Source organism: Salminus brasiliensis, chromosome 5 (assembly GCF_030463535.1).
Source record: "Salminus brasiliensis chromosome 5, fSalBra1.hap2, whole genome shotgun sequence".
Taxonomy (NCBI): domain Eukaryota; kingdom Metazoa; phylum Chordata; class Actinopteri; order Characiformes; family Bryconidae; genus Salminus; species Salminus brasiliensis.
In genome coordinates, this window is record NC_132882.1 from 30,303,928 (window position 1) to 30,413,953 (window position 110,026).

The window sequence follows — 110,026 nt, forward strand, 5'->3', positions numbered from 1 at the left end:
TTGGACATTTTTCTTATTAATAAACATACTAATCACGTACAGAAAGAATAACTTGTAGAAAACGGTTCGTGCTTACGAACATCCATATCACTGATATCACAGTACCATGAGGCCTCCCGTGTCTCTTTGCTTTAACTCACATGTGTATGAGTGTTTGCAGTTTACCCACTGGAGTGGTAGAATTTCTAACGGCTGAAGAAGAAAATGCTATCCTATAGAAAGTGCAATAGGACCACTCAGGTAATTTCTCTGGAGAGTTAAGCTTCACAGTAGATGGGGAGTCCGCTAACTGCTATTTGAAGAGGCTTCCCTCTTTTTGACTGTTATCTTTAAGCTTTATCGCTATAAAGCCCCAGGGAGACTACACTGGCTTGTATGTAGTGTTGAAATGCAGAATGAAGCAGTGGCAAATCTAGGACAATAAAAATAGAGTAAAAAAAGAGAGTCTTAGAGGGTCCATAAATCCATAAAGTCCATAAATCCCTCAAAAATGTGTTTGTGAAGAACAGCCAAACAATTCTTGGTTCAAAAACTACCTGGGAAAAGAGCGCAGTTCCACGTATTCCTTTATTCCCTTATTATTTTCATGTTACCAAATTTTATGTTCATTATGTTCATGAAAAACAAAACATTTACATCGGGAAAATGTGAAACTCAACAGAATGCTCAGCGCTGTAGCTGCTTTGCACACTGTGTAAGTAATTCTGGATGAATGGGCCAATAGAAATGCTCTAATTACTTTACATTAACTTCCATTCAAAGGACATTTTTGCCTTCCCCTGTAAAGTCACAGTTTTGAACATAAATGTTTTTCACTGGACAGCGACAATATACATATGATATTGGAGTATTTTTTTATTTGTATAAATTCACACACAGCATCCTAGGTTTTAATATTTAAAATTGAATCATTGCTAAATATGACAAACTATAGACCTTGCAAGTCCTCACTAGTACTGGTCCACAAAGGCTCCTCCTCCAGGACTCATTTATGCACCATTAATGATTAATTAGTCTTCATCCTCGATCCTGGGCTCCCCCTACAGTTGGGAAGTGTAATTATCACTTTAAGCCACCCCTCATGCATTTCTGGACAAGCCAAGAGATACAGAACCGTTGCTGAAAGTGAAAGAAGCATGTGTACTGAGGCGGTAGAGTTCTCATGAGCGTTGTCCCACATGCTTCACCAGAGTTACATACTGCAGTCAGTGGAGCATTAATATGATTTTGAAGCTACTTTAAGATTTACATTACTTTAACAGGCTCAACTTTATCTTGCAAAGAAAGCTTGGTGTATTACCTCCTCATACGCTGCAGTAGGATGTCAGGGTTACCGCTCAAACTGTATAAGGCCCCTCTGGCATCTTAATATGATTCTCAAAGGGGTGTGGCTAAAACTGCAAACCTTAATAGATGAAATATATGGAAGTTTCTAACAATGAGTATTTTAAACTTTGTCATCATTGACAAAAATGTACTTGTTTTTTTACTTTCAGTTTTTTACAGTTACTTTACTTACAGTTAAGCAAGTCCATAGTCACAATATATATATATTGGGAGGGATGCATTAGATGCGCTCAAACTGTCCCAATCGGTCCCCCCCAATATACTGATGTAAAAAATGTTAATAAATATATTCCATTCGCTAGTTTTGTGCACTGTTAAGATCTGTCAGCATTCCCAGCTGTTGATGAGGCAAAGTCTTAGTAGCTCACGTCTCTGACAAGATAACATTAACATTAATGCAGCATTTTTTATCTTCAAATCTTAAAAGATTGTCTATGAGTATATGGGAAGTGCTTTTAAGCGAAGAAAGCCGTTGTGAAAATGTGTGCATGTGTATTTACCTTTTTTACAACAATGGGAGGGGCTTCTTTGTATACTTTGTGTGTGGAACTTCCAGTGCTACAGCGGATCTGTTGATTTAGATTATTACCACAGCTATAATAAATATACAGTGAGTAGTGTAATATAATCACTTAGAGGGTGTCCCAATAAATAGAATCTGTGTAGAGGTTTGATTGGATAACAATGTTACGAACACAACACAAAAAGATTAAAGTGTTGTGGCGCACTACATAATTAATATCCACCATCTTCCACAAAAGAGCATCTGCGTCTATGGTTGAAAGAGCTCAATTTAAAACACCCACCCAAACCTCCATACGTGTGCTTTTACCATTTTGTGGAGGGGAAACCAACACCAGAACCTCCTTACCCAGAAAAAATGGTTCAATTATGAAGGTCCAACGAAGCAGATGTGTGAGGTGAGGCTTTTAGGCTAACTGTTATCTGACAGCCTCACGAGCACCCAACATGTCTACTTCAGCATGTGAATCCCAAAGCTTATGTAACTGAACAATGAGGTGCATGTCAGAAAAAAGTGCAGGGGTGCCAATATTTTGGTCATGATTGTGTGATTATGTGCTATTGTACTGTATCAATGTCTTATAATAATAATAATAATTAAAAAAAAAAGTATCCCATGATTTATTGAATTCTCTGCAAAGGTAGATTTGGTCCCCACCATTGATTTATTCATTAATAGGGCCTGGCGGTTAAGTGCAGATGAGATTATATAAAATGATTGATATTAGCCTTTAATTTATTGGCCCTAAAATTTGTTAGCAGCCGTACAATGTGTTTTGAATATAAGCAAAACATGTATGGTTTGGTAGGTACACTTATCCATCAAAAATATTTGGTTGCAAAGGGGAATCCATCGTGTTTTTTTCCCACTCGGATGAGTTAGTTTTTTAAACAGTAAGGAAAATTGTTAGAGCACCACATCACATTTTCTCTAATGAGGGGGCATCCATTAGAAAACGTCCCTTCATTCTCACACATGCAGGGACACTCTTTACAATACTGCATCACATTTCATCCACTGCACAGGCACCCGTGTCAGACTAGCTGCCCACCTTCCTGCCACTGCTACATGCCTACAACGACTATGCTAAAATTGACATGGACTCTAAACTATCTGCAACTATAAATCTCATCACCATTAACCATCATTACTTATAAAGGAGCACATAAACTTGTTTTCTGAGCTGTGGGAGCACCCTATACAGCACTGCATCCCATTTTCTTTACTTGAAAGTAGGGGTGGCATAGAGGGCACTTCATTATCAGCACTCACCCATTGGAAGGGCACCTATAGAAGGACATTCCTTAAAACACATTATAGAATTTTCTTGATCTAGAGGGCACAAGAAGGGCCATCCTAGAGGACACTTAATCATTTTATTTGCATGTGAAAGGCAGCCAATAGGACATTTTGTCAGATTTCTGCCAATCTAAAAGGCACTTTATCAACACATTTTCAACCATGGTAGCATCAACCTGCCCCCCAGGTCCGCCATTTGTGCAGCACGTTTAATTCCTTCCCCAAGAAAACAGATTACTCCTTTTATATTATTATATTCCTTTACCAACTCTCCTGCTGCTCACCATTAGCAGCATTTCCCACAGTTTGGGTTTTCAGCGTGACAGATTGTGGGTCAGGTGCTTCTCGCCCCTATTCAAACAGCCTTCAGGCTTTCTTGGCTGTTGCATAGACTTTAGGGCCCATCTGCTGACAGAGTAGCTAACCTTTGCTAGCAGCTAGTTAGCTAGGCTCAGTCTGCTCACGTGTTTTAGCTAATGTTAGTTATGTCCACTTGTTTAAGTGCAGTCTTGTCAAGCCTGTCTCAAGCTTGTCAGATGTAATAGCAGTAACTAAGGCTGCAGTGCTAGCAGAAGGTCAGTCAGCTGATTTATCCGATCTGATGCACCATGTAGAAGAAAGAAAGCTAGTATAGCCATACAACTTTAACTTTAAGCAATAGAATAATGCCACTTGGGTCTAATATTGTATTGCCTGTGCAAGTCAGAATGGTGTACCACAGTTGTGGGTGTCTGCCATTTATTCATTGTGTGTTGCTGAGACAGCACTATCCCAGATAGCAAGCATATATCGGTCCCCTGACTCTGTAGCCTTGTAGGGAGTGCCACAAAATGTAGTGGGTTTAGCATGTTTTTGTTTACCAGAGGGTTCAATAGCAGTAATTTAAACAAACAAAAAAAAACACTTATATTAAAAGTTCAGTTCTTAATGTGGGCATGATGCCAACTTCAAAATGGCAACACAATATCAGGGGTCTATAGCTTGCAATGTTATTCACTGGAGCTTCCTCTTCTTCGGACAGTGGTGGATATAAGTTATATGGTAAGTTATAGTCAAGTCAAGCGGGCTTTTATTTCAACTACATACAGAAAACACAGTGAAACGAAACAACGTTCCTCCAGGACCATGGTGCAACATAGACACAGTGCATACAGAACACAAGTGCAACACAGTACAAGTGCAGACAGACAACACAACGCAGTACAGACAGTCTCAGTCTCTGGAGTTGAGAAGTCTGATGGCTTGGGGGAAGAAGCTATTGCAGAGTCTGGTCATGTTGGACCGGATGCTGCGGTACCTTCTTCCTGATGGCAGGAGGGAGAACAGTCTGTATGAAGGCTGGGTAGAGTCATCCACAATGCTGGTTGCTTTGCGGAAGCAGCGGGCAGTGTAAATGTCCATGACGGAGGAGAGAGAGACTCTGAGCTGACCTCTCAGCTGACCTTTATTGTGTTGAAAAGCTAGTTATGCTCTAAATAGCTCTAAATATAATTGACTGTTGGAATGTTGGCTACTTTATGATCAGTGTCCACAGCATTCACTTTGAATACGATATGACCATAAACCATTGACCGTAAATTCCACCGCAAGGGTGGAAGAAACAAACTCGTGAAAGTGGGCATAGTGAAATGAGGTGAATAGCTGGAACATTGAATGTGAAAAATCAAGCAAAGACCAGAAATCCAAGGTTTTTGTAACCCAGTTTGAAGTTTATAGGCCTCTTCCAATTCTGAAGTAGATAGAGAACCGGTCTGGGTATGACCAGCTTAAAAACTGCCTCGGGTCTTTGCTAAGCTTGCTGCTGAGTGAACAGACTCGTAAGAACTCTGATGCTAGCCAGGCGGTTGCTAATGTTAATTTTCTGAGCATGGTCTGAGCACGCTAACACAGAAGCCTACATTTCCAGGCAACAGTACTTCATGCACCACCACACTGGACTCATTTCCGGCTTGAACAAGAGAGGGCTTTTCCTATGTAAGTGCTTTCTTTTCATCTTCTAACGAACCTTCTAACCTTTTAGGCATTTGCTAGCCAGAGGCTATGCCAGAAACCAGTTCCACTCAGTTCACTTGCATGGCTAAAATCAAGACGAGCTAACATATAATGACATGGTTATGTAATGGTGCATAAGGCAGAGGGCAAAAAGGTTTATGTGTAGATGAGGGTGCGTGAGAGAGAGGGAGAGACGCCAGATAAGTTTTTCTCTGTTTTCTTCCCATTTAAGATAGTAGCCGATTCAGGCTCACCAACGTTTGGCCCTAAGAGAGATCCACATCACCAGGTTGGAGAGGCAAGTACTGGGCATTATTAGTGTGACTGGCACTACCAAGCCCTCCTTGTGCATTCTGACATCACTAATCATTTGCCTTGGCTTCACAGCCATGCTAACTTCCAACTGGCAAGTAGCTAGCTTAGCAGCAGACGCTGCCATTCTCGATGTTCAGTGATGGCCTGGTTAAGAATTTGTTGACCCTAAAGAGTGCATAGCCCAACCAAATGGGCCACAGTCCAACTTAAGGCAGCAAGATGATAAAGATAATACGACAATTATCCAGGCTTTAATTTGACGTTTAATTAACTGAGACATCATGATGATGGGGTCTCTTGCTCTCTCTTTCACCCTCTTCTTTGCCTTTACGCTTATCATGCTTTTGTTTTTTCTTTTCGCTCTCACATCTCTTTTATCTGAGGGGTGTTGGAACTCTTTTTTTTTTTTAAAAAGGGAATCCCACCCTTTTACCAAATATCTGCATAATTAAATGAGTAACTCAGAAACCTCAGGATTGTCCATATAAACAGCTCTAAACAAAGGTGTGTGTCACCACCACTGTGAAGAATTCCAGGTCTGTGAGAGGCCATTACCATTTATTTACCATTACCATTATTATCATATATATCATATATATATATATCTGCATTGGTGGAACAACATTTCTGGTCAGCAGCACTATCGTCCAATGGACATTTTGGGTCATAACCGAGGAGTCAAGACTGGTGGGCAAGATTTGTCTGGTTTCATAGAATACTTGTCACTCTGTCATCCGGCATTAATAATAGTCACGGTCACAGTCATATAACGTAACATAATCATATAATCAGTAAATGGGAAAAGAGTGCGCTCTGTAATACTGCCAGCTGTGGACAATCATTTACCAGTAAATAAGCGCAGAGAAGCCAGTATTACTTGACAGTAATATAGAGTAGTTGTGTTACCTATTTCAACAGACACATTTCTGCTCACCTAATTGTATCCGGACATGAAAAACACATCTCTGACCCCCGTTGAATGGGGTTTAAGTGATCTGATCGTAATCTGTCTAATCTTGCAATGCATTCTTGGAGGGTTTGCACCCGTGTTTTCTATTGTGGTCAAGTGAAATCTGAACGTAATGTGGTCACTGAAAATACAATACAATATACAAATACAATGCAATTTTAAAACAGCATCTAGGGGCAGATTGAGACATTTCATCCAGTATGTTTTGGTTTCACATTGCAATTTATCGAGCATGCTAAAAAATTTGGCATGATATATCTACATCCTATCATCCCCTATACTTTACTATAATTGGTTTGTAGAGGGACGTGCATCTGATATGGGCATGTTGTCAATTCAGGTAGCCTTTTCCACTGTACTGCTAATATTATGGCATTACAAATGGCCGGGCTTGTCACTGACAGTCACTGACAGATATAATATATAAACCGCAGCTCGTTTTTACTCTTTTCTGGTTCTTTTTCTTATCCAAAATTCCAAAGCAGCCACAAAAAAATTATTTTCACACTGCAAGCAAATTCAACTATGGTTCAGTTTTACCAAACTTTGATCCTTCGGCCTAGACTGTGTACTGTGGTCCGAGACACCTTCACACCAGCTGTTTTGGTTATTTCGGACCAAGCTAAAATCTCTGAATGTCCAGACCAAACAAGGTAGGTGTGAAAGCACCATATGAACAGTTAACCAGTTCAAACCAAACCACTCCGACTTTATTTACATCTCCAACAGTGGAATTACCATTTATGGCCACGTAAGACCTTAGAACGCTACACCCTAAATCTTCATAAAGTGATCTTCATCCACCCCCCCCCCCCCTTTCCATCCACAAGCCGCAGAAATATCCCAGCTCAACAAGTGGAAAACAAAATCACATTTCGAAACACTGAACAATAAAAGCACACTGAAATGACTCTGTGATGTCTTTGGGTGTTGGGTTTGCCTGGCTGCGCTTCTCCCTCCCTTTGTCCCTCCTTTCTCCGTCCCCTCTCCCTCCTCTTCTTTCTCCTCCCACTCCCACCCCTTGCCTTCTCTGAGTCATGTCAGGAGAGTGTAAGAACATCATCTTCTTCTCTATCTCTTTCTTCTCTTCCTACTCTACACACATACACAGACTCTTCTCTGCTCACCTGCTAACAACAGTTATTTTTTCCTTCACACACACACACACACACACACACACACACACACTCACACACACACACTCACACACACATACTCCGAGGACCCTCCAGCGTCCTTGTGCTGAGTTTCTAGGTGGAGGGAGTTTGGTTCCCTCTCCCGTTCGCCTTTCACCATTCCGCCGTGCGGGGAGAGCTCCGCGCTGGCGGCCCCGCCCCTCTCCCGCCTCAGCCTGGGACGGAAGACCCTGCTGGGGGCCGCAGCCGCCGTCATGTTGCTTCTCATTTTGGTGGTGCTGATCCCCGTCCTGGTCAGCTCAGTGGGTGGCAGCGAGGACGCTGGGCGCTACGAGATGCTGGGCACCTGCCGCATGGTCTGCGACCCGTACCTGGACAAAGCGGGTGGCACAACAGCCGGTGCCATGGGTACGGCTGTCACACACATCCAGGCAGAGGCTGAGGCCCTGTCTGATCACAGCATGGGCCCTCCACTCCCCACCTATGCCCACGGTCCACAGGGCAGGCCAGGACGACCGGGAAAGCCCGGGCCTCCTGGACCTCCAGGACCCGCGGGACCACCTGGTGAGCCAGGTCCGCCGGGCCCCGTGGGGCCACCGGGAGAAAAGAATGAGGTAGGACAGCCTGGGATCTTCTCCTTGGGTGGCAGGGCTGCGACAGGCATCAGCACTGCCACCTACACATTGGGGCCCCGTGTGGCATTCTATGCAGGCCTGCGGAACCCACAAGAAGGCTACGAAATTCTGAGGTTCGATGATGTTGTCACCAACATCGGGAATAACTACGACGGCTCATCGGGGAAGTTTGTGTGCAAGGTGCCTGGGACGTACTTCTTTACCTACAATGTCCTGATGAGGGGTGGAGACGGGACAAGCATGTGGGCGGATCTTCTGAAGAATGGACAGGTGAGGGTTCAGTGCCGTTGCTTCACTTTTTAACAGGTGCTCTATAGAACAGGTACTAAACTACTTTTTGGGCATGAATGCTGTCACTGAGGTGCATTTTCAGGACCTATTCTACACATTCTAGTGGTAATCTTAACTTTGTAAGTCCTTTTATTAGGACAAGGCTATTTAAAGTGTTAGACCCTACATATTATTTTGTACTGTTGAGGGTACATTTCCATGATTTGGAACACATACCTGTGTAGTACCTAGTCAGATATGAGAAAACCTGGGGAAATCATTCTATGGAAAGTTGGATTTAAATACCTTGTTAAATTCTACAGAAGCTTTACCTTCTTAAATCTAGAAGCCTGAGAAGAACCCCTGAAACCAAATAATTGGCACCTATAAATATACATATACAAATATACATATAAACAGACAATAAAGACTGAAACAGCTACATGGTGGATAGACAGACTGACCAAAAATATACAAAAAAACATCACAACATCATGAGTATAAGAGTCGTACCCAGTCATATCCCATCTGTCCAGACAGAGGATGTTAAGTTTTCTCGTTCTGTAATGAAACGCTCAAGGGAATCTGAACGCTGCAGTAGAACCGTGTGTGGCGCCACAAACACCACTGGAGTTATCTTTTAGAAGACGTTGAGCAGTGTCACTACATATTTTGCTGCGTACTCTACTGAGCGTAAACAGAAGTGAGAGCTTATGAGGTTTCACTGAACCAAAGGCTTTCCCCGCAGGACAAGCCATGAACAGTATGTTTACTTGTGTGTGTGTGTTTTATGTGTCCTTGACTTCTGGCTTCCCTTACAATGTCATCCTGAATCAATAGCTTTCTTAAACACATACAGTCCCCCATATACACACACATACATAAACACGCTCAGCCAGTGAATCAGCAAGGCAACAACAGGGATTGTGGGTCTATGCATACATGCCTGTACTAACATATACTTATTATATACATTATGCATGGATGTAAAATACAAACTTTTACTAAACATTTTACTAAACAAAATGCTCTGTAACACTAACCATAATCAAATATGCAAAAATGTCACTTTTCATGCTAGTGTAGACGTCTTTTTTAAGAACATCTGACCATCATAAGTGCAGAAAGATAAGCCCACTAGTGCACACACACATAATACACACAGAGCAGCAATGTTAGTGTGACAGACAGCACTGTTGATGCCAAAAGCTGTTTTAGAACATTAGCGTGACGGCAACAACACCTGTCAAGTGCTAAAAGCGCAAACTAAACAAGACCAACAGAAAAACGCTGCAAACCAACAGCCATTTAAACACAGTCTAGATGGAAATCTCCACAGAACTGCAGGAAACATTCAGACAAAATAACAAACGAATAAAATAACAAAATACTACATAACCACAGTATTCAGAGAATAGCATAGTGTAATATAGATGGTGATCTTTGAATATGCTGCAGTCAAACAGTCATATAAATACACCATTTTTTTAATTTTCTTAAGAGTTGGGAACAAATGAAGGTGACTCAGAGTGGAAAAAGGGGGAACAAAGGAGTGTGTTAACCCTAGAAAATGTAATATTATGTATAACATGTTGGCAACACATTTTGACAGCGACTGAAATATATGAATTTTAAACCAGGAGCACTCACAAACCCAAATGGAATTCTTTTGTACTCTGTCAAGCCTATTTCCTTTTTTTAAATTGATTTACAAATACAAAGACAGACAAAAGTGAGTCTTACAACATTTGAAATGACTACATTACATTAAAATATCCAGCATACAATAACCATCACTCTAATATAGCATGCTTTGATAAGTGTAAAATGGATGCAGAACATAATGTTGTGCAAATGAGCAGGAGGTATCTATTAGTATGGTACTGATTTCATGTCTTTATTATGGAAAGTGTGGTCAACATGAAATTGTATGGAGATGCAGGTTTTGTATGTTTAGTTCTGACACACTGGATTAAAAATGCAATTATAAAGATTAGGAGGTTAAAAGGCAGAATGTTATCTTTCAACATACAAAGTTAAGGTAGTAAACCCTAAGCTTATGCGTTTACATACACCACCATGTTTGGTTGGTTTTAATAATATAAAAACAATTTAGGTTTAGATAAATGTATACAATAAATACATAGTAAAAGTATTTTTTCAGAAAAAAAGAAGAAAAAACATTTAGTAATGTCAGCTGTGTCCAGGCAGATGCACATATCTCTACTTTACCAATTAACTAAAAAAGGTGTAAAACATTAGAAATGAAGATAATGTTTTGAATGCCTTAAAAAAAGATTAAGCTATTTAAGTACTTGCAATATTGGTGTCTAATTTGTATATTGTGCAGAAGTTATTAAGTGATTACAAACTTTTGAATGGTAGTATAAGGTAAATTATTATAAAAGGTGATTAAAATAAAAATTAAATATTGTCTGTCAGGTAAAGCCAAGCTCAGATCTCCAAAAGTTACATTAATAAATGGAGCATTCCTATTTATTCATTCATCATCACTGTCTGACACAATGTACAGAAAAACTGCCAGATTCACATTATTTCCATAAGTATTGTATGATTTTGTATGACAGCAATATGTTACAATATGTGTACACATGTGAGGGTGTGTGTGTGTGTATGTGTGTGTGTGTTTGTTTGTTTTTTGCGTGTAATCTAATGCAGCGGCCATATGTGTAGAGAAGTTACATGGGACCTCACAGCCATATCAGCTGATCTAGAACCTGTCAAAACCATAGATGTGTCACATGTATACTAAGGCACTGATAAACAGCGTAAAATGCAATAACTCGTCTGTGTGTGTGTGTGCTGTGTGTTGACCTTGAGTGCTTTAAGCACTAATCCACACTGATCTACCACTCACACACAAACAAACATGTGCACACACACACACAGTGCATGCTGGTTGAGTCAGCAATGTTACTCATGTTAAAGAGAGAGAAGGATGAGGCGGCCTGCAGGGACAGAGTCTCCTCGCCTGACTGATACACTGACATTTCCCGCACTTCTCTCTCTGACTGTTAACCAGAGACCTTCTGAAAAACTACCGTTCCTGCCCGAGCAGATAACACCTCGCTCTGCCCAGCACGCCAGCAAATGACAAAACACTCTCACTCTCAGTTTCAGTCACAGATCTATGGTTTTGTTGGCTTTATTAATTATGTAATGATATTTGACCAAAGTAGTGACAGTAATTCATGTGTGTATTTATACACTCAAACTCATACATCTACACACACGACTCGACTACACGACTACATCTTAGTCTCTATATCTCTCTACACCTCAATCAGAGTCAGATTCAATCTCCCTACATCTCAATCTCTCTTTCACTGTCTCTGTCTCTCTCTCTCTCTCTCTCTCCCTCTTTCCTCTCTACAACCCTCTCTACCGCTGCAATTTTCCCTTTCTCTCTACATATCAATCTCTCTTTCAGTATCTTTCTCTCTCTCTCTCTAAATATATATATATATATATATATATATATATATATATATATATATATATCGCTACATCTTAATATGTCTATATTTTAATCTCGCTCTCCCTCCACATCAAACATTTTCGTACAGTATTTCTCTCTCTCTCTCTACATCTCAGTATATATAAATATCAGCACTGTCCAATAAAAAAACATGCATCTCCAAAAATGTTCTGAACTTTGAATGGACCTCAGTACAACATGAGTTCATTCCCAAGTCATTTAGAGCATTGCTATTGGTCCATTCATCTAGATGTTTTTCCACAGTGTTCAGAGCAGCTACAGGGTTCAAACAATGGAGTAAACTTAAAAACAACAAAAGTAGAGAGACATGTTTTTCATCAGGACACTGGACTTCACCGCTATTCTCTTTTTCTCTGTATCTCAAGCTCTGATTGTACATCTCATACAGACATACGTCGCTTTCTCTCTCAATCAAGGTAGCTTTACTGGCCTATAGTGCTGCATTTGTATTGCCAACAAATACACAGTTTGAGAATTGGGAAAGAAATTGATTAGAATACAGTCTGGAGTAGATCAGTTCAAACCAATAAACAGCTTCAGCATTAACATTAACTAAAATTCTCTCTCTTTCTCTCTCTCTCCATCAGATTGAAAAAAGCTTCATTGGCAACTGCAATTAATAACGTAATAAAATAATAATGTTACTATAGCAGTGTAAGAAAGCAGAAGAAAAAAAATCAAGCATGAAGCATGATTCATTCATTTATATGTGTGTGTGTGCGTGTGCATGTGTGCATGTGTACATATTGTACGCTCAAATAGAAACCTAACATAACACCTAACACTCTCACCTCACACTCTCTCTGTCTCTCGCTGCAGGTCAGAGCAAGTGCTATAGCTCAGGATCAGGACCAGAGTTATGATTACGCCTCGAACACGGTCATTCTGCATCTGGACCCCGGAGACGAAATCTTCATCAAGCTGGACGGAGGCAAAGCCCACGGCGGCAACAGCAACAAGTACAGCACCTTCACCGGCTTCATCCTCTACTCTGATTAGGGGCAGAGGTCAAAAGGTCACGAGGCAGAAAATGGTCAGGGCTCATGATTATATAAAGCGAGGACATTTCAGTGTCTTGATCTCCACAGTGAGAGAGAGAGAGAGAGAGAGAAAGAGGACTTGGCTGATCTTCTGCTTACAGCACTGACTTCAGAGCTCAGTTTCGACCAGGCTGAGCACAACCGAGGCTCAGCAGCTAAAGGGATGCATGTGGGTTTTTTTTAGGGGGGTTTTGTTCCCCTCCTCTTCTAAACCAATGCTTTAATTTTGTCATTGGGACAGACTGTCACATCTAGTCGATTGATTAAGTTGTATTATTTATTTTAGTATTGTTTTTTATTGACTTGTTTGTTTATTTTTGGTCATTTGTTTACTTGTTTGTTTAATTGTTTATTTATTTATTTATTTAACTGCTATTTTTGTATTCACTCCTCTGTTCATTCATTTGCTCACTTCCTCTTGTTTTTTATTCAGCCATTCTCTCCACTGTTTGTACACACTTCATGCCTATATCTGTCAAACCCACCGTTATCCTCTAGCTTAGTCTATCAGGTTTCAAAAAGCAGCCATGACAGCACAAACCCCGGAAGAGCGGTCTCGGAGACTTGCACAGTAGATCAGCAAAGCTCTATTTGTCTCTCTCTTATCCACTCATATTTTCTCTGGGAGTGCTATTTTCGCCGTGTGACCGAGCCACAAGCACAGGGTTTTTCTGTTTCTGGACGGTAGCCATGGAGCGATGGTCAAGCCAAGTTGCATTTAGCCATTTCATAAAGATATTTGTCTCTGTATGAGTGTTCGTGTCTCGTCTTTGAATCTGCGGTGATATGTGTCGTGTGTAATAACTGACCTTATGAGAAATTATATCCAGAACATTATGAGATTGGTGTGTCCAACCGATTCTGAATTCAATGTGGAAAAGCGCCCTGGTCCTGATGCTCCATCCAAAACCATAGCATTTATATCAGTATCTGTGATTAAAAAAAAAATGGATGTGGAAATATCGGCTTATGAGTCCTTAAAACCTTGTAATGTGTGGTTTTGAAGAAAAACAAACAAAGAAAAAAAAAAACAACAACTAATGCTTAGGGAAAGAGGGCAATCCCCAGAACAGTGGCTACTCACTGCGTGGTCTACTGTGAGAGGACAAGATGAAAGAGATTATTTAAAAGCTCCAGTCAGGAATTGCTGAAACCGCACCACAGGTCTTTGCTCTGGGATGGAAAAGATGGATAGGAAAGATGGTGGCGTTACTTATCTGGCTGATGCATATCCCTGGCGTTAATTACTTTTAACCTGGCAGTTAATTGCTGGGCAAAAACACAAGAGGTTGGCCTATCGAGAGAAAGCCGTCCATCAAATTAAAGAGAAAGGCCAGTCGCTACCAGTGGTGCAACTAGGATCTTATGGTCCTCAGGCCAAAATGAGTAGTATCCCCTACACAACTTTAACATTTGTGAATAAATAAATTAATTGATTAATTAATTAATAAATTGTTGTAAAATGTAATTTGTCAATGTTTCCTCTTAACCAAGCTTCTGCTCCAATTATTAGAACAGGTTATGATAGTTACATGGATCCTGGGTATTAAATAAGTCAAGACTGGGTCTACACTGATGGTAGTAACACACTGGTCATTATTCTGGCTAAACATCACAACCTCCTATAGCCTACAAATGCAGCCATTCCTGATTGGAGTTGTTAAGGGAATCTGTAATCCATCATAAGCTTCTGTAAATTATACTGTTGGTGTAGCGGGGCCTGAAAACTTGTGCGTCAACAGGTGGTCTACATCAGAGGACCTACCCTGCACATTTCAGTGGTTGCCACATGACCTTCAATTTAGGTAGGCCTTGTTAATTAGTGCATTAGCTGGATCAGGTGCATTGGGAGCAGGAAAACCACTAAAATGTGCAGGGCTGGGGTTGGGAATCACTGGTCTACACTGGTCTGTAAATGTATACCTATTAAGTGGCACTGGTGGCACCAAGGAGGCACTGCAGCTACTGCTGAAATATGCTTGGGTATCCAAAACAACCTGTGCAACCATTCCTGATTGGGGTTGTTGAGAGTCTGTGATCCATCCTATGCTTCTGGATACATCTATGTAAACTATACTTTTGCTAATAAAAGGAGATTTTCTAACAAACAGTGTTCCTCAAATGGATAAAGCACTTTTATTAGCTACCAGCTCTTTGTGTTGTTTAGGTTGCCAAGAAAGTATGGATTGGAACAATTCATCCCTTTAAAAAAACAGCAAGAGGCCATCAGAAAGACAGAGAGAAAGAGAGGGAGAGGGAGAGAGCGAGAGAAGGGCTTCAGATTGATTATCCTGATTGCAAAACAGAGGGACATAAGAAGGGAGAGACACATTGCGGCTAAATATAAAGGGCGTGAAATATCAAATGACCGGAGGGCTAGTGCCCTCTCACAATCAAAAGAGATCAGCGTCTGTTTCAAATCAGCGAGAGGGAGGGAGAGAGAGAGAGTTTTGGAGTGGCATGAGAGATAAGCAGAGGGAAGAGGGCTGCAGTGAGCGAGTTCTCTGAAGGAGGAGGCGAGGGTTGCAGAAATGGGAATTCCTGCTGAAACAGGTAATGCTTCATTTGCGGCCTCTGAACACCCGCAGACAACCAGCCAACGTCCGCCCAATTCACAATCGTGACTCATAAGCCAAGAGTTGAGTTAAGTGTTTAGGCTCCACATTCTCACAAAGGCATTTCATGTCCGTCCTGCAGCCTGAAATATAACAGGAAATCAATGCACACACACTCACCAGCCACTTTATTAGAAACCCCGGACTTGTACCTCAACCATGGCAGTATACAGTGTAAAACTGTAGCCAACCTCTACACTTTACACTGGCCACTTTATTAGAAACCCTGTACTTATACCTCAACCTTGGCAGTATACAGTGTGAAACTGTAGCCAATCTCTGTGGTCCATCAAACTGTGGGCAACATCTACACTCTACACTGGCCACTTTATTAGAAACCCTGGACTTGTACCTCAACCTTGGCAGTATACAGTGTGAAACTGTAGCCAATCTTTGTGGTCAATCAAACTATGGTCAACCTCTACAAGATCTTCAAAGGACAAGCAGGGCTGAAGGCTCTCATTAGAACCATTAGTAGGAGCTCACCTCATACACTTTGTTGACAAAAGTTTTGGGACATCTGCTCATTGATGTTTTTTTCTGAACTCACGGGTATTAAAAATATTTTGTCCTGCTTTTGCTGGAGTAACTGTCTCTAATGTCCAGAGAAGAAGGCTTTCTACTGCATTTTGGAGCATTGCTGTGAGGATTTGATTGCATAACAAGATTGTTTGTGACGTCAGGATGCTGGATGACCACCATCCCACCTCATCGTAAACTCCCCAACTTATCCCAAAAGTGCTTGTTGGAGCACCAACCTTCATTCCAGAGAACAAAGTTCCACTGCACCACAGCTCAATGCTGTGGGACTTAATATCCCTTTGGTCCATCCCTGGACCAAACTAACAATTCCAGAACACCAGGGCCGACTAAGTGGAGGCTCGCTAAGCCGCCAAATGTTGAGAATTGTACTGTAGGATTGGTTTAGACTAGAATCGATCAGACTGGATTAGTTTAGACTGGAATCGATCAGACTAGGCTGGGTCGGACTGGGTCAGACTGGCCTGGAATGGACTGGATATGGTCTGACTAGACTAGGCTGCCCGTGATCAACTAAGCTGTGCCCGTGTATGATTTTCTGTCTGCACATGAATAAACTCCAACGCTAAAGATCCAGTCTCCTGACTCCTGAATCTGCCTCCTGTATGCCGGATTTCTCACAGCGGTGCGTTAGCCCTTGTTCTAGATAGCTCAGCTACTCCCCAGCAACTGAAAGTACATGTTCCTGGCACTGCCAGTGGGCCGGCGGACCTCATTATGTGGCCACTGAGGGGATGTGAAAGGTTGCTGTATGATAAGAAACCTCTCTGTAATTACCTGCTAATATAATTCATAGTATAAAGTAGGGTTAACTGTTTATGATGGATTCCTATCCAGTCTCCCTTTCTTCAAACAGCACAACTCTCAAGATGAGACAGAAGGAATTTCTGGTAGCGTAGACGTTGTGTAATCCAATTATGTTGTGGCTAGTTGTCTGTGAGCTGGACAAGAAGAGCAGGTGTAAGACTACATCGAGCAAAAGATACAGAGTGTGGGGTCACACCTTGCTGACAGGACTGACACAATACCTCCACCAGACTCAATTAACGAGCTGTGAGATGTTCCTGAGGAGAACACACACACACACACACACACATATACGCACACATCGTTAGCAAGGAGAGGTTGGCCCATCCATCAGTACTTTCTTGTTTCCTCTGAGGGCATGGGAGTGTTTTCTCAAATTAGCAATTTCACTTCAACACAGACACACACACACACATACACACACAGAGAAATATCAGGATGTCAACACTGACAGACAAAAACAACCTACAGATTGGATGACTGACAGGAGAGACGATGAACCCACTGCAACCCCAATGGCCTTCTCAAACTCGCTGAGAGATTGACACACAATGAGTTCCAAAAGTATTTCAAGGGTTTTTTTGATGCACTCCAGTACTTTGGTGTCTACAGTGCCTGTAGGGATCCATTTGACAACTTTTAAGCTTCCATGTCTTTAGAAAACTATTTCCACCTAAAGTCTTGGTTAGACACGTTGGCACCCTGGCAGTGATCACGCTAGCAATTTGCACTATATAGTGTAACCATTAACTGGGTAAGCCTTTCTGTTCAGAAAAAAATGTGGATAACTTGATAAAATACATGTTTTCCTGGTTGAAAATATACACTAAGTTCATTTGCTAGTTCTGATCATGCCATCAGCATGTGATAATATGGGAAACGATTATAAGAGAGGCAGGAAGACCTCGGAGAACTTTGGGTTGGAGTTCGAGGGGTTTAAGATTTCTGCTTTGTGGTTGAAGGCTTAAGAGATATGACACAGTTATGGTTAGGATTGTGAACAAGGTAGAGATGGAATGGTTATAGGATGTTAGATTGGCAGAAGGAGCATGGTCGTCCTCCCAAAAATACAGTTTATTAACTAAAAGGTGCAAGTGTTCGGTAAATTGTCTAGTAGTAGTGCATTAGTTGACATAGTAATTAGCTAAAGGCCTATGAGGTGTTGTAGGCCTGTCAGCTACTTCAGTTTAGTTGTGGTTGTCCCATTTTAACATAGATGCCCTCCAGCCAAACTATGTCCTTTACCCATTTGCTCAATGTAAGGATGTGGTCAAATCCATCTTTGTTGAGTTCAAGAAAAGCCAAAGACTACGACTAATAAAGAACAAGTCAAGATTGTGTCCAAGCCTTACTAACTCAAATGTGTCTATTTTCTTATCCAACTGGCTTAAGCACAAACAGGAAACCAATAAACATGACCTAGAAAAGGCAAAGTACTACAATTCTACATCACTACCTATAGGCTGAACATTTCTAATGTACCAATAATTGGATTATCACTGGCGCAGATGGAGGGAGATTGATAAGCTGATCCCTGGTCATGCCACAGCTGTCCAAGAGACATAAAACAATGACCTTCCCTCACTGCCCGTCACTTAGCACAATGCTAGCCAACACACGCTAGCATCTGTCAGCGGACATAACAGAAGTGGCAGTAAAGGTTCTTCTACAAGCATATTTAGCCCAATGTTCAATACCGTTGCATTAGGAGCAGTTTCAAAAAGATGCAGGGGCACTTCACATGATTCAGGGGAAGCATGTGGTAGCCTTGATCCTTCCAGAGCTGGTGGCATCGTTTGATAGGATGTCCTAGCTAGTGGGAGGGAACCAGAAAATATGTAGTTGGTGAGAAAACTGATCATCACTGAATCAGTTAATCCTGAAATTGTTAAAGCTAATATATTTGGACAGATAAATCATATGTTTATTGAGATCAGTACATCAAAGCTCATCTTTACGTCCTGTTTGTCTGGGAGATTTTAAACATTCACTCTCACCCTCATAAACATGTGAAGTTTCGTATCAGATCTTTTGAATAGAAGACTGACGTGACCAGGCATCAGTGAGCTTCGAAATTATGATATTCTATGAAGACCTAATAAGCATAGATCTAAGGTCCTTTTGACTCCACACTTTCCAATCTCCAACACTGTGGGAGAGTTAATGTTGATTTTTATAGTTCATTTTTTCATTTTTAAGACGTACTACTGCCTTGCCTTGTGTGTTAAACCCCTTGGGGTGTCTGCCTCCATTTACCACTGTGATTGTGAAAGGTTTTGTATAATTAATAGTCAATTGCCATTGCAATAAAATGTCAGGATGATATTACCAATAAAAATAATACTCAAACACTGTTGTGCGGGAAAAAAATAAAAATGAGTAGCTATAGCGCACTAACCATCAGATCTTCACAAACATAAATTAACCTGAATCTTGGGCTCCATGTGTCTAATTAAAATCCATGACACCAGTCTGGTGTAACACGACACAGCTCAGCTTCCTCCTGATTGATGTGAACTAATGCTACCACACACACTTGCCTACACGCAGCATCCTAAAACTCGAGACACACCACAGTGCACACACTGCGAATGGCATTTAGCGTAGACTGGCTGCTGACTGTCTTGGAGCATCACTCATCAAGAACCAGCCCACAAAAATTCCATTGTAGATCGCCGGTGGTTTAAAAGACAATCTAAAGTGTTAGTGGTCTTTTCAGCTCAGCTAATGTTACTAGGTGTCGAGGCCAGAGTTCTAGAGTTGACTCTATGTTCAGTCCCATAAATCCAACCTCATGGGGAGCCAGGCTTTGGGATATAGTTTTCTCTTGGTCCAAACAGGGTCAGATGAGCATACTGCAAAGCATGAGAGAAGAGAGTAGATTAAGAATAGATAGTTAAGTAAACCTGAGCAATCCATGCACAGCCATCAAAAGGTTGGCCTTACCATCAGCAGATTGACTGTTAGGTAGAATAGGATGACCCTTAGAGTGCCCCCTCATCACTTAATGTGATAGATGAGAGCATTTACATTGGTGCAGATCAGCTTTTGACCATTGCCATGGAGTACGGAGGGGCTGGTCCATTCTTGGCTTTGTAGGCCAGCATCAGGGGTTTGAATTTGATGCAGGAAGCAGCTACAGGAAGCCAGTGAAGAGAACGCAGCAGTGGAGAGACATGGCTGAACTTATAAGCGTTGAAAACAACCTGTGTGATTTTGGATCAATTGCTGGGGCCTGATGGTACGCAGAGGGAGAGCAGCCAGAAGGTAGTTGCAGTAATCAAGTCTTGAAGTGATGAGAGACTGAACAGAGAGGTGGCCTCTCTAGAGAGGAAGTATCGAATTCTCTGATTGTTGAAAAGGAGAAATCTGCATGACCAGGTCAGATTTGCAACATAAGTTGAGAACGATAGCTGATTATCCATGACTACACCAAGGCTTCGTGCTTCTGCAGATGGAGCCGCCAGTGAGTTCTTGAAGGAGATGGCAGGATCATTGTGAAGTGCAGCAGTTCCGGAGATGTACAGCAGCTCTGTCTTGCTGGGGTTGAGTTTGAGGTGATGAGCTGCCATCCAAGACGAGACGTCAGCAAGACATGCTGAGATGCGGGTAGAGACCTGTGTGTCAGACAGTGGGAAAGAAAGGATGAGTTGAGTGTCATCGGAGTAACGGTGGTAAGAGAAGCCATAGAAGGGGCGGCACACAGGGGTACTTTGCCTTTCTATCATGCTGCCGACCCTTTTTTGGTGAAAGCAGCCCCTCTAATTTCACTTGCAGTAAATACAAATTCTGGTCAGCATAAAATAAGTTAATAGCATAAAGTAAGACTATGCTACTGATTTAAATGAGCTACTGGCCTAATATTATTTCATGTTGTTTGCAGGACAGAAGCAGGTTTTGATGAGTGTCACTAAATACATTGCTGACATTAACATGCTTAAAAGGGGGGCTAGCAAGCTAACTAACAACCATAATGCTATATATAAAAAACTTAAAAATTGTTAGCTAACTTAACCTAACTTAACCTTTGTACAGGCCAAAATTACATAAGGATTTCCACCGCTGGTGGCATAGTATAATGTAGAAAGGACATTAAAATAGGGTAGAAACTGGGCGGGAAAAGAGATAAGAAGGCCTAAACTGACAGGCCTTAAAACAGTACAAAGTACAATGATAAAACAGGACAAAAGTTCATAAGCCTTCTCTGAAACCATGACTAATCCACTGTTTTGACCTCATGCCTCCATGCTAAGAGCTAGTGGTGTTCAGGGGATTCTATTATAAAACTAGACCCATGTTTTTGTCATCAGGTGCAAAATTTACTCGGAATAATAGCAATCGAAGGAGCTGGAGAAGGTTGCAAATGTCAGGATGTTTAACGCGTTTCGCTCTTTTTCAGCCTACATCCGAACACCACAATCCTCGTTACATTGTGTGGAAAAGGCCATTAAAGATTATGCGGCCTCCTGCTGGTTAAACCCTGTCTACATTACCAGATCAGGGTCTCTGGCTGTGCGTGAAAACGATGTGAGATAGTGGTCAATTCAGTGCATAATAAGATTGGTGGTGGCATTTGCAGGCTGTGTTGATAAGGCGGGTCTCTTATCTCCCAAAGACAGACCCAGAACTAGAGACGGACACCTGCTAGGGTAAACAGCCCAATCATTACTGCTTATCGGCATTGAGTATCTCTGTCTAGTGCTAAAGCAGCCACCAGTCAACGGCTCCATAGACTAGTCTGGTGTCTGAGAGCGTAAGGAGGGGAATATTGTCTGTTTGTTGTATACTTTTGAACCACAGTTATCGATTTTAGCCATGAGGAAAGCAGGTGTGAAGTAGGTAGATATTTCAAACAGGTTGGATTTACAGCTTTCACACAATGCACAATTTATATTGGCTGCCTTGTGTATACTGATCCTCATCATCGAGGTTAGAATCTAAATTCCAGAGACTCAGAGAGAGGTTTTCCTAAGATGTGGACATTTCTGGATCAGTGAAAGTCAAGGACAATCTACTATTCCCACATTGAACCTGTTCATTATAAACATAAGGACATAATCAAATTATGACATAATCATAATCATCCACATTATAAAGCGGTTTTCAGAATACATTATAGTGTTACCGAGCTCTGCTAAAGCCTGAGTAGACTGATAAATCACTGTGCTGATCAGTTATTTATCTCAGTGTTACTGAGCTCTACTAAAGTCTGAGTAGACTGATAAATCACTGTGCTGATCAGTTATTTATCTGTTACTGAGCTCTACTGAAGCATGAGTAGACTGATAAATCACTGTGATGATCAGTTATTTATCTCAGTGTTACTGAGCTCTACTAAAGCCTGAGTAGACTGATAAATCACTGTGCTGATCAGTTATTTATCTCAGTGTTACTGAGCTCTACTAAAGCCTGAGTAGACTGATAAATCACTGTGCTGATCAGTTATTTATCTCAGTGTTACTGAGCTCTACTAAAGCATGAGTAGACTGATAAATCACTGTGCTGATCAGTTATTTATCTCAGTGTTACTGAGCTCTACTAAAGCCTGAGTAGACTGATAAATCACTGTGCCGATCAGTTATTCATCTCACTGTTACTGAGTTCTGCATTACATCTAATGTGGTTACAACCTTATGCACCACCAATGTCTTATCGTGTTGGTACCAAGTTAAGATACTTGAGATATGGGCAGACATACACACACCTTTTACAGCTTTTTTAAAACTAGCCTTAGTCTAAATCACATTTTGTGCTCGGTAAAGAGCCCCGTTTCTCTTCATCATAAAAAAGTTTGTATTTCCATCTTTGACTTCTCTATGAATCTCAGTGGTTCTCCTAACCCACCCTAAACATTAACAAAAAGTTCCACCGATTCAGTGGTTTGATCCAAAGTGCCCCTTCCTTGAGGAACTTATTGAGTGAGAACTGGTCACAGGCAGACACCTGAAGAGAATCATACCTTTCGTTAAAACACTGAAAGTTATTACATACAATGGTTGTGAACCCACTGACTAATGCATGAGACAGAGTTTGTACGATAGTTTGGAGATAAGCTTTTGGTCTAAAAAGTGTTTTTTTTAAATCCATTAAGCGTACCTGCGGAGAGGTACATGCAGAGTGCGGCAAGGCAAAGAAAGAGAGAGAGAAAGAGAGAGAGATAAAACAGCATGCTGTCTTATCTGCAGTTCCGTTCAAAAAACTGTAGTTTTTAGAGCGTGTGTGTGTGTGTGTGTGTGTGTGTGTGTGTGTGTGTGTCTGAGCACACACACACACACACAAAGCAGCCGTCAGTTCCCATTTCGAAGGGTGTTTTCCAGCAGAGTTGGCATGACAACACTGGATGACTGGACCGGCGCCAGTGTGGCATGAGGCAGGCGCTGCCCCTAGTCACACAGTATCGGTCAGGGTGCTATTGCAAAGCCTACTGCACACACAGAGACACACTTCAACTTCTACCTTATCTCATCAATTTGAAAAGTACACACCCCTACCTTTAGCAAAGCCCTCTCACTACCTTTGGTCACTAGTCATCATCAAAATCCATTTCCACATGTTCATCATCAGTAAAGGTCTTTTTCTGTCCTGACTATTTCCAGTACTAACCACTAATCCACTAATACTGGTCTTAATACTTAGGCAGTATACAGCCAAAACAGCTCTGACCTGTGGAGACATGGACTCCTCAATACCTCTGCAGGTGTCCTGTGGTATCTGGCACCAGGACGTTAGCAACAGATCTTTTAAGTCCTGTAAGCTGTGAGCTGGGACCTCAATGGAACAGACTTGTTTGTCCAGCACATCCCACAGACGCTCAATCGGATTGAGATCTGGGGACTTTGGAGGCCTCTTTGACATGTTCCTCAAACCATTCCTTAAGAGCTTCTGCAGAATGGCTGGACATATGGTCCTGCTAAAACAGGCCAATGTCATTAGGGATGTACCATGTAAGAGGAGGTCTGCAACAATGCTTAGTTAGGTGGTAGGTGTCAAAGTAACATCAACATAAATGCCGGAACTCAAGGTTTTCCAGAAGAACATGAGCGCTCCCTGGGTATGACACTGCCACCGGTTCCTTGGAGCACTTTTGGTGGGCCATTACAATGTGGTTCTTGTCAAAGCAGCTCAGATTCTTAAGCTTGCCCATTTCCCCCTCTTCCAACACATCAGCTTCACAAACTGCCGGTGCTTTTGCTGCCTATTATACAACCACCCACAGGTGTTATTGTCATGATATTGAGGATTTAATGTTATAGCTGATAGGTGTACACTGGCATTTAGGCTTAATGACCTCCTCGCCCCGCTGTGTTATATTTTCATACTGTTTTCCTAAGATCTAAATGAGCTGCTTTTCTCCACAAATGTTCATCTCCACAGATTTCCCAACACAGGCCCACAAATTCTCCTTCACCTGGGGAAAAAACTGTACACAAGACAAAATCTATTGGGATTGGTACATTTTTCTTTACCACAGGGCGTGATAGCACTGGTTCCTGAAAATGCCTTTCATTTCTGTCATAAACCTTATTCAGACAGGAGTAATTTACATGGGGCTCTGGGTTAATCCTCTCTTTCACTGGGGCTCCTTTTGGATTGCCTACATCTGTGTTTTTCTCCTTTATCCTCAGAGAAAATTACAGGCAGAATGCAGAACGACCTACTGTTTGTTGTTCACTAAACTCAGCTGTGTTCTGAAATATTAGTGGCATCTAGATTCACAGCTCTGTGTTTTTCCAGGCAGATGTCGTCTCGCATTGGAGGGGGAACACGTTCGGTCACGTATCCATGGATCCTAGATACTAAACACTGTACTCTGATATAAAATGATATAAAGTTGGTTTTAGGAACTTTGGAACTTTGTCCCAAACTGAAATAAGAGCCAGAGTCACTTTGACAATTTGGACACGACATGAATGTGATTATGAAATATCAATAAGAAGTTTTTATTTTAATGTCCCCTTGATTAAGTAATCATATCCCCTTATAACTACCTAGAGTTCCTAATATGGGCATGAAGCCATCTACAGAATGATGCATGTCTTCAGTGGTCTGTTCTGATGTTCCATCTAATGTTACAGCGCACTGCTGACTGTATCTGCCCTGCACTGCCTTGAACATATATGACATATATGGGAAGTAGACTGCAAGAACAGAAGAGTCAGTACTGAACCCAGATGTTTCACAACTTTTTCTGCCTATTTTATACCAGGTTTTATACCAGGTTTTATACCAGGTTTTCAGTGTTATCTTACTGTCAAGCTAAGGATAGTGCTCTTTTTCCTGAGAATGCCCTTTTTTTTGGGGATTTTAAATTTGCATAAAACGTCCACACTGATTTCACATGAGCGACTTCCTAAGAAGTCGTCACATATTGTTCTGTCTGCAGATTTTTACAGCTTTAAACATGTCTGCTTAAGTCCCGCCTTATCACCAGCACTATTGGTCTACATGTACCTACGTATTCTTCAACCATTGGTCAAATTGCTTAAGTCCTGCCTTCTCACCGCTACTATTGGTCTACATGTAACTGCATCTACAAGCAGCCATTGGTCAAACTGCTCAAGTCTTGCCTTCTCACCACCACTGTTGGTCTACATGTACCTACATCTTCATCAATTGTTGGTCAAACTGCTTGAGTCCAGTCTTCTCACCTAGACAAAGAAATCTCAAATCTTAATAAATCTCAGTCTGATTCCCACCACAGCCAAATATACCTGAATGCACATAAATAAACACAAATCAGTTTAACTTTACCTGGCTTTTTATGTTTATTTCTTTCTTTCTTTTTAAACTGGCATGACAAATATAATATAAAAGTAAAAGTGGTAAAAGTAAAACTGATACAAGGGCAAACGAAACACTATTTATTAATTTTTGTATAACTAATAACTAAATGTTTGTGCTAATGTTCATTAGCATTTTTCTCCTACCCTCATACATACACACTGCCACAGCCCAACAATGTAGGCCTACTTGACCCCAACTCCCCATAAGCCACAACATCGTAACCATGAGGGATGCCTATGTGTCCCTAGTGTCCTCTTTTTTGTTAAATAAAGAACTTAAGGCGACAGAGTAGGAACACTATTACTTTCTCAGCTTTTTTGGCATCATAGAGCCCACTTACTTTCCTGCATTTTTCAGCTTTGAAAAAACTGAACTAAAAGGAGAGTCATCTAAAACTCTGGAGGTGTCGTTATCAGGTGGTAATAAAAAAAAAACTGTTGATGTTAAGTCATGCTTAGTAACTGCAGAATGGTGGACCACATTCTTCAATAGTAAAACTATACTGTGCCAGAACATAAAAAAATGTGTACTGCCACTTTAAGACATTAACTGACCACTACTGCCATCAACCTCTTTCTGCCTGTTTGATCAAGTAAGTCAGTTACATCACACTAGACATTCCCAGCAGCCCTGTCTGTCTTGTTTTCCTCGGCAGCTTTTTTCTGTATGAGGACACTGTTTGATTAGCAGATGTCCAGATAGCTATTAACAATACTGAGGGTTTTCCTTCTTTCAGCTACAAGCCCGTAAGCTATAGCGAGCACTGTAGCTCTTTAATAATATGCAACCTTATTTATTTTGGGGGAGAAAGTTTCCAACCTATATATTGATAGTGGGGGGCCTCGTAGCAAAACACATCATTTGGTGAATGGAGCTGGACGGCGATGGAGAGGAGGTGAGAGCAGATTGTGAGAAATTTCTGCAGGGGTGGCTGCATTATAATAAATACCAGTGAGAGATTGAGTGAACGGGAAAATCAGGGAGTAAACTTTAATAGAAGGCTCCCCTACATCTATGGTTGTGACTCTTTAAAGCTCTGCAACTAAAACAAGGGTACCACATTAGCCTTGTGACTGGTGAGCAGGGGCACCATATGGGGGGGAAACATTAGGGCAATTCTCAGAGGCCTGTGACTTACATGGGCCTTAGAAACATGTATTAACTGAGTTATTGGCAGAATTGTTAGAGTTATGGGGCCCAAAATCGCTGGGAGCACCCCTGCTGGTGAGGGTACACTGTTCTTGTTCTGGAGGAGAATGATCATCTGACATTTTCACATTCTTTAATAGAAAAAAATAAACAATGTGTTAATCAAAAACGGTCAGAATTATACATACACCCACTTAGATTATTAATCAAGTAGTGCTGGAAGTTCCAAACTGTCTTAACTCACCAAAGGCAAGGGTCCCCAACTTCCTGCTAGTGATCATGACTGACTACAGCTGGCAGTTTCACTGTACTCACATGAACAAGGTTTATTTACAGCACTCATTGGTTAGACCTACATACAGTTGAAAGGTTGAATGTCCAAGGAGCCCAAGTCAGGAATGTCGCCTGGAGCCATTTTTTAAACAACTGCAACACCCTGTTTTACCTTAGCTGAGAGGAAATTGGTTTGAACGGCCAACCCAAGAACCACAGGCCTGCCATGAACTGGAAGCTTCAGGAACAACAGGAACACTGGTGTCACTGTATCCCAGTTCTACAACACTGCTGGCTGACAGGCTGCCGTCCAAGAAAGAAGCCTGTAGAAAAAAAACATTCTGGAGGAGAGGTTTATGGTCAGATGAGACAAAGACTGAGGTATGTTTGGAGGAATAAAGGTGAGGACCTGACCTCAACCTGATGACAAATATATGGACTGTTTTCACACATGCCCCCAATACAAGTCTGCATCCAGGGCCAATTCTGGCCTGGTTTGAGGTAGGGTCTCATGATTCTGTTTTGAGGTAGGGTCTCAAACACTCATACTGGCAAGTAACGTCTCGGGCATCAGATATTTCAGCATTTGTGACTCCTGATGCTTTTGTACAGTATACGGTTATGCCCTGCAACCTCCTAAAGGCTGGTAAACATCGTTTTATCTGATGTCCCAAATTGTTCTGCTTACTTGGATGATCTTGTGATCTACACCTTGGATTGGTCCACCCATGTAGTAGCCCAAGACTTTAGAAACTGTGTTTAAAAGCCTAGAGCAGGCTACCTTAACTCTTCATTTAGCCAAATGTGAATTTGCTCAGGCTACTGTGACCCATCTTGACAAAATAGTCAGTCAAGGACAGGTACGTCCGGCGGATGCCCAATTCTCTGCAATTGTGAGTTACCCTGCTCCTTTTACTCGACGTGAATTGCGTCGTTTTCTTGGAATGGCAGGATACTATCAATCTTTCTGCCGGAATTTTTCCACGGTAGTAACACCACTCACTTTCTTGCTCAGCCCCAACAAATCTTTTGTGTGGGATTCCAGGTGCCAATATGCCTTTGACAATGTCAAAGCCCTTCTCTGTAGTAGTCCTGTTTTGGCTGCCCCTAATTTTTCAACACCTTTTAAACTAGAAGTTGATGCTAGTGCTGTTGGAGCTGTGTTACTTCAGGAAGATGAGTCTGGTGTGGAGCATCCTGTGTGTGTGCTACTTAAAGTTCTACAAGCACCAGGTCAATTATTCTACCATTGGGAAAGAGACTCTAGCTTTGCAGTTGTCGTTACAACATTTTGATGTTTATGTTGGTTCAAGCACCAGAGTCTGTCAGTGGTTGGTGTGGCGCAACAGATAACACCACTACCTGCCAGTGAACTACCATACCACGTGGGAGACTGGGGTTCGATTCCCAGTCTGGGTGACTATGCTGTGCTACACCAATAAGAGTCCTTGGGCAAGACTCCTAACACTACACTGGCCTCTGTAATAGGAGTTACCTTGTAAGTCGCTCTGGATAAGAGCGTCTGCTAAATGCCATAAATGTAAATGTAAATGCTTTAGGTGAACCCCAGACCACCGATTCCAAGAGGACCAGAGATTGCCATTTACGGTGGTACTGCGGCACACCACAATAACATTTACAAAGCAAACAAACGCTGAGAACACAACAGCATTAAGGGAGTACGCAAATACACTGACCGAAATGCAGCATTTCAAAAACCATGCATTTGAGGGTCAATCACACAAGAAATGCTCCCGCCCACTAGGGGCATGTTTTCATTTTAAATGTTGCAATGAAAGCATGAGCTAGAAGCAAGACAATTTGACACTGGTCTAACATCCAACATTCAGGAAGCTAATTTGAGACAAAGTAAGCCTTCTGATGTAGGCTTGAAGCTTGAACATGAGTTTTCAATAGCAGGCAGCTAAGTCAGCTGTACACTTTCTGCCTGCTATTGAAAGTTGAAGCTTACACCAAGCCTACACCAGAAAGCTTACCTACCTAAATGTTTCAGATTGACATTGCGTTCCCTTACACAATGTTCAGCAAGGGCCCAGTCCCTAATTAGCATCTGACAGCAGAAAGTGGCCCCTCCACCGGATACACATTTGTACTAATCATTTTTAAAATCATTATTAAGGGTAAAAAGGTGTGGATTGTAGTAGTGAACACACACACACACACTAGTGAACTTGGGGCAGTGAGCACACACACCCAGAGCGGTGGAGAGAGGGTAAAGGGCCTTGCTCAAGGGCCCAACAGTGGCAGCTTGCCGAGCCTGGGAATCGAACCCACAACCTTGTTATCGATAGCCCAGAGCCACTACTGCCCCTATAATTATTATAATTATTAGTTGTCTACAGTTGTACACATCTGTTTGAACCTATCTGTTTGAAGATCTAATGATTGATGTGCAAGAATTATATAAGAAAACTGCAAACTCATCCCTCAGTAGTATCTGGTAACACCAGCCATCCGCAGCTCTCCGGAGTGGCACTACCCATTCTGGAAATTTTCAGGGACCCAATTCGAGACAAAGGTTAGCTTTCAGGTCTATATTGTTAAGGATGTTTGGCCTTACAGCAGCTTTCAGTAGCATGCAGCTCTCTGCCAAGCAGCCCACAGCAGAAAGCTCATCTGACTCCTATTAGGTCTCTGAAAATGAGATGTTACACGTCTCCACCACGTCTTTATGTTCTTTATCTGCAGCGTCTTGCTGCTTGCTCTTGCTTCTGTTGCATCGTCAGCAGCTAAAAGCGAACCCCTAAAAGGCAGCGCTTTTGAAATGCACTTGGTTTCAGTTAAAGCAAGGGGCTCAAAAACAGCTTTCACACTTGACCAAAATGTACCAAACTCAAGAGGCAAGTGCCTACCAGTAGCATCCAGTCAAATGTCTGAGCAAGATTAAGTTACCTGGAAAGAACTGGGATGGATTTAGGGTCCCTTGGGCTTTAATAGGAGGATTTGCATTTAGAAAACAATATCAAAATCTATTAAATAATTTTTTTTTACTGTAATCACTGTGAGCTTGCACAGATGTAAGGTGTACAAATTGCAAATAGTTCTTCATTAAACAATGAAGTTGTGGAATCCAAATAAATGGTTCCACAGCAGCAGACCCTTTCCTCAGAACAGCGATGTGACAGGAACGGCGTCTCTGCAGAGGACAGAGATATAAAGGGAGAGACAGATGGACCACAGCGGGACGTCTGGTGTGTTTCTGGGGGTTTTCTCTCTCGCTCTGCTGAAAAACATGTGCGCGTTCTGCTGAGTGCATGTCCTGCGCTATAACTGGCTAATTGTCAAAGTCTCTCGCTCGCTCTCTGGAACACGCATATGACCTCTGAGGCCCGGCACGTAGTCTTCTTGCTCACAAACACACTTATATACACACACACACGCACACACAGTCAGTCAGACGTCTTGGTTGTGGGGCCGCTGGCCCTCGTCAGTCCGCATTAGCATAAGAGCAGTTTATTAGAGAGGGAGAGAAAAGAAGGGAGAGATGGAGAGAGGGAAGAGCCACTAGCTGTCATCTCTGTTAAGAGTCTGTCAAACTCCACATATTACGACAGCAATAATTCCATGCACAGCAGCACATATATGCACACACATACGAGATGAGTACATGCTTTATGTAAGCACACATGTACGCACACAGGGCTCTCAGTGACTGTGAATAACTCTCAGACAGCAAAAAGGGCAAACATGCGTAGCGTCTTTACGTTTTACTTATGCCCTCAGAGTGTCCAGCGATTGGTAGTACATTTCACTCCTGCCCTGGAACTCTTTACATTCAGTGTGATGCTGAACGTCATCAGTTCTGCTGTCCTCTCACCATTAATCAGTGGTCACTAACAGTGCTGTGCACATACACTTACACTACCTTGTCAGGGTGACTGCTATGTTGAGAACGATGCACCACTAAAATAACATCCGGTCAACAGCGGCCCTGTGGTCTGCAACCGACCAGTGACCAAAAAGGATAATAAAGAGGGGGGCTAATAAACTCGGCTATAATCTCTAATCGTACACTTACAGAACACTTACAGGACCGGTAAGGTAGGTAGCGAGTGAGTGTTTCTAATGAAGTGGGCCAATGCCTATATCAGCCTATACTTTATGTCAACCAAATGACATGTTTACTTAATAACCCCTGTATACAAATGTGTCAAAGGTATTCACATTCATTACTCAGGCAGAATACCTGTAGTTACTAGGGATTAAAAAGGCTTCCGTAGAAGTTGAAATATCAACTTAAGCTTTTTACTCCAGTAAAAGTGTAAAAGTACTGGTTTCAAAACTACTTAAAGTATGAAAGTAAAAGTAATGTAAGGAAAACAAATGCCAAAAGCTTAGGCCGCGCCACAGGGGCCTATAGTGCACTACCCCACTCCCCAAAAACACTTTTTTCTAAAAGCCATAATGAGGATAATGTTCTATTAAAATGTTAAAAAAATTTTGAAAAATGTTGGGGTGCACTAGGCTACCTGTTTCAGCTGCATACAGTGGCATGAAAAAGTTTGGACACCCCTGATAATTTTGAGAATTTTCCTTTAAAAATCATTGCCTGTTCGGATCAGCAATTTCAGTTAAATAAATCATATAGCAGACCAACACAGTGATATTTGAGAAGTGAAATGAAATTTATAGGATTTACTGAAAGTGTGCAATAATTATTTAAACAAAATTAGGCAGGTGCATAAATTTGGGCACCCTTGTCGTTTTATTAATTTGAATACCTTTAGCACTAATTATTGGAACACAACGTTTGTTTTGTAAGCTCATTGACCCTTGACCTACATACACAGGCGAATGAGAAGAAGGTTAAGGTGGCCAAAGTTTTTCTCCTCTTTGCATCTTCTCTGAAGAGTGGCAACATGGGAGCCTCGAAACAACTCACAAATGACCTGAAAACAAGGATTGTTCAACATCATGGTTTAAGGGAAGGATACAAAAAGCTCTCTCAGAGATTTCAGCTGTCAGTTTCCACTGTGAGGAACATAGTGAGGAAATGGAAGACCACAGGCACAGTTCTAGTTAAGGCCCGAAGTGGCAGGCCAAAAAAGATCTCAGATAGGCAGAGGCAAAGGATGGTGAGAACAGTCAGAACAGTCATAGTCAACCCACAGACCAGCTCCAAAGACCTACAACATCATCTTGCTGCAGATGGAGTCACTGTGCATTGTTCAACTATTCAGAGCCCTTTGCACAAGGAGAGGCTGTATGGGAGAGTAATGCAGAAGAAGCCTTGAGGTATGCTACAGCACATTTGGACAAGCCCGCTTAATTTTGGAATAAGGTGCTGTGGACTGATGAAAGTAAAATTGTGTTATTTAGACATAAGGGGCGGTATGCATGGCGGAAAAAGAACACAGCATTCCGAGAAAAGCACTTGCTACCCACAGTAAAATTTGGTGGCGGTTCCATCATGCTGTGGGGCTGTGTGGCCAGTGCAGGTACTGGGAATCTTGTTGAGGGTCGCATGGATTCAATATCAGCAGATTCTTGAAAATAATGTTAAATGAATTAGTGACAAAGTTGAAGTTGCGCCGGGGCTGTATACTTCAACAATACAACAACTCTTAACACTGCTCAAAATCTACTAAGGCATTCATGCAGAGGAACAAGTACAATGTTCTGGAATGGCCATCTCAGTCTCCAGACCTGAATATTACTGAAAATTGGTGGCGTGATTTAAAGCGGGCTGTCCATGCTTGGAAACCACCAAACCTGGCTGAACTGGAGATGTTTTGTAAAGAATTCAGACTCTCATTGGAAGCTATAGGAAGCGTTTAAAGGCTGTTATTTCTTTACTAGGATCTACTAAATATTGATGTAATTTTCCTGTTGGTGTGCCCAAATTTATGCACCTGCCAAATTTCATTTAAATAATTATTGCACACTTTCTGTGTAAATCCTATAAATTTCATTTCACTTCTCAAATATCACTGTGTCTGTCTGCTATATGATTTATTTAACTGAAATTGCCGATCCAACCAACCAATGATTTATAAAGGAAAATCATCAAAATTATCAGGGGTGCCCAAACCTTTTCATACCGCTGTATCTGCCCATTGAAAATGAATGCATTTTAGTAATATCAAACACATTAAAGGACCATCTTCTGAGTCAATATCAATAACCTTTATTTGAAGGTACACAGTGGGACAAAAAAAGTATTTAGTCAGCCACTGATCTAAGTTCTCTTACTTAAAAAGATGAAAGAGGTCTGTAATTTTCATTATAGGTACAAAAGAAATCCAGGAAATCACACTGTAGAATTTCTAAAGAATTTATTTGTAAATTATGGTGGAAAATAAGTATTTGTTCAATAACAAAAGTTCAACTCAATACTTTGTATAATAACCTTTTGGCCATTGGCAATGATCAAGGTCAAATGTTTCCTGTAAGTCTTCCCCAGATTTGCACACACTGTAGTTGGTATTTTGGCCCATTCCTCCATGCAGATCTCCTCTAGAGCAGTGATGTTTTGGGGCTTATTTTCCACCATAAATTACAAATAAATTCTTTAAAAATCCTACAGTGTGATTTCCTGGATTTCTTTTTCTCATTTTGTCTCTCATAGTTGAAGTGTACCTATGATGAAAATTACAGAGCTCTTTCATCTTTAAGTAGGAGAACTTGCACAATCAGTGGCTGACTAAATACTTTTTTGCCTCACTGTATTTATCTCAATACATTTTATACTTTAAAGGTTATTTTATTTGACAAAGCTGTCTCTTTGCATATAACTTATTTTATGTATTCTGTCTATATTCTATTCTGTTATTTCATGTGAGCAGACAGTTATAAAAGCATTTCACTGCTAGTTGCACTGTGTACATACTATGTATGTGTCAAACTTTCAACTAAACAGAATGCAGATATTTTAGTGCAGTAGTCCAGCACGACCTATTCTAATTCATGGTAGCACAATAAAGCCATCATCAAATAGCAGTTTGAATGATCTGTCTGAGATGCTTAAGTCTTTTTTTTTTTTTTACATATTTTTTCCTTAAGCACTTACATGCTAATATTGATATAAATTCATTGTGCATCCCCAGTTTTCATCCCAAGTTTTTTTTTTTTAAGTCATTTAGGTGTTTCTTTTTTTCCCCCTTTCAAAGCACTCTTCCTCCTACTGTTTTCACATTTTCTTATATCACCATGACAGTATCTGCCAAATGACCGAATGTAAGTGTGAATGGACTTTAGAGGACATAACAGCCTGGAACACAGAGTGAGCATTACAGCAAGTGATGTGGTGAAGCCAACCTTATTTAATCTGCAGATTAGACCAGTCACATTCCTTGTTTTTGCAAAAAGCAGCATCAATCCCAACAAATACATTCTGTTGACTTGTGTGTGAGTAACTCCCTGATAAACTAAAAATAATATATATATATATATATATATATATATATATATATATATATATATAGCTGTTAACAGAGCAGTTGAAAGACTGTGCATTGTTTTATCAGTGTCTTTGAATAAGGTATATAAGGAATGACTTGTGTCAGGCATTACAAGCCTGGCATTAACCTCAGCATTGTGACCAGGATGTGCGATCTCTGGAAGAGGCTCAACAGAACACCTACAGCATCTATAGTAGGATCACTTGCAGTGAACGATGATATACTGACGAGCTGTACTTCAAAAAGCCAAGGCTGTTGTCATGTGAGCGCCAGGTACAGAGAGGTGTCGAAGCTATTTTGAGGCTATCATGGTAATTCCTGTAGCAGTAGTTCATCTTAACTTGTACTTTAGCAATCCCACATACAAGAACAAACAAAGTAAACTTCAAAAAAATGCCGTAAGGCCAGTGGATACACCATGTGATAATACAACTACAAGCCTACTACAAGAATGCTGTAATTCACCTTACAGTCTGTCAAGTAAGACCTTATGTATGGAAGCTTCTCTGAAGTCTCTGAGGATTAAATGCTAAAAACAGAATCCAGTCATACTAAATTGTTTCTTATACAACAATAAATGTCTGGAATTATCATACTTGGATGAATATGCTATGCTTCCATATGTGATTCACATGAGTGTCTTAATTCCTTGCTAGTGCTATATGGGCATACATAGGAGTGCCGAATCACAGCCTAACACAAACTAGGCAGTGTCAATTTCTAATTACTTATTAAGAAACAAGCAAATAATGTATCAGACTGGCTAATGTAAAAGTTGATGAAGCTGGATAGCTTAAAGGGGAAGTCCACATATCAGCAATACTGCATAAATCACGTGCTGGAAAAAAAACATTGCACTGCTTTGCTTTACAACAAACACCAATGCAAGTGCATGTAAGCTGGAAAAGAACACTCTTACAGCTTATTGATGGGAATCGAGCCAATTAAAATCTATTCATGGTGGAAAACTTTGTTTTCCTGATTTACCTACATATCAGAAAACATGTAGGTTCACCTGTTGTGTTTGCTAATAAATAAACAGTCATATTTACATATGAAGATACTGGTCTGCTTCACCACCACTATAATAAAATCCAAGTATGGCCAAGTTTCTATAACCTATCCAACAGCTCTTAATGTCTAGACTTACATCTTGGATGTGGACATCCCCTTTAAGTGTCTTGCTTACTACTACAGCTAACTGGAATGCTTAATGTGGGAATGAATTCAGAAGGCCAAATGATCTTGAAAAAATAAATTAAAAAAAGAGTTGGTGTAGATCAGGGTCCTGGGTGGGGGGGGGGTGGGGGGGGGGGTGGTGACCAGCATAGTTTGGCTATTTGCTTGCTCAGCCACCCCAGATTCAATTCATCTGATAAATGCCAGGTTCATTAGGAGTGTCTGAGCAAAGAAATTGGTTAACTGTGGGACCAAAACTCGGTTGAGTTGGAGGTTGTTAGGCTGTGAGGTTAGATTGTCAAACACATTGCCAGAAGTATTAAAATAGCATTAGTGTTTCCCTATAATATATATAATATATAAATCTACGCACATTAAAGACTTCAAATTTCATATTACATTTCAAAATCATATTTCCAACCCACATTCCCCATATTCTCCTTCACGTTACTGCATGGAAGCCCTTGGCTTCATCTCGGAGGTCACATCTCATTAAAAGTTCCACCTAGCGGCTAGGACGCCAGGAGCCTAACCGTGTACAGGAAGAGGCCTCCCAGGCCGGCAACAGTTGCCACGGCGATGGCCCTGACAAGCAGGAACTCCATGGAGTCCTCCAGCTTGGTGTGCAGTTTGAGGACCTGGCGGTGTGTGTCCTCACGCAAGCCCGAGTTTTCGATCACGTGGCTAGCCAAACCGCGCTTCTCGTTCAGGGGCATCTGCGCGGCAATGCGATGCTCGGCCTCCTCCTGGCTCAAACCGTCCCTGTGCATCAGCCGAGCCAGCTGTGTTGCAGGATCACTGAGGCAGAATGAGAGAGAGAGAGAGAGAGAGAGAGAGAGAGAGAGAGAGAGAGAGAGAGAGAGAAAGAGAGAAAGATGCAGAAAGAGACACCAGCAGAGAAAAAGAGATTTATGAGACTGCAACACAGAAACCAACATGCTGAGAACAGCTTCACACACAGAGCACGTTTTAGATGCCAGTAATAATGAGTGCACTGTGCGAGGCGGTGCAGAAAGAAAAGCACTTACCAGTAGACAACAACTGTGTGATTTAAGAACCGCGTAAGACGACGCGTCTCAAACAGCAGAGGCACGTCCAGAATCACATACCGATAACCTTATGAACAAAAAACACACAAACATATATCCACACAGACAGGAAGTCAGATAAGCAATCAGAGGTAAAGGTAAAGGTGCACGTATTTGTCACTGTACAGTGTGGACTGTACAGCGAAATGTGTCCTCCGCATTTAACCCATCTGGTAGTGAACAAACACTCACACACACACACATGTGTTAGGGGCAGTGAGTACACACACACACCCAGAGCGGTGGGCAGCCAACTCCAGCGCCCGGGGAGCAGTGAGGGTAAAGGGCCTTGCTCAAGGGCCCAACAGTGGCAACTTGCCGAGCCCGGGAAAGAGAAAGAGGGGGGATTCAAATATTCAAACATTTATAGCAGCTTTACACTGAAGTATAATAATGAAGACAACCTGATTTTAACCCCTTAACTCAAAAAGGCTTATTACACACCAAGGTGTATTATTCAGTAACTATAGGGACTGGGGGTAGGTGAAGCAATTCTTTGGATAATAGGATTAATAGAAGCTTGTAATAACACTTTCAGTCTGCCATAGGCCATTAAAGGGGTTAATCATCATCAAAACAAAACAAAAAAAATGCTCTTAACAAAACTAGAACTATATCTATTGGGTGGGCAATTATTATTATTATTATTATTATTATTATTATTATTTTAAATGTAGTGGTTAACTCTATCAGAATGGTTAGAGAAGTTCAGTACTACATAATGAATTGTCACAAACTATTGAAAAATCATTAAAACTATAACAAAATAGTAAAATATACAGTGGGGGAAAAAAAAGTATTTAATCAGTCACCAATCGTGCAAGTTGTAACTGACATCATAGGTAGACTCAAATATGAGAGACAAAATGAGAAAAGAAATTCTGATTTTATTTGCAAATAATGGTGGAAAATAAGTATTTGGTCAATAACAAAAGTTGCCCACCCCCATGCTTCACAGTTGGTATGGTGTTCTTTGGATGCAACTCAACAACGAGTTGTGTTTGTACCAAACAGTTCTACTTTGATTTCATCTGACCATAAGACATTCTCCCAATACTCTTCCGGAACATCCAAATGCTCTCTAGCAAACTTCAGACGCGCCCGGATATGTACTGGCTTAAGCAGGGGAACACGTCTGCAAGATCTGAGTCCCTGGCGGCGTAGTGTGTTACTGACGGTAGCCTTTGTAACGTTGGTCCCAGCTTTCTGCAGGTCATTCACTAGGTCCCCCGTGTGGTTCTGGGATTTTTGCTCACCGTTCTTGTGATCATTTTGACCCCACGGGCTGAGATCTTGCATGGAGCCCCTGATCGAGGGAGATTAGCAGTGGTCTTGTAGGTCTCCCATTTTCTGATTATTGCTCCCACAGTAGATTTCTTCACACCAAGCTGCTTGCCTATTGCAGATTCAGTCTTCCCAGCCTGGTGCAGGTCTACAATTTTGTTTTTGGTGTCCTTCGACAGCTCTTTGGTCTTCACCATAGTGGAGTTTGGAGTGTGACTGTTTGAGGTTGTGGGCAGGTGTTTTTTATACTGTTAACCAGTTCAAACAGGTGCCATTAATACAGGTAATGAGTGGAGGACAAAGAAGCCTCTTAAATAAGGTCTACCTATGATGTCAATTACAGGCCTCTCTCATTTTTTTTAAGTGGGAGAACTTGCACAATTGGTGACTGACTAAATACTTTTTTTCCCCACTGTATACACATGCATAAGGGCTGGGGATATGGTAAAAATACTATATCACGGTTTTTACACAATATTTATCACGATACATGTAATCACAGACTAAACATGTAATCAAGTGTAAATCAGTAGCGACAGATTAATCACTGTAATTACTATTCAGATACTCTCCCGTATTTATTCAACACATCTAATTAAAGCAGTCTACTTACACTTACACTGTTTGTAAAAAAAAACCTACAGCTGATCAGTGTTTATTAAACCATAACAGTATCCTCAATATGCTTAGAAAAGCATATCACCACGATAACAAAATCTAAATTAGTGCTGCAGAAAGTTCATTGGATTTTTTCCCCCAGATCTTTGCTGAATAAAAATAGCTTTAGTACAGTTATAGTATTATTTGTGGGATTATGGGGAAAGCAAACACTTGATTATCTTTAAAAGATGTATGAACATGCAAATACATTAAGAGATTTAAATTGGTCAATTCTAAATGAAAGAGGCAGCCACTGAAGAGATGTATGATCTTTTCTACTAGGTGTCAATATTCTTACTACCACATGTTGTATAAGCTGTAGATTGTTTGTTGTGTTGAGGTGAGAAAACAAAAGCTTGGATCAATTTCTTGGCCTTTGGAAAGAACTGAAAGTAGAGTCTGACCCCTGTTATAATCCTTAGATTAGAATGCAGCTGTAGTAATGTTACAGACCCTGGTAAAAACACGAGCACTGGTACCATTGTGTGATAGAGTTCTGAATAGTCTCTGGGATTGGGAAACTAAAGTGACTAAAGTGGGGAGAAAGGCTTTGGCAAATGTTTGGACACCCTTGCTCACATGACTCATTTTGTTTAGAACGAAGCACAATTTATATATACTTTTGTACTGATTTTAACATTTTGGAAAATAATAAAGCTAAGCATTCAACATATCATTACTTTGGTACATAACATAATTTGTTGCTTTTTTTCACTCAAAGAAAAAAAAAAAAAATCAACAAAACATGTAAATTTACTGGGATGAAAACTGTGCGTGTTTGCCTCACACACTGCCAATTACACTTATTTCTGGAGCAGAAAGTCATAATAAAAAATGCTTTTGTGCAATTTTATAGATCTGACACATTAAGTTTTACAATTAAATCCAAAAATTACAAAGTTACAGTAGTGTACCAAACATGATACTTTCTGATATATGCAATGTCAATGCCAATCCAGTCAATATTAAGCTAATAAACAATCCTACAGCATGAAGTTTAAGAAAGATGGAGAGTAGAGTGTAAAGACAATTATTAATTATAATAATTAAAAGAAAAAAGTAACAGACAATACAAAAAGGTGGAAAATGGCCCTAAGGTTGAAATGTTTGCCCCAAGGGTTTTTAACACCTGAAATGTTTGAGTGCAGACATCACAAACAGCTGCTAATATTGGTTACGTGGGTTATTTTGTTATTCCCAAAATGAAGCTTTTGTTCCTTCAATGCTGCAGTTTGTACAAACACAAAAGTAAGCAAGAGTCTAAAAAGCTTTCTACCTCATATGTTACTGCAAACCTGAGAAAGACAGCAGGCTCATTTACTTAAACCATTTTAAAGCTAGGTGTCCGCAAACCTCTGACACACACACACACACTGTTTGGAGTACTGTGATTGCAGCACCCGGGGCAAAGTCAGCGGTTTGTTAGTGATTTGCTCAGCGTTTTTTCACCCGGTCCGTCTGATGAGGGGTGGGTGGGGTGGGGTGGAGTTTCCAAAGGTTCTTTGAACTGGCATCCGGCTCCTTTAAGGGCAGTGCAGATCATTCTTTGTGACAGAGCTAGAAAAAGACCTGCTGTACTATTCTCCCTTCGGTCATCTAGGCTAAATTGATTGTGACATTCAAATAGAGATGTTTTTAGACAAAGCTAAAAGCTATGTGATCGGACCATGCGGAAAACACACTGTCCCGCATGCTGGAAGGCTCGTCACATGAGAGTTGGGGCATTGTGCAGGACTAATTTGTCTCCAACGATGTAAGAAAATCACTCTACAATCGTTTCCATTCCGCTGCATTCTTTGCAAAGTGGCAGCTAAGCTCCTTACAAACCCGGATGCGTGTGCTTTATGGGCTGAAAAAAAATCAACCTGATCAATTCCTACTGGCAACAGAACAGTGGCATCTTCTAAAACGACCCATGATCCATTTTTACCCGACCGATTCCATACCTTTCTTTGAACAGGCTTTTTGTTCCAGTTACGGTGTCTTTTTAGACTGATAATATAAATGAGCTCTGTTCTGATTGGCTGTCCTGCACAGCGACTCCATCATTAAGCACTCAAGATCTGAAACCCACCTGAGAGCTCCAACATGAAGGGGTGGGTCTAAACCATGGTTGGCTGAGTAGGCAGAGATATGCAAAGTCTGCTGCTTAGTCTGCCCTACATGGACTGTTGTGGACTAATACCCAATTCTTTATTTCAATGAAGTGAGAAGTTAAGTTTTCTTTAGATTAGTCCTTTAAAATCCTTTAAAGCAAACCCAGGTGCGGTTGCTCTTTTCATGCAGCTCGTTAGAGTAAGTGTGAACGCTGCCTTTCCAATTCCATTTGTTGGAAGCATAAACACAATACGAACCAAAGGCAGAGCCACTACTGCCTGCAGAAAATCAAATATCCACCCTGCCTGCTTGCTCGACCAACTTCATGCCATCCACATCTGCCTGCCTTATTATGGATGAGTCTCCATGGAGGCCTGCCCATGTTTCTGTGCTTTAACTTCTTCTGGCTGATGCTTTAGTTTCTGATCAATCTAAATACAGTAAAGTCCATTGTATTATAAGCAGCAATGCTATCAGATTCTCATGCTGTCTAAGTCAGGTGAAAGATAATGCAGGTGAACTTAATGCATCTGAGTTACATTGCATGCGATCAATGTCACAGTACTAAAGATACTGATGAATATGGAAGATTGTAGGATGTAACAGAAGGAAAAAAGGCAACTCCCTCACAAACACCACCTCATTATCAGCCAGGCCTTAATGTGTGTGTTAATAATTCCCAATATAACAGGAAACCATATCTGTTTTTCTCCTGTGTGCCAGAAAAATAGATATGATCTGTGTGTGTGTGTGTGTTCTACTCTCCAATGAAGTAGAGCGGTCTGAGCCAGTCTCCAAGCAAGTGAAACAGCACAGAAGCGCGCGAGTGACTGTGTGCGTGTGTCCCAGCCACAGCAAGATCTGATTCCAGCATCTGTTTCAGTGTGAATGAGACAGACAGTGGGGTAGCAAGTGTGTTGTTTGTGTGTGTGCATGTGTGTATGTGTGCACGTAGGTGTGTGTTTTCTGACCTCGGATGAAGTAAAGCAGTATCTGTTTAAGCATGGCTCTGTGGATCTCCGGGTGTGTGATAGAGTTGAGCAGCCTGCGTTTCTCTGGGCTGGAGAAGATGATGTTTCCCAGCTTCTGTCTGTCTATCTCCCCGTTCTCCAGTAACACCTCCTGCCCAAAGTGCTGCACCACCAGCCTGTATGCAGCACTGTGTGGCTCCACCACTGTCACAAACACAGTTTTGATTCAAGTAGAAGAGTTTAGTTCACAACACTAAATTATAAGTAGTAACTAGAGCTGTTATGATGACTATTCTGATATTGATTATGCCATTTTGAACAACCAAATCACTTGTGATTGTATTTCTTATTTTATAAAAAAGCTAAATGAGCATTCATCAATTTGTATTTATTTATGTACCTTTACGGTCATTATACCTGCACAACACAACAAAATTGTTCTCTTCGCATACCCCAACGTGGAAAACTGGAGCCAGAGCACAGGCTTAGCCATGCTATGGAGTTCTAGAGTATAGAGGGTTACAGGCCTTGCTCAAGGGTTTAACAGTGGACAAATCTTATGCACTCACAACGCCACAAACCTCCAAAATATCAAGTCCAGCAATGTCTACTGGTATGGATCCCAAACTGGCCGATCCCAATAGTCACCGACACTGATGCGATCTCAATTAAATTAGCTTTTTGGCCTAACCTAACTGTAGATTTTGACATTTAATACTTTTGTAGTTAACACTCCCAAAAACATGAATCAGTGTAACACTAATGTTAACCATTTTATTTATTACACTTGACACTCATTCTGGTTGGAGTGCATTTACTCCACTCTTTTCAAATTCTCATCAAAACTGGGACGCCCACAAAATCCCATCACATGCAGATTTCTTAGAGATGGGTCTGCTCAACATTTTGCTTAAGCATCGTCATCGCAAAGTTACATTTTATTTAATGGTAAAGCGTTTTTTTGCTGCTTGATGCAAAAGTAACATTTACATGGTGCTTATTCTCCAAAGGAAGATTTCATCTGCCCAACAGCATTTATTGATCTTATTCTACTCCAATGTCATGACATTAATAATACAGAGCGCATTATTATTATTATTATTATTATTATTATACTACATCATGACATGTTGGAGCAATGACTTCTGGTGAACATTCTCTTCGCAGAACAACAAAATATTGCAAGGTCAGGTTCTTCCCCAATAACACAAGTCAGATGTAAAATCCATGGGTCAGTGAGACAAGCCAGACAGAGTGGTCAACTGTATTACCTTTCCTGGCCACCACATCTGCGTCAATGACGGGGCAGCCCAGCTCCCTCAGCTGAGAGGACACGGTGCTCTTCCCTGAGGCTATCCCTCCGGTCAGCCCTACTAGGAACATGCTGAAAGCAGGCAGAGGCGGACATGTAAGGGATCAACAACTTACAGTAAACTTACCCTCCACCAGTCCTGTACACAAGTGGAGGATGACGGGCGCCATCTGGCGGCCGTCTGAGAAACTGCACGCTTCTACTATATGATCAGCTCCATTTGACTGTTAAAATCTTAGTCTTAGTCTTAACCATACACAGCAGAGCAGGCAGCTAGCTAGACGAGGCTAGAGGAACAACATCAGATAAACGTGGACAGGTATCAAAACGTAGGGCGAAGACACTGTTAAACGCCTCTTTCTGCACATTAGGTAGCTAGCTAGCTTAGCTTAGCTAGCTCCACTTTAAAGTCAGGCTATGCAGCTAGCGAGTGAAACTGCCTTTCTGTGGGCTCTTTAGTCAACGTACAGCCGGTAAATATGTGTTTCGGTCGAGGGGGGAGCTTCGTAATATGTTGTTTTTTTTTTTTAGCCGTAGCCAACTTACTAAACGACGTTGCTGTTGACCTGTTTATCTAACAGCGGTGTCGACCTTCTCCCTCCCTCTCTCTCTCTCTCTCTCTGTCTCTCTGTGTCTCTCTCCCTTCAGCACGAACTGCAGCTTCCGGTCAGCATGGAGTCACACAGGCGAGCGAAAGGTGAAAACTGCTATTGCAGAGATAAACGGCTCACTTTCACATATTTAAATAGGACCCTGTGTATAAGCCTACAAATCAGGCTGACGATGAACTACAACACTGAAGAGGCATCAGTGAAGGGATGAGGGGGTGTACGCTGCTGCCACTTGCCGGACTGGAGAGTCATTGCCAGAGAAATTCTGGCCCTGTTTAAGGGAAGTGGATCAACGTGTCTGCTTCTTTGAAGGGTCACGATGTGAACAGTCAGTCCAGAGAGGTTTGGTGTGAAGTTCTTGGCTCCAGAGAAACGTGTGGAGTCAGAGCTGCTCTTAGAGAGAGAGTGATAGGTTCCAGGTATTGGTAGAGGGCACCTCTGAAGCTCCACTGCTGAACATAAAGCCTACAATGCCAGTGGATTTGGGCCAGTGGCCTACAGTGGCCATTCTGCCTTAGGTTTTTTTTAATTATACAAAATAATAATCTTAGGAATTAAACTTAGAAGATAAGTGTGGGTTCACTGGTGGTTTTGGATAGGAAATAAAAAAAAATATATATATAAATATATTTTGCACTCACATTTGCCTGCGAAAGACAGAGGTGGGATCTCTACACTTGAAACCCCACTAAACCCTCAGACGCACTCTCAGACATTCCCAATCACCGAAGAACAGCTGCTCGTCTCCTATTCTGTATATATCATATCACACTAATGCGTGTGTATCGTTCTCACTCTACTCGTGCTTTCAGCCACAAGTTCCAGCCCTATCTACTAAGGTCTTCCCATAGATTTAGATGTCGAGGTCACTCTATTCTAGGTTTCTAGTGAAACACTGGCCAGTTGAGCAGTCTGACATGAAACCTATTTTTAAAAGACCCTTCATCAGTCCATCTGGATCCAAATCAGGGCTGACTTTGTTTTTTTATACATTACATCGAGCAGTGTTTCCAGGCCTTTACAGGGTAAAAGGTTTTTACATGCATTCATGTGTAATTTCAGATAATTCTCCTCCACATATTGGTGAGGAAAGGAATCTTTTCCTTATATATACAAACCGGATTCCAAAAAAGTTGGGACACTAAACAAATTGTGAATAAAAACTGAATGCAATGATGTGGAGGTGCCAACATCTAATATTTTATTCAGAATAGAACACAAATCACAGATCAAAAGTTTAAACTGAGAGAATGTATCATTTTACAGGAGAAATATGTTGATTCAAAATTTCATGGCGTCAACAAATCCCAAAAAAGTTGGGACAAGGCCATTTTTACCACTGTGTGGCATCCCCCCTTCTTCTTACAACACTCAACAGACGTCTGGGTACAGAGGAGACCAGTTTCTCAAGTTTAGAAATAGGAATGCTCTCCCATTCATGTCTAATACAGGCCTCTAACTGTTCAATCGTCTTGGGCCTTCTTTGTCGCACCTTCCTCTTTATGATGCGCCAAATGTTCTCTATAGGTGAAAGATCTGGACTGCAGGCTGGCCATTTCAGTACCCGGATCCTTCTCCTATGTAGCCATGATGTTGTGATTGCTGCAGAATGTGGTCTGGTCTTGTTGAAAAATGCGAGTCTTCCCTGAAAGAGATGGCGTCTAGATGGGAGCATATGTTGTTCTAGAACCTGAACATAGTTCTCTGCATTAATGGTGCCTTTCCAGACATGCAAGCTGCCCATGCCACAAGCACTCATGCAACCCCATACCATCAGTGATGCAGGCTTCTGAACGGAGCGCTGATAACAATTTGGGTTATCCTTGTCCTCTCTGGTCCGGATGACATGGCGTCCCCGTGTTTTCCATAAAGAACTTCAAATCGGGACTCATATGACCACAGAACAGTCTTCCATTTTGCCACACTCCATTTTAAAAGACCCCTGGCCCAGTGCAAACGTCTGAGCTTGTGGAGCTTGCTCAGAAATGGCTTCCTCTTTGCACTGTAGAGTTTCAGCTGGCAACGGCGGATGGCGCGGTGGATTGTGTTCACTGACAATGATTTCTGGCAGTATTCCTGAGCCCATTCTGTTATATCCTTGACAGTGGCATTCCTGTTTGAGGTGCAGTGAAGTTTAAGGGCCCGGAGATCACGAGCATCCAGTAGAGTTTTATGGCCTTGACCCTTACGCACAGCGATTGAATCTTTTGATGATGTTAAAAGTCTTTGCTATTTTACGCTGGGTAACACCATTCTGGTATTGCTGCACATCTTTCTGCGCAACAATGGTGGAATTGGTGATCCTCTTACCATCTTGGCTTCAGAGAGACACTGACACTCTGAGGAGCTCTTTTTATACCCAATCATGTTGTCAATTGACCTAATTAGTGTTAATTGGTCTACCAGCTGTTCGTTATATGCTCAATTTCCTTTTTCCAGCCACTTATTGCTACTTGTCCCAACTTTTTTGGGATTTGTTGACACTGTGAAATTTTGAATCAACATATTTCTCCTTTAAAATGTTACATTTACTCAGATTAAACTTTTGATCTGTCATCTATGTTCTATTACGAATAAAATATTGACATTTGCCATCTCCACATCATTGCATCCAGTTTTTATTCACAATTTGTTTAGTGTCCCAACTTTTTTGGAATCCGGTTTGTATATATATATATATATATATATTTATTCATTTATTTATATGACTTATATTCTTCAGTGACCCTTTTCTCTGAGCTGCGTGAAGGGGTCTTGCGTCTTCATGGTGTATTTGTAGCCAGGAATACTGATTAACCAGCGACTGGGCCTTCCAGACTGGTGTCTTCATACTCCCGAAAGATCCTGCAGGAACTGTGTGATGCTCTTATCTAAAGCGACTTACAAAAGTGCTTCACTGTTTACTCGGAAATTCCTCTTTAGCTAGTTTGTATCGGCTAGGATCCCTCTAAGCTTCAATACTACTTAAATACAAAAGTCAGTATGGAGACCACAACACTTGGTACTACACTTTGCCCAAGTACTCTTGGAACTGGTGGGTCTTAAGTCTGTGTTTGAAGACAGCGAGCGACTGTTCGTTCCACCACTTCGTTGCCAGACCTGAAAAAGCCTGGATGCTCGTCTTGTAGGATGGCGGGTCAATCCGAGCCAGTACTCTTGGTACTGATCAGATTTTGACCATTGCCATTAAGTATGAAGGGGCTGGTCCGTTCCTGGCTTTGTAGGCCAGCATCAGGGTTTTGAATCTGATGTGGGCAGCAGTTACAGGAAGCCAGTGAAGAAAACACAGCAGCAGCTTTGAAGGTGACCCGTGCTGCTGCTGCTGCACTCTAGATCAATTGCTGGGGCCTGATGGTACACAGAGGGAGAGCAGCCAGAAGAGAGTTGCAGTAATCAAGCCTTGAAGTGATGAGAGACTGAACAAGCACCTGGGCGGCCTCTCTAGAGAGGAAGGGTTGAATTCTCCCGCTGTTGAAAAGGAGAAATCTGCATGACCGAGTCAGATAATAAAGTAATGGGTGAGTGTATATGAATATACCAGTGGACAGAGGTGTAAAATCAATATGTAAACAAGTTTATTTTCATTTGGAAGAAGATTCACAATCAGATTCAACTCTTTTTTTGTGTGCAAACAATTCAATTACCTTTTATAGTGAAATGGATCAACACAGAAAGCGCTGAGTGTTGACTTTTTTGTTGCTGAGACTGCACATGTGATTTGAAATGCAAACATCAACCGCTCTCAATGAACGGACTTCACTCCACCGAAGCAAAACGCAACCAGTTTAAGACTGATTCAGCTAACGGAGCCGGAATGTGCACAATGGGTCGAAAACTGACGCAGGCTGATCTGACTCCAGAATAAGGAGAGAAATATTTACACAGACATAATGGTTTCTTAGAGCACTTGTAACCACATCACATTAGTAATATACACTGACAAAGGCTTACTGATATGTCCAGTGACAGTTGCCTATGGATAGTTCTTAGCAATGACAGAAAGAGAGAGAATGGCTTTGATTTAGAGAGAGCACCTTTGCTCGTAGAATCCATACACTCCTTACTCACAGAGAGCACGTAACCATTACGGAGGACTAACTGCATGCTCACCGTGACTGAAGAAACCTAAAATCGTGTCTTCACACTGGGAATTCAGACATTTCCCAAGTCCTTTCTTCTGTTCTCAAGGGAAAGAAAGCAGGTCTCAGTAGCATATTAGTAAAGCATCTCTGAGAAATCACAGAAAATGATGAGATCATATATATTTAACTAAGGATGTCCCGAGCCCATCCAGCAGGCCGGTGCCAGACCAGCTATTTTAAGCCCTGATTCATTTCCAGTCCTTTGTTTTTACCGCTGTGGCGTCCTCTGACACCAATTACAGACATTATTCACAGTCCGAAGTCAAGTGAAGAGTGTTCTCAGAAGGTAACCGGACAGTTCAGAGGCTGCAGTGTGGATCTACTTTACAGTGGAACATGAAAATTAAAAACTATTTTCCCCCAGACATATGTCTAATTCATGTTATTTTGGCCTATGCCCTGATATTAATATTCTATTCTATCTATGTAGGGAAATATGCTCCCGTCAGCTCTTTACTCCATGTCTTTACTGCAGTGTTTAAAAGGAACTGGGAGCTAAATGATCAGGGAGCTCAGTAACTCTGTACTGTAGGCTATGAAATATATATATATATATATATATATATATATATATATATATATATATATATATATATATATTTATGGTATATATATGGTGTGTATATATATATATATATGGTACTTAAACTAACGCAGTCTAAAATGTCGCATAAAAAATTCTTTCACAAAAACTAAAGTAAAAAGTGATTTTACTTCTGTATTTACTCACAGCACATCTTATCGAATCTGTCTGGCTGTATTTATTTCTAGAAACCCAAAGATCGGATTAGTATCAGCCAATACTCAGCATGGTACTTGGATCGGGACATCCTTAGCCTATGTGAACATTACTCAGCTAAGACTGGGAGAAAGGAGTCAGACACAAACTAGTTGAACTATCTGGGAGACAATTCTTAAATAATCCAAACACAATTGCTTCCTAATAATCCTACAAAGCTCCATAAAAGACCAGGGATCAACATGTGCCCTAACCATTCCACTGTACCACAGGGTTCACTGCAAACTAAACCAATAGACTGCAACAACTACATGGCACCCATATTGATTTTTAAATGCTGAAATGTGGAATAGTATGTTAGCTTACAGCTGTTACCAAAGTCGGTCCTGTAGTTTTAATTGTGAACTCCCATATTTGAGAATTTCCCCATTGTGGGATATTAGTCCCACAGTGGGGAAATTGAAAGGGGCTGTAGATTTACAGGAACATTGAGAGACCTATTCTTTTAAATAAGATAATCTTTTATTAAAAGGCTCAATGTTCCTGTAAATCTACAGCCCCTTTCACACTTGGCTCTTTTACCAGTAATTAAACGGCAAGGATTAAAATCCTGTCAATTTACACGTCCGAGACCTGGTACGACAAATGCTTGCATCCCCTTCAAAGGTTTCATGTTGGAAGGACTCAAAAAGAGCTTCTTCAGCTTGGTAACTTTTGTTACGTTGGCCGTAATGCACTACGTAAGGAAGTAGGGGTTCGATTTGAGACACAGCGACACAGTTCAAGATCTAGAACTTTTTAAAGATGGTGAAGGATCTAGTACATTTAGGTTACCTCTCACTGCCAGACTCATCAAACCATATTAAGGAAACGGCTTGAGCATGTGATTGAGTAGGCCTTGTCAAAGTGACTGGATAGACTACTTCTGTCTTTTACAAAGGTAAAAGCATCATAAATCAAATAAACAGTCTGACAGGTGTTGTGGCGACAGTGGTCCTCTGTGTTCGTGACAGAAGGTTTAATACTGGCGTGTCTAGTTTGTGAATGACACCTGTTTTTCAGCATGGCCACTTTAACACTTACAATAAAACAAGGAAAGGAATGAGTTTAAGTCAATGCCTGGTTATAGAAAAGTTGACTTGAGGAGGGTTAAGCCATTAAAAATAGGAAATATATATACGCATACCAGATTAACGCACACCGCTTAAGAAAGTGAGTGCACATGTTGTATTGTCATATGAACATTAATTGTGGGCAATGGATATGAATTCAAAAATCTCAGCACCAAGACGCAGTGTTTCATATTTAGAGTAAGAGAGAGAGAGAGAGAGAGGGAAAGAGCGTGAATGAAGGATGTAAAACATCCTCATAAAATGGAAACAGAGAACACTGACAGCTAACCGCTATCAGTATAAAAGAGAGTAGATAACAGCACCAAATGTCTCCTGGTCGCTAATCAAAGAATCAGTGGTGTTACTTGGCGTCCGCTTGAGCAGACCAGGCTTGTTTATATATTTTTTTGATCTTTTAGATGAGTACATCTCTATCTTGTACCTTTATCAAGTGCTCATGGCCCAGTAACAATCGAGCATATTGAATATTCGCCTTCGTTTCCCACACTTCAGGATGGCAGGACGTGTAGCACTCTTGCTCGTGTGCTCGTGTGATCTCTTGCTCGTGTGCTTTTAAAAGAAACTGGGCCGTGTTTCATCCTCAGTCCGAAAAACAAACTGTCATCCTACTCTACAGCTCTACATCTCATGCACATAGATGCTATCATACATATACACAGGATCCCAACATTTTCAACAAGGTTGAACTCCACATCCAAAGCTGTGTTAATAGACAAGTCTGGGACAGATATAGGAATAACAAAGAATCACATCAGGATAAAGAAACATACATTCATCTCCACTGTTCAACACAGTCAATGCCGAGAGATCCCTTGGGCTTGAAGACACACAAAAAGAGTCAGTTGTAAGGAATCGGTATTTGCTATCCTAAACGTCACTCTAGACAGTATTCCAAGGGCACACTGGTTTCAGCTCAGTAAGGATTTCATATATATATATATATATATATATATATATATATATATATATATATATATATATATATATAAAACTAAAAAACACCTTTGTGTAGGAAATGCAGAACAGGACGTAGGTCAGATAGGAAGGATGAGTTCAACCACATAAATCACAACCATAAAATAACACAAAATATAGATGTTCAATACAATTATCAAAGAAACTACAAAGCCTGGGCTGTTCCCTTAAGTGCTGTATTTTGGAATGTCTGAGATGGAATGTTTAGATTAATATTTCTATACTGTATTTAATATTCACTGTTTACATTGTAACATCTTGCCGTGAAGAACACAACGACCTATTGCCACCAAAATACCAAAGTCTAGGGGGAAAAAAAAGGTGAAAAGTATGAATGAAGACATGTATACTGTGTCCTGTTGGAATTGGGATGCTGCGTACATATATATAAAAATGTGGTTGTCTGGAATATGAAAAGTAAATTTTTTTTTTTTTTTTTTTTTGGTACAGATATACTGCATTAAGAACATCAGGGTGTGGTCTGACAGCTGAACATCCAGTGCCTTAAGAGGAACTCCGTAAGCCTATAGGCCTGCTTTTCCGTGATCGGTTTCTAAACATGACGTCTCGACATCTCACAAAAGGTTCCCTCCATCGGAACCATGAAGAAGCTGACTTTCGAGGATAAGTCAAGCTTTTTTTATTCTGTGGACATGGTACTGTTCAAAAACGTACACAGTGGGCCATCTGAACTGAGAAGGAACTAAAATGAGTTTAGATAGTAGTAGTTTTGTGATGCGTTGGAAAATGCCCCATACTTGACTGTAAACAGATGATTCCTGAAACGTATCCCCCAGTTCTGGACCGGCATGGCACCTTGTGCTTATTCTCTGCATATGATGACTGTACTCCTTGTACCTGTAGTTAAAAGGCTGTGACTTGTTATCATAATGGATTTCAACTAGACATTATCCAGCTGTCTGAACCCCACCACTGACTTCTTTCAGAGAAATGTGTTCAACTGAGTCTCGTCTTCACTCGAGGGCTGTCTTACTTCTTGGCATGGAACACCATGAGTGGTCGTTCCTCAATGCGCTGCCATGGACTTTTCTTGTTCTCATCTTTGTCATCCGGGTCATTTTCATCCTCTGGGCTGGTGACAGAGTCACGCTGTGTCTCACTGTTGCTGCTGCGTGAGCTATTTCCCCGGCTGCGCCCCCGTCTAGGCATCGTTGACCCTCGTGGCTCTTCGGGACCGTCATCCAGGAGGGGCGTCAGTGGGTTTTCCAGAGGTGATCCTGCTCCCATGCGGCCGACGCCTCCACTGAGATCCAGAGGGTCATGGTAAGGCAGTTTTGAATACTGCTTCCCGCCGCTGGCACTGTTCCCTCCGTGCCCTTTACGTCCACTCCCGTGCCGCTCCTCCTTACTCTTCCGTCCAGAGACCAGTTTGCGCTCATGTGGGGTGTCTTGAAGGCCTGTATCTGGGCTGCAATCCTTGCTGCTGCCAGCAGGGGCACTGAGGGTGCTCTGAGCACTGTGGTTGCTGCTGTTTGCTCCACTGTGAGCAAGCTCAGAGCCGACATCGATGTAGGAGTGGCGCACATGAGCGTTGGCTCTCCCGTCCAGAGATATGAACCAGGCCCGAGGGTGCTGTTTCACGCCTAATTCTCGAAGCTTCTTCTCTGTAAGTGCTTGGAGCTCTCCATTCATCTGTGCCATGGTGGAGTCATTAAAGAGCACTGGGATGTGGACTGGTGCCGATGGACCTCCAGATGCCCACATGTTCTCATCCGAGCTTCCTGGGGAACCCACCCCTGGCTGCACTTGCATCTGGCCTGATCCCTGGTTCTGGCCCTGGTGGCCTTGGTTCTGGATCCCACTACAGACACCGTTACCAGCCCCTCCCTGGCTCTCCCTCTCAGCTTGGCTCTGGCCATCCTTTGCAGCTTCAGCGGCATTAAACTCGGACGACAGGCGCATGTAGTGTGCTGGGATAACCAAAGTCGGGACCATGCTGCGGTACATGTTCTCCGTCATTTGATCCAAAGAGCTGCAGAATATGATCTGGCCAGGTTGCGTGTTCAGCGATGTCGGACGAGCAAGGAGGTCTGCGCCTTGGGAAACCTGCGAGTATTCCGGGGGCTTGTCCGGCATGGGTGGAGAAGGCGGGTCCGCTGTGTATCCACGATTGTCATTGACCACATGTCTGCGGCGGTACTCGTGATCCTTGTCATCTGAGCTATATTTGCGCCCGTAGTCATCATGAAGAAGGGCGTTGTCATGGTTGCCTGTGTCTGTGGAACGATGCACCTTCATGGGAAAGCTCTCGCCCCCCCGCTGGGCTCCTTTCGATTGTTTGTTCTTGGACGAATGCCGGAGTTTGTGTGCCGGTACGTGTTTTGAGAACTCTTCCCTTGCGCTCTTGTATTCGCGGGACGGTGACGTGTCAGGTTTGCTGGCATCCAGATCGCCGTTGGTAGGAGCAGGTTCAACATGGCCACCACATATGAGGTTGAGACGAGAAGTCGAGGTGCCCTGGTCACGTTTGGAGCCACACAAAGCAGATGACACCTGAACCTGCTTCTGCTGCCGCCGAGGCTTTAGACACCTCCGTCTGTCACAGATCAAGAGAGAGAGAGGCACGGAGTAAGAAAGAGAATGGAAGGTGGGGTGAGCTTTTGTAAATGTCTTGCCTCAAGAATTCTTTCCAAACAAGACGGATATTGTCATAAATTGTTGGATCATCCTTCATTAGAAGAATAGACAAGCTATAAACGCATTACAGAAACCGGCAAACCACATGCACAGACCTGCAATAGTAGAGGAGGACGCAGAGCAATACCAGTACAAGGAGAGCCAGGGATCCCAGTATGGAGAGCAAGAAGAGAGTATGGTAGGCTGTAATGTCCCTCAGACCTGGATGAGACAAACCTGGTCCTGAAGTGCGATACCAAGCCTGGTCAGTAATGCTATTAGTGGAAGAAGCCCTGTAGTATTCAAGGTTAGCTGAAACACCATCATTTTGCTATTCTGTGATGTGATTTAGTTCTAGGAACTCATCATACTCAAAGTCAGAGACATTCATATAGCATTATGTATTTAATGCCTTCATTAAATCAGTGTAACATAAAAGGGACAGGCTGTGGGAACTCAAGCCAGACACGTATTGGTTAATTCTGTCTGAACCGGACGCTTAAATAGTCAAGTCCCAGCAATTGTTTTTTACGTGTGTATTACCTGATGAAGAGGGGAAGGCTGCTATCCAGTAGCCAAGCCGTGAGGCCATAAAGTCCAGCGTGAGATGAGCTCCATCTCTCTTAATGTACCCAGTCCCGTTCCTCAACCACAGGCCTGCAAAGAACAAAAGCACTCTGAATGATATAATTAACAGAAAAGCACTCATGTGCAGCTTCATCTGAGTGTCGACTCGAAGTGGACAGTAAGTGTGATGTGCAGAAAGCTGCTCTGGGTTCATTTAAAAAATGAACACTTAACACTGTTTTCCAATCCAGTCCCAGTACGCTGTTGTGATGGACGGCACATGACAATACATGTCCGATACTATTTAAATATATGCTGTAAGTAATATCACAGGATTTTACAACAATATGACTAGGTTACACAGTGTTACACAGTTCTTGTTTTGAGTGGTGTCGTGGACCTTCCACCCAAGTTATGCAGTGAAGTTAACAGCTTGCCTAGCCCGGAGCAGCAGCACTAGAAAAGCCATTCTCCCCACACAAAAGTTTGTGTGTACGATTTGTAATTGTTGTGTTGGAGAGTGTGTCGTACCTGTCTTAGTGTCATACACCCACACAGGCACGCTGGTGGGGGATCGTACGCGTGTGTCAGTGGGCAGAGGAACAGAAACATGAATGGGCTCGGTAACCTGAACCGCATTGCCTTCACGGTCAAAAAGCTGAGTACTGACTGCTGCTACTGCTGTTAGATCGGTCCAGCTGCTCTCTCCGCCTGCATACACAAACACAAAGGGGCACACACACTCAGACATGCAGTTTCAGTCTAATTTAGTACCATTTCCAAAACAGATATCTTTCAGATTTCTATCGGTCTCGCTCTCTCTCTCTGATGTGCTGTTACCTGTGTTGTTGGGCTCCAGGGCCAGGAGGTAGGGGAAGGCATTGATCTCACTAAAATCTCTGGCAGTGGTCAAAACTGCAGTCATCTCTGAGAAGGAAGAGTTCAACTGCAAGCTCCGCCTTGGAATGTGCAGCCATGGCTGGCTCCGCCCACCTGCAGGTCAAATAAGAGTTATCATAGGGTCAGATAAAAGTTATCATCAGCAGTGTCAATGCGATAAACAGACATGTTACATGTCCAGTTATTAGTTGGGACGGATCAATGGGACAGAATCATACAAGTATGGCCCCTTCAGGGCTGGCAGGGTTCGCTGCTGGTCGGAAGATGTTTTTACGATGGTCTGCCCCAAACTAATGCATTCTAACTGAGAGCGTATACCAGCACTCAACCGTCCCCATTATCTGCCTGTTGTGACATTTGACTATTTACAGATGTGCGAATTATGCTGCCTGCCATCAGCTCCCAGAGCCCACGGGAGCACAATTGGCCTTGCTCTCTCTGGGTGGGTAGATGGCTCAGTCTCTCCCTCCTTATATCCATTTTTGTGTTTAATAAAATGAAATTGGATTTAATTCTTTATTAATATTTGTAACTTTTGCATTTGAGTATATAAGAATTTAGGAAAGTAATTGCTTTAATGTGATGCAAATTGATTGGCTGCTGAGTTTAGTAAAAAAACATGGGGACACATGGAAGACAGCAGAAGCTTCGAGCCTAGGAGCATCACAGTCTTTTAACGGTCACGTTAGGAAGTCAGGAAATGTATCTTTTGTTTCGTATGATTTCATAGTTCATGAAGGTTATAGTAAAGATACAAACCAAAAATCCCAAAAAAAGGTTTGAATCCAAGATCTTTTATTTTCTGATACGTGTCGCGGCTAAAAGAACTTGTCTGTGAAACTGAAGTCTGTGATGCTGGCCGGCACAGGCATCTGCTGGCCTATGCATCAAAGCTGGGTACCCGGCATGTTGGTTGCCCGTTGACTTTGCATTGGCGGCAGTTCGAAAAGATGTTGTGGCTGGTTGCACATTTGTCAGAGGGGGCATGTGTCAGTGTCCCGACCCTCGACCCTGTGTCAGTGTCAGGAGCATTACGTGTGATGTTGGGAGAGCACTAACAAGTGAGCTGACTATCAAAAAAAAGAAAGAAATAAATGTACACATTGAAGTATCATGTGTGATATTTTTAGTAGAACATTTCTTGAAGTGTGAGGCCAAAAAAAGGGTGAACGACAGAAACAATACTGCTGTTGTTGCTATGGCAACAGGAGCAGGAAATGATAGTGTCTGGATGATGCACAGCTGAAGGCTACTGGAATGTGTGTGTGTGTGTGAGAGAGAGAGAGAGAGAGAGAGAGAGAGAGAGAGAGAGAGAGTGAGCATGCACTGCTGAGAGCTTAACAGCAAAAGAATTTATGTTTTATCATTTTACACTCATTGTCCACTTATTGAGCTCCGGCTACCGCCTTGTATCTCCATTATTTTATTTTTTGACATAATCTGGCAGTTGTTCTTTATAAGGTGACAGAATTTCATGCTAAATGGACAAATAGAAATGATCTAAATATATTTTTAACCCCTTAATAAGGCTCATCACATGCTAATGTGTATTACTCAGTAACTACAGGGACTTCTGTACAAACCGGTGGGGCTATTCTTTGGCAACAGAAGTTTGTTATAACTTTCGGCTTTTTAGGGAGCCAAACTGATTTTTATTAAGTTAAGAAAGTTTTTTGTTCTCCTGTTAAGTTGCTGTTTTGAAAATACAGGATAACTGAGTGACAGTGACAATATAAATATAGATGTCCAATTACTTTATCAATTTGATCTAGTCATCACTGTTCACATTGGGACCACAGGGCCACTGTTAAGTTGACCAGATATTAATTTTGGTGATGGATTGTTCTCACAGTAGCACTGACACTGTACACAAGCAAGGTAAAGCTACAAGATAGGAGTGTCTAAAATGGCCAGTAAGTGTTTAGTTCCTCACATTGAAAAACATCTCAGTTATTTATCTCATGTTTATATTCTATTCAAATGTATTAAAATGTATTCTGTGTGTTTTCATCTCATAACATGCTCAAACTAAATCATCAGCATTTCTTACCAGGAGAGCCGTGAAACACCTGGATGACGTCATCATACAGGATGAGCGTTCCTGGCCGCTGTGCCAGCAGGTACAGGCTGACAGAGGCGTATACTGACAGACACACAGATGGAGAGAGAAACATGCGAGAAGGAAGGTCAAAATGATGCGTTCCAGCCTTAAAAACATAAAAACGTATAATACACATACACACACATCATGTAACAGTCTGCCACCTTCACACATGCTCAGTAACAGTCAATTTCCCTATTCCCTTGTCTATGTAAATTCCATGTGCGTAATGTCCCAAAATAAATCCCACTCATATATCCAAAGAATACCACGTGGAGCCCAAGCATACATACAATAATTTCACCAAAATCAGGATTGGGACAGATCCAGGCATTTGTTATTGGATCAGGTATGGGCTAGGTTTTAACCCACAGTGTTCAGAGCGCCATCTGCTGTCCTCAAGGCATCATCAACAGACATTATTGTCCAGCTGGCAGCATTGCAGACATTTTCAGAAGGTAGATAAAAGAGTTGAGAGTCTGCAGTGTGGAGTTATTTTACAGCGGAACATGAAAACAGACCATAATATCTGAACCTTTATAAAACTATCACTGAAACGCTCTGTTTTACCAGCGGGAGAACTGCACACCTTACTTTGTTTCGAAACCAGCACTGAAGAGCATGTTCAGAACCCATACATACACACACATACACTATAGAAACCCAATCACAGCCCATTCACCCACTACAAACCTATTTCACATCAGTAGAGCAACAATAACAAATATCAGTCCAGAGTGTGTAACACTACACACACACCCTGTGACCTGACTGCAGTGTTCTAAAGGAGCTGGGAGGTAATTGGTTGGGGAGGAGAGTCAGACTGGATTATTAGATATTAAACACACTAAAAACCAGTCATTTTAAGAAAAAATCTCTACTAAACTAAATCAACCAGTCCAGAATGTCTTGTTATAAAAACATTTTACTGAACATATTAATCAGCAGCTCATCTTTTCTAAACTGTAGCTGTAGTAATTACACACACACAAAGATCTGATCAGACTGGTATCAGCTAATACTCATTAAGAGACAGCATTAAGGATCAGGGGACAAAATAACCTGATCGAGACAGGCCCCTTTTACACCTGGTCACTTTACAGGAGCAGTATCTGGATGGTATCCTGCTAAGTTTTTAACCACATGTCTTTACACTTGGTAATTAAATGTGTATCTGGTTACTAAGACTAAAGTCTCATTGCTGTGTGTAGAAATAGGTTCTACGTACTCCAGTTGAAGGCTCTCCCCCTCCCTACTAGTTAGCCAAGGGCCCTTTGGCTACTTTGGTTTGGTTTACTATTAGAAAGGAAGCTGATTGGGCCGCCATTCCTACTGGAAGTGTCTCACTAGGTGAGATCAGGCAGGTAGACACATGTTTTAATTTACCAATAACAAATAATTAAAAAGTTAATGGACTTTACTAAAAGTAGCAATCTTGGTGAAGGGGCAGGTCTTCTGACCTCTTCACGCTGTGTGGGATGGAATATGCAAATTAGCTGGTTGTGCAGCAATTATTACTGGTGTTTTTAGGTGTACTGGGAGGACTTTTGGTTGTTGAATGCGTCTCAGACCACCTCCTAAAGTCTTGGGTGTGTTTACACTCGCAGGTTTATGTAGCTTGGCCTGATCCAGATATAATCCTGATCCTCAAGAGGAATGAGGTGACTCAGATTTTGGACCCCGCTCTGCATAAATAAGACAAAGAGTCAGTTTTACACAGGAACTCTCATTGACAGACGTGACGAGGCAAATTTAACCAATGCTGAGAGACCACCTGAGAGAAATGCACTCATAAAAAGGCTTAAGTAAAGGCAATGGTACCTAAATTCTGGCTCCTTGTCTGGTTTAAGCATCCTTCAGATTGGTGGAACATGTTTTATGAAGGGTTCTATATAAAACTTGTTCTACAGCACCACTTCCACTATTGTTACAAATATTTAAACTTAGTATTAGTACTTTTTTCAGTACTATATAGAATTATATTGCACTTTTACCCCACACCTTTACCCCAGCCCCTATGCCATTTGCCAAATGTAGCAAGTAATAGAAGCTTATATCCTACCGCTTAGCATCCATTACTTATTAGCTACACTGCCCTGGTGGCTCCAGTGCAAAAAAGAGTATTTTAGAACAATGAAATTCTGCTCAATGTGTCCAACCAACTCTTTCTCCTCTCAGCACAAGAGTTCACACTCTGTCCTCTTCACAAAAATTCATTACTATGAATCACATGTTTCAGGGGATTCAGGCCTTCCACCTGACCTAATATGCTCTAACCACCTAATGCCCCACTAAGCAACAATAATCCCAGTTTAATCCAAATTGAATCTACAATTAATCCAGCCAAACAGGGCAGATTACAGCAGCTCCATGTGCCTGGAGACGTACTATTACAGCCACGGGGGGGAAATGAGGAGCTTATGCTGGGACAGAATGATGGGACAGAATGATGGGACAGAATAGCCCAGCTTTAACACATTTTTCATTTTCCATGAAACAATGGGAATTTATTCCAGGTTATGAGACCATGTGATTCATTTGATTATTTAAAAGACCCGAGTGTTTATTCTCATCTATTTTGCTTCTTGATAACAGGGCCAGGGATGCTCATATCGACTCAAACTGGGACAGAATACAGACAGGGCTGCATGTTTCAGCAGTAAAGGCTTTTATGCTTGTACACTTAAGTTAAGGCAGATTAAATAAGACCCTTCTGTGTAGCTGTTGGGTCATTCACTACGCAATACTCCGTCAAAGTGTAACAATACTGGTCAGCGTTTATGAGTCTCACTTTGGTTGGCCCACTTTTTCATTATGTTATCGATCAGCTGCCGCACTCCATGCTCGGCTGCCTGTCTACTATTGATCATCTGTCCAATTTGATCACTGATAAATCTGCTGTGTGGAATTTATGTGAATAATTATAGACCAGCATTGGTGAGGATACGTCAGTTTTTAGTTTTCTCCATGGTTTGAACCCTGTAGCTGCTTCTGTACACTGTGTGAATAGCTCTGTGCTACATGACTTGGAAAAAACTCTGACTTCCATTTAAAGTTAAGAACATTTGTGCCTTCATATTGTGACAGCGACTATTTACTATTTACTACTTACGGCATCTGTAATTACTGACAGCGATCCGACACATATTCCTCATATAAACTGACCACAGTTGTAAAAGCTCACACATGGCACTGCTTCATAGCATCTAAACAGCTAAGTGACAGCTACCCAGGCTAAAGTACAGCCTCTACACGGCATGGGGTTAGTGTGACAAGTAGGCCATTCATCATATGTCCGTTAAAGGTTTCCCACAGATTCATGACTATGGATGTACCTTTATTCATTTAGTAGGGCTAGTGTCAGCTGCCGGTTGCCGAGAATTACACTTAGTGCACCTCATGCACCCAGGTTATTCAGTTAACGGTAGAGACTTAGGATTCATCGGTCTAGTCTGTAGAGTCCATCCTCGTACAGAGGACTCTTTCTAGCTAGCTTAGCAGGAAAAGCTAGTTAGGCAGTTCTCGTCTCAGGGTCCATTAGGGAGCTACTGCAAGTCTGCGGCGATCTCTTGCCAGGCTTCTTAGGTTCAGCGAGCTGGGGTCCAGGAGCTCCAGGAGTGAGCGACTCTCCAGCTTGTTTCAGCAGTTAGCTCTCCTCACCGTCGTCACAGATCAGTCGTCTAGGTTTGGCGGCTGACTCCTCACGCTCTCAAGTCTAGTAAGTTCAATGTGCCTGACTACCGCTACTCTATATGTCTTAGTTTTTAGTTTTCCCAGGCTCGGCTTGGAAGTTTGTTTTGGAGTAGCAGTATTGGCTCAGCCCCGGCAGCTAGCACAGCCCTAGTGCCTCACCAGCCCCAGGTGTGTTCTTTTCTTTGGCCCAGTATTGTTTGTCACGGTTTTGTTAAGTTCTTCCATATCCCTTGTAATTGTTGCTGCATTTCTGTTTTGTTTTACGGTTTATTGTTATCAATAAACTCCTCGCTTTGGTCCATGCCCTGCGAGTGTTCTCCCGTCACTGTCAGACCGAGTGGATCCTGACAAAGACACTTAAAGATTCTTAGACACACAAGGAATGGTTGTGTTTAGGAGAAACACAATGACATTACATAAGAACTATTAGATATAATTAGATAAGGAAAAGTACATCTTGCGTAGCCTGAAACACACAAAAGGCATGTACTAAGTCTCTTAATTAATCATAAGTGTTTTGGGTGTAACGTGCAATAAACCAATCAGCATGTCAATTGCCATTCCCTTTAAGAGCCAGGTGCTTCAGCGGATTGCTATATTAAAGGTGCAAAGTGGGGGTGTATGCAGAAATTGATCTGAACGCATCTCATTTCCAGACCACCACGCCCATCTGCGAAATAAATTTGCAAGCAGCATTGCTACTTTATTTCTAGGTTTATCCTAGCCATGCTTCGCTAAATCAAGCTGTTGGCAGCCAATTCTGATCCTATCATTCATGAGCCTTAGCAGAAATTGCCATTTACCAGACCAGGCTACGTTTTTCTACTCTTCAGCTTCACCAGTTTTAGGGAGCCAGTGTCCTCTGCAGCCTCAGCTTTCTGTTTTTGGCTGACATAAGTGGATCACGGCGTGGTCCTCTGCTATTGTAGCACATCAGCCTCAAGGTTGGACGTGATGTGTTTTCTGTGATGCGTTTTTCCTCACCACAATTGTAGAGTGGTTATTTGAGGTACCGTTGTCTTTCTGTCAGCTCGACCTGGTCTGCTCTTCCTCTGTTGACCTCTTCTTTACTGCACCATCCCATTTCATACTCTACTATGAAAATCCTAAGAAATCCACTGATCATATTTTCCTGCATTGTGATGGTTTATGTGAACATTAGCTGAAGCTGCTGGGCTGTATCTGCATGATTTTATGTACTGCAGTGCTGCTACACAATTTGCTGAGGAGATAATAATAAACGGATAGGTTTACAGGTCTGCATTTCGCCAAAATACTTGTTCACTTTCATCTTGGAATGCAGATCATTTTATGCATTTAGGATGGAAAGCACAGAGTTTACTACATTTATTTTCAATGTGTGCATCAATGTACTAGACTTGGAGACTATTCACACGAGTCTGTTAAAATGATCCCCAACCTCATACATTGCAAATATAAGAGAAATGTTAAGGTGCACTTAGCTCTCACCTTTCTTTTACTAAACAAAGCATGTTTTTTATGTTAATATCTTTTAAAATGGAATGTATTGTGCCTTTGCTTTTTGTCTCAGGTTCCATCTGTTTTTGGTTGTTCTAAATTACAACAATGTTCAAAAAATGACATTTGACAATTGTTTTGTCATGTCTACTGGTAATGTCCATTCACTGTAAAGTTTATTTAAGTGATTTTAGAGGTTTCTTTTGAGTAAACAAAGGATTCATTTAATGTGTTTTTGTAAGCATGTAAATATGTGTAGCTTGTGTAACATGTTTATCACAGGCAGTGATCTTATCTTTACCTCTTGTTTAATTGATTTAACACAATATACATAAACTTATTGTGAAACAATGGTTTGTCCAAAATATAATCTAGGCACCCTTTCTAACTTGTAATTTCTGCTACATTAAGGTGCACCTATTGCTGACAAATGGTTTCAGGAATGCACACATACAGCTTTTGTACATATTTTGTACATATTTTTGTATCTTGTATCAGCTTGAGTTGAAGTCATAATAATGAATAACAAGCCCAAAGCTAGGTGTGGGAAATAACACTACAACTGTTGGGAATACTTAATTGCAGCATTAGCGTTATGTTATGGATATTATATACATAAATATTATGCTGTGCCTTGCTTCAAAAGAGTTCATATCATAAAACTTGAATTATTGAAAATTGTGAGAACTGCTTGAAGGCAATCATTGGGTTATTCGAATATGAAGTGTTTACTCACAGGGCACTCTGCTGGCATGCCACGGCACTGAGCTGGTGATGTAATCTCTCTGAGATGCTGTGATGATGACCCATGTGCCTGTGCGGTACAGGAATTTCACAACCACTGCATCATCATTCTCTGCCTGGCTGGAGGCCAGCACGCTCTGGTTGCCATGGACAACGATGGCGGCTTTGGACAGGGGTGACAGGTCACCTCCGTCAAACACCTGAACCCTCACCTGCACCTCTGAAAGAGAAACACCAACAAAAATTTCACTAACCATTTTCACCTACTATTCCTACTACTAACATTTCACTACTACATTCACCAAGTCATGTGAAAAAGTTAGGACACCCCATAAAAACCTTTGTCTTTTTTATTATATTTACACATATGAACATTGTATCTTCATTTAAACAATATTAAGAGATTATTGTAATAGGACTAAACCAAAAGAACTAAAGAAATGTCTATTAATGGTTAGGACACCCTATGCCCTAAAATCTGGTACTTCGGCCCTGGGCTAAAATAAGTTCAGTTAGATGTTTGCTATAATGATCACCAGTCAACATCAACTAGGAGAAAGTTTTTCTCACTCCTCCAAGCAGAATTCTTTCAGCTGTAGTTTTTATACTGATGGTCTCACATTTTCCTCAAGCGTCCTCTGATACAATAAAGAATTCCTAGTGGATTCAGTGTTGAAGAGCTCTCCAGACCCTATTGCAGAAAAGCAGCCCCAAACCATGACATTTCCACCTCTATCGTCCAAATAATAATACTTTGGATTCATTTGTCCAAAGCACATTGTTCCAGATGTCCTGGTCTTGGTCTAGAGGTTCTCTGGAAAACTTTATTCTTGCTCTGGGTTTCCTCTTGCACACCTCCCATGAAAATCGTGAAACGTGTGTGGTCTATTTCTGAGGGTAGATTCTGTACTTCGGCTTCAGCTGTGGCAAGAGCTACTTGTAGATCCCTTAACGAAATTTTAGGATTGTTGGAGTTGGATTGTTGCTGTGGAAAGGAACCTGCTAGGACGGCCTGACCTGGCCATGTTGGCAGTTGTTTTACTTGTAAGTGATTTAGTGGACTGTGTAACAGCTGATTTCTGATTTTTGTTCTGAGATCTTTTTAAACCCCTTCCCAGACTCATCTGCATCTCAAGTTTCAAGTTTCAGGTTTATTTGTCATTTGCACAACATTTCAGGACATTTATGCATTGAAATGCTTGTGGCCTCACCACAACCTCAGGTTAATGCTCTACAGGAGGACAAAACTATATACATACTAAACATATTAAAATAAAGTTATATAAAAAATATATTAAATAAATACAAAATACAAACAAAATATACACAAAATACAGAATATACAAAGACAGGAGGGATCTGTGGAAATTCCTTGATATGTACATTTATGAGACAGGTATAGTCTCATAAGAGAGAGAGTGGAGCTAAATATAAATATGTATGTTTATGTCTATTCCTGTTGTATAAAGTGACTTAGTGATGTTGTCCATAGCAGTGATATATAGAGTATTAATAATAAAGTCAAGTGTCCGAGTGCAGTGGTGTTGGTGAAAGGTTCACAGCTTGTTCAGGAACCTGATGGCTTGTGAATAGAAACTGTTCATTAGCCGGTTTGTTCTGGCCTGGATGCTGCGGTACCTCCTGCCTGATGGCAATAAGGTGAACAGGCCGTGTGCTGGGTGGCTACAGTGCTTTGTTGGTGTGGAGTGACCAGGAGAGGTCATCGGTGAGGTGTACCCCGAGGAACCTAACACTGCTGACCCTCTCCACTTCAGCTCCATTGATGTATAAGGGAGTCTAATCTGCAACCTTCTTTCTGAAAGCTTCAAAAGCTTTTTGGATCTCCCTATTTACATTTATGGTATTTAGCTGACACTCTTATCCAGAGAGACTTACTCTCGTAACTCGTATTACAGAGGTGGGCCAATGCAGTGTTAGGAGTCACCCTGACTGGGAATTGAACTGTGGTCTCCCACATGGTGTGGTAGCTCACTGGCAGGTAGTGGTGTCATTGGTTGCGCCACCATAAATAATAATAATAATAATAAGGGAGGTAATAACACTCCCTTTACCAATCAAGAGCAGATGAGGTTTAAATATGACAGGCTCCTCCAAAATCACCTCTAACCATGTTCTAATCATCTTTAGTTGATGTGCTGCACCTGATTCTAATTTTAACCATCTGAAGTAGTAATAAATGTGGGAGTGTTCTAACACTTTCCTCACAGGAAAATTGTATTTGTATTAATTACATTTTACATTTCTTCAGTTTAATGCATTTAGTTAAGTTACCTCCATCTGCCAAAATTGCTTAAGTGATAATCAAATGTCCATATGTTTAAATATATTAAAAATGTTTAAATGGGGTGTCCTAACTTTTTCACTATAAGTGTCTGCCATGTGTGACCTACAGTGTAACTACCATGTAACATGAAGCCTGCTAAATCTTCATCAAGGTCTTTTGCTGGCAAACAAGGGTTCTGATTTGCCTTTCAACCAATCCAACGAACAGTTCTGTCAACTTGCCTTGTATCATTACTGATAACTGCCTTTTCTTAATTATTGAAAGTTTGGTATATGGCTAACTTTTATTTTAAAACATTTATCTTCTTATACGTTTCTCCTGCTTTGTGGGCATCTATTATTTTAATAATCAGAGTGTTAGATGGCTGCTTAGAGGATCCCATTACTGATGATAGTTGAGACAATGTCTGAGAAGTCAGAGTATTTATAAAGCTTTGAAATTTGCATCATCTGGTCTGTAAACACACCATAGGCCCAACAAGCTAATTAGGTCCTGAGACCTTGATAAAAGTTCCTTAAACTCTTAAATGTCTTGAGGTACATAGGCCTCTGCATGGTGCTCAATTGCGTTGTTCACTCTAATACAAAACAAAATGAGCTAGATTTAAGCAAAATAACAGTAATTGTGCATAAAATGTTGGAAACATGTTTAATATTTAGCATCATAGCTTGATGCCTTTTAAAGATCAGTTCATCTTCAACCCACTGAACTATTCATAGTAGCAGAATTTTCACCAGGGGTGCCCAAACATTTGCATATCATTGTATTTTATCCAATTTTTAGAAGTTTAGAAGCACTGGTTTACATTTGTAAAGCATGTTAACCTGGTATTTTCCCCCCTTTGGCTGAAATAAGTTCAGTTAGATGTTTGCTATAATGGTCTACCAGTCTCTGACATCAACTAGGAGAAGGTCCTCCACTCCTCCAATCAGAACTCTTTCAGCTGTGTGACATTTCAGCTCTAGTTTTTAGACTGGTGGTCTCACATTTTCCTCAAGATCCCTGTGATTCAATGTTGGAAAGCTCTCCAGGCCCTACTGTAAAAAAGCAGCCCAAACCATGACACTTCTACATCCATGCTTCACAGCTGATATAGGTTCTTGTGCAGAATTGCTGTCTCTGGTTTACTCCAAACGTATTCCCTAGAAAACTTTAGTCTTGTTACAAAGCATGTGCCAATGACAAGAAACTTTGAACACTGCAGTGCCAGTATTTCTGTGGTTAAGCGTCATTTAAACGTAGTTAAAACAGCTGAACACAAAACTCCTAACTGAATATAAATATAACCGCTGTGGTGGTAAGCTGTAGTGGTAAGGTAGATCTCTTTGACAAAAGTATCTGCGTAAATTCTGTGTAAAACATTTGACTTCACAACATACATTTTATATTATTTTATATTAAACTTACTTGGAATTTCTTTACTTGTTTTGTTTATTTTCAATATAAAACCTAAATAATGGCACATCAGTTTTGACTGTTGTGTTTTTCTTTTTACTGTTGATTCATATGGTGATTGTATCATCTGAGCCATCTCATGATGAGACAATCCAATGACTCATCTTGTATAAAAAAGTGGTCCAAATGCCAATGGACCAAAAAGCTGTTAAGATATCATAGCCTAATTATTACCATTTGTCACATGCAGGAACCAAAGCCACATACAACTCTATGAGTTTTACACATATAGTGCTGAATTTACACCTACAGTGTTGAACAAACACCTTCAGAACCGAAGTTACAACCACCGTATTGAATTAAAACTACAGTATAGTACAGAATAGTGTACAGTTAATATGGACAGTGTTGAATGAACATCTACAGTGCTGAATATACACCTGCAGTACTAAAAGAACACCTAACAGGCTTGCATTTACATCTGCAGTGCTGAAGGAACACCTGACATGCTGGATTTACACCAGCAGTGCTGAATGGACACCTACAGCGCTGAATTGATGTACTAATGTAATGAATTTACACCTGACATGCTAGATTTACACCAGCCATGCTGAATGAACACCTGACATGTTGAATTTACACCAGAAGTGCAGATTTTACACCAGCAGTGCTAAATGCACACCTGACATGCTGGATTTACACCAGCACTGCTGAATAAACACCTGATATGCTGAATTTACACCAGCAGTGCTAAATGAACACCTGACATGCTGGATTTACACCAGCACTGCTGAATAAACACCTGACATGCTGGATTTACACCAGCACTGCTGAATAAACACCTGACATGCTGGATTTACACCAGCACTGCTGAATAAACACCTGACATGCTGGATTTACACCAGCAGTGCTAAATGGACACCTGACATGCTGGATTTACACCAGCACTGCTGAATAAACACCTGACATGCTGGATTTACACCAGCAGTGCTGAATTTACACCTGGCATGCTACATTTACACCAGCCATGCTGAATGAACACCTGACATGCTGGATTTACACCAGCCATGCTGAATGAACACCTGACATGCTGGATTTACACCAGCACTGCTGAATAAACACCTGACATGCTGGATTTACACCAGCAGTGCTGAATTTACACCTGACATGCTACATTTACACCAGCAGTCTTAAATGAACACCTGACATGCTGAATTTACACCAGCAGTGTTAAATGAACACCTGGTGTGCTGAAATTACACCAGCACTGCTGATTGAACACCTACAGCACTGAATTTATGTACTGATGTACTGAATTTACACCTGACATGCTACATTTACACCAGCAGTGCTGAATTGACACCAACAGTGCTGAATTTACACCAGCAGTGCTGAATTTACACCTGACATGCTACATTTACACCAGCAGTGCTGAATTGACACCAACAGTGCTGAATTTACACCTGACATGGTAAATTTACACCTGACATGGTAAATTTACACCAGCAGTGCTAAATTTACACCAGCAGTGCTGAATTTACACCAGCAGTGCTGAATTTACACCTGACATGGTCAATTTACACCAGCAGTGCTGAATTTACACCTGACATGGTCAATTTACACCAGCAGTGCTGAATTTACACCAGCAGTGCTGAATTTACACCTGACATGGTAAATTTACACCAGAAGTGCTGATTTTACACCAGCAGTGCTAAATGCACACCTGACATGCTGGATTTACACCAGCACTGCTGAATAAACACCTGACATGCTGGATTTACACCAGCAGTGCTAAATGGACACCTGACATGCTGGATTTACACCAGCACTGCTGAATAAACACCTGACATGCTGGATTTACACCAGCAGTGCTGAATAAACACCTGGCATGCTGGATTTACACCAGCCATGCTGAATGAACACCTGACATGCTGGATTTACACCAGCACTGCTGAATAAACACCTGACATGCTGGATTTACACCAGCACTGCTGAATGAACACCTGACATGCTGGATTTACACCAGCACTGCTGAATAAACACCTGACATGCTGGATTTACACCAGCAGTGCTGAATTTACACCTGACATGCTACATTTACACCAGCAGTCTTAAATGAACACCTGACATGCTGAATTTACACCAGCAGTGTTAAATGAACACCTGGTGTGCTGAAATTACACCAGCACTGCTGATTGAACACCTACAGCACTGAATTTATGTACTGATGTACTGAATTTACACCTGACATGCTACATTTACACCAGCAGTGCTGAATTGACACCAACAGTGCTGAATTTACACCAGCAGTGCTGAATTTACACCTGACATGGTAAATTTACACCAGCAGTGCTGAATTTACACCAGTAGTGCTGAATTTACACCTGACATGGTCAATTTACACCAGCAGTGCTGAATTTACACCAGCAGTGCTGAATTTACACCTGACATGGTCAATTTACACCAGCAGTGCTGAATTTACACCTGACATGGTCAATTTACACCAGCAGTGCTGAATTGACACCAGCAGTGCTGAATTTACACCAGCAGTGCTGAATTTACACCTGACATGGTAAATTTACACCAGCAGTGCTGAATTTACACCAGTAGTGCTGAATTTACACCTGACATGGTCAATTTACACCAGCAGTGCTGAATTTACACCAGCAGTGCTGAATTTACACCTGACATGGTAAATTTACACCAGCAGTGCTGAATTTACACCTGACATGGTAAATTTACACCAGCAGTGCTGAATTTACACCAGTAGTGCTGAATTTACACCTGACATGGTAAATTTACACCAGCAGTGCTGAATTTACACCAGCAGTGCTAAATTTACACCTGACATGGTAAATTTACACCAGCAGTGCTGAATTTACACCTGACATGGTCAATTTACACCAGCAGTGCTGAATTTACACCAGCAGTGCTGAATTTACACCTGACATGGTAAATTTACACCAGCAGTGCTGAATTTACACCTGACATGGTAAATTTACACCAGCAGTGCTGAATTTACACCAGCAGTGCTAAATTTACACCTGACATGGTAAATTTACACCAGCAGTGCTGAATTTACACCTGACATGGTCAATTTACACCAGCAGTGCTGAATTTACACCAGCAGTGCTGAATTTACACCTGACATGGTAAATTTACACCAGCAGTGCTGAATTTACACCAGTAGTGCTGAATTTACACCTGACATGGTAAATTTACACCAGCAGTGCTGAATTTACACCTGACATGCTGAATTTACACCAGCAGTGCTGAATTTACACCTGACATGGTAAATTTACACCAGCAGTGCTGAATTTACACCTGACATGGTCAATTTACACCAGCAGTGCTGAATTTACACCTGACATGGTAAATTTACACCAGCACTGCTGAATAAACACCAGCAGTGCTGAATTTACACCTGACATGGTAAATTTACACCAGCAGTGCTGAATTTACACCTGACATGGTAAATTTACACCAGCAGTGCTGAATTTACACCAACAGTGCTGAATTTACACCAGCAGTGCTGAATTTACACCTGACATGGTAAATTTACACCAGCAGTGCTGAATTTACACCAGCAGTGCTGAATTTACACCTGACATGGTCAATTTACACCAGCAGTGCTGAATTTACACCTGCAGTGTTCAGAAGAACATCCACGGTGCTGAATTCACACCTGCAGTGTTACATTAAAACATCCAGTGTCGAAAGATCACTCATAATGGTGAACTAACACTGACACCTGCAGCGAATTCAGACGCCTACAGCATTAGGGAACACCTACAATGAAGACCTAGTGTTGACTCAACACACAGAGTGCACAGACCTCCAGTGTTCAGCTATAGTGCTGAACCGACTCTTTCAGGGGCGCGAGGAGGTGTCATTAGAATTCGTGGCAACACTGCATCCGACCGAAGCTCCGAAGCCCCCACAATGACCCACCGCAGCTCGAGGCATACATTTCCCCAACATACATCTCCTAGTCCTTCATGCACACATCTAGCTCAGCACACGCACCCTCACACCCATCCTCCAAGCACTTCCCCGCAACTGGGAACCATCGCCCAGTGCGTTTGGAGATGAGAGAAAGCCATGGGCGTGGAGGCTGCTGCTTTTCCCCCCTCTATGCTGCAGCATGTGCGCTCACTCACCGAGGGCTCCATTCTCCGCGATGGATTTGCACTCACTCCATCCAACGCAGGACAAGAGGAGAAAGGGAAGCAAATGGGAAACGTGCGGGGATGGCATCCTCAAAGCTACATCTCCCTCTCCATCTCACCAGCCATGTCTATTCATCCATGTTTTTTTTTTTTGTACAGATGGTCGCTGAAAGGGTCTCGCCTATCAGATGCATCATCCACATCCTCCTCCTCCTCCTCCTCCTCGAGATGCTGCTACCTCGCTGTTGTTTTCTCCCCCCACCCGTGTTTGGTCCAGGCCACGCCCTCCCGCGCTGAGATTGGCAAAGCAGCGTGCCATCACCTGCGCTGGGATTGGCTAGGAGACCGTTGGATACGACAAGCCAATCGTAGCGCAGATGACAGCAGCGAACTGGCCACTCGTAGCGTAGGAGGCGCTGGAGGGCGGGGTTTTCCGGAATACAGGCGGAATCACAGCTGAACAACGCTGCAGCCCCGAGTCGAGCGAGTTTATTGTTCAAGGAAGCGAACAGCTATCTAGGGATGGCAGCGGCCTCTAGCGATGGGAAAATGTTGTGCCTGCTGATTTTTTTGGGCGGCGGACTTTTGTACTGAGGCGTTTCAGTGTTTTTGGCGCAGTGGTGTGTTTTTTGTGGTGGAGACACTAGAGGGCGCCAGGGACTATTGTAGTGGGTTGTGTAGCGCTTTTTACGACCCCTCATGATCAGGGCTGTAAGGGATCATGGTGTGACGGTGACAGGCTGCGAGAGAGATCAGAGCCAGTCAGCCAAGAAGACAATCATATTCTCCATTTGTGCCTTCGCCTTTTACCCATCCGTGCAGTGAACACACACACACACACACACACTAGTGATCAAACCCACACGGTGACAGTGAGCACATGTGCCCAGAGGGGTAGGCAGCCATTGCTGCAGCACCCAGCCTTGTTCAAGGGCCCAACAGTGGCAGCTTGCTGAGCCTGGGTTTCAAACCCACAACCCTGATTTTTGCTTCTTCAGTTAGCACTAGAGCTATAATGCTACAGAAGGTAACTTACCCTAGAAGTCAATAGCCACCCATATCCTTTTAGCAACCACGTGCTCACACACTTCCTTAAATCTGCTCAAACCACCCTGCAGGTCTTTATGAAGGCTCCACGGGAGTGTTTATTAGATCCGAATGATCTATTGGGTTCATGTTTATGGTTCACAACACATCAGCAAGTCTGTGTGACTTTACTGAAGGCCAGTGTGTGGCTGGAGTAGGGTAAGAGAAATGTGTAGGCATGTATCTATGGAATTTCAATGCTTATATATCTTGTCTTTTCCAGTGATGCAGCAATCGGGCTCACAGCATTCCCGAGTTTTAACAATCTACACCATTACCAGACCTTAGGAGGAAGAATAAGGCCTAACTGGGCAGGAATCCATGGCTGCCAAACATGATAACTATATGAGCTGCTCGTTTTGCAGGCCTTTTTTTTTTACCCCTGGTGTAGGGAGCAGTGAACAGGGGATTATCACTCAACTTCACAGGTAGTTGCAGAAATCCATCATCCATCCATTATTCACCCATCAGCATCAGTCGTTTTGACTGCAGCAGTGATGACGACGTTGCAGGACTTTCAGTAAAAAGCTATTGAATCAACAGCATTTCCCTTAATCCACACCCCGTGCTTAAGAACCCTGTTAGAGACCTGTTAGAGGGGGTGGGGGGAGGGAGGTGTTCAGGATATCTCAGTTCGACAGTTACCTTTAACAAAACACTCTGCTCGAACACATTACTTTACCTTGATAAAGGGCCTGATAATGAGCTATAGAGTTAATCAGGGCCTAAATCCTAGAGCCATGGCCTGCATGCTTTGTCATGGCCTACGCAGTGACCAGTATGCAGGAAGAAAGGATGAAACCTATGGGTGTGGGGACAGAGGGGCTCCAACTTCACAGCCCTCTCCCCACTACTAAACAGTAGCCTACCCCATTTATGACTGTGCAGTCACAGTACTTGATCTGGTGAATTGCGCATGGCCTGTTGGCCTACTTTTTCCTTTTGTCCGCTCTCTTTCACTCACTCACAGCCACACACCCAGTTGCTGGCAGGTAATGTCTCAGCATTTGGGCCAACAACAATTACATAAGATTATCCGATTGTCAAGAGCTGAGGAATGTGGGTATTCTGAGGAAATGAGCATTGGGTGGCACCAAATTAACCACCACTAAGAACAGAGCTGTTGTAAAATGACGAGTCCATTCAAAATATGAATGGGAAACAAGGTGTGGTATTATGTAGAGCACCACCTTCAGTCTAATAGGCCAATCATCTTGATAGTGCCCTCAAAGCTTAGTAAAGGCCAAACCTGGCCAAAGCATGACCCAACAAATATGTACAGGAAATGTAAAAGTCTCACGGGTGCCTCCATGTGGTCCATTGCTTGTTAGCAAGAGAGAGCCCTGGCATATTACGCTCGTAGCTTTTTTATTACCTGCAGGCCGTTTTGAATGGAGATTTTGATGAGACCATGCTACCCCACAATTTCAGGAGTTTAACCCACTCACCCTTTGTTTGCGGCCTCTTTTTTCTCTCAGAGAAAAATACTTGAAACAGAAACTGTGAAACAGAAAAATCATTAAGGCTGCTTAAGCTAGCTACTTGGCTCGGCTAATAACTAATATGTTAGTTAATATGGTGAAGAAGCATCAGCTTGATCATCTCGCTCTGATCAAGAGTAAAGTTAACCTGCTGGTAACAGTGGCTACCTAGCATAAACGGTTCCTACACCATATGCCCAGATGTTTGTGGACACCCCTTCCCTTATGCATTCCGCTACTACTACTACATTTGGACACCCATTGCTGACACAGCTGTGCAAATGCTTGGCTAGACCCTGGCAAGGGTCCAAAAGGGCATGGTGCCTAATGCCAGGTGTGGGCTAAAGGGTATAAAGCCCCCCAGCATTGAAGCATTGAGCTGTGGAGCAGTGGAACTGTGTTCTCTGGAATGGGGGTGCTTCAGCCAATGCTTTTGGGATGAGTTGGGGAGCTGGGGACGAACCTCACTAACTCTCTCATCGCTGAATGCAATCAAGTCATTTTGGCTGTTGGCTACTGCCTTTAGTTTCTGCTCCAAAAAGTTGTGCTTCTGTCCACATCCTGTATCTGTAGACTTCTTTGTTAAGTATGGAGACGTCTAGGGTGAACGAAAGTAACAGAAGCCGTGAAGCCGTGATCTGATTTCATGAACACTGAAGAAGCAGCATGCTTAGATTAAAGCAGGCTGTAATCTGAGCAGGCCTCATTGCCTGAGATTTGTACATATTCAAATGCAACGTTGTCTTAGTCATTATTTAGAGATGTGAGTTGTGGGAGTTGTCACACTAACAAATCTATGAAGTTAAAAATATGAAAATGCACGAGAGACACCAGATGCTAGTTTAGGTAAACTTGACATACATTTACATACAAATTCATAGTTTTTAGTTGGGAAGATTCGTACTGAGACAACAAAATAAGTGATGTAATATTAGAAAAAAACATTGCCATTCTACACTGCACTCTCTCTCTCTCTCTCTTTCTCTCTCTCTCTCTCACACACACACACACACACACACACACACACACTTGCACTGTAGAACTGGGACAGACAGTCACCGGCCTTTGGGGAAGTGTTGATTAAGCTACTCTTTCTTATAATTAAAAGTTGTTTGTTAATTAAACCTGGAGCTACACGTTATGCCAAAAGGTAGTGTGCACTTTCTCCAGTGGCTGATCCAGATAAAACATGAAGTAATAAAGGAAACACTGTTGACGGATTGAAATATTATTATTGAATACAATTTTCAACAGATAACACCACTACCAGCCAGTGAGCTATTACACCATTTGGAAGACTAGGGCTTGATTCTTGGTCTGGGTGGTCTGCGCTGCACCAATAAGAGTCCTTGGACAAGACTCCTAACACTACACCGGCCTGTAATACGAGTAGCAACCTTGGATAACCTCTGGATAAGAGCATCAGCTAAATGCTGGTTTAGTAGCGTTGGGTCTTTGCTTATCAGGTTCAGAGTGTTGAGTGAGTGTTCAGTATTCAGCTCACTGTAAAACACTGCTATACTCCACACTGCGACATGTTTGCATAATAAACTCGACATGTCTACACAATAAACCCACAATAAGCCCAAGGAGGTAAGCGAGTTTGTCCATAGTGGAAGGATTTGAGATTATGTCCCATATATGTGTCCCAGTCACACACACACACACACACACACACAACCACAGCCATACGTATTTACTGTCAGCATGACAGACTAGAACTAGGCCGTGGTGGTTGTGTGGCGTGGCTCATTTCTTCCATTAAGTGGGTTTAGGATGCAGGGATAGACCGGCCAACTAGATCAGATGCTTCTGTTCATTCACACGAACGAATGTCCACCAAAGGTCAAACCACTTCCAGTGTCCTGCACGTCTTGCACCTCTTTGGCCAAAGGGGACATGGTCACATGGTTCTCGCTCTCTCTCTGTCTCTCTCTCTTTGTGTGTGTGTGTGTGTGTGTGTGTGTGTGTGTGTGTGTAGGTGAAGGGTTTATTACAACACATTCCACCATATGTAGTATGGCTACATTCTTCCAGACGGCAACCCCAGTATTGTGGAATGCACAATGCATTAGTCAACCAAAACAAATGTATACACACACACACACACACACTTCCATTCATACATTTGCATAATTTAAGTAACAGTAATACTGTTATTATTATTATTATTATTATTATTATTGATTCATTAACTGTCATCAGATTAAGAAGATTGAAAAACGCCACGAAAATTAAAGAGTAATATCATCATTATTATTATTGTTATTTTATTAATATTTTTATTGCCTATTAATTTATTTTTAATAAAAAAAAAATCTCAACGACAGAGATTAAAAATGCAGCCAAATATTTCCCACCCGTATTCCGAATAAAAGCCCTGCCTCCTGCTCCAGAAATGGCCTCAACTTCAAAGAGTCGGCTCTATTGACGGAAGTTGTAACCAATCCTTCCACAGAACTCGCTGCCCTCCTATCCAATAAGAGTGCAGGAGGCGGGACTTTTCGGAAACCAGGTGGGTTAAAAAAAATCTCCGTGCGTTCACGTCAACGTCAATGTTCGAAGCTCAACTGGGGGCCAATTAAAATCCAGAATCCAGCTGTGATTGACAGCACCAGCGTTGGCTTAGCAACGGAGCGGCTCGAATAGCAGCGGACTCATAATTCGTTTAGTGACAAACTTCGATAAGCTAGCCAGCTCATGAAGAAGGAGACGGGTAATACAGGCATTTCTCTACAACGGACGCGACCAGGAGCGTTAAACTACTTTTCCTCCACTCGCGGGAAGAGTTTTGGATGTTCGTCGTCGTTTTCTCCTCGCTCTCTGAGATTGTTTTCCACCAGCGTAATTCTGTTGGATTATCAGTCCCAGTGCGTCTGTGGTCCGGCGTGACATGAGTGAAACGACCGTGGGAAGTAGCTACAGTAAAAAATGACACTGTAACTCTCCTCACATTTGCCAGACGTTTCCTGAAGATGAAGATGGAGTTTCTACGGTAGACATTGTGACCTGCGCTGATGGAGACTGGCGTGGACCGAGCTTGGCCAAACTGAAAGAACAGCCGGACTGATGGACGAGCCTTCGTGCTGAGAACTGAGAAGAGAAAATGCGTCTCTGCCTGGTAAAGGTGGGTAGATTATCCCACAGGAGGACGTCCTATTGCCTCCAGCATCTCTTAGTATCAAAGCTAGAGTCTGTCAGGTGCTGTGCTTCTCCTTTTGTCAACTATCTAATAAAAGCTGGAGCTCCAGAGATGTGAGATGTGGGGGTTCACAGCAAAGCTCTCTGAAGCCCAGGTGCTGAAGCAGCACAACTGAATGCAATGAGGGAATCAGGGACTAAATGTGAGGGGAAACTAGAATAGCAATAATGGAAAGAGATGATGTAAAAAAAAAAGAAAAGAATAGTTCACAGAAATTAATAATGTGGAATACTTCTGAAAGTGGTGCTGAATCCACTAATCTAATGCCCTGTCTAGCTTTTAGGCTAAATTGGGTTAAAGGGATCCATGCATGGCATTGTAAGCCAACATAGTTTTGCAAGGAACATGTATTTTTGCAGATTTTCTACTAATCTACCATCATCAGCATTATATATTTATATATATATAAATTACACCCACACGTAGGTGGTTTGGGATAGTAAATAAAATGGCCAGATTTGTGTAGATTGCAAGCTCTGGTGTCCATCATCACCACCACTGTAAACGGTTCACTCTATATAACACAGGGATGCACCGATCCGATACTAGAATCAGATATCGGTCCCCATACTAACAAAATGAGCTGGATCAGGGAATCGGATCATTAGGCCGATCCACAGGGCCGATCCATTCGCTGAACCCGATTCCCGCACCGCTGATATTCTAGATCTCATACCTCAGGATCGGAGTAACCTACAGACATCACACACATGTCATAGCCAGCGTCAAGCCTGACGTCGACCTGTCATCAACTACCAGTGAGTAATCCAGCTCGGAAAAACAGCTAAAATCCACACACATGGCCTTCAGCAGCCTGCTCTACTGCGAACAGCTGGTCTGTCATATACGGAGAACCCAGAAGGAAGGACAGACTTCGAATTTCAGCCAGTCCTGATGCCTTAAGTCTGTCCCACATGGTGAAGTATTTGGTTTATTCAACAATGGTGTCGGATTCGTGTCGGGTATAAGGTTTATGTATCCGTAACGGTATCGGATCGGTGCATCCCTGATATAACACACTCTAAAGGACTGAATTCTGTAGAACCTATCCTGTTAACTCCAGCAATGGACAATGTCACCTCCTCGTTTGAAACATACTAGCTCCAGGAGATTTGGTGAAATCCCATGACTAAGTTTCAAAATAATAGGATTTATAATAAATTCCACTGAGCAATCCCTGTTGGATCAGTGTTGAGACATGAGCTCATTTTAACACTGATTTCTTTTTGCTGTTTGCTGTTCATTTTCATGCCACATCTGCCCAAAAAGTGCCATCTGCAGAAGTATGTAATATACAAAAACAACATTGATCATCCTGACCAATCTTAGACTTAGACATGCTGTTGGTTTTTGATGAATCAGGACATCCACATGATCAAGCTAATAGTGATCCAAATAATGTAGGAAAGCTTCATCCAGGACTAGACAGCAATCTACAAGGACATTCTGCACTGAGGCCAAACTATAGCTCAGGACTAATCCCATCCCTCTCCAGGAGACTGATCATAGAAGTTCATATCTCATGCGGGAGTATGATTGCGCCATCATTCAAATATGGCATTTTATCCCATATTACATCTATCACAACTATCCAGAGTGACTTACAAGGTTACGCCAGTGTAGTTTTAGGAGTCTTGCCCCAGTTTCCCACATGGTGTGGTAGCTCCGTGGCAGGTACTGGCATTATCCATTGCGTCACACCAACCACAATTAAGCAACCCTAATAGAAACCTGCAAAAGTTCAAGTTCATGTTACAGCAGTTACAACACCATGAACAAACCTGAGTGTGATGCTTAGGGATGCACCATCGTAGGAACTGTGGACTGATGTCGATATCCGCTATTCCCCATGAATTGCACGAATCTGACCATGCACATGATGGGGGGGGGGGGTGAACTCAGGGAGGGGACTTCTGCTTTGAGGTAGGAAGCCAGTGCCCTCTCTGATAAGTGGAGCCAGGAAGGATAGAAGACAGGGTCAAAAAGGAGAAGACGAGATGATGGTGGAGGGTTGCAAATAAGGTAGAGATGGAGTTTATAGGACAGACTGAATTAGGTAGGAGGGGCATGTCACAGGACAGTGTGTTCACTTCACTACAGCCTGCTGAATCTGATTCATTATTAACTTGGCTGGGTCTAATACAGATAAGTTGCAGATAATTCAGTTGTGAATCAGTGAATTACAGGCAATAAGTGACACAACATGACAGCAGAGACTTTTTACACCATCAATTCATGAATTTGAAGCGTGTGTAGCATTCCCAATGCACACCAGTGTGATGAATTAGGTACTTCTATTAAACCTGTCATTACTTGTGTAGACGTAGGACAATTAGTCAACTGATATAGATCATGGTGAAGTGTTGACTGTGGCTCTCGTCCAGTTTAGCTTGCAGTGCAGAGAACCTGAATTAGGATTAAAAAGAAAAATGGATAACGTTGCAGGAAGTTTTCTTTCCTTTAAAAGTTTTGTGACTGCCTTTCGGATTAGGAAGGATTAGGAGCCCGTTTTAGAACCAGGCTTTAGCATGTGGGCCTCACTAATCTGAGATTAGCTAGATGGGAATAATGGGGTTTTGCAGACACTCAGTTAATGGCCAAATCCTTGGGATGAGACCGCCACGTCGGAATCACAAAACCCATCATGCAACATCAATGTTTTATTTTGGCCTGAGGCACTGGTAATGTTGTGCAGAAAGCACCGTTTAGGGATCTGGACTCCACCGGAAAAACACTGATGTGAGGGTGGGCAGTGTGGTAAAAACATAACATCATGGTACTTGAAGAAATGTTCGCAGTCTGCAGTAAATAAAAATACGATCTGATCTAGGGTCACGTTAGCAGAGATCAGGTTTGTGTGTTGTTACAGCTCTGAAAAAATTCAGATCTCAATCACTTTAAGGCTAAAATTGCACTTGTACCACATCAGACTGGCAGTTTATTTAGAGTTTTACACCTCAGTGACCTCATTACCAGCCAATCAGAATCAACATGAATGATGCATATTAATGAGCTCATGCAAGGACCACTGACCAAATTCATTGAAACTCTCTCTCTCTCTCTATATATATATATATATATATATATATATATTTACATTACAAAGACGGTCGGGTACATGTGCATCCTTTACCGTTCAAGGTTCAGGGTGTTGCCTTAGCCTCCAAATTCCCCAGATCTTAATCCATTTGAGCATTTGTTGGATGAGCTGAAACAACAAGTCCCATACAAGGCAGATCCATCAGCTGACATCTGCTAGCCAGAAACCACAGGATGCTTTTCCTGCTTTCAGTGACGATTTTGTATCTCTCAGCTTGTCCAAAAATGCATGTAAGCGTGTCCTTCTACAGGGGTGGCTCAAGGTGAGAATTGCGCTTCCCACCCGTAGGGAGAGCCCAGCAGCATGAAAGTACCAATTCTAGCGTAATGTGGCTTTAAAGCAACATTATGTAGCATTCAACCTAAACATAGCAGCTTCAAAATTACTGTGATGCTCCACTGACCTGTAATAGGGAACACGGTTTCTCCAAAACTTCTTCCGTCCTCTATTTGTATCTTCAGGTTTATTAATAGTTCATTCATAATTCCTCTGTTTATAGCCTTTCTTTTTGTTGCTGGTCATCCTCTTGCTTTTTTGCCGTCAACTGTTTAAAACACTTTTTTTCCCAGTGAACCTGTTCTTCTAATAATGTGTCCAAAATAAGAGCGCTTCAGTTTGGTTACCTGAGCTTCCAGTGAGAGATATATAAACAAGGATACTGCAGAATATATATATATTTGTTAGCTGTGCATCTATTACGATGAATAACAATTTTCCAAATGAAAGAGTTATTTACAGTATCAGAACTAAAAAGACTAAGACATTTGTATCCTGTGCTTGGGAAACGAGTGTTATTAAAGTATTGTAGTGTGAGACTTTATTGAGATAACTGGGGTCTTTATCTCAGGAGACACATTTGAGCAGCAGGAGCAGAGGAGCTGAAGTCTCCTTTGGTTTTCTATCTGATCTCATTGTTGTCTTGGAGAAACTACAGAGATTAAGGAGATTATGTTTTTTTTTTGTCCTCTGGGTGCTTCTTTCACTTTCATCTCTCAGCTTGTCCAGAAATGCGTGTATAAAACGAATTACACTTCCCGACTGTAGGGAGTACCAATTGTAGCATTATCCTGCATTAAAGGTAAAGGTTTGGGACAATATAAACATAGTCAAGACAGTCTGGAACATGTTGTCTTGAATTCTGCATTTTCTATAAATTCAGTGCTTTTAGGTCAAAACAGGACTGGTTATATCATTGTTATTTGAGCCAGGTTGTGCTGTGCCAAGTTTCTAGTGAACAGCAGAACAACTGAATGCTGCTCTCTCTGATAGACAGCAATAGTCAGTACCTGAGCCTCCAGATTGTTGTTGATGTGTTTGTCTTTTTCATTCCGATCCTCAGGTACTGCCTATCTTGTGTTTGTTGGTCATGAGGGTGTCCGCTGATCTCACCTGTGATGCAATTCTCATGCTGGCTACCGGAAACCGCACAAGTATGTTACAAGTATGTGTGTGTGTGTGTGTGTGGGTGTGGGTGTGGGTGTTCTTCGTTCCAAATTTCTTTATTATTGTATGAAGCTAGGTCCTCGCGCACCACACAGTTGTCCATACTGTCTTGACTAATTTACTGTAGATGATTGTGGTTGCACCAAAACCCTTGAGACCTGTCAGTCATTGTCAGTTAAATTTAGATCTCCTGCTGGAGGGGGCCAAACAGTCTGGAGCTGGGTGGGATACGCTCACTCAGTACGAACAAGCTTGTTGCAGGAAATGCAGCTATTGTCTGATAGTCCTGACTTCAATAACTTACTCATATTCATATTCATATTCAAAAGCACCGTTGCTGTTTAAACGAGGCAGGCAGAAGACGTGAAAATAGACGGGGTGTTGGCGGGGTGTAAGACAGCTATGAGCATCGCAACACGCCTTGTGCACGGTGTAAGATTGGGCCTCTGGCTGTGAATTCACTGTTTTTGTGATACCCCAGCAACTAACACATTAACACAGAGTGCAGAGGTTTATGCACCCCTTACAGATTACAGATTTCAACATTCTTTTTAATCAAGAGGAGGTAAACATTGCCTCTGTATTTCTATTTAACTACATTTTTTAATTTAAGCAAATCATAATGCATAGTTACTCTGCATATCATAACATGACAACTTTTTTTTATACCAATTATAGCCTTTTTCAGCTATCGGTTTCTACGGTGCAGCCTGTTATTAAGAAGTAGCTCAGGGGAGCTGTAGAGGTAAAATCCCCCCCCCACACACACACACACTGTGCAGAAGCGCTACAAACATAATCATCATGTCTTAAGAAACCTTTCGTGAAACCTCACCACAAAACACAGCATTCAAAGTATGCTGCAGAACATCTAGAGATAGAATCAACAACTACATTTCATGTAAAGAACACCTTGACCACTGTGAAGCATGGGTGTGGATCCACCATACTTTAGGGTTCTGTTGCTGCCAGTAGCACTGGCAATATTGTATTGCTGGTAGGAAAAATGGATTCCACCAAAATAACAGCAAATCCTGAACGCAAATTTCAATCCATCTTTCAACAATCAAAGGCTGATGCTGAAAAGAGGCTGGATTCAAGCACGGGGTAACGAACCAAAAAATATGCCTGAACTACCTGAACAGACACAAACTGAAGCCTTAGAAAGTGTGTGGATAGAGCTTAAAAAAGCTATGTGTTCAAAAATGACCAAATAATATCTCCAACTGCAAGCTGCAAATTAATTTGCCATAGGGGGTGTTTCTAAGTAAGTCCTTGCTCTGTAAGCAGTTATGACATAACTTCATTTTGCGAGGTGACCCACGCCCCAAACTCCTCCCATTCAGCCGTGTATAACCCTCAGTCTCACTCCATCACCACATTGAAGAACTTTGCACCCTCTGCCTCCCCGTCTCCTACACTTTTCACACCTCCAGCAGGGGGGCTTCGGCTTCACGCATCCACCTAGAAGCAGCACCGAGTTTGCCTCCCCGTTTCAGTCTTTAAAGGAGGAGGGACGTACCTAAAAACTGTGCATAGAGATTTGCAAGATATGAATGTTGTATTTTATGATTTAATAGCTGCAAAGGCTGTATTACAACTGAATATCCTCTTATTCAGCCTATTGCAATTTAGCTTTGCTTACAAATCTTGGCATCGTAAATAGTGCTACCACCCCAACTGCTCAAGGCTCAATACAAGGCAGTCAATCAGAACGGTGGTCATTTATGTCTTAAAGGCACACAGTAGCAAAAACAAGCTGTTTAATTCTAAATTATGGATGAAGAGAGCTCACAAAATGGCCCTTGATAAAAGAATTAGTTTCATGAGTTCTATAAATGAGGTAGAATATTAATATATACAAAATCAAAGGTGTCAAAAGTATTCACATTCATTACTCAGGTAGAATACCTGTAGTTACTAGGGATTAAAAAGATTTCTGTAGAAGTTGAAGTATCAACTTAAGCTTTTTACTCCAGTAAAAGTGTAAAAGTACTGGTTTCAAAACTACTTAAAGTATAAGAGTATTAATGTAAGGAAAACAAATGCCAAAAGCTTAGGCCGCGCCACAGGGGATTAAAGTGCACTACCCCACCTCCCCAAAAACACATTTCTAAAAGCCATAATGACTATAATGTTCTATTAAAATGTTCATGTTGGAACATTTTGGGATGTACTTGGCTGCCTGTTTCAGCTGCATATCTGCCCATTAAAAATGAAAGCATTTTAGTAATATCAAGTATATTAAATGAGCATCTGTGTGCACTACTAGGCATTAAGATGTGTTTCATGGAGCAGAAAATATGATGAGTAGTTGCCTATAAGTATTGTAATGATGCAAAAAGTCAAACTTCAGAGGCATGTGATCAATAATCTTTATTGAACTGTAAATGTGGAGCTTAGTCGGGACGTTTCACTCCAGTTCTCTTGACTCTCTGCCACAGACATCTTCATACTAGGCTACATACGTCTGCTGTGTGCTTGCTGGAGTGTGACGATGGATCGCTTACAAACCAATAGAGCGTCAGAATGGTGTATGTTTATACTTCCCATCCAACCACAATCGAATTCATACTTTCAGTTTATCTGGATAGGTTTTTATTTATTTATTTATTTTTGGACGATGACAAGCCGGAATGAAAACAAACCAAAATAAAATAGGAAAAACGAAGCTATTTTTAAAATGTAAGGAGTAGAAAGTACAGATAATTGCCTGAAAATGTAAGGAGTAGAAGTAAAAAGTCTGTACTGAAAAATAATTACTGCAGTAAAGTATAGATAACCAAAATTTCTTTGAATTTGTGCTTCGTTATTTGACACCTCGGTACAAAATAGATCTTAGATCAGGCATTATATCACAGTTGTTGCTTTTTAACAATTGTTTTCTGTCTTGCTTGCATCCATTCTGCCATTATCTCTCTCTCTCTCTCTCTGTGTGTTTGCAGTGTACTCTGTGGACCTATCTAATCAGTCAGACAGCAATAGCTCAGGTGAGTGTCATGGTCAAATTTTATAGCTGTTCTCTCTGCCCATCTGTTTCCTTTCATGATAGTGTATACATAATCCCTTAATGCTTGTGTACTTGACTTGTCTGAGCGTGTGCGTGTATCAGGTGTATTTTGTAGAACATCCATCGACGGCATTGGTACATGCTGGCCTCGCAGTATGGCGGGGGAAACGGTGTCACGTCCCTGTCCTGAGCTCCTCTATGGAGTGCGATACAACACAACCAGTAAGCAACTGATTTTGCTCTTTAATGCTGAGGCAGAAAGGTTTTAATAAAGTACTCCAGTTCCAGACTTTTACTGTGGCCACTGTGGACATGCACATGCTTCAACCACTCTGGGGGAAATGAGAAGAGAACAAAGCTAAACTCAAACAAAGCATTAAGGTGAAAAAAAACGTGCGGTCCACCCTGACACCAATATTTCATATTAATACTTTATTATTAGTGACTTTAATGTTGACTCTGTTTTGATGTCTCAGTCACTGTGGTATTTTTTACCATGACCTTTAACATGACAACATGACCTGCTATTGAACCTTTCCGCTGGCCCTCTGACATTTCCCCCCTAGCTTTTCATGTGTTTTAGACACACCACACACACACACACACACACACAGAAACAGAAACAAACACCAGACTGAGAGCCATCCCACAATCATCTGGCATTTGTCTCTCTCCCTCTATTTATATCTTTCTTTGTTTCTTTACCTCTCGTTGTCTCTGAATTCAGAGCCCGCCTGACATGTCTAATGCCTCCCAGTGAAAAATCGCCCCCGAAAACCCCTCCACCTCGTTCCCATCTGGCTGCATTACTGCTTATTATTGCCCCATCTTCAAGTACTGACAGCTGACTGTTATTGATTGCATCCAGCCAGACTCACGCTTTACTTTGTTGAATCTGTATTTGGCTAATCTAGAGATGCTCAAATCGAACAAATCGCTGTGTGGTGAAATTTCATTGGTTGTCAATAGAGTTAAGTGAAGTCAGGTTTATTTGTATAACGCTGTTAACAACAGTAGCTTTACAGAGATAAGCCCCAAGTGTGCAAGCCAGGAAGAAAAGGGGGAGGAAGAAATTTTGAGTAGAACTCAAAAGGAGGCTCAAAAGAGAAAAGCATCCTCCTCTAGTTGACTATAACACAACAAATGAGATGAAGAAATAACGAATGGATACAGTCATGAAATAAAGAAATAAAGAAATAGAATTGAGCTCAGATTTAACTAATTAACATTATGTCAAAAGTTCATGATGAAGGGCCCCAAATGGTCCAGCAGAATAGGGCACTGTCACTGTGACCAGAGGATTGGCCTTACTCTCTCCAGGGCGGGTAGATGGCACATTCTCCCCACATCACTCCAGTGTAGTGCTGGCTGGCACTGGAGTCTGCTGGACGATGCATCAGAGCTGGGTACACTGTGCTTTCCTCCAAGTGCGTTGGTTGCTCAGTGATGTTGCATAGACAGCAGTTTGGAAAAAGAGGTGCTAGCTTGCATGTGTGGTTTGTGAGGGGTGTGAGGGGTGTGCCGGCCTTCACCCTCCCACTGTCGGCGTTAAAAAAAGGAATAATGATGAATGAACCAATATAAAGTGCTCCAAAGGGTTTTTTTCCTCACCTGTAAAGTTCTGATCTTGGAGACATGATAGCATGACATGCTTGACAGCAACAATCTGTAAAGAACTCTGTATAAATAGTTTCTATTAGCAGTAAAAGCTTCAGTAAGTGTTTATTAGAAGCTATTAGATTGTATTAGAACCAGTGATAGGGTTGGGTTTAGGCTTTAGGATTGAGTTTAAAGTAAGAACTCTTAGGATTTAGAAATGTTTAGAAGTTTAGATATTAATATAAATAATATTATAAAGACGGTAGGCATTTGGGGTGTAACAATACATTAAAATAGTGTGATATTGCAATGCAGAAATGAGACAATATGCATTTTGCATTGTGAAGAACAAGCATCTATCTATCTATCTATCTATCTATCTATATATATATATATATATATATATATATATTTATATATTTATATATAGAAAATATATATAGAAAAAAAAAAATATATATATATATATATATTTTTTTTTCCACTAAACAATCAGCACCAATTAACAGAAGTTTAATGCTCCAACATGTCCATTTATTGCTCCCTCCTCCCAGTGTTCATCTCATTATTAGATTATACAACATTACATCATATACATAATTTTTCTCTTTTTAGAATTTTGGTATTGAATAGTGAACCCAGTATTGTGAATCGAATCAAGCCATGAGCTCAGTTTAGAGCATTATATATATATATATTCTGTACAGTGGAACAGCAAAGTAAAATGTCCCCCAGGTTCTGGCTTTCTAATTTCCAGCATTGAATCAAATAAGGAAAAAATGATCAAGGACAACGTGTCTTATTCTTAGTGCAATTAGATCAGCATTCAGTACATTGTTGGCCTAAATGTCATGTGAACATGAGTAGGAGTGCATATGTGTGCATGTGTATGTTTGTGTGTGTGTGTGTGTGTGTGTGAGTGTGTGTATACGTATGTGTTTGTGGATGATGGGGTACAGAAGTATTTACCACCTCTTTATTTAGCTTTACAATCCATCAGTCTCACAGTCTCTCATCATTCACATACCTACACACACACACACACACAGGTACACAGCAAATATTAAAATCAGGAACAGAATAGAGTTGCTATCTTTCACACCCTCACTCACACACTTAAAAACCACTCATCACAAACCCAAATCTACTCAGTGACTGGTCATGGCCCCTTTTCAAGTTGTGTGTCCACTCCAAATGGCACAGTTCAGCGCAAGCTCCTTTCTAACGTTCTCTTACAGCCCTGATCAAAACTGAACTGTGAAAAGTTTCATTGTGTATTTCTAGCCCAAACTGCAAACATTATTTCAGTTGAACGATTTGTTATTGCATCGTTGTACTTAGCATAGCTTAATGGCCTACTGAGAGTTTTAATGAGGGTTAAGTGCTAAATTTAGTCTGGGTTGTATTGATGCTCATTGTGACACTGCCAACAGCCGGCCTCACAAATAGGGCACTAACTTTGTTGGTGTCCGGATAAAACTGAACTAGGAAGAGATCCAGTTCCTGCTCTTAGAATCACATAATCACTTGCTGGGAAGTACAATAAACAAACACCCAATCCAGGTAATGAGTGCACATTTGTTTATTTATTTATTTTTATACATTTATTTTACCCGTTTTCTCCCAATTTAGATCACCAATTACCCAACCTGTACGTACACCCCCCCAATCACACGTAACAGTGAGGGTGAGACCAACACTCCGACACTTGCAATGTCACCAGACAACCAAAGCGGCTTATACCCGACTCTGACCCACCAGCTAGCAGACGCCAGTGACGGCCAGCGCTGCACTAGAGTAATGTGGGGGGATAGCGGCATCTACCCACCCTAGAGAAAGCAAGGCCAATATGGCCAAGTTCATATATTAGGTTTTTTTTCTTTTTTATGAACGTAATTATACTTTGCTACTATACTTAAGCATTGAATTGGGAGATTTATACTTTATTGAAGTTAATGCAACAGGGTTAGGCCACGCGAGCTGATTGGTTGAGAAGCTTTCTAACAGTTTTCACAAACACTGTCTTTCTTCAGTTTCTTGGTCCGGAGAATTACCTGCAGGCTATTCAGTGAGTGAGTGGATTCCGTTGCTGTGACATAGCAACAAGCTGCTGGTTAATGGACTATAATTTGGCGGACGGAAATGCTAACATGCTAACATTAACTGCTGGGTTCACACATTCACCCTTGTGTTCTTATGTTTTAACCATTTACACTGAATACTTGTATTTTACTGTATTTAAATAGCTTTTAAATAGACCTTCAGTATACGAGACAAACACACAACATGTGCATTAAAATGCTTATTAAAAAGGAGCTTTTAATAAGCTTTAATAAGCTGAGATAAGAACTTTATTGATCCTTAAGGAAATTGCAGTGTCACTGTAGGAACTGTAGACATTGCACACGGGAACAGACAAAGATTATTAGAATATTATTTTAATGTAATTCTAGTATCTCAGGGCCGGTTCATCTTTGTGGAAGGTGTGGTTTCTGTGCCGTCATAATAGTAGCTTTCAGCTTTTTAGCTCTGCAGGGCCAGTATTTCATTCTCTGGCATTCTGCCATTTAGCCCAATTTTAATTTTGCATACACAAACACACAAATGCACACACACTTCTTTATAATCGAATTAGCCTGTAACACATTTATTCACAATAGGCCGACCAAAATGTACAAAACCTAGAGAGAACCAATGAAAACATTGTCCCTTCACAAAGTCGGTCTAATTTATGTCTTTCATTCGATTTGGCCTTTGCTCGTCCAGCCAGTTAGGAACAATTAAGCCAATTGCACACAAAGGCAGCCAAACACTTACGGAGGATGGGGAATGGCTGACCCACTACAGTGCCCCTGGCACAAGTTCCGTTTGGGGTTACGTGCAGCATTGCTTTGCCACAGGTAGAAAGGTGGAGTGCAGAACAGAGTGTCTCATTCTCTGGACGTTCTCCAGGACAGCTAGCGTCTCTGCCAGGCCGGAGCCTGTCAATCAAAGCGGGATCTGCTCAGAATAGTACCGCTCTGGCAGGCAAACGTCTGCTTTAGCATCTGGAATCCTGACTGCTGGATTACAAAACTGGTACAATAACTACAGCAAAGCTGCACGCTGCGTAAAAAAAGGCTTTGTTGTCGCTCATTAAAACAGCAAGTTGATGAAGCCTCTCAGGTAGAAAATATGTACATCAGAGGGAACAGTAACATAATACTTTAGGACTACCTTTAAATAAATAAAGGGGTTTTGCATGTAAGTGCATAATGACAGTCTCTTGGGGAGCTCATCATTTCTTTAGTAATCGGACGCTATAGCTCTGGGCTGTTTTGCAGTATGTCTTTGTGAGCTGGAATCGCTCTGAGCTGCCAGTTTATAAGAAATACGTACCTACCTATTTTTTTAAGTACCTACCGTATTTCTGCTGTTTATAGGTGCTCATTTGTGGGTATTAGCATTTGAACTGTTACAAATGTGACATCTCTTATGGTAATTTTTAGTAACATTTTCAGAGCCTGTGAGAACTCTCAGAGAACTGTGAACGTGATTTGTGGTTTGAGAATGAATACCAGCAGCAGCCCAGGGAAGCCATGTACATGCATAAATTAGGAAAGGGAAAATACCATCACACCATCGGCACAGTGTACTGATGAAGGCATTCCCACATCCCCTTTCCGTACTTCTTCCCTCCTTGAAATCCTTGCCATTAAGAGCATTCCAGCTCTCTAAAGAGGTGTATAAAGTTTCTACCAGCAAAAACCTTGGGCAGGTTCTGGTGCTACAAACATTAAAAAGGCCTCCTAGTTAAACATTTTTTGCATCCCAGGGCTACAGTGCAGAGTGGCTGAAAGTGGAGTAGAGCTGCCACAAGACAAAGGCCGTTACTCAGATGAGACCCAAACTTGAATCATGCTGTGAAAAATGCTAAAGAACCACAAAAACAGGGTAAAAACAAGGTAAACAAGAGAACCTTCTTCAGCTTCAGTGTGATCTGAGAAAGTTCATCAACCGGCAAGACAGTGATCTGATCTGATGAGTCTAAAGCTTTCAGGTAATCTGACATTCTTCTAACATCCCCTTGGTTTTTGTTTTTGTTTAGATAAAATCTTCAGAAAGTGCCTGGCCAACGGGACCTGGGCCTCCAAAGGCAACTATTCTCAGTGCAAAGCTATTCTCAATGTACAGGTAAATACATTATTACACAGACATGTACTACACATGTACTAAAAAATATCCACAGACACAAAGCACTGGGATTTCAGAGGGATAATGCATTACATGTTCCCTGGCCACCTCTGTAGTTTTGCTTACCTGTATTTATGGGGTCCGACATCTAAAGGTTTTTCCAATCAAAAGAGTTTTAAGGGGTTTTTGAGGACTGTAATGTTCAAAATCTTTACTTCAGTAATGAGTTTTCATTGTGCATGTGTTTATGTGTATGTGTTACAGAGGAAGAGCAAGCTGCATTATCGGATAGCTGTGATCATGAACTACATGGGTCACTGTTTGTCTCTGTTCACTCTTCTCATTGCCTTCACACTCTTCTTACGACTCCGGTAAGCTCAATGAGGCAACTAAAGATCTAACTAAAGATATCATTAGTATTTATTACCTTAACAATGTCAGAAAGCTCCGTTCAGAAATGTAGCATATGGGTTGTAACATTGCATGGTCTGTTCCTCACATTTGCATTTCTAGGTCAGCAAGGTTTCATACCCACACAATAACTCGTTTGGTACCAGGATGAGAGATTATTTATTTTTTTATTATCTTTTTGTTAGCAAATGTTTCCCTGCTGTTTTCTGGTCTAGAAACCTCCATCTGGCTCCCAGGGTGGTTTTGAACAGTTAAACTAGGCCACTCTACTCTCCAGCATCACCCAGTACTGAAAACAACAATAACAAGTCATACTCAAACCCCCTACTGCTACAGTATGCTCACTCAGCAGGGGCGTGTTTGTGTATGTGTGTGTGCGTGTGTTAGTCGCCTGTTATTTTTTGTGTCTCCAGGCACAGTGTGTTTCTTATGTCATTAATGTTGAGTAATACTTTATAGCCCCGAACGCTTTTCTTCGTCATAAGTGATTTAATCCTTATTGCTTTTTTAAGAATTCTGCGGGCGTTAAAGCCTGGCTGTTTTTGGGCCCTAATTTAAGAGCAGCTGTCTCAATCTCTCCGAGCAGCAGAAATGATGCGTTTTATAGCTTTTATTGACCTCAGATTCCTATGTTGTATCCGGGACTCTCAAGGGCCCAGGGCAAGCCCTACATTAGTGGCCTTTTCGTGTTTGCCAAGTGAACATTAAGCGTCCTGACAACTGCTGCCATCCTAACCCATGTTTCGCCCAAGCAAAGTTTAATCGGATTAGTAAGAGTGCTGAGAGACTGACACGTGGGACTGACAGAAGCAGAAATTCCGGGGTGAATAAATGAATAAAATCATAGCTTACCAGAAACTCACCCTCCTGTGTGCTGTCAAACAAAGCTAGGTTGCAGGGTTACTGAGGTAAACTGAGGAGCTCTCAATATAAGGTAATGTGGTGGTTAGTTGAACAAAGGTACCATATATTCTGCTGAAGACCACTCTAATTATACTCTAAGCAAAAATGAAGTGCTGAAAGTGTTCTCTGACTCATAGCAACACTGGAACTAATTCCTGTGTAGAACCATTTGTATAGGTTCTTTAAGGAGCCATAGTTTTCCCTTGTGTTTAAAGACCCATTTATCCAGGCAAAGAACAGTTTAGGCATTCATGGTGATTTTATGAAGAACCACTGACTACTAATCCATTTACATGTGTTTTTTGGTTTTTTTTTTCGTTTAGCTGATGCTCTTATCCAGAGCGACTTACAAGGTTACTCATTTTACAGAGGATGGGCCAACATAGTGTTAGGAGTCTTGCCCAAGGACTCTTATTGGTGTAGTGCAGCAGTGTCACCCACTCTGGGTATTGAACCCCAGTCTCCCACATGGTTTAGTAACTCACTGGCAGGTGGCAAGTGGTGTTATCCGCTGCACCAACCAACCACTGTTAATGAACCTTTTAAGCATGTAGAACTATTTTTGCTGTAGCCACATTTCCAGTATTTCATTTTCATTTTGTGAAGCCATCAGCTTTGGGAGGGCGAAGGCTAGCATATTCCTCTAACGCATTTAAAAGGGAACTGCTAGGCTGTCCAATTCTGTTTATGGGGGACAAGGTACATTATCCCAGCCATCCAGAGAGAGCAGGGCCAACTACGTTCTCTGGGACTCCTAACCACAGATGGCTGTGGCAACACTCTGCATCTAACCTGCAGTCTCCTAATGAGAGGGCCAAAGCTTAGATGGCTGCGCCATTCGATAGCCTCTTTGTCCAGTATGTTTCAAATGGTGAAATCATAAACATTGACTGTCTGATTGTCTGTTTTGCCTTTGGTAAATTTATTGTCGCTGCTCTCTTGAAGGAATCTTGGAAACCTGCTATTTGGCTCTCAATGTGGTTTGCTGGCCTTAATTTGTATGTGAAAGTTGAATCTCCTGTATTACGTGCTGAAACACTCTGTTCTTGATATCCAGTGTGTATAGTTTCTTTACACTATAATTATATCTGAATATTTTGCTTGTTTGGTGTCTGCTGTAATGATTTACCTTATTACTTTCTTCACATGTAAATAGCAAGTATACAACTTTAGTTAGTTAAAAATTGCTGTCCGTATTATTTTGCCTTGTTTGTCCTTTTTTATAGAATGATGGGCTCTCCTCTGATTGGTAAATTGTATGTCACTGCGATGGCTTACAGGAGCCATGTATAGTAGCATAGCATAGCTTGATTTTCTGTCTATGAATTCAGATGATGTGTCTCTGTTAGGGATGAACAGTGATATCACAATATTGTCAGCATGAAGCAGTTTGCTTATAAATAACATGAAGCTTATACAGTTGTTAATATTTTACCAATATTTCAGTCCCATATTTGATGATTTCCTGAACTCCAGAACAGCAGAATACGTATGTGATTCTGGGTTACTATGCTAAAATATCTGCATTTCTTTTAGTTTACTGCTTTTTAACAATACAGAAACACATACAGGGAAGTGGAATGTTTATCCAGGTGGATGTAGTCTGCATTTTTTCATTTTCTAAATGTTTATGTATCAGCATCAGCAGAAGACAAAGGTCAAAGGTATTGGTCGTCATTAAATTCAGGTGTTTCAGTCAGTCCCCTGGCTACAGGTGTTAAAAATCAAGTACCTATTCCTGCAGTATGCCTTTACAAACAACACTGAAAGAATATGTGGTTCTAATGAGCTCACTGAATTCCAGTGTGGTGCTGTAATGGGTCATTTGATGGAATTTCTTCCCTTCTAGATGTTCCGCCATCAGCTGTGAGTGGTATTATTGAAAAGTGGAAGTGTCCGACCATACGAAGTTACAGAGCAGGGTCACAGAGCATGGAGGCACATAGTGCATAAAAATCTCCAACTCTCTGCTTACAGCTCTATACCTGCTGTTAGAGCTACAGAGAGTGGCAATTCTATGCTTAAGAATGGGGTGTTATCAAAGCTCCTGTAGTTGTAATGTGTAGCTGTTCCAACACTTCTGTCCGTACAGAAAAATGATGGGATGGATATCAGCATCAGCTCAAAGCACTGATATTGGAGCATATCTGGTTAAGAGAAGTGCAGAGAAAAAGAAAAGGGACGGTTGACTGCACTGTCAGCATGGCAGCAGTGACCCCTAAGTGAGCGAGTGGCCCAGTGACTGAGTTATTCCAAACGCCAAAGGATGGCCTGAGACTGCAGCAATCCTGAGGCGCATCAATAATAAATAAATATGAAATATGAATAAGTTTTGCAGTGACAAGCACCCCCAGGGCACCACATCCAAGGTGATCACCTAATACTGCATGTCAGATTAGCTGTATTTTTAGCACTGTGGCTTGCCCCAACAGCTATTTTTGAAATATGGAAGAAACGTTGTGTGCCTGCGAGTTTCAGGAAGAGCTCAGCATTGCCTTTCTTGTGAGTGTGTTAAAGTGGAGGGGACTCTAAAGTTAGAAGTACTAGATAGCTCCATATTTTAAACCTATCAGCATATTCACCCAGTCAGAATAGCGTTAGCGATGTTTGGACACTTTCAGCATTAACGTTCATCATTCAGCTCTCCAACACACATACTTGTATCTATAAATGAAATGGAAATATCCATCGATCATTTCCCCTCCCTTTCTTTCCCTTCATAGGAGCATTCGCTGTCTAAGGAACATCATCCACTGGAATCTCATTTCTGCCTTCATCTTAAGGAACGCGACATGGTTCATCGTTCAGCTCACCATGAGCCCCACTGTGCATGAGAGCAACGTGGTGAGTTGCTGTGATTTGTAAATTGACCTGAATGAAACTGAGCAGTACTCCTCTACTGAAGTCTCACTTTTAGCTTTCCATTCACATTTAAACACTTCTTTTAACTCAATCGCTTGCTTTATTTACTTAAGCTGAGCAAATTTGCAGGATAAACACATCACTTTATCCAGATGGTTCACATGCGAAAATGGGTCGCACCTGGGGTCTGACCACACCTATTAAATATCCGTATACATGAGGTATGCCGTGTATCTGATGTCGGTACATGGCATTCCTCATCACTGCAGATAATTTGTGCTTAGTATCCATAGTTTTTCATGCAGTACAGTTTTTGCAGACGGCCCCTTTATGTTAACCCTTATTATTATTCTTAAACTCCTCCAGGCCTATTTTCATTTAGTTGTCATTCAAAAAAATCAGGCTTTCCATGGTTTATTTCCTGCAAGCAGAAATAACCTTAACCTCAATCTGTCCAACTTGTATCAGCATCCCATTTTTCAACCTCATATGTTTGCTTTTCTCTCTCTCTCTCTCTCTCGCTCTCTCTCTCTCTCTCTCTCTTTTTGTCTCTGCCTTAATCTTTCCCTCTAAGCCATGGTGCCGTTTGGTGACAACCCTGTATAATTATTTCCACATGGCTAATTTTTTCTGGATGTTCGGGGAGGGCTGCTACCTGCACACAGCCATCGTACTCACATACTCCACCGACAGGCTCAAAAAATGGATGTTCATCTGTATCGGATGGTGTAAGTCACTGCAAATACTTGGGAGACGGTACAGTCCTCTAGCTTGGTTGTAGCTTACAACAGAAAGAGCTGTTTGTGGAAACATTATTGGATGGATAAGACAAGAGAATGATCACAAAGGGGTGGGTGGATTGCATTTCCTCCCCTAATCACTCCTAGTGTGATTGTGGTCAGCACAGGCATCTTTTAGTTGGGGAGCTACGTCATCCTCCCTTTTTTTTTCCATAAAAAGAGGTCTTCACCCTTCTAGTGTTGAGGGCATTGCTAGTGATAGGGGGTTCACATTAACAGGGATTGGGTTATTGGCCTTCCCAATTACAAGTGGAAGAAAATGTGGTCAAATGGATAAGAAGAAATCAATTCTAAAGAAAAACTGTAATTTAAATTACACTGGGCTGCATGATTGATTGGCAGTTCACAAAGTTCACAAAGTAGAATAGGTATGTTATGATACATGTTTCTCTCTTTTCCAGATGTTTGCACTAAAACTATGCATTCACATTTACAAAACACCTTTTCTCAACCTACAGAGCAGCAAACTTTAGAGCTTTAAGTGGTTTCATTTTGGTGAAATGATAAATGATAAAATAGTTTTCAGTTGAGAAGCTGGAGGTGAGATTCAGCTTAGTCCTATGAAATGATTTTCAATATTCCACTGAAGCTGATCAATAACACTGAAAAGTAATTAATTAAAAAAAAGAAAAATAAATGTATCTTAGTAATGTGCTGTTGTGTTTTCAGGTATTCCTTTCCCAATTATTGTAGCCTGGGCCTTCGGAAAGCTTTACTATGACAATGAGAAGTAAGTCTGCATCACAATTTTTGTGTATTTTTTTTTTTTTGTTAACAAATTTGACAGTTAATCAGTTTCTTAATTAGTGCTTTATGTTAATTTCCAAAACACCAATTTCTTTAAGGTTTTATGGAAAAGCCTGAAACTTTTTTAAAATTTTTTTTATTATTTTATATATATTTATACTTTTAGTCCTAAATGTAAGATGTATGATTTCTGATAATGATTTGGCTTAATCCATCTGTGTTCCAAGTGCAGGGTTAATATTCTTTTACAGCTCGAATACAGTTATTTCTGTGATATTAATAGTTGCCTTTAATGGCTTTGTAGAATAAAAAGATTCCATCAGTAATAAAACAGCAATAGAGATGTTCTTAAAGACAGGTCTTGAATTATAGACTGTTTTGCTTCCTTTAGCAACACATGCAAGTAACAAGTGTGGCGTATTGTGTACTTCCATTTTATAGCTTAGGCCATTACCTAAAGCACAGTTTCTCAACCTTGGCTGCGGACAACTACGTCCCTGCTCATTTTTTTGAGTGCTGTTACACTTTTTGAGGTAAACTGGAAGTGCTAAAACAGGAAAACACTACAAAATGCACTTTCCCACTGAAGTCCACACAGCAGAAATATCATCTTTAGGTAGCAACAACTAAGGATCCTAGCTTATTCTTTTTATTAAATACATAGTACACAAATCTTTTTACCAACGGTACAGGACTCCTATGAACAACAATTGAGCCATTCCCTCAGTAGATTACTGAATTCAGTGATATTACTGAAATTATTACTGAACTCCTTCGTATTCTTACCTAGGTGCACCAGAACTGTTATTCTTAATTTGCTGATTATTACAAAAACCATGAGTTATATTATATAATTAAAAATCCTGCTTGTAGCAACTAATAAAAAAAACAAACACAGATATGCTATAAGTGTTAAGATCCTGTTTCATCGCATTAAAGTTCCAACAACAAGAAAAGTTTTATAATTGCATTTTCTTCTTAGACATCGAGTTAATATATTAAATCAACCAGTAGAAAACCAAATAACTGCATTATAGTACCTTAAAATGAATAGTCTGTCTCAACCCATTTTAATTGTATTGTGGCCTTGGTGTCAGCAGTAAAAAAAAAAATAGTTCATAAAATACGGCTTGTTGTTCCCTAAAAGAACAGCTCCTTTGAGAAACAGGAGAAATGAAGAAAAATGAGAAAATGAGAAACAGGGAAATTAAGCCTTATTTATTCAGTTATTTATGGTGGACATAAATAAAATGAGGTGGAAATAATGGAACAGGGGTTTAGGAATTCAGGGCGTAAGCCTGAAATAAAAAAAATACATCAGCTGTGCTTGCGTAACATGCTAACAGTTCAGACAGTCTGGAGGAACTGAGCCACTATCCATAGCTGGGGAAATCACATTAGCTGTGAATTATCAGGGACATGACTTTGGAATAAGAATGTGAAAATATGGTTAATAGAAACATCAGTTTGAGAAGGCAATGAAATCAGAGCAGGAGTTTGAACTGAAGTTAAAATCTGACTAATCTGTATTGCTTAAGGTTTCATCCACTCTGTATTATGTAATATAGCATATTTCCTGAAGCTGGTCATTTCCAGAAAGTCCAGAAAGGTTTCTGGAAATATTTTCTCTTGAAAACTGGTTACCTGTCTACAGTTATACACTGGAAGCTTGCTTTAAATTACCAAAAATGTCTTATTTGTTTCATTCTTTATTTTTATCAGATGTTGGTTTGGGAAGAGAGCAGGTGTGTACACAGACTACATCTACCAGGGACCCATGATCCTGGTGCTTATGGTAGGAAAATAATGATTCGCCACTTTAAACATCTGAATTCATTTAAATTCTAGTCAGACTGAAACGTCTGCATGTGCGCTACATACAATGTGTGCTGCAAGATGTTATAAATGTCCTGCAGATCAATTTCATCTTCCTCTTCAACATTGTGAGGATCCTCATGACCAAACTAAGAGCCTCCACCACCTCAGAAACCATTCAGTACAGGTAGACACCCAAGCACACAATCAGAACAAACATACACAAACATTGCTCTGTATAAATTATGCAATATTTTTATCACAATCCTCAGCACCAATGTTTTAAAAGATAGTAAATGATAAATAGAATACTGTATTCATTTATTTTTTAAAAAATGACTTTTTGTTTAATTCTCATTACAGATTTCATCTTAATTTTGAAATTTTTGCCACTGTATTACTCAGTATTAACTTAGTATTTTGGCAGAATTGTTAGAGTTGTGGGACCCAGTGATATAATTTCATGACATGCAAAATCCCTGGCAGAGCCGCTAGGGATGGGCATTGTTACAGCTAGTATACAGCTAGTATATCATTTGAAACATGGAAAGCTGCGCTTGACTTCCATATTACAGTGATTTCTACATTCATCTGTGACCAAATGGTTTGATTCCAGTTTCCGAACACTGATTCTATAGCTTGCACTGTAGTGTGTCTCTCTTCTATCAATCTTCTGCTCCTTCTTTTTCCATCTGCAACCCTTTAGGAAGGCAGTGAAGGCCACCCTAGTGCTGCTGCCTCTGCTGGGCATTACCTACATGCTGTTCTTTGTAAACCCAGGAGAGGACGAGATCTCCCAAATCGTCTTTATCTACTTCAATTCCTTCCTTCAGTCCTTTCAGGTAGGCCTTCTTTGCCTGCACTAGAAAATGGAGAACTAAGATATTGGCGTTTGTTGACACAGGTAGAAGCTGAGCTGCAACTCAGATAAATGAATTACTTTGGCATTGGTTTGTGATCATTTATTTTTTTTCCCACACTTCCTCAGGGCTTCTTTGTATCTGTGTTCTACTGTTTCCTGAACAGTGAGGTAAATCCAGGCCTCCACATATATACACACACACACACCACAACCACCACATTGGTTATTGTTTTATGGCACTACATTCTTTTGTTTCGCAGCAGTCACTTATTGTAGCCTAGGGTGCTATTAGGACATGTTTACTCTGCTTAAAGAATTATCTGACAGTTTACGTTTAACAAAGTGATGCAAAACACATACAATGATCCAACACATACGAGCTTATCAGCCAAACATGGTGGACGTATGGTCATGGCTTGGGCTTTCATGGTTCTTTTGACTGTGAGAAATACACAGTCATATCACATAACCACCCATGGCTCGGATGATGATACTATAGCGAGATGCCATGGCTTGGACTGTATTAGGTGACAGAAGGTGCTCATTATAGGGGTTAGCTGGTGCACAGTGGTGCGTTGATTAATCTGTACCATTCGCCCAAACTAAACTACTGGAACTAAAGGCGCATGTGGCACCACCACTATGGTCATCAGTCCATTCGAGTACTTTGCCCATCTCTGCTTCAAATGACTGGTGTGCTCGCTTATTTATATGTGCAGCAGACCCTCTCACGTGGCCAGGCCGAGTTCATTTCAAACCAGGGGTGGTCATAATATGCTAAAATTACCGAGTATGTCCAGTGAACTTCATCATGCAGCATGACAATGACCTAAAACACACGTCCCACCACAAAGGACTTCATAAGGGGAAAATATGGAAGTTTATTTTAGACGACAGACTTTAACCCAATTAAGCAGCGTTTCACAGCAGCATACGGTTGTGGTAAAGACCTGGAAACGTACCACAAACGAAGAATGCATCAGTTTGGTGATGTCAGTGAGACATTAGCTTGATGCAGTTATTGCAAGCAAGGAATGAAGTATTTGTACTTCATTACTTGACACCTCTGTATATCCTCAGCTGTCTATAGTACTATTGTGCAACAATAACAAACTGCAACCATCTCCAGCTGACTGTGAGCATAAACTGCACCGTTACTTGGAAGATGGAAGATGGTGTTCGTATGGTGTGCATGTGGGTGATGGGTGTCTGTCTCTGTGTCTATCCAGGTACGCTCGGCAGTACGGAAGCGCTGGCACCGCTGGCAGGATAAACATTCTATTCGCACGCGAGTCGCCAGGGCGATGTCCATCCCCACCTCACCCTCACGCCTGAGCTTCCACAGCATCAAACAGTCCACCTCTGTCTGAGAGACGGAGAACGCGAGGCTGCTGGAGAGGCGGAGAGGGAGAGTCATTCATGCCTGAGAAAGAAATAGAACCGTAAAGCGCCAGCTTTGTTTAAAGTAGCAGCAAATGCCAACAAAGACTGAGGTGGGAACTCTTGCAGCAGGCTTTTCCACAGAGCATACCTCATCAGTTCTGAACGTCCAAACGGAAGTTCCCGAGGACAGAGCTGTTTCAAATGTAACAAGCAAAGACGGTTGGAATGAAGGAGACCAGGCGGCTGGTCGAAAGAGCTGGCCGCTCGTACAATGGACAGTCCTGATGGAGTGTATTCCATTTCATGTCCAGTCAAAGACAGAACTATCCTCCTGTGCAATACTGGAGTTGGAATTCATGGTTTGACATAATTTGAACCAAAATACCAAGAAGGTCTTACTTGGTATTTCTTGAATTTTACTGTATTTTTTGAGTGTATGTGTGTGTATGTGTGTGTGTGTGTGAGCGAGAGAGAGAGATACAGAGAGAGAAAGTGAGAGAGTCCTCCAGGGGCTGCACTTTAAATCAGATTCAGGAGATAAGAGTAGAATAAATTATGACCTGGCCTAAAGAAACCACATGCACTGCTGCTTTAAAGTATGCATCTTGTTTTTCCCTTTTCTCTCCTTCATTTCAACACACAGTAGTTCCTGAGTAGACACTTTTTTCATCAGTGCAGAACAACTGAATCAGTCCTATAGAAATTGCTCTTTTTTAGGCAACAACACAAGTAATATAGCACATTTTATCCACAAAGGCCATTAAAAGGAAATAAAAAACAGCATAAAAGATGTTTACAAAGATCATAAGGTAAATTTCAAAACAGAAAGACAAATAAAGTAAAAGTAATGAATAATAATTAATCTCAGGTTTGAGGTTTGGGGTTTCAGCACACAAAGAGGGGAAGATCTCCTGCTGCATGGTAATTATCATTGGAGAGTTCTATTACCTCATAGTATCTATCAATTCATTCAGAGGGTGCTGCTGGTCAAATGACTGTATATCGCTGCTGTCCAGTGAAAAGCATCATATTGCTCAAGACATTTGTGCTTGAAAGTTTATAGAATTTACTATATTTCTGCCTAAATGTGGCCTAAATCTTACTCAGATTTTCACACTAGTCCTAAAAGTAGGAGGAAAATGGTCCAATCCTACATATCTGTGTGCCAAACGTATGTTTAGTATTTGCAGATTATTTGAAGGTGAACTTAGAGTTAAGTGTTTTCAGTCAATGGAATGACTGAAAGGTGGTTGTTTTATCCAAAGAACAGGGATCTATCAAAGTCTGATCTTCACAACACAGGTTTGTGGAAGTGTATCATGGCACGAACATGGGAGATTTCTGAGGACCTGAGGATGTTGATGCTCATCAGGCTATAAAAGCGTACAGAAGCAACCCTAAGGAATTCTGGAAATCCACCAATCCACAGTCAGACAGGTTGTGTACAAATGGAGCAAATTCAAGACCCTTATTATCCCTTTGAGTGGATCAACCAACAAAGCTCATGCCATGAGCAAAGTGTGTAATAGTCCACGTTGTCACAAAGGAACTCAAGGTACCCTTTTAGCAACTAAAGACTTTTCTTACATTGGCTGATGTTGATGTTCACATGCCCACTGTCAGGAGAACGCTGAACAACAATGGTGTTCATGACAGGATTGCAAGGAAAAAGCTGCTGCTCTCCAACATCTAGAACTGCCTGTCTACAGTTTGCTACAGATCACATGGACAAGAAGGCTGTTGAAACAATGTTTTGTGGATGGATGAGACATGTTATATTTGGAGAAAGGAATACACTACATATATAATATGAATACACTACATTCCAGCATAAAAACGTTATCCCGTCTGTGAAACATGGTGGTGGACGTATCCTGGATCAGATCTATTTTGCTGAATCTGGGCCAGGACAGCTTTCCATCATTGATGGAACAATGAATTCTGAATTATACCAGCAGATTCGAAAGGAAAATGTTGCACAGAGCTTGGGTCATGCAGCAAGACAATGACCCTAAGCATACAAGCCGTTCTACTAAAGAGTGGTTCACAAACTTTCAAGCACCACTGTATATATTTTTATCTATCAATCTATCTGTCTATCTATCTGTCTGTCTGTCTATCTATCCAATTAAGGATTCAAGGAGACTTTATTGTCATTTGCATCACATGTGGTACATGTGGTGTGGAATGAAATTGAGATCTCAAGGTCCCAGTTACACCCAAAGAGCAATAAACTGAATGAATAAAATAATAATAATAATAATAATAACAATCTAGAATATAAGAAGGGTAGACATAAATAGGAAAGTGAGAAAGCAAAGAAATGTTAAAAAAGTAGCAGCAAGCTAATCAGAATATGAAAGGAATGTAGAAGCATGAATTAATAAGAAGTGGTAACATCCATCCATCCATCTATCGATCAGATCCCAGTATTGGAAAGATGGGAAACAGCCAACAACTAATCCATCACAGTTTTACCAGTGGGATTTGTCTGTCGCTTCTTTTCTCTTTGACATCAATTCAAGAGAGGCTTCAATTTTTTGCAAATGTACAGTCCATCTATTAAAAGAAAAACATTTCTACATATGAGCCCAGGATGTATTTGAAAGCCATGCCACATCAAATTAGGTCACTCTTCATAAAGCTCATTCAGTTGGGTAATTTGGTACAGCTGCCCTTCTTTCGGGTTATGCTGGTCCCTGTTCTAACTAAAACCTTGTATTTACCAGGGGGAGTGCATCTGTGCACACTGGCCAAGTGGGTGTTCAGATGGGTATTTCCTGCTGGGAGCTGGATTTTCTGGAGCATACCATCCGACACAGATGGGCAGATAACTGTTTACAGTGCCTTGTTGCCTGGTATCTTTTTTGGTACTTTAGTGAAACCAGTGATGGAAAATCCCATGTCCCATGAGGTGTCTTCATAGACGTTCATAGAGTCAGCAGTTGTAGAACTTGTAGTATTTTCTCTTGTATTTACCTTGTAAATACAGTTGTATGCAAATGATTGGATATCCCTGATCAAATTACATGTGTTGTTGATTTTCTAAAATAAGAGCATATCCTCTACAGAGATACTAAAGCACAATTTACTGCACCATTTCTGTTTATTGGCTTAACATAAAATTGTAAAACGTTTATGGCACATTTTCAATGTAAAATTACATTTCCCAATATGTAAAAATTGCTAGACAAAATGTAAACAAAAACAAAAAATCAAAAATAAAACAGAATAGAACATGTGATTTGAACAGGGGTTACCAAACTTTTGTTGTCAAGTGTATTTGTTCAACTAATTATAAATTATTAGTTATTTGCAGTCACTTCTCGTGGATTCCAAATAGGTGGTTCCTATTTGGACACAGTCTATCAGAAAAGAGGCTCATCCAAATTTTAAAATAGTAAGAAATGTGTAATTTGGCCAAGGGTGCTCAAACCAAAACTGTGTATACATTTCTAATGTTCTGATTGGCTGCTGTGATCCTCATTCATAAAGAAGTAAGTTTAATATGCAAGTTAATTTGGAGTTTTCTTTAGCTGTTTCAACATTAGTTGAGTTGTGCCAATTTTAAATTATAATATTATAATAATTATATATATATATATATATATATATATATATATATATATATATATATATATACACACAAAGCTTTAAACAGTGCTTTGAGCAAAGCCATTGAAGAATCAATTTTGGTTCCATAATGAGACGTGTGTAAAATGGCATGTATGTATGTGTATGTGAAGAACCTTTTAAAGGTTGAAAAAAGTGGATGTAAAGTTTCATCATCAATTTAAAGATTCCTCACACTCACATCACTCACATTTCTATGGCATTACTTAATGAACTCTTTGTAGTACCTTTATTTTCCCATAAATAATTAGTGATTATGTGCTCTGATTATTTATATATTTATACAGTGACATCCCATTCTTAATTCAAAGGGTTTAATATTATGTCGGGCCACCCTTTGCAGCTATAACAGCTTCAGCTCTTCTGGGAAGGCTTTCCACATGGTTTAGGAGGGTGTTTATGGGAATTTTTGACCATTCTTCCAGAAGCACATTTTTTAAGTCAGACACTGATGTTGGACGAGAAGGCCTGGCTCGCAGTCTCCGCTCTAACTCATCCCAAGGGGGTTCTGTCGGGTTGAGGTCAGGACTCTGTGCAGGCCATTCAAGTTATTCTACCTCAAATTCGTTCATCCATGTCTTTATGGACCTTGCTTGCATGCACTGGTTTGCAGTCATGTTGGAACAGGAAGGGCCCGTCCCCAAACCCGCAAAGTTGGGAGCATGAAATTGACCAAAATTTCTTGGTTCCTTTCACTGGAACTAAGGGGCCATACCCAAATCCTGAAAAAACAACCCCACACCATAATCCCCCCTCCACCAAACTTTACACTTGGCACAATGCAGTCAATGCAGACAAGTACCGTTCTCTTGACAACCGGCAAACCCAGACTCATCCATCTGGCGTTTCCAGAAGCGATTGCATTCCATGAAGCTCTCTACACACTGTTCTTGAGCTAATCTGAAGGCCACATGAAGTTTTGAGGTCTGTAGCGATTGACTCTGCAGAAAGTTGATGACTTCTGCACATCCGCTGATCAAGCTCTTCATTTTACATGGCCTACCACTTGTGGCTGAGTTGCTGTCATTCCCAATCGGCTGTGGAATATTTCATAGCGAGGACATTTCACGACTGGACCTGTTGCACAGGTGGTATCCGATCACAGTACCATGCTGGAATTCACTGAGAGCGACCCATTTTTTCACAAATGTTTGTAGAAGCAGTCTGCATGCCCAGGTGCTTGGTTTTTTACACATGTGGCCATGGAACTGATCGGAACACCTGTATTCAATGATTTGGATGACTGAGTGAATACTTTTGGCAATATTAGAATGCTTTTTACTTTGTATTTCACTACAATCACTGTACATTAAATGATTAGAGGTTTATATACCCCTCCTATGTCATCATGACACAAGTACACTAGCAACCACCTAGCAATCACCTGGAAAACGACAGCAACCCCCCTAGTAACAAGAAGAGATACCATAGCACCCATCACACAGAACCATAGCGACCACATGGCAAGAGATACCTGCCATGAAACCAGAGATACAATAGCAGCCAATTAGCAACACCCTAATAATTATAGCACTAACCTCAGGCAAACCGGTAGCAACCACCAAAGTTGCCATATCAATCATATAACGGCACCCTAGCACACACTTGGAAAAACACAAAACATGACCATGAACATTAAAAACACCCTAAGATACCAACGCAACGGCCTAGCAACATCTTAGCAGCACTCCGACAATCACCTGACATTACAGCAACCACCTTGCAACACCCTAGCAACCACGTCGACCATGATATGCACCACCTAAAATACCAGGCAACCACCTGCAATACCATTATAAAGACTTACATATTGAATATCAAATATTTGGGACTGAAATCTGTTATTAGTAATAAATTATTAAAGTATTAGTAATGAGATTGGCTTCTTAAAGGTAGTTCTTAAACTTCTCTCTATTCATCATAGTCATTTTCATGGCTTTAGAGTCTTGTATTGTATGTTATATCTTTAATATGATAAAAAAAAAGAGCAATCTGGGGGGCCCTGAGCAACACTAGCGTGTAGAACATGTTTACTAGCTGGCACATGTTGGCACAAAACAATAATCACTGCAGTTATTCATCTGAAACACGCCATTTATATAGGGGTGAGAGCACATAGTTGAGGAAGGCCAGAGGGGGCAAGTTCATGCAATGGACAGAAACAGCCTTGTTTCTCTCTGTCCACTATAGAAACCCGAGTCTATGTGCTACAGTCTCATGTCGTGCTATGAAGAGGGGTCCACTGTGTTCACAGGTGCATCCCTGACTGAGTGAATGGGTTCAGTGATGGAGAAAGTAATGTCTTTATCATCATCACGTCACTGATTCAGCAGGGTGGGAAAGAGATCAGGTCACAGCCAATGCGTCACTGAAATGATGATCTGATGATCTGATGATCTGCGTCAGCTTAGAGGGAAATGCCTTTCAGCATGTAAGCATTCAAGCTTGTGAAAAGTATCTAGCATTCTGGCAGTTAGTATGTAGCTAGTCCTCTTTAAATGTGTCTAGCACTCTTGCAGTATTTATGTAGTTGCATTTGTTAAAAGTATCTAGCACTCTGGCTGTTAGTATCTATCCATCATTGAAAGTATCTTGCACTCTGGCAGTTAGTATCTAGCTAGTCCTCTTTAAATGTATCTAGCACCATGGCAGTTAGTATCTAGCTAGCCCTCATTAAAAGTATCTAGCACTCTGACAGTTAGTATTTATCTAGTAGCACTTGTTAAAAGTATCTAGCACTCTGGCAGTTAGTATCTAGATAGTCCTCTTTAAAAGTATCTAGCACTCTGGCAGTTAGTAGCTAGCCCTCATTAATGTATCTAGCACTCTTGCAGTATTTATCTAGCAGCACTTGTTAAAAATATCTAGCACTGGCACTTAGTATTTAGCCCTCATTGAAAGTATCTAGCACTCTGGCAGTTAGTATCTAGCCCTCATTAAAAGTATCTAGCACTCTGGCAGTTAATATGTAACAAAGCCTTGTTAAAAGTGTCTAGCACACAGAACCATAGCGACCACATGGCAAGAGATACCTGCCATGAAACCAGAGATACAATAGCAGCCAATTAGCAACACCCTAATAATTATAGCACTAACCTCAGGCAAACCGGTAGCAACCACCAAAGTTGCCATATCAATCATATAACGGCACCCTAGCACACACTTGGAAAAACACAAAACATGACCATGAACATTAAAAACACCCTAAGATACCAACGCAACGGCCTAGCAACATCTTAGCAGCACTCCGACAATCACCTGACATTACAGCAACCACCTTGCAACACCCTAGCAACCACGTCGACCATGATATGCACCACCTAAAATACCAGGCAACCACCTGCAATACCATTATAAAGACTTAGTAAAAAGTATCTAGCACTCTGGCAGTTAGTAGCTAGCCCTCATTAATGTATCTAGCACTCTTGCAGTATTTATGTAGTAGCACTTGTTAAAAGTATCTAGCACTCTGGCTGTTAGTATCTATCCATCATTGAAAGTATCTTGCACTCTGGCAGTTAGTATCTAGCTAGTCCTCTTTAAATGTATCTAGCACCATGGCAGTTAGTATCTAGCTAGCCCTCATTAAAAGTATCTAGCACTCTGACAGTTAGTATTTATCTAGTAGCACTTGTTAAAAGTATCTAGCACTCTGGCAGTTAGTATCTAGATAGTCCTCTTTAAAAGTATCTAGCACTCTGGCAGTTAGTAGCTAGCCCTCATTAATGTATCTAGCACTCTTGCAGTATTTATCTAGCAGCACTTGTTAAAAATATCTAGCACTGGCACTTAGTATTTAGCCCTCATTGAAAGTATCTAGCACTCTGGCAGTTAGTATCTAGCCCTCATTAAAAGTATCTAGCACTCTGGCAGTTAATATGTAACAAAGCCTTGTTAAAAGTGTCTAGCACTCTGGCAGTTAGTATTTATCTAGCAGCACTTGTTAAAAGTATCTAGCACTCTGGCAGTTAGTATTTATCTAGCAGCACTTGTTAAAAGTATCTACCACTCTGGCAGTTAATATCCAACTAGGCCTTCTTAAAAGTATCTACCACTCTGGCAGTTAATATCTAGCCCTTATTAAATATATATATCTTATTAGTATTTATCTAGCAGCACTTGTTAGCCCAGGTTAAAAGTAGTATCTAATTAGCCCAGGTTAAAAGTATCCAGCACTGTGGCAGTTAGTATTTAACTAGCCCAGGTTAAAAGTAGTATCTAACTAGCCCAGGTTAAAAGTATCCAGCACTGTGGCAGTTAGTATTTAACTAGCCCAGGTTAAAAGTAGTATCTAACTAGCCCAGGTTAAAAGTATCCAGCACTGTGGAAGTTAGTATCTAACTAGCCCAGATTAAAAGTATTCAGCGCTGTGGACGTTAGTATATAACTAGCCCAGTTTAAAAGTATCCAGCACTGTGGCAGTTAATATCTAACTAGCCCAGATTAAAAGTAGTATCTAACTAGCCCAGGTTAAAAGTATCCAGCACTGTGGCAGTTAATATCTAACTAGCCCAGATTAAAAGTAGTATCTAACTAGCCCAGGTTAAAAGTATCCAGCACTGTGGAAGTTAGTATCTAACTAGCCCAGGTTAAAAGTATTCAGCGCTGTGGAAGTTAGTATCTAACTAGCCCAGGTTAAAAGTATCCGGCACTGTAAAGTATCCAGCACTCTGGCAGTTGTGATGATCTAGCTAACAGCACATTGTTAAAGGTATCTAGCATTTGTTGCAGAAACATGCTTAGTAAGAGAAAAGCATGGCAGGCAGTGCAGAGAAGGCATGAAAAAGGCTTTGCTGGCTGTGCTCTGTGTGCAGAAATAACAGCTGTACTGCAGATGTACTTTACTACTGTACTTAAATACTACTTAAGCATCTGTATTTTACATTTTGATACTTTTACTTTTTACTCAACTTCATTTACAAATACTCTGCTTTTTACCTAAATACGTTCAGCAGGAATAGATTAGCACTCATTCCTCTGAAGTGGGAGGAAAGTGGGCTCTAATTAAATGCACTTTTTATCAATTTTCAATATTTCATAAAAAGGTTTCTCTACTTTCAGTCAAATACAGGATTGTGTGTTCTTAGCAGCTGGACCAAGCCGTTCTCTAAGATCACATGCACTCAGGTCATCAGTTCTGAGGGAGATATGCAGGGTATATTATGTGTCTTAGTGGAAAACATGTATCTCCAAAATGAGGACTTGAATGAAAGTCTATGTAAATTAGGAGTCTATTCATGATCATTTAGGTCCATTCTTCCAGACGTATTTACACATTGAACAGAGCAGGGTTCAAACCATGCAGAAAACTAAAAACTGGAGATATGGAGATACATGATTTTCATTGGACAGCAGAGATATGCAGTGCCCCATGGAAGCCATTAAAGCTGAACAGCCATTTTTACGCACTAGCTCCATCTAGTGTTTAATGTTTTCATACCACATATTAGAGAGCAGAGTCTATCTCAGCTGTCCCGACTCCACTGCGACCAGACTGAAGCACACTAAGACTCTGGTCTTACTCTAGTCCTAATCAGGCTCTGCAGTCTGACCGCTGTCATGCTTGAGCACGACAGGTCAGAGCACTCTAAAGTCTGAAGAGATTGAGCATATTTGGACATCCAGCTCTTTAGGTCTCTTTCTGTGTGTGTAGATATGCCATAAGTTTATTCTAGATGTATCTTCTGCATCTAAAGTCTGTTGTTGTCATATATCAGTGTAAGGATCAATGACATACCAACAAGAGTAAAGGAGGTGATTAAAAAGAATGCCAACTAATCAGACCAATAATCCAAACATTCGGTGCACCATACTATTCTGTGACTCACTTGATATAAATATTTCAAATAAATGTTACAATTCTGCTAAGATGGAACCTTTTTATTCAGCTCCTTCAAATAATAGTAGATCTATTTAGGTCAAAGGTTAATCCACAGATTTTCTTTCTTTTTTTTTTTTCTTTTTTTTTTTTTACAATTCCTGCATAATTCATTAATTGAATGAAATAACCAAAGTCGTTCCAAGCGGTTTGATGAGAAATGGCTCATCGTACAGAAATAATGACTTTGATTACGTGGTGGTGACTGGAACCAGGAATCGCAATGTCCCCAACATACACAAAAATGTCCATTTAATATACTATCAAAACTGCCAGTGAACATAAACATGCCTACTGGGATTTATATGTTAATGTTAATCATAAGTAAAGTTTTTTGGGGGGGCCTATTTTGCCTTACAACACCCCGCATGGATCCCTTCACCATGAATCTGTATATAAAATATATATATAACAAAACCTATTAGGTAAAAGGTCATTAAAAAAACTTGTAAAGCATCATCTCAGTCGTTAGATAAGCATATTAATAACCATTTCATGTAATAGATTTTAGCGCCATCGACCACTTGAACAGTACGTTCATAATTCAGTTATTCATGCAAATGCTGAAACTATTATGAATCATTGTTAACCATTAGGCACATGTTGTGGAGTCCCCCAGGGTTCTATTGTAGGGTCTAGAAGTAAAGAACTAAAGTGTGGGCCTTCATATAGGGTTTAAGGGGTTCTTTTTTTTTGGGCCTCCTCAAATGTGTTCTAACTGGGGATGAAAGTTACCAAGCATCCATCATTCTGTGCCTTCCTCTGCTCGCAGCACAGCTGAACAAACATTCATCCCACTGTCCTATGTTTATTTGTGAAGC

At 41.2% G+C, this 110,026-nt stretch overlaps 4 protein-coding genes and 1 long non-coding RNA gene across 6 annotated transcripts; 3 read left to right on the forward strand and 2 right to left on the reverse strand.

The window, feature by feature from the left end:
* The first annotated feature begins 7,548 nt into the window (after positions 1 to 7,548).
* On the forward strand, positions 7,549 to 15,133 carry LOC140555645 (C1q-related factor-like). The gene is made up of 2 exons (XM_072678928.1): positions 7,549 to 8,487; positions 12,827 to 15,133. The coding sequence occupies exons 1-2, from the start codon at positions 7,837 to 7,839 to the stop codon at positions 13,004 to 13,006; spliced, it is 831 nt and encodes a 276-aa protein (XP_072535029.1). The 5' UTR covers positions 7,549 to 7,836; the 3' UTR covers positions 13,007 to 15,133.
* A 19,342-nt stretch (positions 15,134 to 34,475) lies between these two features.
* On the reverse strand, positions 34,476 to 44,021 carry dcakd (dephospho-CoA kinase domain containing). Its single transcript, XM_072680128.1, has 5 exons — positions 43,774 to 44,021; positions 43,187 to 43,299; positions 41,916 to 42,119; positions 36,844 to 36,931; positions 34,476 to 36,613 (listed from the first exon to the last, which is right to left on the reverse strand). Exons 2-5 carry the CDS (start codon positions 43,296 to 43,298, stop codon positions 36,328 to 36,330), a joined length of 690 nt encoding a protein of 229 aa, XP_072536229.1. The 5' UTR covers position 43,299; positions 43,774 to 44,021; the 3' UTR covers positions 34,476 to 36,327.
* LOC140556337 (uncharacterized) lies at positions 43,637 to 51,296 on the forward strand. The gene is made up of 3 exons (XR_011979722.1): positions 43,637 to 43,700; positions 43,876 to 43,924; positions 51,278 to 51,296. It is a non-coding gene; the product is annotated as an uncharacterized lncRNA (long non-coding RNA).
* fam171a2b (family with sequence similarity 171 member A2b) lies at positions 47,392 to 71,038 on the reverse strand. 2 transcript variants are annotated; one of them, XM_072680126.1, is made up of 8 exons: positions 70,809 to 71,038; positions 62,941 to 63,168; positions 56,982 to 57,074; positions 54,872 to 55,024; positions 54,563 to 54,742; positions 54,008 to 54,121; positions 53,581 to 53,686; positions 47,392 to 53,384 (listed from the first exon to the last, which is right to left on the reverse strand). In XM_072680126.1, exons 1-8 carry the CDS (start codon positions 70,903 to 70,905, stop codon positions 51,818 to 51,820), a joined length of 2,538 nt encoding a protein of 845 aa, XP_072536227.1. In that variant the 5' UTR covers positions 70,906 to 71,038; the 3' UTR covers positions 47,392 to 51,817. The 2 variants fall into 2 exon arrangements, with proteins under 2 accessions (XP_072536227.1, XP_072536226.1); XM_072680125.1 differs by having other exon boundaries at positions 53,581 to 53,707.
* A 5,101-nt stretch (positions 71,039 to 76,139) lies between these two features.
* LOC140556338 (corticotropin-releasing factor receptor 1-like) lies at positions 76,140 to 102,417 on the forward strand. The gene is made up of 14 exons (XM_072680129.1): positions 76,140 to 76,511; positions 81,026 to 81,116; positions 84,075 to 84,119; positions 84,242 to 84,361; positions 89,826 to 89,911; positions 90,176 to 90,282; positions 93,949 to 94,069; positions 94,662 to 94,815; positions 95,557 to 95,617; positions 97,357 to 97,429; positions 97,551 to 97,636; positions 98,156 to 98,291; positions 98,438 to 98,479; positions 99,541 to 102,417. The coding sequence occupies exons 1-14, from the start codon at positions 76,491 to 76,493 to the stop codon at positions 99,679 to 99,681; spliced, it is 1,284 nt and encodes a 427-aa protein (XP_072536230.1). The 5' UTR covers positions 76,140 to 76,490; the 3' UTR covers positions 99,682 to 102,417.
* Positions 102,418 to 110,026: the final 7,609 nt, after the last annotated feature.

Bases quoted from the DNA above. Each gene is read 5' to 3' on its own strand.
- LOC140555645 (XM_072678928.1), top strand. From the start codon at position 7,837: ATGTTGCTTCTCATTTTGGTGGTGCTGATCCCCGTCCTGGTCAGCTCA. The intron at 8,488-12,826 runs GTGAGGGTTCAG...CTCTCGCTGCAG, and splicing joins ATCTTCTGAAGAATGGACAG to GTCAGAGCAAGTGCTATAGC.
- dcakd (XM_072680128.1), bottom strand. From the start codon at position 43,298: ATGTTCCTAGTAGGGCTGACCGGAGGGATAGCCTCAGGGAAGAGCACC. The intron at 42,120-43,186 runs GTAATACAGTTG...TGTTTGTGACAG, and splicing joins AGATGTGGTGGCCAGGAAAG to TGGTGGAGCCACACAGTGCT. The intron at 36,614-36,843 runs GTAAGTGCTTTT...ATTCTGCCTCAG, and splicing joins CACACAGTTGTTGTCTACTG to TGATCCTGCAACACAGCTGG.
- fam171a2b (XM_072680125.1), bottom strand. From the start codon at position 70,905: ATGCCATCCCCGCACGTTTCCCATTTGCTTCCCTTTCTCCTCTTGTCC. The intron at 63,169-70,808 runs GTGAGTGAGCGC...TTTCTCTTTCAG, and splicing joins CGCGGAGAATGGAGCCCTCG to AGGTGCAGGTGAGGGTTCAG. The intron at 55,025-56,981 runs GTAAGAAATGCT...TTTGACCTGCAG, and splicing joins GGTGTTTCACGGCTCTCCTG to GTGGGCGGAGCCAGCCATGG.
- LOC140556338 (XM_072680129.1), top strand. From the start codon at position 76,491: ATGCGTCTCTGCCTGGTAAAG. The intron at 97,430-97,550 runs GTAGGAAAATAA...AATGTCCTGCAG, and splicing joins CCATGATCCTGGTGCTTATG to ATCAATTTCATCTTCCTCTT. The intron at 97,637-98,155 runs GTAGACACCCAA...GCAACCCTTTAG, and splicing joins TCAGAAACCATTCAGTACAG to GAAGGCAGTGAAGGCCACCC.